This window comes from Platalea leucorodia (assembly GCF_965183815.1).
Source record: "Platalea leucorodia genome assembly, chromosome: 15".
In the NCBI taxonomy this organism is placed as follows: Eukaryota; Metazoa; Chordata; class Aves; order Pelecaniformes; family Threskiornithidae; genus Platalea; species Platalea leucorodia.
The window spans coordinates 457,233-601,411 of record NC_138837.1 but is presented as its reverse complement, the minus strand read 5'-3'; the positions used below and the strand labels follow the sequence as shown (position 1 = coordinate 601,411).

At 46.9% G+C, this 144,179-nt stretch overlaps 1 protein-coding gene across 2 annotated transcripts; it reads left to right on the top strand.

Moving 5' to 3' along the window:
- Positions 1–24,434: 24,434 nt before the first annotated feature.
- Positions 24,435–129,192, top strand: LMX1B (LIM homeobox transcription factor 1 beta; the record flags this gene model as incomplete). Of its 2 annotated transcripts, none has more annotated exons than XM_082327215.1 (8): positions 24,435–24,573; positions 24,914–25,100; positions 120,646–120,878; positions 124,554–124,732; positions 125,750–125,827; positions 126,231–126,297; positions 127,146–127,286; positions 129,035–129,192. In XM_082327215.1, the coding sequence occupies 8 exons, from the start codon at positions 24,435–24,437 to the stop codon at positions 129,190–129,192; spliced, it is 1,182 nt and encodes a 393-aa protein (XP_082183341.1). The 2 variants fall into 2 exon arrangements, with proteins under 2 accessions (XP_082183341.1, XP_082183340.1); XM_082327214.1 differs by having other exon boundaries at positions 127,146–127,307.
- Between the last annotated feature and the right edge of the window lie 14,987 nt (positions 129,193–144,179).

Here is a 144,179-nt window from a genome sequence, read left to right as displayed (position 1 = left end):
CACCATGCAGGAAAACAGCTAGAAAGAGAAAAGCCTGGAAGAAAAACAATCACGAAAGCACAGAGGCTAGCCAGAATAGACACCTCAAATTCTCACAAGCAAATTCTCACATTCAAAGAGAGCTCACGGGGCCATAAGGAACACTCAGATCAATCCTGGCTAGTGTTTGATGGGGTTTTCCCTTTTTAAGCCAGCACCAGCCTTCAGGTGCGTCTCGGGCTCCCCAGCTAGCCGTGCGTGCTGCCCTGCAGAGTGGTGAAGCGGACTCCGACACCCCGGAGTTTGGGGAACCGAGGACAGGATCAGGTGCCTGCGGACGGGCACAGCATCTGCCAGGGCCTCGCACCGGCGGGAGGAGCACAGGTTTCTGTGCTGTGGTCCCACCAGAAATCTGCTCGAGTTTGGCAGAGCGTCTTGTGCTCAGGCGGTGCCCAACGCCAGAGATGCCTGGCAGATGCCCGCATCCACAGCTGAGGTCACGAAAGCAGGCAGTTTCTGGTTTTTCATGGAAAGCCACCTCTCCTGACGGCCAGTCAGGCGTCGTTAGCTACATCCTGGCAAAGGCTTGCCACAGGCTTCTGAGATTTGTCGTAGTGAGTAAGAAAAAGATAGTTCAAGAGTTAGGTAATGATGTGCGCTGAGAATTCGAGACTGCAGAGATAAAAGGCAACTAGTAGCAAAGCAAAAAGACTGACACCACTTAAAAGGGCAGGAGAAGTAAAATGGCTAGACACATCATAGCCTTAATAGGAAACACATGAGAGATGTTGATCAGAGAATGCTGGCAAACAGATGAGGTCTCTGAAAAAAGAAAAAAAAAAAAGGAGGAAACAGAAAACAAGATGGAAAGATAAAATTTCAAAGCAAGCCCTAAATGGGTAGCAGTTCCAGCTAATAGGAAGACCTGTAGTGATTTTGCCAAGTAGTACACAGAGAAGCTGATGATCATTAACATCTTGATAAATTTATTATCAGACAATTCAGTCCTGTCAATGTCAATTCCTTCCAAGAGACTAGAGGTGGTTTTGTAACGTGAGTAAAAGTAAGTGAATCCCTAAAACAACCAGTCCTCGTTGTTTACATCTTCATATACTAAACATTCAGGAGTTAACAGTACAACAGGCATGAGAGCAACCACTGCCAGAGTCAGGGCCGCAGCTGTATCACCTTCCTTCATCTTCTCCCAGCATCTCCTGTGTCCCGCTGTGGAACTGCCCACTGGCTCCTGGCACAGATGGAGACTAACAGAGCAAGCCTCTGCTCCGTGCCACAGCTTCCTACCTGCTGCATGGTTTCTAGGAAAAGCTCTTTTTAACATCCACCTTGTGAAAATGGAGAAACGCAGAGAGGCCCCAGCAGCGGGGTCTGCAGAAGTTTGCTGGAGGCGCATCCGTGGGCCCCGGTACCACTGCAGGGAGACGCCGGCAGGACTCGGGGCAGGTTCCCACTGGGGAGACACAAGATGTGTGTGTGCTGCTGCTGGCAGGGGTTTATGCAGTGCAAAAGCTACATCTCCGCAGGCAGGGAGGGGAGCCTCTCTCCATGCACAGAGCCATCGAGCCCTATGGAGAGAAGAAAAACTCAATTTCAGCAGTCCTGTCTGCTCCTGCCACCACCTGGAGAGCTGCTCTTGCATTTCCCCCATCGCTTTCTGAAGGATTTGCAGGCTCTAAAACCATGCTGAAGTTGTTGATGGGGCAGGGAGTCACTAACTTGCAACTCACTGCCAGTAAGATACAAAAAAAGCCCAGGAATTTGAATGAGAGCTGAAGAGTTGGCTGTTGCACAGGAGGCACGGCTGCTGCACCGTGCTCTGCACACGGGGTACGTCACAGCAAAGGCAGCGCTCCGGGGAGGATTCACTCGTTTGCTTTATGGAGCTTGATATACCTTGATTTTTTTTAAGTTAATTATTTATGCCTCACACCATGTTTTGCAGCGAGGCTCTGCCATATTCTAAACCTAAAAATAATCTTCTTACATTTTTAATCAGGCTTCGTTATGAATGGCAGATGCTTGAAACCGAAGTGAAAATCATCATCAGTTGTATTTATTGGCTAAATTCCTGCTACACTCAAAGCTTGAGAAAAATCAAACACATTTGACAGCTGGTAGAATGAAAGGAAGGGATAAATCTTACCCTGACAACGTACACCATATTTACTCAAAGAAGCATCAGCCTTCACCCAGAATACCATTCCTGCTGTAACAGGGCCCTTAAATTACTATGCAGTTATCAGGGGGAGGAGAGGTTTGCTCTGCGGATGTTTGGGTGTGCCCATGGTCCTTGTTTGCCTGGTGCTGCTCCATCCAGGTGCTGCGTCGCGGGAGCACGGCTGTGCCCGCCGGGGCGGCGGAATGGGCAGGGCTCCGTGTCTCTCGGCCTCCTGCTCCCCGGCAGAGCCACGGCTGCGGCTGGGCGTGCTGGGGCAGCGCTCCGGGTCTCACACACCCATTCCCGAGCAAGGCTGGCGACCCTGCGCCAACGGTGTGGAGGGGTTGGAGACATGGAGAGCTCCTGAGCTTCTCGTTAGCTTCTCATTTTGCAGCAAGCTACTCTTGTTGTCTGTAGATAAATGCCTAATAAACATAACCGCTTAGGAAGCTTCAAGACCAGAGATGTGTTGCCATGCTTCCTCCAGCTCCCACATGTGTGAGACAGAAACCGCATGACTCTTCCCAGTTTGTGGAGTGCGGGCTGCAGCGGCTGAGCCGTGTGGCAGGGACCGGAGGGCGAGGGCAGCCAGGGCCGTGCCCGGGACAGCTGCAGCCCGGCAGTGCCGCGGGGCAGGGGACGCTGCAGCGCCCGGTCGGGGACAGCATCCGACCCCTGCAGCCCTTCTGTAAACAAGGGATGATCGATATCTCTTCAGTCAGGGCAGCAAGATGATTTCCCAGTAATTTAAGTACAGAAAGATAAAGTTTCAGCTAACTTGTTAACCTGATTGGTGAGCACTAACTCCAGTGTCACATTTCACCCCCAAATAATTGGGGAATTATGATTTGCATTCATTCCCTCTTCACCTGCGGGTCAGAGGTCCGCTGCATGTCCTACAGCATTTGAACAGCTGTTTTGAGGTAATGGTAATGCGTCGCAAGTCACTTGGGTCGGTTACATCATAGTGAGCGAACCGAGCAGGGCGACCCCTTCCATCCCACCTAGCGAGCCCGGTGTAGCCTCTGTGCTTATTTATTATCACAACTAGTTATGTGACTCTATAAAACATTTGCTAACTTTCTGTTCGTGCATATTTTATGGGCTTGTGTTGCTTGAAGACTGTCTGTCTGTGAAATACATTCCTAAAGGGAACACTGAATAAAAAAAATATGTCTGAAATAGAAATGCATGAGTTACAGAAAAATCCCATTTTACTACCAGAGGTTTGCAGATCATTATTTGGGTCTGTTTTCAGTTGATTTCACACTATGCAGATTTATTAGGTTACAATTAAATATTGGGGTAAAATAATTCTGCAAATGAGTGATGTACTGCATTTATAACACAATGCTCTGTATCTACAGCAATTAGTATGTTACAATTTAAGTATTTAGCTTTCTACTGAATGTGATCAAACACAAATTCCAGCATCTTTCACAAAATAAAATCTACCTACAAAGGGTAATAGAAGTGGCTAACCTTATCTAATTAAAAAATGAACTCCACCTTTACACTAATAAGAAACAACCCCAGCTTTTCAAAGTAGAAAACATTTTATTTACCCAAGCATTAGCACTTCTGAGCTTCAGATGGGATTAGAAGATGCAATGCCACTAAAAGCCTAGGAAAGTGTGTAACAAGAGGGCATTATTTAGGTTTCGAGCATTCGGGAGGCAGCGTGCCCTGATAGATACACGTGCTGTAGTGTGATCCATGTTCAGAGGACGTTATGGCAAGGATGGGCTTTTGTCTTTGGTTTCCCGTCTGCATCGTCAGTCATGAACCGTTTCACCCTGGCCCAGTCTCCTCCCCACATCCCTCCTCCACCTCCCACTCTGCCCCCATCCCGCTGACCCGTGGCGATACCTGAGGTCCTTTGCCATGAACCGTTTGCCCACCTGATCTCCAGCTGAAGCTGCAGCGAGAGGGTTCCCACATACTGGGGTGCATCTGCTTGGCCTCAGCTCCCGCTGCCGCCAGCACCTTTCAGTGCCCGCTAGGAAAATACTTCATCCTCATTCCTGATGGTGTCAGAAGCCCTTTGCTTTGCAACAGCAAAGCAGGGAGGAGAGCTAGGCCAGCAATTTACAGCTCTGACATTTAAGTTTATGGGTTAGCAAAGGGAATTGGTCTTTGTGTCCCTACCACGACCAGCAGCACTGAGCCCAGTAGCATCCTTCTTCCAAAACTTGCTTTCCTCTGGCTTAGGCCCTTTGCATCTTTGTCTTATGAATTCCCCCACCAAATTAATTTTGACCCCCCATTTCCTTCCCTTCACACTTGCACAGTGCAGCGAGAGCGACCTCCCTTCTGCCCTGACTCACCAGCCTGCTCTGTCAGCTCCTGCGTCTGCAGGGAAGGACAGGGCTCCCGGACCTGGGGTCGAGACAGGTTGTGGGGCTGTGACAGGAGGCGTTATTGACTGCTCTCTTAAAACCACCAGCAGGAGTTACCCGAAAACTCTGGCAGCTTTCTGAAGCCAGCGGTTTTCCCACATCTTTGTCTTCTATATATATATTTCCCATGTTACTCGGTTTGCTTCTCAATCCTCTCTGAGCCCCTGCAATTACTAACATGTTTTGCTGGGGTTTCCTGCTCAGATGACTCTCTTTTCTTTGTGAGGGGCAGCATAGAAATAGTTTTAAAGCCTGCATTTTAACTAAGCTTTTGCTTTTACTCCCTTTGGGATACAGGTGAAGAGTCACATGAGTTAGATTGACCCTAATTAAACATCAATATGGGCTAAGGTAGGCTTCCTCCTGATCCGGTAACTTCTGCTCGGAGGCAGTCACTTCATGCCTGCCCCTTCCCTGTCCCTGCTCTGCGTCCCCTCCAGACCTGTGCCGCTCGAGGCCATAGCTGGAAAAGGCTGAGGAAGCTCTGTCTGGGTAGCGTGCAAAAAAGCTGCTGCCCTGGTTGCTACTAAATGCTTTGACCGGGGACTTCATCGGCACAGTGGATGCACGAAAGAACAGCCTGTGCTGGAAATGGGCTTTGCCAGATGAAGGGAGATTAGATTGGTAGAGAGAAAAACTGTATTTTCAAACTTCAAAGCCCATTTTGTCAATTATGAAACCTATTAAAGTCAGTCGCTAGGAAGTGTACCAGAGTGGGTTTGCGGTGTGCCCTCCGCCTGCGGGCAGGCAGGGACGCGGAGCGGTGCAGAGCGCCGGGGCCGGGTGGGCCCGGAGGAGCCGCGTCTCCCTGCCAGTCTCCTTTTGTTTGCAGAGTGGCGCTTTACACAGAGCCACAGTGTAGACAATGTGTAAACTGTTGGGAAAGAAGAAAATGATTTTGGGTTGAGCGCTTTGTCTGAACTTTGTCCTTTTCTCAAGCAAAAGAAAATATTATTTCACCCTTTAAAGAGCCACACATAATAAGAGGCAAAATGTCAAGACCAATGTTGATATAAACCCCCAAGGAAAACAAACATCTATGTGGCTTCTCCAAAAGGTCTCACTTCCTCACCCCTCTCCCCTAGTTTAAACAGATTTAGTAACTGAGGAGGAAGGGGGGAGGGAGGGCTTCTCACTGCTGAAGTCCCGCTGCACAGACCCAGTTCTGCAGCGTCCTCGTGTAAGGCTCCAGCCCTGCATGCAGCACCTGGCATGGCGCGTGTCTGGGGTGGTAAAATCTCCATCTCTCCTGAGAAGAGCCGGGTGCACGAGGCAGAGAGGGGAGCATGGAGCGGGACAGAGCCACGGACCCGTTTTACCACACAGGGCAACGCAGCCTCTGCAACAGCAAGTGTCCTGTGGCGCTCGGGAGGACGAATGCTTGCCAGCGTGCGTGGCTTATACGGTGCTGCCAAATGTCCTGGAATGGTACGGGAGGCCTGCCTCATCAGAGCAGATGGGCGCACTGACATCGTCAGACTGTTGCCTGTTTGGATGTGTTGGCTTTTTCAAAGTTACATGGGGTTAGAGCTGGTGGCAACTGGCACTGAGGAATAAAAATTTGCTTATTTGTAGAGTCGTGCTGTTCTTGTGTTATCTTTGTAAGAGGTATAGTGAAGTCTGGGGCAACTGGGAAGGTGCTCTGTAAACATGCAGCACAAGTCACCCTTCTGCTCCCCCATCTATCTTCACAGTTCCTGCTGTTCCCATCTTTCCCCCTGAGCTCTGTACTCCTCAGTGTCCTGATGCTGCAAAGCGCCTGGTTTTAAATGACTTTTGTTCCATTGCTGGGGACAGGTTCAAGCTGTTCCAAAGCCGTTCAGCAGTTAGCCTGAAATACGACATTCCCGATGACAATGCTGTTACCAGAAAGCACACGCACAGTAATTCCCACCCACAGCAGCAATAACTGTCACATGGTGCCACACAAAGTACAGAAATTAATAATTAAAAGCCTTGAACAGGCTTTGGAAGAGCTGTGTTATTATGTGCATCAGAAATGGGATAAATCACAAGCAATTCAGAAGTATATTCCCAGGTTCACTCATAACCATCATGGTATTTGGAGTCCCTTTGGGAGCAATAAACGACAGAGAGTCCGTATTATAAAAATAAACATGAACTTAAGTGGCAAGGATTCATTTAAACCAAAAGGGAAAAGACTTTGCTACTTACACTATCAGTTTAACATAAGTAGAGCAAGTTTTACCTTGGAGTATACGCCCAGTGCTGGGAGGAGGGGACCCCGATGGAGGGAAACGGTTGACAATGTCTGCTGCTCCTTGAAGCTGTTTGCCCCGCTAACAACTATGTTTTTTCTAACTAAATTCTGCAAAATATGAGCCCTCAAAGTGCTGTTCTGAAGTGAAAACAAAAGGCAAAATGCAGCTGCTTGTGATCCCACCACACTTTAGTTCAGCCTTTTCTTAAATGAGTGACTACGACCCCCCTATATGCAATATGGGGGTTTTATCATAGGTGTCATGGGATTCAATATTGCCTTTAAAGCCCCAGCTCCAGGAGCCCTCAGACTGTATGGGACTCCTAGTGCTTTCTTTAAAATGGGAGATTCTAGCCCTCGTGCTCACAGCTAAGAGCTGGCAGCGTGACTCGTCGTCCTTCCAGAGCAGGAGGCCAACTCAACCGTTATTTATTGATCTTAATGGTTTTAAGCCACCTGAGTGGATTTGAAGGGCCTGATTTTGAAGCTTTTTTCTGAATAAGGATTTCAGCATTTTTCCCCAAAATGCTTGCTCAAGAGTAAATGATGGATGACAGGCTTTTCCAATCTGACATTCCTTTTTTTTCCTTTGGTAAAAACAAGCTTAGAACGTCCTGCAGCACAGACTAACAAAATAACGATAATCAAACAGTACCACTAGACCAAATGTGAAATGCTGTCACCCGTCGGATCGGTTCACACTGGGAGGGGGACACAGCTTGGCTCGGTGGTTAGATTCTCAGCAAAATGGAGAAGGGACTCAGAAGAGCCAAGAGGCAGACAGCGCCAGCGCTTGTGAAAGCAGACCTGCATCACAGCCCGGAAAATTACCCAGAGGCTTGAGCTAACAAGCCTTTCCCTGGCAAACCACCTCGTGACTTCAACCCATCCCCGTCAGTGGGAACTCTGCCTGGGTGAGGGCTACCGGGTTTGGCCTCGTGTACGCTCTTCGCTATTTCTGCCCACAAACACCGCCTTTTCTCAGATCTTAAGTGCATCTTGCCTCTGATGTCGGCTCCTCCTTACAGGCTCCATTTCAATTAGCTCCCTAAATAAATACAATTCTGATGTGTGGTCTCATGGTGGGTTTTATTGAACTGGCTCCAAAATGCTTTTCACCAAGAAGCAGCTAGCTTTCCTCTGGGTTATCGTACCCTGTAATTCACTTCACACTTCTGATGTAAAAACCCCGCGGGGTAAATGTACGCAAGCACTTGTCTTTTGCTTGATAGCAGGTTTTTTCTAATCTCTTGAAGAATTAACCTTAAAATTATTACTGATGGAAGACAGAGCATGTCTGGTATGTGTACCACAGCTCTGCAACTGTGTGCAATCTGCTGTACTATCAGTAGATGGAGCTAAGTGAGAAAAGAAAGATTTGAGCCTTTGAGTGTTTCTCCCAGGTTTAGCTCTTGATTTGACCTGATTAGGAAAAAAATCTCTCATTTAGTTCCTGATGCTTTGAAAGTAATACAGGGAATAGTTACGTGTAGCTCTGCCAGCATGATACCCAGTGGAAAACAGTGACTTTTGGAAAAGTAAAGACTTGGAGGCAGTTTAGCCTGAGGGACAAAGCATACAAGGGAAGGGAAAGAGGAGAGTTGTGTTATTTTTCTGGGAAGTGAGAGATGAGGAGAGTGATCTGTAAGGGCAGCAACAGGGTTTTGAGCACTGAAATATTCCTCTTCAGTGACCGGGGAAGTTACTCAGCTGGGCATTAATTATCCTCTGCATCTCAGAGGATGCGCTCGTGATGTGACAAGCCCGGGAAGCAGATTCAGAGAGGAGGTGCGGCATCAGCGCCATCATCCACTGTCACAGAGCTCCCTGCAGAAGCTATCTTCTCGACAGCAATAGCAGGAGGTGCACATGGAAGGTGAAATTCATCCTCTGTAGTGGGCTTGCACAAGCTTGCTATGGGGACCTCCGGTTTGAACAAACTGAGGCTGATAAATGGTAACGCAGCATTATCTAACCGTGGCCCGCAGGATCCGCCGAGCTGTGGAGGGCGGGCAGTCTGCTCAGCAAACCCCTGTTGCTTCGGCTTAGGGCGTAGGCATGTGAATCTGAAAACTCTTGATGCTGCTTGCATTAGTAAAGATGCTCACACGCGAACTTACACTCCGAAGTCATCCATCATTTTTGGCATATTTTGTGATGTCTGATAATCTTTTCCAACCTCAAATGATGATTTTATTTGACTGTACCTTCTCAACAGCACAGTTGTTTTCACATATTGACCATATGAAAACATCAGACAGGAACCCAGGAGGAGCCCCTGATACTGCTGTGCAAGGCACAATACAGAGAACACAAGGACTAAAAAGCAGGAAAGGTGTGACTGAGCTCCAGCAATTCTGAAGCCTTTTCTTTTGCTTCTTTCTGCTAGAATATAACAGTAGTAGTCTGTGAGGAGAAAGTATTATAATTGCTAGAAAAACAGAGGAAATTTTCTTTCTGCACACTGAGTAAACTGTACATCAATACCTGTTACACCAAAATGAAAGGCCATATCCACATTGACAATAAGCCTACTTCGTTAAGAAAGAGGTTGGAATGGTAGCATTTTGCCCAAGGCATGTTCTAGAATATGTGCTATTTTGCTTACACCAAACCATCTCCATCTTTGTGGGAAAAAAACTTTACTTACCAGGAGAAATGGAAAACCTGTGGAAAAAACCTCAAGTGCTCACAAAAGTCTCTGTTTGCAGTGCAGGATAGTTACTGAATGGACAGATGGTTTCACAGAGCTCTGACGCTCAGGCCTCAGCTGCCTGCGCTGAGGAGGCAGAGCTGCTCCCCTGCCAGCCCGGGGCTGCTCCCCTCCCAGTCCAGAGCTGCTCCCCTCCCAGCCCGGGGCTGTCCTGCCTTGCACTGGCTGATCTGCACTGCCGGCTCAGCCGACCCTGGAGCTTGGGGGACTGGTGCAGGCGAACGCCGGGGTGAGAGCTCAGCACAACCAACAGAAGCGTTTGCCCCCACCGCCCCGATGGCCTCGTCTCAGCCCCGGGAGCGGGAGGGTGGCTGCACAGGCCCAGGGCAGAGGGGAGGACCATCAGCACCTATGTGCCTCTCAGCAACTCACAGCAGGTTTTTTAAGGTACTGTTATTGGAGCTGAAATAGTAAAGGACAAAGGAGATAGTATTGAACCCTCCCTGCAATTCAAAGAAACTGAGAATAGTTCTTTGTTTAATGTCTTTAATTATTTTTAGCTCTTGCTGAATATTGCTTTACGCAGATGCTGTTTATTTCGGAGGTTGCTGTATTCTAGTGGTCAACAAACACATGTCTGCACGTTTGCAAGTTCTCTTGGATGTTGTATGGTGAAAGGTGATAAAGAAAGGCGAGATGTAATTTAGTACGGTTCTTTCTGTTTCTACACTTGTTTTATTTTCACCATCTGAAGTTTAAAACCTTACCAGGAATACTTTGCATGTAAAGAATAGAGAAAGAAAAATAGCTTAATGTTACTCCAAGCTTCCTCTGCTATTACCTGTCTTCCTCCCTTCCTGAGACTGCATTGGGTGTGAGATGGCCAGCATCACCCCGCAGGTTGGAAGTTCGAGGGCAGAGGTTGGCAGGAGTGTCTTAATTCTCACACAACACACTTTGACACCTTTAGTATATGACCAATGGTACCAACAAATCTAAACCAGATGAATCAGATGTTTTAAGGAGGTATAGAGAGTGCACAATCTACGCAGCTTAATGAATTATTAAAGCAGCATTTGGGGCGATACGTCGGGCCCTTCGGTCACAGGCACTCCGGAGGAGGAGGAGCGCGGCAGTGGGAGGATGCACGCGTGCCCTCTCTTCACGGGCTCCTGGGAAGGGCCGAGGCCGCCGGGCAGGTGGCTGAGAAGGGCTGGCCGTGCCTCGCTCTTCTCGGGGCCTCTTCTCCACATGCTGAGATCCTTGCAGAGACAGAAGTAAGTAAGATCTTTTCATGCAAGCAGGTAAAAATTCTGAAGATATTCTTTTTCTCTAAAAGTATTCAGAAGGCAAATAAAAAGAGTAGAGGGCTGGTTTTATAAAGCCCTCTAAAGCTCCAGCCTTTTTTACAGTCCGTTAGTGCAAACAAATTATGCCTGTAGTGCTCAAATATAAGTCAGTCAATGCAACTGGCAAACAAACCGATGCTTTACAGTTGTAATTATCCAAATGTTCCACACTTAGCATATAAATATTAAATCCTCGTAAATAATGTTGTCAGGTCTATTTGATTTCAACTGTATTGTATTGTTGTTAAATGAAACAAACACTATATTTAAATTTATTCCCCTTGCAGTTCCATTGTTCAGCTTTATTTTGATTTCTTTTAAAAGACAAAGAGAAAAGCACATCCATCCTATACAGCAGACTACAGCCAAACTAAATGCACATCAAATAAGTTTATTTAAACAGACATGCTCATAAAATGTTAACAAGACACCAAATAATTACAGGAAAAGGCTAAAGTCCAACTCTGTATGGAGTCCAAAGGTCTGAGTTGTATTTAAGACAGAGATCAAATAAAATATGCATTGACAGTATAACACCAAGTCTTCTATCATCAGTGATGCATCCATTTTTTCAAGGCCAATAAACTTTAATGTGCTAGTGGAGTTGTATCCAAATCACATAAAATACCCTGCCATAGAACATGTAGAATAGACTAGAATGGGGTTTACAGTTCAAAATATTATCCTATTACGTATTTTTCTTCTTCCCACTTCCATTTTGACACAGGGGCTAAGTTGCTTACTACATTATGGTGCTTTAAACGTTAGTGTTTCTACTACAGAGAAAAACACATCCTTATTATTTGCAAACGAATTATCTTTGTTTACCTAAATCGGCCCACAGGTTATGCTGACCACTTCGGGTCCCACACAGGATTTCTCAGCAGGCAGCTGATGGACTGTTTGCTCTCTGGATGTCACCTGTGAGGGTCTCTGTTTCACGGGATGCCATCCCCAGTACAAGTAGGGAGAGGGTTGAGGTCTTGAGGAGTGGGTTACTGCAGGATTTAGGCTGCTTGTGCTGCCTTTCATCCCTGCACGTTAGTATTGTTGGTTAGCGGTGCTGGTTCATTCTGCTCTTCTCTTGTGCGTAGGGTACCCTAACGTTAGCTTGGTGGAAGCTTAAGGGCCAAAGAGCTTCTTTGCGCTTAAGGTCTCTGGGCTCTAAACAAATGGCTTATTCTCTCTTTATTTCCATTTTCTACTTATGGAAAGGGTGAAAAAACTTTCCCCTTAGTAGAGTGGCCTTTGGCTGTCCTCTCCTGTGGTCTGCCAGATGCGGGTGCCATAGGGAGCCTGGCAGAGCAGCGCCTGCTCTCGCCCGGTACAGAAAGGAGAGGGCCCTGGTGTCTCCCTGCTTGCGGGGCAGAGGTGCCCAGGGCTGGAAGGGGACAGAGCATCTCTGCCAGAGCCAGGAGTGCTCCGGCGTGCGCAGGCAGCGGCTGCCCCGTGAATGCAGGTGTTAAGGCTCCTTCTGGCTCCGTGGTCTGCGGTGTCTGTCCTCTCTTGGTCTGTGCTGAATCCGCATGGGATGCTCGGTGGGGAAAAGTTTGGCTTTTCCCTGGGTACAGGCATATCCCAAGCAATGCTTTACCTCTGAGGTTAAGAAAGTTCGTTCTTCTTCTGGCTGCAAAGGAAAACTTACAAATGTGACCAGAGGGTACCCTCTGCTTTAGCTACCAGGAATCAAAATAAAGGATGGTTTAAGGTCCCGTGCTTTTAAACTGTTCTTACGATATTTTTAAAGCTAAATGATGGATTTTGAACACCTTGGCTTAGTGATCCCGACATCAGCTGCCCTTCGTTGATTATTGTATTATTACTATTGAAATCAAGGACGCCACTGTTCTTGTCTCCACCTGCTGGAGACCTACAGGTCTCGGCTGTGCCATGCTACAGAAATGCGGTTACCATTTTAATTTTCATTCCAGCTTACGGATCCGACAGATATTATTTGCATGTAGTAGTGTCTGTAAATATTCTAGGTGTATCGGGGTTGTAGGATGGTCACCAGTATGTATATGTTGGCAGACGCTCCTTTTTAAGTATTTCACTGTAGTAAAACTAAGGCTGAAAGTCAGCCTTTTTTTTTTTTTAAAGATGCCTATATGACTCTATATCATTTTAGAATATATAAACAAGCTTTAAATTGTTTTCCCTGGGCACTGACAGGATTAGAACAGCAGTTTCAGAGGTGAAAAGCCTGTAATTAATACAGCATGCCAATCAAATCTCATCAGTGAAAAACATTTCATTAATATTTGTTTTTTTACTGTTAAGCCACGTTATAAACATTTTAGCAGTTCACATCTGTCTCTCATAGAACAATTGTAATTGAAATTAAAATGCCATTTTTTCCAAGGTAATTATATTTTAGAAGCATATATTCTTGCTGGTGGACATATGATGTTTTCAGCTGTGTATGTCAGAGCACTGAAAACTCCGTTTAGCCTCCAATAACGACAGCTTGGTATGTCTTTCACCTGCCAAAAGGAAACAAAACGTTACCCTGAAAATTCCTCTTCATCTTTCCCATGTTTCACCCTTCATACATCCTGTTATCTGCCTCTTCCCAGCCTTTTCAGCGTTTAAATTCAGGCAGTTTCAGCCCATCTTTGTCCTGCCCTCCTCTCTGCCGCTTCACACAGAGCCCGGTCCTGGACGGGGGCTGGCCTGGGGCAGGCAGAGGCATCTTCCCTCCCAGGAGCAAGGGGGTCCCGGGGTCCCGTACCTGCCCTCAGGGATGGGCCAGAGATCTGAAACTAAGGGCAGTTGCTTCAGTGAGCAGTGGCTGCCCTGGCAGCAGAGATGCTTTGGGATTTCACAACAAAATGTTAACGTTGTGCAACATTTCTCCATCTTCTTTGGCGAGCTGAGCTTGAAAATTCAAAGTCTTACAGGCTTCACAACTCTCTTTTCCCATGTTAACAGCAGAGTTTTAATATCTTATCAAGAACTTATATTAATATATTTTATTAATATCTTATTTTAATATTGTCTTTTACCAATTAACCACACTTTTTCTTAGCATCTTTGATTGCAACTCCTTCTCCCACAAAGGCAGGGAACAGAATCTCTAGCATAAAAGGCGTCAGAAACAAAATTTTAAAATTCTGCATGCTGTCCAGTGTACGATGATAGCTGGAAATCAGCTAATTGAGGTTTCATGCTTTCCTTGTGTTCTGCTGTGAAATTCCTCCATGTGATAAAGGGAGTCTAAATGTGTATGACCCTTAATCCTATCACTTCACCAACTTTCACAGCTGAGGAAAACAGGACGTGAGAGCCCCTTTAACGTGCTGTATTGGCCTCCTGAGTAATCTTATAACCTGTCATATAAAAAACCGGTATAACAACACATCAACATACTCGGTCTTCCCCCACTTTTATGAGCAATGGGTTTGTTCCTTGACACTAGTAAAAATTAAGTCCCAGGCGCTCGTGTGCCGTTGTATTTAAGAATCTGAACCTGGGTGTCTGTCCCAGCAGATGCTGGTCGCAGCCGGTGCCGCGGGCGGGGGCAGCCCGCCGGGTCCCGCACCGCCGGGTCCCGCACCGCCGGGTCCCGCACCGCCGGGTCCCGCACCGCCGGCCCGGGAGCGGCCGCTGGGAAAAGGCGCGGAGCCCGCACAGGCAGCGAGGGGGAGGCTGGCCCTCTCCTGCCGTTCCTCCCCTTCCCCTCCGGAGCCCGCCGCGGCCGGCGCAGCCCCGAGCCGGGCCGGGTCGCCCAGCGGCGCCGGGGGTCCCGAGCGGGGGCTCTGGCGGTGCCGCGCCCGCCTCGGGCTGCGGCGCTGAGCCTCTGCTGCGGGGCCACGGCCCGGTCCCTGGTCGCACCGGCGCAGCCGAACCCCGACACCTGAAAGCAATGGTCGATTAGTTTATAGGACGGGCTTCTTGGGGTCGTGTGGGTTTTTTTGTTTTGGTTTGTTTTTTTTAAATCGGGCTCAAACAATGCTGCGGGTTGAACAAGAGTGTAACTCTCGCTCTGTGTGGACAAGGGACTGAACAAATCAGAATTTATGCCATGAAACTCGCTGCTTCAAAAGTATGAGATCATCATCGGGGGGGGCATGCCATCCCCCAAGCTTTCAGGTGACCGAGGCTGCAACCGAATGCATTCCCGTCTGCAGGGATCCCATTGAAAATCAGACTTTGAAGTCCTCCATCCGCTGTTCCAGTTATCTGCCTTAGAGTCCCTTTTCCCCCAGCTTGAAAGGGTGCTCCAAATCTGTGGTAAATATGGCTGTTTCGGTACACGTTTATCGGATAACCTGACTGTTCTTGGGTAACGCCTTTCCCCGCGTGTAGTGCAAATACCGAACTGCAGGAATACCCGGGGAATCTCGACGGGAAGGGCAAACCCGAGGCTTGGGCTAGGAGCGGGCGAACCAGCTCCCTCGCCCTGCGGCTGTTCGCCCCCGTGGCGGAGCTACCAGACACCAGAACGCAGCAGAGGCAACGCCGGGCACCGCAGCTGCCGCCAAACTCTGACCAAAAATAAAAATGCTAAAATAATGAGAGGAGCAAATCTGCGGTGCGGGGAGCAGTGTCGAATTGGTTCATCTGTCACTGTCTAAATGAGGCTGAGGGTGAAAGTGTTTATTGTTCGTGATAACCTTTGAGCCCTGGGATTAGAGGATTTCTTTTAGGAAAACACCTTTAGAAGGGATTCCTCTTCAATCCGTTGCCACAGCTGAGTTTATATAAACTGACGTTCCGAGATAACTAGAAATAGCAAGCTTTGTGCTAATTGATAACCGGAGACAAAATACCCGTGCTCCTCCGTGCCTGCCGGTGTCCCAGAACGGGACGGGGGTGCGGGCAGGGCGGGCGGCTCAGGGGAACGCGGCGAGGGCCGCCGGGGCCAGCAAAGCCCCGGCCCGGTGCCGGGCGACCGGAGCCCGCCCGTCTCAGAGGCCTCCGAGGGCGGCTCCGGGTCTCGCCCTGCCGGCACCCAGCACGGCAGGCAAAACGCAGACATGCGGGAGAGAGAGAGGACAAGAAAATGCTGCCAGAAGAGGCTGCAGCTTCGTGCGCGTTTTCGGAGCGATCAGTTGGCATCAGGTGAGAACGTGTCATGGGGAATTACATCACGCCACCGCTCTGCCTGACGAGCCGCAGGCGTGTGTGCCGGGGAGCTGGGACGCAGCAGCCTGGGAGCAGGACGGGTCTGGCAGAGCCGGGGCAGCCCGGCGGGGCCGGGGGCTCTCCCGCCTCCGGGCGCCCTCGGGCCCTGCCGAGCCCTGTTCCGCTCCCTCTGCGCCACGCACGCTGCAGCGTTTGGCTTCCCTCCTGTTGTACCGCGTACGCTTAGGGTCCCGAAGCAAATATTTCCACCCCTGCATTCCTTAATGACAGTGCAATAATCACTAATACAAACCAGAAAGGAGCGCTCCGCTCCGCTCTTCAGGGGAGCGCTCAGACCGGCGAGGTTAGCAGCACTCTTTATTTGCACGGCTTCTGATATCTCCCCATTTTACGTGACTGTTTTCTCTTTACAAAGGCAGTTCAGGAGAGCCACAGCAGAAAAGCCCAATCAGATAATGTAACACAATTACCTACCGACGGTATTTGCTGCTAACAATTAATATCTTTACGTAAAAAGCGGTATGTCTTCCACGCAAAACCCTCTCCTCTTTCTCTCCAAACCGTCTGCTTTCCATTTCTCCCTTCCAGAAGCACCAGGCAGAGCAGCCGCGCCGGCGGGAGCGGGGCTCGGTCCATGCCGGCACAGCGCCGGGGGCGAACTCCAGCTACCGGCGGCCGGCTGGGCCCGGGGCTCCGGGGGCTGCAGGGCAGCGCCGCCCGGGGAGAGGGCTCCGCGGACGTCCCCGGCCCGCCGGACCCCTCGGGGAGTGGGCGCTCGCCCCCGCTGCGCCCCGGCCCCCTGCCAGGACGGGACCGGCCGGGGACCGGGCTCCCGCGGGAGGGAGACCCCCGAGGGTCTCCCCGGGCCGGTGGGGCAGGACGGCGGAGCCGGGGGCAGCGCCGATTCGCAGGACGCTGCCGCGGTGCAGGCTCCCAGCCGAAGCCTGCCCGCGGCTAGCGCGGCGCTGCGCGGGCGCGCAAAGGGCGCGCCGGCGGACCGGTGTCTGCGCGGCCCCGGGGCAGGGCCGGTTGCTTTCCACGGGCCAGGCCGCGGCCCTGCCTGGCCCACGCACCCGCACCGGACCCACGCGGGGCTCCGGGCGCTCGGGGACGGCGTGGGAGGAGAAAAGCACCCTGCGGCGGAGGCTCGGCGGGTCGGCAGGCGCGGAAGGGCCGCGGGCACAGGCGGGGCTCCCTCCGCGCAGCGGGTCCTGCGCCGCCGGCCGAGGGCCGAGGAGGCCCCGGGAGCGCGGGGTGCGCGGAGCCGCGGGCGGCCGCCGGAGCCGGTTTCGATGTGGCCCGGCGCCGTCTTGCCCGTGCTCCGCCGGCCCCGGCGCCGCAGGGGAGGGAGGAGAGCGGCTCGGAGCGGCCGCGGTCCGCGCTCCCGTCGGCGCGGCGGGGGGAAACGTTAGTCGTGACCGAGAGGCTGCCCAGCCCCAGGAGGAAACGATTTTTCGTTGTTGGAATGCTGGATTTTTTTTTTTTTTTCTGAAAATCGAGTTTTATATAGATTCCTCGATTAAACGTATAGAAACGATCCTGCAGCGCGTCGGAAAAGCAGCGGAGCGGCCAGCTCCCTCCTCGCCCACGAGCGGACTCCTCCGACGGGAACCCGCTCCCCGCCCGGCGAGCGGCCCCGCCGCCCCCGGCAGCCGCACAGGCGCTCCCGCGGCCGTCCCGGCCCGACGGGCCCCGCGCCGCTCGGCACGGACAGCCCGCCCGCAGCGGGGGCCGGGGCTGCTGCTCGGGGGGCGGCGGGACCCGCCGTTCCCGGCTGCTGCCCCCGCGGGTGCCGGGATCCAGCCGGGCAGCGCGGCACGGCCGTCCGCACCGGCGGAACGGGCTCCCGGCGCAGTTCCCGGCGCCGCCTCGCAGCACCGCCCGCCCGGCGGCAGTGCCGGCGCCGAGCGCTCGCCGTGCCCGTGGGGCCGGGCCGGGCCGCTACCGCCGGTCCCTCCTGCCCGGCTAGCGAGGGCCGAGGGCCAGGCCCGGCCCCGCGGTCAGCGCTGGCCCGGTGCCCCCGCCCGGGCCGCCCCACGCACCTGCCAATCCGCGGGAGAAAAAGCGGAAGGTTCGGGGTCGCCTCGTCCCTTCCCGTCCCTCCGACGCACCGCCCCGTTCACGCCTGTGCGGGAGAGGCGGCTCTCCGGAGCGGGTCTCCGCGGGAGCGCGTCCCGCCGGCAGGGACAGCCCTCGGGACGGGCAGCGCCGGGCCCGGCTCGCTGGGGCCCCGGCCCCCGCCCGCGCCCCCGGGGCACCTGCCGCGGCGGGGGCCACCGACACGGGCACGGCCTCCGCCGGCCCGGCCCGCTGCCCGGGAGCGGCGGGGCCCCGCCAGCACCCCCGGGGGCGCCTCGGGGGCTGCGGAACCCCGCGGCCGCGGCGGGGGCCCCGAGGGCCCGGCCGGGCAGCACGGGTGGGACCCCCGCCGCCCCCTCCCGCTGCTGGCCGGCGGGGCCGGTGCGGCGGCCCCGCAGATGAAAGGCTGCGCTCGCAGGCGCGCCCCGCGCCGGCAGGTCCCGTCCCCGTCCCCCCCCTCCCGCGGGTGCACATGTCAGAGTTCACAGACCTGGCTGCTGCCTTTACAACACTGAGCTGTAAAAGAGCGGATATTAAACCCGTATAATGGATCCAACTCCAAGGAGAGGTTAAATTTCCCAGTGAAACGAAGGTATTTGCCCTGAACTGGGAAAAGACATCCCCCCCCCCCCCCCGGGCTGGGAAACCCGCGGAGCCGTCAGAGCCTGGCGGTAAACTCTGCCCCCAGCCCCGCACCTGGCACCGGCCGCCGCGGGGCCACATGTGCGCGCCACGCCGCTACCAGCCGGAGGCTCGGCCGCCCCGTCGGGTCCCTGCCCGCGCCTAGCTGCTGGGAGCCCCGGGCCGGCGAGCCGCGTCGGTGGGGGAGGCGAGCCGGCCGGGAGCGAAAGCGCTTCGCTTTGCTCCGAACCGGACCCGGAGGCGGGAGGCGCGACCCCGGCGTCCGGCACTGCTGCCCCCGGGCCTCAGCTGCCCGCCGCGGGGCCGAGCGCGATGGCGGCTCCGCAGCGCGGCGGCTGCCGGGCCGGGCCGGGCCGTGCGGCTCTGAGCAGGAGCTCGGGGCGGGGGCTGCGCTGCTCTTGGCCCGGGCGAGGGACGGGGCTGCGCTGGTAACGCGGGCCGTGCCCGGACGCGGGGCCGGGGCAGGTGGGTGGAGGAGAGCCGAGGGGCTCGGCCTCAGCCGGGCTGCGGTGCACGGGGCGCCCGCTGCGCGCCGCCAGCCCAGGCCGCTCCGCGGGTGCGGCCGTTGCGCGTCGTGCCCGGCGCCGGGCGAGCCGCTGGCCCGCGGCGAGAGGGGGGACAGCGCGGAGTCGCGCCGGTCGCCGCAGGAGGCACCGGGCGGCGGAGCGGCACCGCGCCGGGGCAGCGCAGCCCCGACGGGGCCCCGGTGCCGAGGCCCATCCCGCGGCTCCCTCGGGCCTCGGGCGGGCGAGGGGTCCGAGACCTCCAGTCCCCGGGACCGCACGGCGAGGCGCTCCGCCGGCGCAGGGGGACGCGGAGCCCGAGTCTGTCTGCCGCGCTGCCCTCAAAAATCCACTTAGGAAAGATGAAGGCGCATGCAAATGCGTGGCGCCTCCTTGCTTGTGCCTTTAATCATGGTAAATTGACTCTAGTTCCTCCAGGCCCCCCGAAAGTGCACCCAGCGCGCACCGCACCACAGCAGAGCTGGAACTCCCAGCGCGCCGCGCACTCACACACGCACCCGCCGCCTTCCCCGGGGCTTTCTGGCGCTGCTCGGCGCGGCTCCGGCGCTCCGTGTGATCCAGCTTTCTCAGCAATTTTCCTACCCAAAAGCTGCCGTGAAGGGAACAGCGCGCAGAGATAGCATCAGGCTGCCTATATCAAAGAGACCCTGCTTAATTAAAATACCAGCTCGGTGTTCGCCGCCTTCCACGCGGCGCGGCCTCCGACCGCGGTCTGCCGGCCCGCTCCCCCCGGGAGGGCGCGGGGCTTCCCCGGCTCCCCGGGCGGGGGTCGGGCCCTTTGAAGGGCCGCGCCGGCACCGAGCGCAGGCGGCCCGGAGCGCAGGCCCCGCCGGCTCCGGCCCACCCACCCACCGGCCGCGCCCAGCCGGGCACCTCGGCGGCCTGGCTGCCGTGCGGCCGGCCCCGGCCCCTGGCGCTGGTCCGAGCCAGGCGCGGCCCGGTCGCCGGCTCCATGAGGCTGCCGGGTGAGCAGGGGCCCTCCCGGGGCCGGGGCGCAGCCGGCGCGGCGGACAGGCCGGTCCCGGGGGCGGCTGCGAGGCGCGGGGAAGCTCCGCGTGGTTCACGGCAAGCGTTTGTTTGCGCTACTGAGCAACAGCCCGATAATTTATTGTTATTGTTATTAGTAACTACACTTTGCAGCTCGCTTACATTTGTCCTTCCGAGGGAGGGAGAGCGGGCTGAATCAGTCATCGCCGACCGCACTCGGCGGCGGCTCTTCCCGGGCCGGGGCCGCTCCGCCGAGGCTCCCGGGCCGGCGGGGCGGGCGGTGTGAGTGCCCCGCACGACGGCGCGGCCCGCTGGGCGCTGCGGCGGCGGCCCGGGGCAGAGGGCCGTCACGGGGAGGCGGCGCCGCCGCCGCCGGGGGCTCGGTCGGAGCCGCGGGCTGCAGAGCCGTTCTGGGGAGCGCCCGGCACGCGGGGGGAGCTCCGCGGGTCGCCGGCAGCGAGGCCGCCCGAGGGGCACCCGCCGGTCTCCGTCCCGGTGGCTGCACCCGCGAGGGGCTCGGCCCCGGGCCGCCGTGCAACCGGGCCGGTGCCCCCGCGCTCCCCGAGCGCCGATGGCAGCGATGCTTCGGCGTCGGCCGGTGGCGGGCGGGGAAGGCCGGGGCTCCGCCGGGCAGCGAGGCGCAGAGTCCAGCTGTGGGTGGAGAAAAACAGGACAAAGTGAGTCGGTGCCCCCGTGGCTGCCCGCGGGCTCCCCCCGCCCCCCCGCCGGGGCGCCGCAGACGGAGCCGGGGGCCGGCGGCCGCGCACGGCGAGGCGGGAGGCCGGTCCGCCCCGTCTAGGGGCGGGCAGCCCCGCCGGCTCCCCGCGGGGCAGCACCCGGGACGGCCGGCCCCGTGTGCGCTGCTCGCCCCGGCTGACCCTGGCCCCGCTCCCGCTCCCGGCCCCGCCGCGCCCGCGGGAGCCCCGGCCGTGCCGCCGCGCGCCGGCAGGGGGCAGGCTGCGCCCGAGGCCCCGCCGCACCGGGCAGCCGGGCCGGGCCGGGATCAGCCGGGCCGGGCCCAGCCAGGCCGAACCCAGCCGAGCCGTGCGCGCTGCGCGGTCACCGCCTGCCCCGGCCGGGGCGCACCCGCGGATCCGGCAGCGCACGCCGCGGGGCCGCACGCGCGGCAGGGCCGGACCGCACGCCCCGCACCAGCGCAGCAAACACCGCGCCCTGCGGAGCGCCCCGGCACCCCGCGGGGTGCGGGCACGGCGCCCAGGGCAGCACCCCCGGCACCCCGCGGGGACGCGCCCGCCGCAGCCGGGGAGCGGGCGGTGCACGTCGGTACCGCGGGGAGCCCGCGCCGCGCCCCGCGGAGGTGCCCGCATGCAGGCAGCCGGGACGCACAGACACCCACGCACCCCGGCCGGGGACGGCACGCTTACGCAGAGAAAGCGGGGAGCTCCTCTGTTCTCGCTGCCGAGCAGCCCGGGGCCCCTCGCCGTCCCGGGCAGGCACCCGCGCAACGCCGGGCGCGGCGGCTCTGTCACGCACATGCCTGCGGACCCACGGAGGGGGGGGGGTCTCGCCGCGCCCCCCCGGCTGCGCCCCCGCAGCGCTCCCCGGAGCGCCTGACACGGGCGTGCGGGTGCAGCGGGCAGCACAGACCGGGAAAGGAGCGGGCGCCCGGTCCCGACGGAGCGGCCCCGCCGCGGGAGGGTCGGTGCGAGCACAGAGCCCGGCTGCAGCGGCCGCCGAGGCTCCTCAGGCGGGCTCAGCCCTCCGTTATTTATTCCGGTGCTTCATTCTTCCCTGCCTTGTTTACGAAACGCAGAATTGTGACTGGCTGCATTTCGTGCTCGACTCTCAAAATTAAAACAAAACACCTCAAAACAAAAAGATTTGTCTTGCAAATAAATAGAAAATTAGAACCAAGCCACGGGGAGGTGGGGTTGCGTTAGTCTTGGTTTGCTTTTATTTCTGGGATGGTTTTGCGCGTGGGTGTTTTAATTGTATTTTGTTTTTCGTTAAAAGCACTACATAAACCGAATATAACACCTCATCGAATTGTTCTCGGGGTAAGAGGCAGGGATAATAATTATCCGGTGCAGCGTTCGTACACACACAAGGCAAGAAGCAACAAATCTTTGGTGTGATATTTGTGAGTAAAAGCCCACGAACAAAGATTGAATTATTGCTGCGGGTGCGAGTTTGGGAGGGTTCCCGCTCCGCTCTCGACTGTCCCGCCGCGCAGCGGTGCCTTTTTTTCCCCTTCTTTTTTAATGAGAAGTTGCGAAAACTACTGCGGAAAGAGGGGCTCTAATTTTCCTCGCAATTGTAGAAGATAATTTGACGGAAGCCCTGTGTGATGGAGAACGCTGAATCCTTACGCAAAAATAGGAAGGGAACATAAAAAATTAATGTAAACGAGAAGGTTTTTCTCCACTGATTGAACTCAGAAATCTAAGCAGCTTTTATCTTGATCTCAGAATTAAATAATCATGTATTATTTTTTCAGCATTAGCTACAAAGTTTTTCAGATTTGTACTGTCCAGAACAAAAACCAAATAAGCTCTATTCCTGAAAACCCTTCCCAAAATATTTAACTAAAACATAATCATGAATTTCTTTCAGAGGTGTTTCTGTACAAAAACGGCATAAAAGGGCAGCTTTATCTTAAGACCCAGAAAAAGAAGCATTAAGTAATTCAAGTTAACACTTGTCCTGCCTATTAAATATCAATATTTTGGGAGCATTATAAAATAAACTCCCTTCCTTCGGCAGGGTCACAGCATATCATGGATCACATTAAGAAACCCCGCACGGAATCCTTTCTGGATTTTTATTTCCTCGGTTTTAGATTTTTAACGGTATCGGCAAAAAACAAAAACGAAAGGAAAGCCCGAGACGCGGGATTTCAGGCGCGCTCCCTAGCACCGGGAGAGCGGTGGGTATCGCTTTTCTCACTTGTTTTGTTTCCGAAGACGGAATAAAAGAGCGCAGCGTGTTCAAACGCGGCTGTTTCTGCACACGCACGTTGTGTGCAAATCCACGCGCTGCACACACAAGCGGAGCCTCTACCCGTTCAGACGCTTTAGCGATCGAGCGCGCCAAAGCGCGGCACGGCCGGGGCTCCGCGCCACCCCCGGTAAGCGCGATTTAGGGAGCGGGCGCGGGGCCGCCGCCGATCGCCGCCGGGCCGCCGCCGCGGCAGGGTCCCGCAGCCCTCGGGCCGCTGCTCCACCCGGGCAGCGGCGGGCGGGAGGGCGCGGGGCCGCCGGACGCTCCCCCGGGGCCGCGCCCGCCGCTGCCCGCCGGCCCCGCGGGCCGGGCCCTCCCGCGGGCAGCCCCGCCGCGGCGGTGCGCAGCAGCCGGGGGCGCCCCGTCCCGCGTCCCCCGCCGGGGCCGGTCGCGCCACCACCGCCCGCGGGACAGAGCCGCGTCCCCGCCGGCGTCCGCTGCCCCGAGGGACGGTCCCGCCGCCACCTGCCCGCGGCCCGGCGGGGGACGCGCGCTGCTACCTACCCCGGGCAGGGCAGGAGCCAGGAGCCGCCGTCGGGCCGGCAGCGGAGCGGGCGGCGGAGCGGCGCGGCCGGGGCCACGCTCCGCTCCGCCGCGATCCTCGGCGGCCGCGCTCGCTCTCCCGACCGGCCCCCGGCCCCGGCCCCGGCCCGCGGGGGCCCGCCCCGAGCCCGGGCCCGGGCCCGCGTTGCCGCTCGGCCGCGCCGGCCGCCCCGGGGTGCGCGGAGCCCGCCCGCCCCGCGCCCCGGGCGCCGCCGCGCTTCGGGGGCCGCGGGGGCCCGGCGGGGCCAGGGCACTATTTGACGTCGAGGAGACGGATCACCGCGGCGCAGCGATACGGCGCGCACCAATGGAGTTCAAATGTCAGCAAGTTTGAGGAGGGGTGAGGCGCCGGGGGGTGTGTTCCTCCGCCGCGGCCCCTGCTCTAAACGGCGCGGCTCCTCGGGACGCCGCATGGCACATGGGCTGCGGAGCGCCGGGGAAGCCCCGCCGCCCCGCCCGGCCCCGCCGCGCCGCTCCGCCCGGCCCGGCCCGGCCCCGGGAGGGCCCTCCGCGGAGGGCGTGGGGCAGCGGCGCTGCCGGCGAGCAGGTGACACCGCGGGCTGCCCTGCGCCCTGTGCGCGGCATGTGCGCGCCCGTGTAGCGCGGGCTGCCCCCATGGGCAGCGGCGCCGGCTCTTTCCTCTGCCCCCCGTCTCTGGAAGCCCGGGCAGGAAACGCTCCTCATGTCTCCCAGATAAAAATAAAAGCGACTCCCTCCTCCCGGCCGCAGAGTGTCCCCGAGCTCGGCCAGACGCGGGGCTGAGCCGGCCCCGCCGCCCGGCAGCGCCTCTCCCCCGCCGCCCCGGAGCGCCGGGCAGCGCCGCCGCCCGCCCGATGGACATCGCAACAGGTCCCGAGTCCTTGGAAAGGTGCTTTACGCGGGGCCAGTCGGACTGCTCAAAGATGCTGGACGGTATTAAAATGGAAGACCACCCTCTGCGCTCGGGTCCGGCCACGTTAGGAGTGCTGCTGGGTGAGTTGCCGCTCGCTTCTTAGCTGCGCCAAAAGCGGTCGGCCCCTGTGCACCGCTCGGGCCCGGGGCTGCGCTCCGGCGGGGCCTGGCCGGGCGGCTGCGGGCTGCGGCCACCTCGCCCCGGGCTGCCGGCGGGCGCGGAACTTTCTCACCGACGTTTGCGGGGCGCGGGCTCGGCGGCGGCCGTCAAGCTCGATGCCGCCGAGCTGCGGGGCCGGCCGGGCTGCGCTGCCCACCGGCTGCCCCGGGGCCGGGGGAGCGGGACCGGGGTCGGGTCGGGGGGAGCGGGGCCGGGAGCGGGGCCGGGCAGGCTCTTCACGCCGCTCTCTGCCGTTCGCAGGGTCGGACTGCCAGCACCAGGCCGTCTGCGAGGGCTGCCAGCGGCCCATCTCGGACCGGTTTCTGATGCGGGTGAACGAGTCCTCCTGGCATGAGGAGTGCCTGCAGTGCGCGGCGTGTCAGCAAGCCCTCACCACCAGCTGCTACTTCCGGGACCGAAAGCTCTACTGCAAGCAGGACTACCAACAGTAAGAGCACGGCGGGGCTCGGCGGGGCCCGGCGCGGTGCCGCCGCCGGCGGGGGAGCCCTGGCGGCCCGGCCCGGCCCGGCCCGGCGGCACGCTGCGGGCTCGGAGCGTGTTTCTGAGCGGGCCGCCGCCCGGAGTCTGGCGGAGCGGGGAAACGCCGCGCCGGGGCCCGCGGCCGCGCGGGTGGCGGCCCCGGCGAGCGGGTACCCCGGCGAGCGGGTACCCCGGCGCCGCGGGCGGGGGCCGGGCGGCAGCGGGCGGGACCGGAGAAACTTTGAGCCGCAGCGCCCGTCCCAAGCAGGCAGCTGCCCCTCGGCCCCGGGCTCCGCAGCGCTCGGACCCGCCGCGGTCCGGGATCCTACGGCGCCGTCGGAGGGCGGCGGCGGCGGGGCGGACCCGTTTCGCCCCGGCCCGGCTCTGCCCCGCTCGGCCCGGCCCGCCGCGGCTGTGGCCGGCCGGGCAGCGCCGCGCTCGGGGCCGCCCCGCGGGCTCCTTCTGCCCGGGACGAGCCGCGTCCCGCCTCCGCCCGCAGCCCCACAGCCACGCCGGGAGCCCCCGGGAGCGGTCCGGGGCCGGCCGCGGCCGCGCCTGGGCGCTGACCCGCCCGCGGAGCGCGGCGGCCGATGCCGGCTGCCCGGCGGCGGGGCCGGGCCGCCCGAGCGGGGCTCGGCGGGGCCGTCGGTGCGCGCCCGCGGGCCAGCGCGGCGGGGCCAGCCCGGGCGCGGGGCCGCCGCCGTCCCGCCGAGCCGCCGCCGGGAGCGGAGGGTGCGCGGGCGGCCGCGGCGATGCCCGCGGGGCCCAGCCGCGGGGACTGGCGCCGGCCGTGCCTCCGCGGCCGGCCGCGGCAGGAGGAGCCCGGCGCTGGCTCCGTCCCTCCCGGGCCGGGCGCTGCCCGCGCTTTATTTTACTTAGGCTTTATCCCCAAATGTCAGGCTTTGTCGGGAGGCGGCCCCCCGCCGCGCCGCGTCCCTGCGTGGAGACGGAGCCCCTGCCCCGCGCCGTGTTTGTCCTCCCCTGCAGAAGCCCACTTCATGCTTGTCACCGAAATTGAGGATCCTTTTTGTGCCGGGAGGGGGGCGAACATGGGCACTTCAATCACTAGGACATAATATGGCTCTGCTAGAAGTCTGGCAACAAACAAAGAACAACAACTATTGGTTTGCATCAACTTTTGTCAGGCATTCAGCAGGCTTCCAGAAAGGCCTGAAGTGGCTTAGTGGCAACAATGTGCATTTCATAGCTACAGCATGAAAATCCATCTCCATGGAAACTGGTAGTAAATGCTAACATGACATGCTGAGTATAAATATTGTTAGGGTTATAACTCTTGTATAAATGGCCCAGATAAATGTCCCCCTGTTTAGGAATTACAACAAAACGTGTTATTTCATAGTGCAGCCCTCACCAGCACGCTACCAGAGAGTCTTCCACGGGCCCAGGCGCTTCACAGGAAAATAACCCGGAGCTTGCCTCCGCTGGGCCGCCGCGATCCTGCCCTCTCAGGGGCCGGGGCTTCAGCATTATCTGTATTTTCTCATACCCCTGCGTAGGGAGCGTATCCACGGACTTTGTCTTTTTACTTCTATGCAAAATAAAACACCTCGTGGTAGCTGTAGTTGTAGATCAATGAAACTTCTGCCTCTCTAGGTAGTACTACCTTAGATATTTTTGTTAATTAGGAAAGAATTTAGAATAGTCTTTAGGCGACCTAAAAAAGCATTATTTGGCAATGTAAATATTTACATTAATTGCCAACAAATGTACCTTCTAAGTCCCATCTGTAAAATAAAGGATCGCACTTTGCCACTTAAAAAGCAAGATCATAGACTATTGCTTTGTAAAAACAAAAATGCTTTTCTGACTGAAAATAGAAATGTAACCGCTTCAGAACTTTCTTTATTATCAAAGGTGTCCAATTGTTTAGGGGGGAAATGGGGTAACCAGGCTGACGAGCAATAAAAAGATATCAACATGTTAGCCTTTGTTGAATCCCAGCACCTAGTGTGACATTACATGGTAACCTGCTGTGTGTGCCCCTAAGGACTGACAGCAGCAGCAGCTCATGGAAAGGGGAGGGGAGACACGGTAAATCAAAATTTGTTTTCTCTGAAATTTTGTTAGCCCGAAAGAGCAAACATGTGAAACTACACTGACATTGTTTGTGTGCTTTCCCTGTCTGCTGCCTTTTAGACTCAGAGAAGTATTCTTTTCTGATAGCTAAAGGATAAAAATAGCTATTCATCCGTGCAAGCAGTTCTCATGGGCTGTGCAATGCAGATGATCAGTTTTATCAGTAAGAGTGCGGAGGGAGGAGTGAAGCCATGAGCAAGTTGTGCAAGTCGTCTCCAGCATGCTGCTACAGCCATCACCCTGCGCTGTAACATAGCGGGATGTAAAATGCCTGTATGCTTTGGAGTAGTGAAACGGAACGGTACCAGTACAGAGGAAGACCGGTATCAGTAAAATCAGATGCTTTTTGTTATCCTGAGTCCTATTTACAGATCTCGGGGGGGAGGGGGAGAGAAAAAAAAGAGAAAGAATAAAGATTACTTAAATATCTTAGTTACTGAAATTTGCTTTAAATAGATTTTTCTGTACGTAGTAATGTAATTTAAAGGTCAGATTTCTCCAGAACTCCCAGGACTATAATCAAGCGCTGTGTGTATATCTTTGGAAAACTGGTGTGTCGTCTTTCTAATGAAAGCAAGCTTCTGATGGGTCAGATATCAGACCTTAAACCTTTCACTGGGTCAGGAATGATTACTGCCCATCCTTGGATGAGGGCATTTCACATTAGGGGGAAGGGCGAAAACATTTTTCTTTTTTTTTTTTCTTTTTTTTTTTTTTAATAAAAATGTTGTCTGTTTGAAGCTACCCCCATGCTCGGAATATTAGAATAAATCCTGGGGGAGATGGATTAGTGGCCCAAGCACAGTTTGAAGTAGTCAGAGGTGCCTGATAAGTGTCATTTATCACAAAAATATCATCGGTACAGCAGTGGGACAAGCTATGCCTGTATTTTAGACTCTTTTTACGCAAGAGATTAAAAAAATTTTTTTCACGAGTACATCCTGATCTTTTGATTTAATGCAAAGTACTTATTTTGCTAAAATGTAAGATTTTGAGGGTCACAGGTACATTTGATTGCAAGGTTTTTAAGGGGAAAAAAAATAGAGTAGTATAATGGCACCAGGGAGGCTGACTCTCGCAAGCCCAAGTCAAACAGAATCTCTTTGATTTTAATGAGAGCTTTGCCAAATTGCAGGATTGTTGCATGTTTGGAACCTTACACTTACACTTTTTTTCTTTAAAAGAAGTTTTCTTTCTGACAAACTGAAACCTTCAGAATCAATGTTTATCAAAAATAGGGGGGTTGCGGTAGTTATATTCTGTTTTTTTGCTTAAATGAATTTATTTATTTATTGTACCACTCATAACAGTGCTTCCTGCTATAAAACATTAATAATTAGAAATATTACATTTCTTTACCATTTGTATATTTTCATTTTTTTGTGACTGTGCTTTTCCGCTTTGTTTTTATCTCACTACTCAGTGTTAGGTAACGATTTGCCCTAGTTATTGCTGATACTAAAAAAAGATATGCTATGAAAAATAACTGTTTCAGGTTGCATGTTTCATATGTAAGCAATGCATATAATTTCTAGAAAGATCCATATTCCTATTCTAGGAATGGAATTCTGGAAATAAAGGCTGTAAAGAGGTCATTTATTCAAGGGATAGGATAGCAAACAATCACAGTTGCTATTTCATGATTTTTCATTAGTGCATTCTAAGTTTTGCTTAGGGTGGGAAAGAGAAATATTTAGATTTTTGTTAGATTCTTCAAGATATGTCAGGCATTGTTTTAGCATCCTTAGACTTTCCTTATATTTCTGGTATATTGCTCGTTCTTCATCTTTGAGCCCTTTCTTGTCAGTGACTGGGCTTATTTTTTATGTGCAATCAGCACAGAGCAGCATCTACCTCGCAGGGAGGAAAGAAAATGCTGCGAAGCCTTGTTGCTGTAGGGGAACGTTACCCTCTCCAGATTTTGGAAATTCTTTCACATGAGTATAATACTGAGGCTGATGTTTCCCAGTTCAGCTGCGTTTTGTATTTGAAATAAGACAAAAGCTTCCTATTAGTAAATGTCTCTTATTTTTGTGAATGTTGTTTTTCTTCCAGAGAGAGCGAGCGCATGTCTGTCGTGAGCGCAGGCTGTGGAATGTAGGCAGGATCCGTGGTACAAGAGGTGACTTGAGCTCCCAGATTCTGCTACATGCAGAATGGGTAATAACTATTTGCGAACAGGAAGATTTTATTTGTTTTCAGCTTTACATTTTTTTTAAACTGAGGAGCACCAGACGCGTCGTTACACTCATCAGTGCAATCGTTCATCATCTGAACTCGGCAAAATTGTGTAGAGCAGTGGTGTCCCCCTCCGTTTCGTTTGCCTCTCATGCCAGCCTGGCACTGGCCCTTGTGCGTGTGTCAGTAGGAAACAGCATAAAAACTGACTGAAACTTAGAGATGAGGAGTAGCCTAAGCACATGCCCAGGACATGGAGTAATGATTAAAGTTATGTCATCCACGAAAAATGCCTTTAAAAGTCGCTGAAATACTCTGGCATTTTTGCTGAAAATCCAACCAGCCCTGCACTATCAGACACATCAGCCCGATTAAAAATTCTCTGTGTGATCAGGCTTTCGTAGCACCTCGAAACGGTTCCAAAAGCGGGAGCACTGAGGAAATGTAGCTGTTATTTCTGCCGATGACGTCAGCAGAGTAGCCGCGATCGGGCAGAGCCCCCGCAGGTCCCCCGTGTCAGCAGGAATTCATCTCTGCAGCACGCGGGGAGGCTGCGGGGCAGATAACGGCACGGGCGCGGGAGCGGCACTGGCCCGGCAGGGCCAGCCACGAGCCTAGGGCTGGTTAGGAGTTAGGCTGAGTAAATACTAGCGGGGACCTGGAATGGAACGTGCTTTGAGAATTTGGGGAGACATTTTGGTTTTCTGCTACAACTGTGGTAACCTTATTGGACAAAATAATTGCAACGGTAATACGTAATTGTGCTAATCCATGGTAGAAAATGATAGGGAGGATCTTTTTGCAATGTAGGCAATATGCAATTAGATTAATAAGAGGATAATTTATAATGCTTAACTACTAACCTGAGAAAAAATAGCCAATAAATATGAAATACGCTGCAAAAATTTCTTCACTGAAATATGTAACAAATGGGAACATTTTATATTCTGCTTAGAAATCACATCTATAATTTTTTGGCCTAAGCTTTTGAACTAGTTCAAAGGCGTACATCACACCTTTTCAACTATCAATAATATATCATGCTAAAATAGCTGGATTATAATGTCTCTCCTTAGACTAATTATTAGTGTATTTCAGTTGTAAATATATACCCCTCTTGCTTGCCTCCATTGTGGAGCAACCTATAAAGCATGGTACATCTTAAAATGAGTACTACTCTGGTGAACTTGAAAGGTGGGTGCATATTTAGCAACAACAAGAGGCTGCTTAATTTAGTCCGATAGTTGGGAAGAAATATGCAGGAGAAAAAGGAGTATGCTTTTTGTAATGCAGCTGTGACTTTTATTTTTCATTCCAGACAATTTAAATTTATACTAAATCTGCTACTTCTTGTTGTAACAGGACTTGATTTCGTTTTATTTAATACCTCCTTCTCCCAGAATGAACAATACAGCAGATACAGTAAATTATTGGATGAGAGCTTGAGTTCCCCACGTACTCGGTGTGCAAGTCAGCGGGAGGTTTCCGTGCACAAGAGAAGTGGACGGGGCCCTCCCTGGGAGCAAGGACATCCACGCCGAGAGCCACCGCGCTGGGGAGCGGGGGGGGCGTTTGGGCGCGCAGACGCGCGTGTACACCTCCCACCCCGGCACACGCGCGCGGAGAAGCCCACGGCCGTCTGCTGGCGTGCTCAGTGGGGTGATTTGGGGGGACAGAGAGGGATAAGTAAAATACTTCATTTTTCTTATCATTGCTAGGCTAAGAGCAGGCAAGTACATTTTATGTCTGTTTGGTTTGCATAATACTCCTTGCGCTGTTCAGTTCTTGTGGCAGTTTTGGAAGAATGTGGTGTGTAAATATAACTAATATTTCGTGATAATATCAGAAAGGGATTTTCTACTGCTTGGGCTGGCTTGGACCATGTCACAGGTTGCATAAAATGCAGATTCACAAAAAGGCTGTGAATTTTAAACCCCAGCAAGATGGAAAAAGACTGTTACGGTATCCTCTGTAAAGGGTGTACTAGGTCAAACGACATACTTGCAGAAAAAATAGGGATAAATGCTTCTCTTTGCCTACATTTTTTTGCCCGTGTGATATGTCATGTTATTGCTCAAGTGAGGTAAGAAAGCAAGCAAGTAAATAAATGAAACTGTGAAGTGAATTGTACAGTAATCTCCAGTAAAGGTAAACAAACCAGGTATTGCTCTTGGATGGTTTAGTGTGGTAGAAAGGTTTTTTTGGCATGATTTGAGGATGATTGCATTACTCACGAGGCAAAGATTGACTCATAATGAAATGACAGTTTCTTGTTCGTTACAAAATATAAAAACTCCACATTTGTTCTGAAACAAAGAATAAGGTTAGTTATAAGTAACAATGTGACGTGAACCTTGACAGCTGAGTCTCTAGCAGCCAAATAATGAAATTGGAGTTACTTTGGATTTAGATGGGTGCAATTAAGAACAGAAATTTCCTTTCTTTAAGCGCATTGGAATAAATATATCAGGTGGGCAGGGAACGATTATTGAATATACACCTTGTGGACTATGTAATTGTGCTATGCTATATCTAAAGCTATGAATTAAAACTGAATTTCGTTTGATGAAAATATATTAGTTTTTTTTTTTTAGAAAGCAGAGGTGTTTTCTGATTTGACATATTTTTAAAAATGTAGCAGGGAGATAAGATTATTTTGCAGCAGTGGGAGCTTTAACAGCACTGGTAACATTTAGGGAAGGAGGCATCACTTTTCTCCACTAGTAACTAAGCAAAAAAAAAAACGTGAGCAACTTAATATCTAATTTAAAGTAAATGTTGAGAGTAAAGCTAGACTTCTGAGTTTGAGAATAGAGACCATAAGAGAGAAAAAAATGACAATACTTGTAAGGTAAAATGAGCTGACTTTTGGTTTTAAATGTAGTGCTCTTTGGTGTTTTTAACATGCATACTCATATAGATCTAAACCTTGCATGCCTTATTCAGGCAAATTATTCACTGTTTCTAGATGCCTCTTTAAATTCAACATAAAATTGAGGCAGATCTTTGACTTTTTTTTTTTTTTTTTTTTAATGTGAACCTTGCATTTACTTTACGTTCCTGGACTTGCTTTGGCTAGACCGATATTCCTCAAATGAAATATTGTCTTATTTTTGTTTTACTTTTTGGTATGCCTGCAATTGCTTTGAACATATCTTGACAAACTTGCCCAGTTGCTGTGACTAACGCAGTCACCGAGACCAGAGCCAGCCCCTGGCATCAGCGGGTGCTATGGAAAGTAAGGGCGAGTTGTTGCTGTGAGCGGGGTGTGAGGAGTCAGCGGGGACTTCTGTTCCCTGGACCTGAACAGGCTGTTCTCAAAACAGCCATTTTGCAAAATAGGCTCTGGTTATTACCAAACAAATTACCAATAACAAATATTTTCTCCTTTTATATGACCAACACATACACAGAATATATGTATTACCATTGCCCTTTATTGGATGCTAAATATACCTTATAAGTAGAAAGCACTGTGTGTGGCATATTATGCAATTTTAATGCAGATAATGTAGAAGAACAACCCTTAAAATGAAGTATCTTGCATGCGACATTAAGTATCCACTGTCTCGAGAAGGTGAAACATCCAGATCACTATTACCAGAGGAACCCAGGATCTGTTACACCAAACTTTGCGGCCGAGATGGAAATCTAGCAGCCCAGCTAAACCCACCTGCGTGCTTCTCATTGTGATGCTCCTGCAGAACTGGGGTATTTTACTCACCTTTCAAAAACTATTTGCCCGTGGGCAACTGAACAAGTAGACATTTGTGAGATTGTATTACAGTAAAGGAGTTGTTAATATGATTAATTCCAGTTTGCTGTTTTGTTGGTTTTGAAATTTTACCGTGATCTTCTTTATAGATGCAGCAGAACTGCTGTGGCACAAATTGATTAAATGCCCTTAATATCAACATAAACAAGGAATAACGTATTTCTTGGGAACTTTGTAGAATTTTATACTCTGATGCTCCTGTAGCAAGCCAATACATTTATAGAGAACACTTGTTGTGGAGGTCATTTGCTTTGCTTCCGAAACACAACATATTTTTTAATATGCACAAAATTTTCCTTTGCAAATGTTGACATGAACTTGTGAACATGCAATTCCTATTGACTTCAATGAGAGCCATCCTCGCTCATCAAAGGATAGAATTTGGCTCTTGATTTTACTGCAATCGGTGTATTATTTATAATGTACAAGAATGCATGTGCACTCTCCCAGTAAGAGCTAATGGAATTTATGTGCACATGCTGAGGACCAAATCCTCCTGGTAGCTGTTAGGAAGTTTACTTTCATGTGTTTGTTCCTTTGTGTAACCTGAATCACCATTCACTAAACCAAAACAAAACCAAAAAAAGAATAGTCTACATCAATAATATTTTCTTTTGCAGTTATTACTTTTATTGTAGGTTATTATTATGATAGGAAGCAAGCAAATTTGAATTTGCAGAAGAAATCATTAATACTGTTTTAAAGCATTTCTAATTACAGCCAGTGGTTACTTGTTGTTCTCTCAGACTGATAGAAACATCATTGCTTCTTGCAGTAGTTTCTCCTTACAAACTGAGCACTGGTGTATTCCTCGTGTATTCGTGAGAAAGCACATTTGTTACAGAATGTGGATGCGGATGGTATGACCGGGGATAGCATTTGCTCTCCGGAGGTGGGGCTCGGCAGAGCGCTGGGCACCTCTGCCTGCCACAGCTGGAGCTGGGGTCACTGGGAGCTCCGCGGGACTGGACCCTTGCGCTGCAGCATGATACCTGCCAAAACTCATTAGTGAGAAAGGTTACAGTTCTCATTAACATCCACTCCACAGAACAGTTGTTTTCAACCTGTGGGATCCTATCCTTTGACATAATCAGATTGCCTACAGCTACCATTTTTCTGTCACCTGATAGAGCTATTCCTGCAGCTTCCCAATGGAAGCAGCTTCTCTGGTTTCTCATGTTCGCTCTTATGTCACAACTTTAATCCAGTTTTACGGGGGGCATGCGGGTGCACTTGCTGAGGTTTCTTTTGATAATGCATGTGAAATGAGACAAGTATTTAATTCTGTATTGTACAAAGAGGTTTATTAGCAAATCGCAAGAAAGCACTGTAGGAAATCATGAAACTGAGGAAAAAATGCAAACGAAAACACTGAAATGACCACAGAAGAGGCGAGCTACCTTCGGTTAGGGGGAAACTTTGGTACAATAAGGTCCAGCTGTACGTGACAGCCTGGTAGCCCCAGCGCTATTCATAAATATTCAGGATCTTCTGCAGACGTTCCTTTGTAGTTGATGGTCTGTGCTAAGCCGTCTCTAGTGCCGCAGCTCTTCAGCTATTTACTCTAGTGGTGCTGTGCCCTCAGTTCTGGAGTAGATGTTGTCCGGGAGCGGGCCAGCCTGCCCAGCTCGTGAGCCTCGTCATGAGCTTTTCAGATGGTCAGGAGCCACAGGAAGGGTACCAGGAGCTGCACGGAGCTGTGCAAGGGTGGTGAGCAGGGGGAGCGCGGGATGACCCAGCTCCCAGGGTCCCACTGCAGCAGCACGGGCTGGAGCTGGCTGGGCACGCAGCCCTGTTTCCACCTTCTTCCAGCAGCTGGGGATCTATGTTACCTGGTCTGTCCTCCCTGCCAGTTGAATGATGTGCTCAGGATATCAGAGCTGTGCTGGCACTGCTGGTGAGCCCACACGGGTCAAAAGCCACAGGCTTGGCTCTTCCTGGCTGTGGTGGGTGAGTGGGAGCTTGCGTGTGGCGGGTGAGCTGGGGCTCCCTGCGTGTCTGGGATCACGCGGCTTACCTCTTCGGGTGGGTCTGGTTGGGCATCAAGAGGTTTGCATTTCCGACTTGCAGGAGAGAAAGAGATGATCGTCCCTCCTCCTCCCCGCCGCTATTAATAATCGTGGTTTGCAGACCGAGTATCCACTCCATGAAGGTTTGTATGTACATGCAGGCTTGAGTCAGTACCTAACTGTTATAATTTTAGAGAGCAATCTTCAGATTACCGGTGTGCTCAGCAGGCTGCGAGGGCTCGCAGAGGTTGGCAGCACATTCCTCCCGCAGCAGTCACGAGCGCTGGGAGCACTCCCTGCGCGGAGGGGCTGACGCTGCCAGTTCGTGGGCCCCGTCGGGGGCCTGAGCCGGCAAATCCCTGCTCCCAGGGCTCCCATGAGTAATGCCATTGAAGCCAATTGCCCTGACGTGCAGTGGCTTGCAGTGTCATGCAAGGTCAGTTTACTTACCTGACAGCAAGTGTTTAGAGAGAACTCGGTGGAGCCACTCGCTGAAGTTTTTGGGGATGGGGCTCTTCACAGGCAAAACCCACCCTAAATGGAAGTCGCGGTTTAACATTGTGAGTTGTCTTCTCAGTTGGATCTTGGCATGAGCTTCATCTGATGACAAGAAAAGTTTCACATGTGGAGCGTAACCCTACAGGTCAGCTCCCACTCACAATAGAGTTGATAAGGAAAGTGTGGTGGGGCCCTGTATGAACGTTAGTACCAGCAGTGAGGCTTTAGAAATCCCTTCCCTTCATTAAGCATTCTGACAAAGCCAAGCATGTGCTCCTCACTCTGCTGGTGGCTCTGTGGTCTTCTGCAAGCCACTTGGCGTATGACTGCACTGGGGAAATGCAGATATTGTATTTTGAGTGCTTCCCAGTCACCTTCTGATCATTAATAGCTAGAATCCAGAGTGAGAAAGGAAGAGAAAGAAAGAAAGGAGCAGTGAGCAAGACCTACCTCTCTGCAGAGGTCAATGCAAAGCCACCCTGCCCTAAGCCCCAGCGAACGAGTTTTGCATATTGTGTGCAGCTCTCTTGAAATCTTAAGAGAAAATGTTTTTCTGAAGTGATTCTATTGATACTAATTTTATTACATGTCAGTCTGGTTTTTATTACATGCAAACAATCACACAGGCTCAGCATCTCACCTTTGTAACAGTGACAGAGGTGATGAAGGAAGGCTCAGTGAAATTCAGGGGACCGAAGCCATACAGAGAAAGCCCCCCAAGCTATCCTACCAGTAGAATTTCCATTTGCACCTGGAAAGGAAGAAATGCAGAGGCTCCAGGATTGCTGCCAGCCCTGCAGGTGAGGGTGCAGACCCTGCTGTGGTGGGCAGCAGGGAACCTAGTACCACCTCGTGCTGCCGGGGCTCAGCGGCAACTGCTGTCAGACGCCCCCGGCACACGCTGCGGTGAGAGGACTGGAGTGACCCTGCCTGCGCCTGTGGAGCTCAGGTTCGCCGTCCTGTGCAGCCCGTCCGTCTGACACCATCTCAGCCCTGTGCGGCAAGGTGGCAGCTCTAAGCTCTGCCGCTGCCACGGTGCCCTTTTCCAGCTCTCCCCTTGCGGAAGGGAGAGGGTGGGAGCATGGGTGGCAGCACCCACTCTGCCGTCGCTGCGGGCAGGTGTGTGCATCTGCTGGAGGCTCACGTTGTGCTGCCCGCCATCGGGCGGATCCTGCCCCGCGCCTGCAGGCTCCGGCTTGGTAAGGGTCTGCCCTGCGGTTGGAGGCGCGCAGCTGACAAGCGTGGGCTCTGGTGCTGTCACCCACTGGTGCCGAGAGCTGGCTGGGAAGCCTTGCTGCGGTGCCGGTGCCCCTGCCCGCCCGGGGCTGGGGGAGGCAGTACTGACAGCCTCAGCCACCTGGATTTTCATAGCCTGGTTCTCCCTGAAGTCTAGGGAGGAAGAGCTCCCGTGTTCTGGGCATTGCTTTGCCCCGGGGGTGATGCTGCTCTTCTAAGGATTCCCTTTCTTGTCAGCCAAACATGCCAAAGCTTTGCAATATCTGGATACTTTCTCACTTTTATTTATTTACACACACATATGAGAAATTATTTAATTCCTTACTTCATTTACCAACATTTTCCCAAGCTGTAGGAAGCTGTCCACACATTTTCCCTTGGCAAGTCGTGAACGGGTGACAGTACGAGTGTTGTAGCCATGTGCTGTTTGTGCTTATCGTGGCATTTGCATCAGCACCGATGCTCGCAGCAGATATTACAATGTCCTGTGCGTGCCTTTTGGCTTGTGTGTGTGTAAAAAGAAAAGCAACGCTCTGTTTTTTTACAGATGGGACACGGTGATGCGAGTACTTGCAGTACAAAACCAGGTTATTCTTAAGAGCAGTTTATGAAGTTGTAAAAGTACAAATGGAGTAAAACTATTTGAGGGAATAAATGGCATGTGAAATGTTGCAGCGATACTATCTCTACTTGGTATCGTTGCTTTGAACCTGCCAGGCTTGGTGGTTGGAGCTGCAACAAACAAGTGATTCAGCTGATGGGAGTAGAAGGCATTACAACCGACAGCTACTTTGTTAATGGAGGAATAGGCAGAATCCCACTGCTGGGGGGATCCCCCCACTGCAGCCACTGCCCCTGGTTGCTGTGGCTGTCGCAGCCCTGGCGGGAGCTGCCGTGGAACAGCGTTGCACGGAGGAGACAGAGTTTGTATTTTAGCGTCAGCTTTCCATCCTGTCCTGCGCCGGGGGATGCAGGGGCACGCGTGGCCGTTGTGGGGTCCTTGTGCCCCTGGGTGGGCATCCCGAGCTGGAGGGACCAGGCGGTGCTCTGGGGGTGGGTAGCTCCTGCTCGCTTGGTCCTTAGAGTCTCGCTGCCTCGGCCTTGCTACCCGTGCCTGGGCCAGTTCCCCAGCATGATTTTGTGGGTGTGGAATACATTAGCCTTGATGGCGCCTGCATTAATTTTATGTGGGAGAATCCCCAGAGATTCCAGAGCAATTACAGGGAGAGCAGCCTTGCCCAGCGCGGCGTCCTCCCCATCCAGCCGCTGATCCCCACGGAGGAGATGGGAGGACTCGGCGAAGCAGCGCCGGCACTCCAGGGGTGGCCGCTCCCTGTGGCTGCCTGCCCGAAGCATCCCTCGTGGCAGAGGCCAGAGCATGGTGGTCCATGATCCCCCGAGCGACTGTGCTCCATGGCTGGCCCAGGGTGACGGGACTGAGTGCTGGACGGTAGCAGAGCTCGTTGTACTGATCCGTGTCTTACAGAAAGGTTGGAAAACAAGCCCAAGGCAAGCGAGCTGTCTTCATTTCATACATGTCCTATGAATATTGGTTGTCTAGCATAATTGAAGCCTGTTCCATTTGTGGCTTTTTTCTTACTTAAAAACTCAGCTCATATTTTGGCAGGGGTTTGTCTGAGCGCGTAGCGGATACATTCAATGACAAGAGCTATAACATTCAATTTGTTGGATGCCACAATTAAACCTCAGCTTTTTCACCCAGCCATCTGAAAGCCAATTGCGAGTTGTCACTCAAGCAAGAATACATACAAACAAGGGCAGTACATACCCCAGATCCTAACAATGTGATTTTCATCGCCTTACCAGTCTTTGGGGAGTCTTCAGCTTCCATCTGGAAGTACCTTCAACCCTTTCCAGCTACGGATCTTGAAATAGCTAGAACAGAGAGAAAACCAAAATTACATGGAGTTTATTGCCATTTCAGAAGGAAAAAAGTGTTTGAAAAAGTTTATTCAGGAAGCCAAGGGAAGTTAAGTGGGAGACATTTGCCATTTCATCAGTCTGTTGGTGATAGCCATTCATGTCATAAATGGCTTGTGTCATTTGATGCCAAAAATAACACAATTTTCCTCCCCAAAGGCCTATAGGGTTTTTTTGCAATAAATGTTTATTTGTTAATAATATACTTTAAACAGCCCAGTCTTGACCTCAAGTCTCCAAAAGAATCCATCTTCTCTCTGAAAAATCCTACAAAGTTTGTGTAATTTTTTCTGGGAAGGTGTAATTGATGGCGCAGTGAAGGGTAGTGTGTTTGCTTTAACTACTGCAGCTGCGTGGATTAACTGTTTATAAGGGCCTACTGTGCTTCGAATGGCTACTTTCTTAGATTTCAAGCTTTAGTTGACAGCACTTCCTAATGGTTTCTTGGATTTGCTTAAGTTCCATAAGTAAAAATAAATTTCTGTGCTTAGCTCACCCATTGTTCTTTCCTCCTTGCTGATTTGAAAGCTTTTAAACATTCATTTGTAGGAGTTTGGTTTCATCGATTAGCCGATGTGGTGCGACATTTCAGATGGAGGTGGCCAGGATGACTACCTGGCAGAGCTGAGCAGGGGGCTGATCTTGTTCCACATCTCATGTTGATTTCAGAAAAAAATGTAAGAGAAATCTGGGTGCATAGCAAGTAACCTGCATGCAAATATTTTTGACAGGCTTTCTCAATTTCGTAATTGGAGTCTCTAGAGTCTAACACAGAACTGGCAGGTATGAAATATGTGTGATTAAATATTTGAAAACATAATAAAGGATTTTGTAAATATGTATAATACAGAAACTGTTGTTTTGAGAGAAAATAGTAGGTCAAGTAATTAATTTATAACATGTTGCACTGTTTTGAAATTGCCTTCCCAAAAGCTGGAGTTAGATTTCCACTGTCAAAGCGTCTGTAGAATGCCAGTGACGTGATCAGCAGCCCAGTCATGTAGCAATTGTCTTTTCACTAAATCACCAACTACCACTGATTTAGCGAATGTTAAATCACATTTTTCAGCTGCTTTTGTTCTGCCATCAGCCCCTCTGATCTTTCTCTCTTACGATTTTTCATGCATACTTTTACTAGAAAAGCAAGGTATTAAGACATTTGTCAGAATTTTTTTGTTAGTCCTTAAATGAAAATGTGGTTTTCTTCAACTCTAGAGCACTTATTTTCTTTAAGATCATCTGAGTTATTGGAGAGAATTACACATTTAATTTCTCAGAGCATTTCAGCTTGAAGTGCTAGTTTGTTCTCAGTCAGACAGGCACTTGGATAAAATAAGGAACAGTATGTGTAAAATGAATGGAATTCATTTTTTCTTTAAACATTTCACATTTGTGAAGCTAAATTATTTGGATAATATGCACACTCAGGTACTTTGTGTAAAACTCATTTTAGTGGGACTCCATGGCACTAAATGGCACTAGTCGTTTACTGAGAATATGTTTGTAGTTTATTAATTGTGACAATTATATGATGCTTTAAAAATATATATTTTGAGAAGCACAGCTTCTAGCCTGGCCCGTGATCCTGCACATTAATTAGGTGGTTAATTTTACTCAGTCTCTTCAGTAGCTATTTACAAGGTAAAGTTGCATGCACAACTAGGTGAACAACAGGGGCCTTAGGGTAACTAAACTGCATGGCGAATGCTCATTGACTTCCCAGAGGCATTTTCTGGGGCGGTCTGGGCCACAGTAACCTGAGCAACTCTCCTCCTCTCTTCTGGCAAAGGCTTGGCTAATCTTTGTGTCCATTTTGGTTTTTGCAGGACAAACTTCTTGATCTTCAATTCAGCCTTTGTTGGATCAGTCCTGTTAAAGCAAGATCACATCCAAGCTCTCTTTCCTAAACTGAAAATATTCGGAGAATAGCTTTAAAACTTTGCATGGCTTCCTGCTATTCTGCTGCTTCTGGCATTGCTGGGGAGTTCGAGCCAGACCAAATAGTCCCACTGCCGCTCAGCGGTGGCTGACCCGCCCCGGCCCCCGGCTGTGGGCAGAGCTGCCTGCGGCCGCCCGGGTGTGCAGAGAGAGTGACTGCCCGGCGGTAACGGCAGCGAGGGCAGCTCATCCTCTCTTTCCTGGCCTTGATGTTTTTGAGTGCCGGACTGCAGACGTGCACACAGAGCAGTGTGGTGTGCGGACATGCACACATGAGGGAGTGCCCGTGCCATATGGCGAAGCCGTGTGATGCGACAGCGGGTGGCACCATGGCCTCCTTTGGCTCAGAGTGATGGCTGGGGTGTCTTGGGAAGCCTGGGGGACTATGGATGAGGACACGAGTCCTGTGTTTGCTCCAGGGCTGTGCCCGGTGTGGCTGGGGCAGGTGCACGCGTGTGGGCTGCTCACGCCGCAGCTGCACGGCCATGCAGATGTCCAGCTGCAGGGTGTCCAGGGATGGCAGTGTCAGAGCCACCTCCTCTGCACCAGGGTTTGGGGTCTTCTGATCGGGCAGAGTGTCCTGCCCTTCTCCTACCTCCCCAGAAAAGAGTACTGTGCAGATCTTGCGTGTGTCCTCTCAAGCCTTCCTCTTGGGCACGGGAGAGCTTCCGCGGTGCCAGGGCTCCTCCGCTCACCCTGGCCTGTGTGACACAGGCTGGATCCTGACCCGCTCCCAGCCAAGCCCATGGCGTAGCACGCAGGTCCTGGGCGCCGCGGCGGGCACGCAGGGGATGCAGACGCCGACGCTCCCCGACTCGCCCCTCTGGGCTCTGGTGAAGTTTCTCCTGATTCATCCCAGCGGTGTGCAGTGACTCATGCCATCAGCATCAGCGGCCTATTTGTGAAACCGAAAAGAAACAACCTGAAATTGGCTGAAACAGTCACATTACTAAGGCTAATATGGATTTGCTCCTGTAAGAGGATATTAAAAGTCTCCCTTTGTTTGTTGCACAGAGACTGAGCTTTGCCATTTTTTAGTCTTTTTGTCAGCTTACTTTGGTACTAAAGCAACTGACATAACATTTAACTTTATCCTTGTGCATGAGCACTCCTGTAACATTCAGTAACTCTTTTGACTTTCTGTTTAAAAGATCTCAACTGATGCTGTGTCTGCACAGACACTGCCAACCTTCAGGATCCTTAGCTGTCCATTTATTATGAGCATGGCTATAGGGTAGATGGCTTGCATCTTTGTGCCGTTATATTCTTGTAATAGCCAACATTAACAAAGTTAAATGGACAAATGAACAAGAGAAAGAGAAGAAAAGCAAAGGAGCAATTAAATGTAACTTTTCATCATGAAAAGGATTTCACTGGTTTATCTTCTAATAAGATTATGTCACCGACACAAGTACCTAGGAGCCCTTGATTGACAGCCTCCTGTACTTTTATCAGGCAGTGTGACACTAAACCTCAGGGCCTTTTGTCCGATAGAGTGAGCTCACGGAAACTTGCCATCCTAATCCCCTTATTCATGTCAAGCACAGAAAAGAAGTCCTGATCAGATGGCACCTTACAACAGTGTCACCTCCACCCCCTCGTTGCTGGATGGACATGGGACATCTCCTGCTTTGTTCGCTGTCTGCGCTTTGCTCTGTCCGAGCAGAGCTGCTGCCTGCTGTATTACGCAGCCCCGCTCCCGATTCCTGGGAGCTGGGACTATTGCACGGCTTTCACGGATCCTATCTTGCACTGCCCTGCACGACGTGCGTTTGCTGTCCTGCTTCCATCCAGGGGAGGCTGTGTGTGTGGTGCAGAAAAATCCCAAGGAGATGGTAGGAAGATTCACAGGCTAACTTCTTTTGTTTGGGTTTTCTTTTTCTTTCTCTAAAGAAAGTAAGGCCTTTAAAGGAAATATTTCCTTTTGCGTCGTGTATGTAAGACCTTGTAGTGAAATGTATCACTAAGCTTCTTCACACCTTCCATCCAGAAAAAGGAGTAAGTGGAACTAAAAAAACCTATCTTTTCAGAAGCACAGGATCAACATGAAGTGCAAAATATTGTTGTTGCTCAGTGGTAATTGTTATTGGGTGTAATACTTCCCAAAGCTCAAAACAGAGTTTTATGTCCTTCTCAAAGGGTGAGTACCTATAGAATTCACTCCTAAGTGTCATAGAAGTCAGCAATTCATCCCAATCACTGGTACTATAAGTTTCATAGCTCCGGCCCTTTCTTAGTTGTAGGAATTCCTTTGTGCGTATCCCTGCGGTAACCTATTTCAACTAGCGGTTCCCTGTGGTGCTTTATTTACTTGTCCAACTGTTTGGAAGTCTGTTAGTCTAAAGATCAGATGCTCTGAAACAAATCTTATTACTTTAACCAGCTCTGCAAATTCTTCTTTCTCCATTTTTATTGACTTCTCTTCAGCTAGAACTAATACACATGCAGCAGGTGGGCAAGTATGTCTCTCAAAGTTTAGCCTCTCAGATTTAACATGAGAAACTATAAATCTTTTTGTTTTCCTTGGAAAATGTGGGAAACCACAGGTATTTGAAGAGTTGCCTCCTCGGTGGATTTGTGAAGTTTATACTGGTTGCTGTAATTTTTGAAACAGAAGTCTGGGAAATTTTAAAAGAATGCTGCATTCTGGGGGATAGGCTAATTATTTTTTCTCGTGTTAAGTATCTTTTCAAGCTATAACAGAAAGCAAGGGAATGGGAAAGCTTTAATATTTTTTTTCCGTTCATCCAGCCTGACACTACTGGTAGAGATACTGCGTAAAACTTCCTTCAGCTAATCTGCTACGAGCTGGTTCAGTCGGCACTACTCACCAGTCCTAGTTTTAGAAGGCGTGTCCAGCTCCTCTGTATTTTTCATCTCTATGCACATTTTTAAAGTAATTTTAGATGCTAAAAGTTAGTGCTAATTAAATGTTTTAAGAAATTATCTTTCAGGAATTCCCCTTTCTCCTCCCCGTCCCCCCACCCAGTCTCCTGGCGACCTCATGCTCCCCCATTTGAGCACACATCTCATCTTCGGGAGATGTTTGCATCTCGTGGCACTTTCCTCCAGCAGATATCAAAGTCCTTTGCAAAGCGACCTGCCCAGGGTTCCTGCAGGCTGGGGCCTGTCCCGGGCGCGCTCATCCCTGGGACACACCGTTTCTTCCCATGTCTTCTGAGGACCAGGCTGCACCAGGAGTCGGGATGGGAAGGTTCTCGTGTCTGGGGTGTGCAGAGCAGTTTGCTGCTGCTTTGCCAGGATTTGTTTTTCCATCTTAAGCACCAGCGGCTGCCATCATACAGTGCAAACAAGGGAACATACACACTGCCTTATTTTAAAAACAACAGCAAGCGAAGGAATCTACAAGGTAGCGGCTTTCCTTTAGCAGAGCGTGTTTGCTTTAAACACACAGCTCTTCACGAATCTCAGGATCGGTTATCAGGTATCAGTTTGGCAGCAGTCTCTGCAGCAAGGACAGGACTGAATGTAGTGAGCTGAAAACAGTTTTAAATATCCAGCTAATCAGTGAGGCTGGTGAAGGAGTCTATAAAATGTCTGTAAACTTTTAAGGTCAGTTAACTAATAGGTGAATGGCGGCAGACAGTGTGATGTCAGGTTGTGCTTAGGGACAAGGTTCAGGAAAACTGTTAATGGCCGTCAAAACATCAGACTTCTCAAAGAAAGCCTCGCTGAAATGCAGGAACAAGAGTATTTTAACACATCGGAAATGTTTAATGCAAACCAAAGCGATGTGGTACGAGGCTGTGTGTATTTCAGAAAAGGTGGCTTCAGAAAGCGATCTGGAATCCCATTAATCTCACGGATTTAATGTTGTGAAACTTCGTGGCTCTTCGCTGCAGTTGGTGCATACGAGGCAGCAGCTCTGCTAGCAGCGGTGCCTGCGTATCCTGCAGTGACAACGAGCGGGTCTGTTTCAGAAGGACGTAGGCAATGCAGCATGTTCTGCATCTTCCAGAGGCAACCAAGCCCTGTCCTCGCAGCGTGCCCTGAAGCTTTATGCAGCAGCTCCTCTTAACACGTCCTGCCCTTCTCTGGGCAAGAGGGTCAGTAAACAGGGGAAACAACCATCCACCCGCAGCCAGCCCAGGGTGCTGTTTCTGTGTTAGCAGCACTTGATGCTAGAGCGTTCTCATTGAAAGAAAAATAACTTTTGTTTGGACCAAAAAAAAAGAAAAAAACCTTTGGGGATTGAATTTCAGAGCCTCCCTGCCTTCCTCTCAGCCCCCTCCGAAGTCTGAAATGATTTGTGTGCGAGGGCCTGTGACCCAGGGAGGCATCGAACAGCGGAGAAGGGAAACATTTGGAGTTCAGAGGGACAGTGGGTCTTGATGACCAGCGTAAGACAACGCAGATGTTTCAGATCATGAGGTCTCTGATGATGACGAGAAAATGCCCCCAACAGCCTATGGGCTGGGTTCTTCTCCACTGCCCTTTTTTCTTTTCCTTGATGTAGTGATGCTGCATCTCATAGGATTAAGTTTTTAGGATTAGGGATCTGTGCTCATTGTATTAGGTAGCTCTGAAAAGTAGGGTGAGATTTTAATTTCTCCCTGGGGAGTCTGTTACAAGCTCTGTCCTGTGTTGTGTTGTGGTGGCAGGGGGTACCGAGACCAGCTGTGTGTGCTGCAAGCCCTGGCAGTGGCCCGTGGCAGAGGGTTGTCTGCAGAGGAGCAGAGCCAGAGGAGCAATAGTTTTTGGACAAGAGTCCAACAATAACTGCATGTCCCATTGCTTTGTCTGATATAAACAGAGATTTCCTGGAAAGAGGACAGATTCTGGGACAAGGAAAGAAAAATACTGGCGGAGGGGAGCAGGAGGAGAAATTGTTCAGGATCCTAATTCAGCAGTAGGTCTGCTGAGTGCCTGTGACACTGGCTGCTCACCGCAGCGGCTCTCTGCCTGGTGCCTGCCTGTTGAGCTCGGCATCCCTGCACTCGGGAGGAGTGGAGAGAAACCGTGGGGCAGCTCCAAACCCTGTGGATGCGAGCTCCGAGATCCAGCCCCAGAGTGTGGATTTGAACCCACATTACAGCTGGGGCAAAGTATCTCAGCATCACGGCTGCCAGGCCAGAGTCGTATGAATTTTACACCTCGGCTCTGCTGTGAAAAAGTGTACCAGCATTATATACCTAACGTATATACAAGCAACAGGAGAACAGCATAGGCTGCGGAGCCTAAGTTGGGGAAACAACCTCTGATTGTATCTGGTTTAAAGCTTAATACACGAGAAACAGCAGACAGCAGTCCTGCTGTGCTTGGGTGCGTGCTGGGGTCTCTGCCGGAGGGAGACCCTGTCCGTGCCCAGGCCCCCATGTAGGGCTCTGGTCCCCGGCGCCTCAGGGCCGTGCGGGGCTCAGGGGCAGCTCCCAGCCATCGTCCCACGGGGGCTGTGGCCTCAGCCCCAGGCGGGAGGCGCAGCGGGAAGATGCCCAGGAGACCGCCCTGCAGCACTGAGGCGGGCGCGGGCTGAGCAAGCACCTCATGCCCTTGCCGGGCAGTCCCCACTGCGCCTGGAAGCAGCGGTGGGCATCCTTGCCTAGGGGGGACTCCCCGAAGTCATGGAGGAAAGCCCTGTCCTGCACTGCCGCCGGTGCAGGGTGAGCAGTGGGGCTGGGCGTGAGCTCGCTTCACCAGGTCTGCTGCAGCCACTGCTGCACCAGCAAATCCCGAATTACGTGTCAGCAGGGAGGAGAGAGGAGACAGATTTTAAAATGTTGTTTGCTAAAAAAAAAAAAAATTGTCTGTTGGCTTGAGGGAGTGCAGAGGCCGTGCAAGGTCTTCCCGGCATCTGTCTCGCTGGGAGGAGGATGGCTCCCCACGTCCGCTGCGTGCTGCAGGAGGGGGTGAAGAAGGGGCTGCAGCGGAGTTGGTAGGAGCTGCCTCCTGCTGCTGCCCTCAGCGCGAGGCCCGAGCGCCCAATCCTGCCCAGCCCCTCACTGCGGCTCCGGGTGCCGGCTGTGGAGCGCCGCGAGCACCAGGGAGAGGCGGCAGCGGCGGGTTTGCATCTTGGCACCTCTGTGAGGGGGACTCTGGCTGGAGCAGTTCCCGTGGATGCTGCCAAGCTGGAGCCTGGCAGAAGAGTGAGAATTTCCTAACTGTGACAAATGCCTGCCTGAAAAAATGTGTCTTTATTTACCAGTGGTGTGTTCAATTAGCCTATGTTTTGGAAAAGCGCTCTCGTCCCTCTGACAGTCTCCCTTGCAATTTGAACCACCTCTTCTCAGAAAAAGACTAGAAAATATTTTGCTTTAAAAAGATTTAGGAACCCCATATTTCTGGCACCCAGCTTTGACTTCTTCTGATGCTAACTGACACGGGAACTTTCCTTCTTGGCTGTATGTGCTACTGAGAGAGCCTCATAAGCAAAGCTTTTCATTGCCTTTTATATCTGATGGTAAGTTATTGTTTTCTTATCAGCTATAGGTAAAAAAATGAAAACCAGAACACAGTCCCCAAAGAACCTCTATCACGAGAGTTTATAATTAAGAAACTGCTTCCCTGATCTGTTGTGCTTTTGAAAGAAGTGACCTTGTGATTTTGAAAAAAGTGACTACCACCTCAGCATGACTTCTCACCAGTGAGATGGGTGCAGCTTTGCCTTTTGCTTTTGGCATTCTGAGTTGGGCTTATAATGGAAACTGAGCATGGCCTTTATTATCGTTATGGTTGAAACAGCATTATTTAAGGGCACAACTGAAGTTTTGTAAGCATATGCTGGAACATACACTTAAAATATTAAAGAGAAGTTTTCAATAACAATTGTGTTTAGAAACAAATGATCTTGGTTTTCCATTTCTGGGCTGTTCTGTGTGAAGCCAAAGGATCGCTGTTCCAGGGATACCGTATTTCTGCAGCATTGCGTTTGGGGTTTCAGACACAAGAGAAGCAAACTGCCTACTTTAAAATGGTGCTGAGCTAGCAACAATGCTTCTGAGTCCAAAACAGCTTAACAAAGTACCATCTCTGGTAATCAGCTGATTTTTTTAGGTCATATGTAAATTAAGAACACATCTGCTTTCCATATGTCCCACATACACAGCTTACATATGTTTTTGGATGTATTATCTTAATCATATTTATTGGCCAAAGCAAAAAAATTGAAGTTTAAAATATTTTTGGATTCATAATATTATAAAACCAACAACTATAAAGCAAATGAGTCATGTACTACACTCCAGTTATAGTGTACAATTACGACGTGTATTTAAGGGCTATATTTCTTAGCTGGAGCGGAATCTATAAGCAACAATGCTATCTCTCCTGTATTTTTGTCTAACAGAGATCTAAAGAAAAATTAATTACACTTCTTTGACTGATTGTTATTCTGCCGAAGTATGGTTCTAATCCTTATTAACATTCTCTAAAGTCATGCATGAAATATGACTTTTGCACCACACTCTGTGGCATATGTTTTCTCTTTCCAGCGTATTTTTCAAACTATCTTCAACCCTCACTGCTGTTCATTATTTTAAGATAGGTTTAAAGTTTGCCACAGTCTCAAAACTGATCCAGTACAGAGCGTTGCAAGGGAAAAAAATGACACATCATTCTGCTCATGAACACAAATTGCTTCTGATTATTTAGCTTTGAATGTTCTCCTCATACTGTTTTTATTAAAAGCCCCAGTATATTTACTCTTGATAGTGTCTTCAATTAAGTTAAAAAGAGTCCCTTTTCTATAGCAGTATGTAAAGAAAATAGTTGTTACAACCGCAAAATTACCGAAAAAACCTGGTTCTAGTAAAGTACTACTTCAGTTCAACAACCACAGCACGAAGTTTGCTGTTTTCTTGTAAACTTTCCAACCATTAGATAAACAGTGTCTGTATCTTCACATCGAAAGAAGCACCCTCTCTTTGTTTAAGGACAGTTGTTTTCCTGCAGCTCTCTGCAAAATGCGTACTCCATTAATCCATTTATCAATATGGAAAACTTGTCCATTCGGATTTAGAGTGACTCTTTTTGACCAGTGGTGAGTAGGTCTTTGCTCCGGGAACAATTTTGGTAACAAATTGCTCAACAACTCAGGCAGAGCTCTCTGGTTCTGTTCATTTGCCTCCTTGTGAGTGCAGTTAATTTAAGCTGTGACAAGGGGAAGGAAAGTTGTTACAAGTGGGATCCTGTGACTTCAGCACACATTGCACACAGCCAGGAATGTTTTCCTTTTCCTTTTATAAAATAGTGATTTAGGAAAATGGTCTAAGTTTAGCAGTTTCTGGAGCTTCTACTCCGTTGGCTTCACAATAACTGATTTTTCTTTTGAAAACATTGTCTTTTAGTGCTGTGATGTCACAGCCTAATATTGTACAAAGGCATAACTGGACTAAACATGTCAGGAACATGTCAGTAACTTTCCATAAATTATTCAGTCTCTTTGGGAAAACCCCTAATTATGTGTTAACTCATTTTCTACTTCAGAGAAGTTTGTCTTGAACTTTGGAGTCCAATTGCTGGTGAGCTTTTATTTCTTTTTTTTGGTTTTTTGGGTTACTGTATTTCTGCTTAAAATTCTCTGTGCGTGAGCTCTGACAGAGAGCTGCAAGGATCTGGCAGAAATGGGATGGCAGAAATCAAAGAATGGACTAGGGCAAGGGAATTGGCTTTAAACTCCTTTAGAAAAATGCTGGAAGCACGCAGGATGCGAACGTCTCTGCAGAGCCGCGCTCCTTCCTCCGCTAAGAGCAACTGCCGTGCATCCCTGAATGAAAGCTTTACATGCTCCAGGCTATAAAGCTGTTTGTGCTTTGAAGGCAATGGGGTACGGAGGAAAGGACTGTTTGAAACATGTCACTTTGAACTGTGTTGGAGGGTCCCAGGGAGCTGGCCACCTCCGTCCGCCCCTGTTCCCTCAGAGGTCTGGTTCCAGTCTGCGAGCCCTGGAGCCAGCCCCATAGTCTGGTCAGGTGGCCCCACTGTGAGATGTCAGGCTGATAAGTGAAAGTAGAGACATTCGAGTGAAGATCAAGAGTTTACTGCTTGAACTGCATCTCTTGCTATGTGTAACAGTTCAATATGGTAACAAAAGGGTTTTCCTGCCTGCCGAGACAGATGCTGCCTTTTCAAAATGTTGCTTTACATTTGAAGCCTCAGCATATGCTGTAATAAAGGCCATCCTGAAACTTCAATGGATTGCATCATGAGGAAATTCAGAGAGGAAGGAGCTTTAGGTGGATCTGCAGAATCTTTTATGAACTAATACCCCATGAAAAAAACAGGACTATCAAGAAGGGGTCAGTCATGGCTCAGGATCAGTGCCGTCTTGTGTTTTAGCTACGCTAGCATTCCTGCCAAGATGACCGGATAGGGGAACAGCGGCTGGGACGCTGCTAAAAACCCGAATTGCGGTGTTGTGGAGGAAACAAAAAAACCCAAAATCTTGATCCTACATTTCCTGCCTAAAGGGTGCATCATTCCTGTTAGCTGATATGCAGAACTTGTGTCGGTACAGGACAATGCCACATTTAACCGGTTGCTGTACCAAGAAGTGGGAAATAACTCAGTCTTCCTCTCGGAGCGAATCTGTATGCATCATCTGTATTACTGAGCCTCGGCGGGCAGATGTGAGCATACTTCTTCGGCCATTCTGCTGCAGTGCACCACCTTTGCTGCAGTTTTCTCTCCCTTTCTCCTCGCTGTCTTTGCTCTTCCAGACAAGTCAAAGACTCGCAGCTTAAGAAAGCAAGCAGCCAGAGGCAGGGATGTTATGCTGGCTCCCTCCCCGAGGGACGTTAGGGCAGCACTCACCGTGTCTTCTGAGCAGGGAAGGGCGAGAAACATTTCCCTTGACTTTTTATTTTAAAGCTGTTGTTCTCAATGTGCTTTTGCATATCCTTTCTGAAACGGCCTGGCAATTAAGCTTTACTTGTATATGTGTTTGTGAAAAACACAACAAATAAACTCTTGTTTATTCTTCAAAATGAATCTCACGATGTGCATTTAGAAATGCCATGATGGTTGGGAGCAGTTGTCCAAAGCAATGCATGGACGCAGTGCGCTGTGACTTATGGTAGATAATAAGCAGAGTACAAATGCTGGGGTTAGAATATGGAAAATGTGCAAAATAAAATATAGAGTAATTCTGATAAGGAAGAGAGGTTACAAAGAGGGATGTTTACTCTGATAACCCATCATGAATAAACAGAGAACCCTCTGACCTGCAGAAAGGGTGTAATCGAGATATGCTGCTTGTTTTTAGTAATTTGGTCTATGGCAATTTTGAATGGAGGAAAGGCTGTAAATTTCTGTTTGTTTTAGTACTGACAGTAGGGAGCAGTACTAAGCTGGCTGCCAGCTAGAGTCACATGGGCTGGAATGAATTCATGCTTAAAAACGCAAGAATTTTTAAAAGAAAATATTTTGTGCCTGGTATTTGAGTTCAGTTTGTCTTATGCTGGGATTTTGTAGAGGTTAGATTTGTAATTTCACATTTTTACAGCCAAATTTTTGTCTCACAGCAGTGTAAATCTACAACACTCACTGAAGCAGGGCAAAGCCAGTGTAAAGTTTATGCAACTTTATCTAGCTCAGACCTTCCAGAAAAGGGCTCTCAGATGAGTGTGAACTCTCAAGCCCCTAATAAAGATGCTGTTATTAAGTATAAATACAGAGTAGCTTTTAATAGCTATAATTAATGTGTGTGGTTGTTTTAAATGAATAGAAACTGGTTTTGCATTTCCATTTTGAAGGCAGAGGATTTACTTGATTCACCTGAAGAACATAAAACGTGTGAGTGGCTGCGAGGGTCGGAGCAGGGCAGGTGCTCTGACAGCGGCGAGGCGTGGTGCTTGGGAGGAGAAGACAGTGAGACAGGGCATATAGGGGGATGCAGCCCCATGACCTCTCCCAGCCTTAGGGGGTTTGTGACTTGGGGACTTCCAGGGCGGGGGAGCGAGTCTTTAGAAACTTTGGCCTGTACAGTTTCAATATGTAAATATTTATTCTAAAGGTTGGATTCAAATCCCTTTTTCCATCTCATTCTTGTGAAGAATGTGCATGCAGGCAATAGTCAGGGTAGGTCTATTGCTGATATAAATAATGTAAAGAAACTGAATGTGGTGGGTTGACCCTGGCTGGATGCCGGGTGCCCACCAAGCCGCTCTATCACTCCCATCCTCAGCAGGACGGGGGCGGGGGGGAGAAAATATGATGGAAAAAAGCTCGTGGGTCAAGATAAAGGCAGCTTAATAAAGCAAAAGCAAAGGCCGCAAGCAGAAGCAAAGGAAAACAAAAGATTTATTCTCTACTTCCCATCAGCAGGCGATCTCCAGCCGCTTCCTGGGCAGTAGGGCTTCAGTACGTATAGCGGTTGCTCCGGAAGACAAATGTCGTAATAACGAATGCCCCCCCCCCCCCCCCTTCTCTTAGCTTTTATTGCTGAGGAGATGTCATATGGTGTGGAATATGCCTTTGGTCAGTCTGGGTCAGCTGTCCTGGCTGTGTCCCCTCCCAAGATCTTGCCCACCCCTGGCCTGCTGGTGAGGAGGGAATGTTAGAGACAGCCTCGATGCAGTGAGCACTGCTCAGCAGTAACCAAACCACTGGTGTGTTATCAGCACCTTTCTACCTACCATAGAAAGCACAGCACTGTGAGGGCTGCTGTAAGGAAAATTAACTCCACCTCAGCCAGACCCAATACACTGAGCTTGCATGCCCGGTGTTTGCTGTTGCTCTAGCACAGGACTGAGGGGATGGGGTGGTTTCGGTGGCAGTGATGCCACACGGCAGTGTGAGCTATGCTGCGTGGCACTGCACCTACCAGCCCTGGGGCAGACTGCGGTCCCTGGTCCTTCTTCTGCAGATACCTAGAACGCAGTTCCTTCTGGAGGAGGCGGGGAGGTCGGGGCAACGAGGCCTGTCATCCTGTCTGCTGCTTATGGCAGGGGAGAATCCAGAGTTTGGCCGAATTCAACGCCAAGCCAAAGGTGTAAAGTAGGTCTCAGAGGCAGCGTGTTCTGCGGCGTATGCGTGCGAGGTGAGGGGCTGCCTCCCCTCGCACCCCGACCCGCTGCCCGCCGGGGTAGCGCTACGGCTGCCCGTCCTCTCCCGCGGCTCTGGCCCGCGCCCAGCTGACTGCGCTCCAGAAAGGAGGTGCTCCTCCGCCCGGGCCCTGCGGGGCTCGACGCGGTAGGCATGCTGAGAGCACACCGCGCACACTGACAAGATCAGGTTTCACACAAAATGCAGCCAAAACCTTCTCTTAAAGCACTGCCAGAGGAGGAGCTGGTGGTGCTTCTCCCTCTCCCCCTTCCTGCAACAGCCTGGAGTGCTCACAGGGAGCCCTGCGCCCTGCTCCTCTTGACAGCAACCTGGCAGCAGTGGTGGGCAGCTCTGGGTGGGGACTGGCACCTGCTGGCCTCGGCTGGGCGAGTGCCCTCGCTGCTTGTCTGCCCAGATCACACGGGCCTGCCAGACGCTCACCCGGTGACTCCTCTGCGTGGTGGAGCGGATCTGCAGGAGGGTGGAGATGGGACCTGCCCCAGACACCTTGTAGCTTGCAGGTGAGGGTGTTCTCCAGGGTGGCGAAAGGTGTGAACCCCCTCAAGGGGAGGAGAGAATTGAACTGATATCTCCCACTTCCTTAACCCACAAACTTGCAGCCCACAATCTCATTTTTGCAGCCTTCAGGTGAAGGCCTCTCCATTGTACCGTGCAGTTGAGTCCTAATTACTTTTTGCATTGTTCTAGGATAACATATGTTAATGTGTGTCCCACAAAGGAAGCAGCGATGTCCTGTCCAGCCTCAGCACCTGCAAGGACATCTTCACGCTCCACCAGTGAAGTTGCTCTGCATGTTTTATTCTGCGCATCTCGGCTGCCTGCAGCAACTGAGAGCCCAGAGAGAGCATGAGCGGTCCATTTTCACCATTCTCTTCTCAGGTCTGGGGTGTAACTGTCAGCAGTTGATACAAAGGCAACATCATCTTGGTAGAGGAAGCGTTAATTTCCTGCATATGGTGAGATGGCATGTGCACACGCCCACGTGCTTGGGCACGGGTGCCCACAGTGGAGAAGGAATAGTAGCATGGTGTAAAGCTCTTCCCTTCATGAGGGCTGAGGGCATGAGGCTGTCAGGAGGTGATTAGGCAGGCTGGCCTTGTGCAAGTCGGGTGTGACTCTCCACTTGCATCAACGCTTACACTGGGACGCGGGGTGATGGGATGTTGCTGCTGGTGCTTTGGTCCCAGGGGAAACAACTGATGTGCACGTGTGAGCCTGTCAGGCTGATCCCTGCATGATACTGAGCACGAAGGCATTCCTGAGGCTTCCTCAGGACAGGTTGAGTGTCAACCAGCCTCTGTCAGCATTTCCCAAGCCGTTTTACCCCCTGTCCCACTTCCAGGTGAACTTGACTCTTACGCCCCCGCTTTTCTCAGCCTGGGCACAGTGCCATGCTGACACGGCTGTTCCAGCTCCAGGAGCTCATCCAAAGCCCCCAAGCATTCCTGCATCCTGTCAAGAGGGAGTGCCCACAGTTTGAAAGTATTGGCATGTGTGGAAAATATTGGTGCTGTGGCCTGCAGAGCTCCTGGAAGTTGTTACTCCTGCTGATGCACGCCAGCATTGCCGGAAGCCTGTTAGGAGAGGTCCTGGTGAGGTGACCAGGGGACAGCCATCAGCCTCATTGTTTGAATGTGTGTGCTGGTGTCTGTGAGAGCAGCGAGCGGGACCCTGGCTGTGGACACAGGAGTTGTATCAGTTCAGCTATCAGTTCAGCTGTATCTGTGCATCCAGGCAGTCCGGCTGGTGTGCCCTGTTACATCCCTGGACAGCCTGCTCTCTCCAGCTCCTGCTCCAGCACTCACTGCTGCAGTGGCTGAGGCTCAGGCCACATGGAGCTCTAAGGTACAGTCCTCTCACCCTCCTGATTTTCATAGTTAAATGTGTCAGCATTTAGAGTCTCCAGACCCAATGTCATCTAGCTACGTTACAGTCATCACTATGACTAACATCTGTCACATGCTGTTTGGTCTCCCATGTCCTTCCCATAAGGAGAGGCATGGCTGCTTGGTGTCCTCTTTTGATGAGGTTCTTGGACTACTGGCTACACATTCAGAAGAGGCAAGGTTGGGAAAAGGTGTATAATGAGAAAAAGAGGGTTCGGTTGCTCCTTTTTTCTACAGGAGATCATGACATAGGTTCACTGAGAAAGGTCTTTCTTCTTCCCTCTCTCTTGTTCATTGACATCACCACTATCTTACTCATGACATGACCTGGCTACTGTCTGTGAACTGACAACATCTGAGTACTAGGTTCCTCTGGACACAACACACACAGAGTTTTTTACTTAACTGGCCTCGTTTTTTTGAGCCATCAATTGTATTCCATATACAGAGGCAACTAATAGCTCCATGTACCATGTACAGAAGATGTCAGAGAAGGAGCTGATCTTTGCAGGGACTTTAAGCAAGGGATCCAGCAGTGTATCATCACTGCATCTTGTAATCACCCTGGAGACAAAGATCTAAACCATTACATTACTCCTCCCTGAGCCTCTGCTCCTTTTCTCCCACGAGGCACAGGTGAGGTCTGTAGCTCCTTGTTATTAGCTTCACCTGCTGCTGAGCTCTCCAGAAGTTTGAAAATGGCCGCTTGTCCTCTGGGGCGTTCCCTGGTTGATGTGCTGGGCTGCAGGACTGGAGTGCTGCAGGCACAAGAGTAGGGCTGCTCCTCAGGGTGCCCCAAGCTTCTGGGCAGATGAATGTGCTCAACTCTAAGGGCGCAGAGAAGTTATTCCTGTAATCAAGTTGCAAGCATTTCTTAGGGCCTGTGGGCTAGTAGGTGTTTGGCTACTGTGGTAACAAGGTGGATCATCTGTCCAGACAGCAAGAGGCATAGCGTGTCCTCCTTACCGCGGCGTGGGCAAAGGTCGGTTCCACAGCACGACTGAGGATGCGGGCAGGACCGGAGAAGGAGAAGAGCCATGGGAAGGAGCTGAACTTCGGCCTGGCGTGCAGTGAAACCTCCCAGGAGAACGAGTCTGTGGCATTTCACTACGATTGCAGAGAAGGTACTTGTGAATTTCTTGGTGAATCCTTTAGTCTCCGGTGGTCTGTAAATAAGCATAAAATGCATGTTAGTTTTGGCTCAGGTTTCTATTCTCAGATGAATGAATTTGAATGAACTTGTCTTATCTGTGGAATCTCTCTTGGAACTGATGTTTGCAGAGAAGATAAATGTGCTGCTGCCTGCCTGCTTGTCCTGACTTAATCTGTGATGCACCAAGCAGTGTCCTGGGGGGATTAGGAGAGCTGGAAGAGAGCTTGGGATGTCAGGCTGCCAGGACGTGGTGATGTGACCTGTATCGGTTTCTCCATCAATGATAAGACTGTGGATTGCATGTTAGCAGTAGAGCGTCATGGTTGCAATGTTTTCCAACATGTTTTTTTGTAGGGAGGCATTATACATTGGTGTCCTGTTATCACAGCATCCAAATGAAGATAAGTACTGGAAAAAATCCTTCCCCTTCCATGTGCAGGGCAGGCCAGCATACCTGTCTAGTACAGCATGTACCACTAGGGAAGTCTGCCTTTAGACGGTAATGTTTTTCAGGTTAGTTTTAGCAAATGTGAAACCAGCTTGAGGTTGACTGGATGCTTTTTCCAATTCCCTGTGCAAATTTCTGTTTCCAAGAGCTTGTGAAAATCCTAAGTGAGAGCATGCTGTACACTGCAAATGTCAGTAAGTTACATTTGTAAAATGTAAACCACAAAGATCCTATTGAAACTGTCTCATAATAGGGGTCCTTAACGTATGGATTCAAACTTACTTAGTGTCCTTAGAAGGATGCAACACGGGCAGCACAGTCTCAAAATGTCATTGTCCTATAAATGAAGTGTTTTAGCGGAGAATTGCTTAAGCATCTTTTAGACTAAGGATTCATTCAAGGTGGAAATAAAACGAACTGAAAATGACTGAGGGGTGAGCAATGAGCAGTCCCCATAGGCCAAATCTCAGTAGGAGAAAACACTTAAAGTTTCTTTAGTGCTGGCAGGTTCAAAAGTCAGGGCTGGTTTCAATTAGCCTGGGAGAGTCTCAGTGATAAACAATTCCTGTGGTCTTGAAGCAAAGGGGCTAGCTGCATGCAGCCATTCTAACTACTTGAGCTGGCCCTATTCCCTCTGCTCTGGGAGTAACTGTCTCTTTGAATGAAGTATTTGTCATCGTTTGTATATGAATTCTTCTGAGTTTTTTGAGAGCAAGGAAAATACAAAGTTTTCTGGTTAAGGCGTTTTTGGTCTGAAAATCCCCCAGGGTATCAGCTTAAAATATGCATGACGTTCATGCAATTTATTTTCTTTAAGGGGCTGGAAAATGTGAGTGTGTGCAGATGTGTCTGTGTGCACATGTGTGTATGGCTGTGCGATCCCCCAAGTTCTGCCTGAAGGATAAGCCCATGGGAATGCCGGCTCTGCAGTTGGGCGGCGCAGACCCACAGGTGGAGGAGGGCTGCCGCTGCCTGTGATACACCATCCCGCAGGCGGGCTGGCCTCTTGATCGTACCCGGGGCTGGAAACCTTGTTCACTTCTGCCCGTATTATTTCAAGAGAGGGGACAGGAATTTCAGGTCATTCCAGCTGTGTGTGTGGCATAGGAGCCTATTCAATGCTCCTGGAGCATCTCCACGTTTTGTGGTTGCGCGCACTGACAAAGCCCATTGTTACAGTCCTTCTGGCAGACGTGCTAACGCATTGCGGTGCCGAGATGCATCGTTTCACTGGTGCTCACAGTTCGTAAACTGTTGAGAAAATACTTTTACGTCTTGTACGTGTTATATAGGGTAAAGTGAGAACCTGAGATTAGAAATACTATGCCTCTTATTCAAAAAGATAATATCCTCAGTGCACGGTGTACCTAGGCAGGTAGTAAGGTGATAGTTCATCCGATTGTTGCCTTGAGCTTTACTCAGAACTCATGCCAGTTGCTTTTTTCCAGGCCTGCCAAGCCTATGGTGACTGGATGTGCCTTTACCCTTGCAATTAATTTTCAGGTGACCAGAACAGCCCTCTTAAAAAAATAAAACTAAAATCAACCAACAATATTTCTGCATTCAAATAATCTTAAAATAAGCTCCTGATACCTAACTCTGTGTCTACCCAACTCTCAGAAAACATGGGGCTGAATATATTTTTCTAGAATCACCATTACAGCATTTCAATTTTACGAGCATTAAATAGTCAAATTCAGCAAAGAACACAAATAATAGCCCGTAGTCTCTTGTTGGATTTTTTAGCATGTTTTGGAGATAGCTGTTTTGCTTGTAGCCTTGAAAAGTCTGAAGTCACACGAAATACTACTTCTTCATGATTCTGGATACCTCTATTCAGACTTATTTACTGTTAAAGATTTATGGTCACATGCTTAGGGGTAGGTTGGAGGATTATGTGTAATAATTACAGACCACCATGTGCTCTTACTCCGTAAAACTTTTATTTCTAGCCAAAATGCTAAGAAGTGTAAGATTGCCTTTTCTATTTGAAAAGGAGATGCTAGTATTTTCCCGTAATATGGCCAGTGCAGCAGAACCTATTCAAATGAATCTTGGTGAAAGAAAGCCATTTTTGACAAATACGATTTCTGTGGAAGAAAACAAACTGCACAGGATAGTTCAATAAGCCCCCTTAAATCATGCACAGTACAAATCCTTTAGACCAGGAAGATCTATTTTTATCATGAGAGTTTCCATAGCAAATGCTGATTTAACTCCTTAGGGTGAAGTTCATGCCAGTGCATGTCTCTGTGAAAGATCAAACTCCCTTTAACACATGGATGAGGGACCTGCAGAAATCTTGCGTTTGGAGTGGAGAGCAGATGTCCGTACACAAACACCCAAACGTGCACTGAGAAACTTCTTTATAACTATGATATGGTTCCTTCCCCAGCAGTGATGACATTTCAGAAAACTGTGCTGAGCAAACGCTATGGTAGTTCAGCTGCGAGCAAAAGATCTTTCCACTGTGCTTTTTGGAGCAGAAGGCCTTGCGTGAGACAGCTTAGAAACTTTATTCTGGGGAGAAAAAAATGTACAAATTTCACAGTTCAGCACAGTCTCTGAACTGTGTGAGGATGCAGTTGTCACAGAAGGAAAACATTTAACAGGCCAGAAAACTTCTTGCTTTGCACACCTGCTGGTCAGTTGAGCATAGCCTTCTCTGAGACAGGCAGCACAAGCAGCGGATAACCTACAGGGAGCAGCGAGCATCTGGTGCCGTTCACAGCCGATATGGTACAGACCGCTCGGGTATGTCACAGTCTGGCATCCCATAGCAGGTTGGGCTGGCCAGACTTCTGTAAAATGGCCTTTTCCTGTTGGGGAGAACATGTCCAGAGCCATGGGACGCAGCTCTGCTCCCAGTCGGGCATGTCCAACCTCTGTGTGCACAGAGCAGCGTCCTGCGTACTTTCTGCTTCACAGAAATTTGCATTTCAAGAAGGCCCTCTGTGTAGCTGAGGACATGGTCCGTCTCCATGGCAATGAAGGTGATGTCACAGGTGCAACATCACATTTTCATGGCTGCAGCAGATGGGTTGGGAGAAAACAAGCTCATCAGGGTTAACCGAAAAGAGTTCTTGCAGCAAACAGTGGTAAAAAATGGTTTAGCGTAGGACTTCTGTGCCATCCCCAATAAATGATGGATGTGTTGACCTGCGACTTCTGATAGCTGAGTCTTGTTGCCAAATCCATCATAGGCTTGGGCTGCGTGCAAGGGAGTGGCAGGATTATTTCACTGGCAGGTATGATTTACAGGTGCAAACTGAAGCAATTAGGTTCACGTGGGTGTCAGTCAGTCAGGATTCGTCCCACTCTGCTCGTCCACGGGCTTTCCTCGGCCGGCAGCGAGCGAATTCGTGCTGGAGGCTGCGCCACGGCCGCAGAGACGCGGGGCGGCGGCGGGCCCCGGGCGCGGGCCGGCTGCGGCGGGGCGCCGGGAGGGCTGCGCGGCGGAGGCCCCGCCGGTGCCGCCCGGCAGCCCCCAGCGGCGGCCTGGGTTTGCGCTCGGCCGGGCCCGGAGCTCCGAGACGGGCGGGGACCCGCGGCCCGGCCCGGCGCCGGCCCGCGGCAGCCGCAGCCCCGGCCGAGCCGCGGGAGGCCCCGCTGCGGCCCGGCGGCAGGGCCGGCTGGGGCGGGGGGCTGAGCGGCCCCTCCCGCGGCCGGGACCGGGGCGCCGGGGCGGGCATGCCAGATTTTGAGGAATTCTGGAGCGAATTCCTTCCCAGCAGAGCTGGAAGGCGCTTCGGTGGTTATTCCAGGGCTGGATTTCGCACACTGCAGTTTTTCCTACAAGCTGTAGCAGCCAAATAGATTCTTTGAATCACAACACAATTCCTCTTTTTTTTTTTTTTAAGTAAGCTTCTTGGTGAAGGCTTCCTACAGCGGTAAAAGTGCATGTAAAGGTGAGCTGTGGCACTGCCACAGTACCCGAGTTACTCAAAGGTGATTGGTAAAAGAGCCTGACCCAGAAAGTCGTTTCAGGTGTTGCATTCTCTCCTTCACAGTTTTAACACACGTTTGCCAATTCACACTAAAAATAGATACTTGTATTTAAAATATTTGCTTGAACTCAAAAACTTGAAAAATATCAAAAAAGCTGAGTAGCTTTGTAAACAAATACAGATCAAAGTTTGTTATTGGATAAATACTATAGCAATATAGAAATTAAAAGAGAATACCTCCAGACTGATCCTTGCATCTCTCTCTAAAGTAGGGTTTGGTCCTAAACTCTTTTCATGTTGAACTTCTACTAAAGATTATCTTTGGTCGGAAGAAATTCTTTGGGGAGTTCTGCTTAAAAACCCTGGCATACAAACTGTTTTTAAAAAGGAGTTGAGTTCCATGACCCGTAATCAAGCAGGATTTCCACTGAATTCAGTGTAGGCTCTATTCATTTTAAAACACACAGAATTAATTCCAGCTTCAAAAATTTAACTTGTCATGTACAGATAAGAATTCAAAGCAATATGCAAGCTCTGCTGTTAAAATGGCTCGGGGTGTCAGTGTTGAGTTGTTGCAAGTGTATAAATCATATGTATGTGTGATTCTCGGGCTAGTACCTGGGGATTTGCTTGATACGATTATACGCACTGCTCTGCTCACTTAGTTCATTTCACGTCTGCCTCAGGAGCGACCTCAGGAGGCGTTTACATTGATTATTTCCCTCACAACAGCCAACACAGTTCAAATAAAGCAGACTATGCATAATTAAAGGCATCATTGCTTTCTCACTCAAAATAGTAATGGGGCAGTGGATCTAATTTCCTACTTAACACAGAAAGGCTGTGCTTATTAACTATTCCTATGATTATTGTTTACTAAACTCATTTTAATAATAGCTTGGGTGTTTTGGTTTTTTTTTTCTTCTGGAAGACCCAAGCTGTTCTGCATATCCTGTAAGAGCGTGACGGCAAACAGCTGATTCGGAGAGGGGCTGTGCACAGCATCTCAAAAGATCGGACATCCAGCAGGAATCGTGCAGGTTCTCAGCTGCACATTTACACTGCAAGCTAATATTGATGCTGTGCTGCCAGATATGCACCGATAAAAACGGTCACACACACAAGAGTCAAAAAGAAGTGGAGGGTGGGGGTGTGGAAGAAGTTCTATGTTAAAACACCCAGGGAGGCCCTTGTGCACCTCCCCTTTAGGAAGACAAACAGGAAAGCTCACTCTGGCACAGCTCGGCTTGGTGCCTGGTCTGTGCCATGCCCTGTTATTTCTCCTCACGAGTGCTGGTCTGCGAGGCCGTCAGCGTGGAGCAACGAGAAGCCCGAGGAGCTGCTCCTTGTTGCAGGGGAGCACCCTGGGCGTGCTGCGCTGCGGGCACTGTACTGTCAGCACGCCCCAACGCAATTACATTTGAGCCTGCTCATGTGGTGGACAGCTGTGGTTTTCTGACAATGCGGCGGTTAGTGTAGAAGACGCCCACTTTCAAAGCCAGTCTTGTATCTGTTTTTCCTGTGGGAGAAGTTTTTAGCGCTGCCCGTAGACTCTGGCTTGCATGCTTCAGAGGGCTGTTGTGTTCTTATTTCATTAGCATAATAAAATCTGCACCTCCCAGTTCATTCCCCTGGGAACTGAAGCAAAAGGGGAAAAAAAAGCAGCTCATACACTGGTAACACTTGTGCCACTGAAAGAGAAAGTTGGCTGATGAGGAATGGTTGAAGGATTGTGCTGATGGCACGGAGAAGCAGCTGATCCAACCTGATGTCAGGCAGAAGCGTGTCGGCTGTGAGCCTTGATCCAGACACCGTGCCCTCGCAGCAGGAAACGATTACACCACGCAGGGTTCCTGCTCAGGCAAGACTTGCATGTGGTGTCAGGCCCTAAATTATCAGCTCTCCAGAAATAAATTTAGAAAGTTAAGACATTTTGTAAACTGGCCTTCTCATCATCTGGTGGAATTGCTAAGCCCAGGGATCATTTGTTAAGCTAAAAATCCAGGGAAGTTTGGGGCTAAATTCTGTGTGAATTTAGCTGGAGGTGGCAGGCAACAAGCTGAGCTTAGGGACTTATAGTGTGAAAATGTTCATTCAGGCATCGCCTCGTCTTCAGCTCTTACTGATCCTTTCCAACGCTGCATCTTGCTGTTCTGAGGCTGGGGTGGTTTCCTTTTGCAGTGCTTGCCCCAGTGGGGGCACAAATAACAGAGTATCTTCATGGTGACTTGTACATGCTCTCACATGTTTAAATTGTTCAGATTTTGCGGGAAACATAGACAGACTACATCTTGTTTCTGATGAGTAGGGGAGCCTGTATCTCATAATCTTGAGAAAAATCCATCAAACCTCGTTACTCTCAGTGGATGAGCACCAGCAGCTTTCCTGGTTCATACATCGCTACCAAAGTTAATAACATTTCCTATAAAATGAGGACACTGCCAGATGCTCCTTCCCCTCCTGTCTTTTGGCCAGTCCTACCACTCTTGTCCACCTAGGGCACCCTTGTCCACCGAGGTCTGTGCCAGAGCTGGTGTGCTGCACCTCCCGGCGCTGTTGGAGGGGCAGGGAGGTGCATCAGAGAGGCCAGCCTGGTGCCTTCTCCTGCCTTCGCTCCAGAGAGCGTTCCACCAGACATCCCTCTGCCTCTGAACTGATCCCTTGGGACGCTTCCAAAGCACTCCACGGAGGGCCACCGAGGCTGACCTTCCCCAATCATATTCGCACTGTGGGACGTGTGGCCAGGCTGTACCCAGTCCGTGTGCGGGGCTGGGTGGCCCACAGGGGCCAGTCTGGTGGCGCTGCCGCGGGCACCCCAGTGCCCAGACGTGTGTCGGCAGCCTCTGCCCTTAAGGCTCAGGGGTCGTTTTGTCCAGCGCCGAGTCCCTGAGGCGTTCGCCTGGCTCTGGCGCTGCCCTGGGGCGGTTTGTCAGCCTGCAGCGGGAGGTGTTCAGTCCTCAGCCCTCTGCAAGTACAGGGCAGGAATAGGGTCTGAGTTTCTCTGAATACGAATGAAATGGAACGCTTTGTATAAACGGGTGAAAAATAAAAAGCCCCATATCAGTTAGCCTCATTTTTCTGAACTTAAGCAAACTGAGTTAAAACAAAAGTTAGTGATTGTAAGAAATAACTGAATAAACTTCTGTGAAACAAGTCACAAACTCATTTCACTCCACGGGCTGTTAAATATCTGACAAACTTCTGGTTAACTTTAGCAAAGACCAACGACAAGTGGGTTATTGCCATTGTAAATTGTATCTAACAGTTTAATAGTTGTAATACCTGGTATGTTCTTTCTAATAATATGTGTCTGGAGTGTTGCAGAACAGAGAAAGCATCTGGATCTATAGCAGCTGAAGTAGAAAGTTGTTTTTCTGTTTACAATATGACCCTCTGCTCATAATAATGTCCTTTAAGTGTGTGGTAAGTGTTGTGTGTGCGTAGACTATATATTTCGTGTGTGAAAAGTGTATATTTTTGTGTATGAAAGTTAAGATTCTAGTGGATCTTTTTTTTTTTTTAAGATTAGAAATGAGAAAACAAACACAGTAAGTAAACCGATGTTGTTTCCACTGGAAAAGGTTTGTCAGCTGGCAAGATGGCTGTGTTCTGTTGAAGACAGAGATGAGGGCTGTCCGGCAGGGCTGTGGCACATCCACGCAGTCTGGACTTGCGGACTCTGAGCTGCAGCAGCCCTTAAGGTGTTTCCACTCCACAAACGCCCTACAGAGAGGCCTCCAGTGACTTAAACTTTCCCAGGCTGCAAGCGTATACCTATTTAGACTCTCTTAATTGAGTAGTTTGTGTGTGAACATATCAGTGTGTGTAGCTGAGTGGAAAGGGGTTGTAGATGCAGCCATATCATTCCTGAATTTTGTTGGGAGACTCACCCTAGCAGCTTCTTTTACAGGCAGGAAACATTAGCTTTAACTGATAGATAATTGGGAGGTAATAAATGGGACTTTGCAGGGCTCTGTGTCATGGTTCTGCTGTTTCTCTGTGCAATATCAGTTTTGGAATAGGTGGAAAGGATTCTGCTTGTCTTATTCTGATGAAAAGCAAAAGCCATAGGGTTTGAATGGAGGGATGGTACTTTTCAACACAGCCTGAGTGAGCCAGGGTGGACCTGCAGGACATGTCAGACAAGGCACTGAGACAGATCAAAAAGAATCAGCTAAAAATGAGCTTTCAAAGAAATAAACTAAAATTTTTTTAATAACTACAGTATACTCTGCCTTAGATGTGGCGTCAGTTCAGCAATCCAGCCAGACTCCAGCCCCAGCACGCAGCTTTCCCGTAGGAGACGCTGCACTCGGGAGCTCGGCAGTGCCCACCGATGTCCCGGGGGGAGGCGTTTCAGCCTGAGGCCCCCAAGTGTCCCTGCGTGCCCCCCACCTCGGGGCAGCCTGCGGGGCGCAGTTCTCGCACGACTTCTTTCGGCTTCCCTCTCTGGGATGGGGAGAGGAGGGCTTGCTGTAGGCCTTCCCCTTGAGAAACCCTTGGCTTGTCGCAAACGCCCCTTCTACCCACCCCATACGTGATGCGGAGCTGAAAGCAAAAATGTTAAAACAGGGCTGTTCTGAGATGGAAACAAAGTAAAATAATTTCTGTGTTGGGGTTGTTTTGCTTCCCTCCCTCTGTCATGTGCAGGTTTTCAAAAATATCTTGTTTCCAAAATGCAGGTCTCTCGGGATCAGGAGGACCGAACCTGTTCTCTCTCGCCTGTTGCTCATACAAGAAGCTGGTTTTGTGCACGGTTCTGGGCAGGGCTTTCAGGGCTGGCAGAGTACCATGTGTAGGGTACGCTCCGTTACTGCAGAAGACGTGGGCGCTGCGTAGGTGGCAGGAGACTGCAGTCCCCAGGCACACATCAGTGCCCAGACACCCCTATACAGGGAAGACTGGCACAGTCCTATAAAGAAAAAGTCAGAGCTGAGATACCATCTTAATCCCTGTGAAACTGTATCAGAGGCTTCCAGTAGTTGTCCTGTAAACGAGATATTTGGGGAGTAGATGTGGCAATGGCTGTTTCAGTGAACACTGGAAATATTGGAGGATTTATCAAAGCAAGTTGCCTCCTGTAGCCAAACTTCATCCCAGCCAGCTGCCAGTGTTCAATCTTGCCAGATTTCTTCCTCTTGCTTCAAAAGGGAAAGGGCTAGGAGTATTTTTAATCACAAACAAATGTTTGAGAAATTTGCAGGATGGTGGAGAAAAGCCCCTGTGTCATCTCTTTCTATGGATAGCTAGGAGGGAGTCAGTGAGCCCCAGTTCCAGACTGGGATAACTTTTTTCCATTATTATGCACGAGCCACTTGACAGTTGGACTCCAGTAAAGGGCCTGGGTAGGCAGTTACATGAATGCTGACACCTGCACTTATGATTTTGTGCAATTAATTCAAGGCAAAAAGATTGTGATTGGAAGGCAGAAGGAGGTCTATGGCTGTCACACTTTTGCCCCTTCACAGGGATGAAGCTATGTCGACCGACTTTGGTGGGAGATGCACAGGAGATGCAACTCGCACAGGGGTTGCGGACAAGCGATGCGTTAGGTCACAGTGGGGTTGTCCACAGCCATTTCAGGCTGTTGTTCTTCTGCGTCCCCTCACCAGGAAAGGTTGGTGTACCTTTTTGAAGTGGTTTATGGCAGTACTGCATGCTCACTTTGCTGTGGGCTGTTGTTTTATAGCTGGTAGGCTAATTGTGGCACACGTTTCTCTTTTGATATGGAGTGTTTCTTCCAACCCAGTAGGAAGTGGTACCTTGTTTTACTGATCATCAGATGTGGCTTGGGTTCCTCTCTCAGTGTTCACCCACTGAGGTGCAGAGATACCTCTGCTGACTTTTTAAAAGCACATTTATTGGACAAAGTTTAAGATGTGTTTTGTCACTTAATCCTTGCTCTGCCTTTCACTATACAGAACTAACCAGAGTATGTCATTTGTCTAAAATTTTAGGACATACAGTATCAGTAAGACATACAATATCAGTATCCCTAACCTCAGGGAACTGCTCATATAGAGTACGATGTAGTTATTGAGTCTGTGATCTGCTCAGTCCTGAAATTATTCTTGGGATCAAACAAGTGGAATTGACTCATAATAATAAGGGTCCCAGTAGGCCTAAATAGAAATTGGTTTTCTCAGATTCTTGATTTGTGTTGGTGTTAAATACAATCACTGACACATCATTTGTGTCTGCAGATGTTGACACAGTACTTGTGAAGACCCGAAATGTGGGTAGGCTGCTGCTCTGTTTGCAGCCACGCTGCTTTGTGCTATCCTAGTTCTGCAGCTCACAAAAGAAAAAATAACTGAGATTTGTCTTGTCTTGGGCTGACAGTATAGCCAAGTGATTGCCAGTCCAATTTGGCAGTTTTTAATCATTTTATCTCTGTTCTCTTCTCTCTGGGGAGACAGTCAGTGTTTAGCAGTCTGCTCAGAAAGACCTTGGGGCTAGTTTCAGCGGCAGTGGCTCAGAGCTCCGATTATTAGCTCTGCTCTTAGGAGCACACTGCGATCTTTCCCAAGGGAGTGGTGTGAAAAATTAACACAGGCTTAGAGCAGCAGTGCAGCAGCAAGCTATGTAACTGTAATTACTCCATTGATATTCCTCACACAATAACACTGTCATCAGTCATTTACATAAACTTTTTCTCCATGAAGAGGGAATGGCTGCTTATAACCCTATTGGGTGCTTCCAGAGCATGCATTATACATTTTATTTGTTCTAATTTCAGACTCAAGGCCTGTAGGAACAGAGAGAGGAAACGTGCAGTCTTTTCGTTGTCGTTTTTTCTATTGCAGCAGTAAGTGTGCCACTCTGCACGCACGATCATGCAAGCAGGCTAAGGAGTATCTTGACAGGATATTGGGAACCATTTCCAGGATTTGAAATGTTCAATGTAATTTTAAGAAATATGCCTGTATATTTTAAATATTTTAAACAGTTTGGTACCCAAACTCTGTCCCAAGTCTCAGTCTCTCACCCTTTTGGTCAGGCCAGGTCCACGAGCAGCAAGTATTGTTCTGCTTGCAGAACTCCTCAGGACATACTGGCTTTTCTTAGATTTCTTTTTCTTCCACAAGCACATGGCACGGCTCTGTGACCTCTGCCTCTACCAGGCTCTCCTGTAGCTCTATTTATCTCACCATGACCAGAAAGAATGGCTGCATAAGCCACAGACACGCTCTTCCTGGCAGCAGGTAATCCAAGAGAGTAACAAGAAATAAGCGGTTAATAAAATTCAGACTTAGCACCATCCTGCCTTCTGCCAGGGACACTCATTGCCTTTGTGTCCCTTTTACAGTGTAAAAGCCAGAGCTACGTACAGTGAACTGCCCTTCCCCCAGGTCAGAGCCATGCAGAGATGAGCATCCCAGAGCCTGAGCCAGCAGGCGCTTTCTGGCCTTGGTGTAGAGCTGTTGGAGTGTACAGCATGCTCTAAAAACAGGTGGCCATTTGAGCATTGGTTAGCCTGGAACAGCTTGACCCTCTCCTTTCTCGGGCTGTGTAGGGTCCCGCGGTCACTGCATCACCCCATCCAGCAGAAGGAGAGAGAGGAGGTGATGTAGTGCTCGGCTCCTAAAGAGCACCTTGTTAGGGGCGAGATGGCCCTATCCTCATAGGAGAAGTGTTAAACTTTTGTGGATATTATACTTCCTCTAATTAAAGTCTTTGGAGCCAGATATTCCTGGGGCAAAGGCTAATAATGTATTCAGAAGAATAATAACCCTGTCTGAGCTGCAGCATGTTTATTGATGGTGCCGGTACCTGACGGCACTGACCGTGTCCTGCCGCCGCTCGGTGCTGTGCAGGCCTGCAGGGCACACCATCCCATATTGCTGTCACAGTAAAAATTCTGAGCGCTGCAGCAGGACGCATCTAGTGGGAAAAAAAGGCGCATGATAGTCAAATTTCAGTTGCTGAATATTTAATGAAGCCTGCAGTGTTTATTTGGTTAGCCTGTCGATTTTTATCGTTCTGTCAATAGCTTCTCATATGTGGCACGGTGATGATCTTTAGCAGCCTGTCCCCTGGGAGCCAAAGCGCTAAATGCAATTATGGATTTTATACCGCAATGTGTTTGATATTTCCGCTGATCTAATTTGCAGTCTGGTAGTTTATTGTTTGGCATTTTAATGGCGTTCAAATGCTATGGAAAATTTGATTTCTCTTTATAATTCACCCTAACATCATTAATGCTGGTGGCCGAATGGCATGGATTTTAGAGGGCTAAATATATAGGAAAATAATTTTTTTAATATGGACCAAAACAATCAGAGTTTTAACTAAAAGGAAAACCATGTTCTATTTTTTTACACTTCCTCTTTGTCACTTTTCATTAAACAGTAAGATTACTTTGAGGAAATGGTAAAACAAATGCTAGACCTTGCCAAACGAAATACAAATGCAATATGTCTTCTGATGGAGGCTTCACTGTAGAGCTCAAAGATCCTCAGGAGTCTTTTGAGAGAGAAACAGAATGAGAACCATCTATTAAAAAGTCTTATTGGGCTGTTTCTCTCTTCTGTTCCAGACCACTTTTGCTTGATAATTAATCCTCCATATATATTTTTTTTTCCTCTGACGTAGCTGGCAGAAGCCCTGGGCCAACCACTTCATCAGATGCATCCATTTCACTAAAAAAAACCCCCCAACAAACCAAAACAAAACCCCAAACCCAAAACCAACAACAACAATAGAAACCTCAACCTCAAGCCACAGTTTGGTAGTTCTTGAATTTTGGGTTGGGGCCATTGACACAAAGAAGGGGCACATAGAATTGCATGGGGCTAGGTGGCTTGTGGGAGTTAATCGTGGTGTTATTTTACACATCTACAACACTTTTATTGTGCAGTAACTCATGAGTTATGGGTCCTCTGCAATTGCAAAATAAATCCTTTAATTAACCACCTAGTCAGAAACAATTTAACCTCCTCAGTGTATCTCATAAACTACATTAGCCCCAGATTTATTTAGAATAGTGTTGTGCAAGTGTGATCTATTTACATTAAGAAGTATATGCCCTTTGTTATGTCGAGTATACTGGGACAAGGAAACACAAATCTATTTTATATCGTTTCATCTGTGGCTTTTAATGATTTTACTGAGTGTTTCCCAAATAGAAGCAAATGCATTTTTGCACTGAGTGTTACATGAAAGCAGGCAGGATGATAACTATTTCACGTATACAGGTAGCTTCAAGTTTCTGTATTCATTGCTTCTTGTTAAGGACTATTTCACAGGCAACAGTGTTAGAGAGAAACCTCACTCTCCTCATACGACTAGGGAAGGCAAACTATGCAGTGGCATGTTGACAAGCAAGGATTCTCTTTCTTGAATGCTGAAGAGTTTGTTTCTGTCTTTCAACAGAGGTGTGAACACAAGGCCAGTCAGTGTAATAAATCTTACAGGCTGCCAGAAATAGAACATGCTTTGTGGTTTATGAGTTTAAGAACATTAAAGAGGTTCAAGAGTTCCTCTTTTAATGTAACCAAGTCGAAAAGCTGACAAAAATAAGAAGTCATAAAGGAGGTGGAATGAGGTGCCAAAAGCACTAATGAACGGATACAGAACAATCAGCTTTGTGTTTCACAAAATGTTTCAGGAGTCGTGTTGGACTGATGGACCCGTTGGCTTTTTGGACGAGATTCATACCGACCCACAGATTCTCAGTGCCTCTCCACAGCGTGGTGGTATGGATGCTCTTGCCGCTTGCACAGCACCTGGTAACAGCAACAAACATCGATTGAGATGAGTTACAAATGTAATTCTTTTCCCCCAAATAAATTTTCCTTAAAAAAAGATTTTTCTCTGAACTTATTAGATGGCAAGAGCAATAGCGATCATGTGGAGGAGAAACTGTTAACTGCCACATTTCCTTCCATGGGGCAAAAGTCTTTCTCAGGGTCCTTGTTTTGTCCCATACTGATATGCAGCACTGTTGGGTCACAGCAAGGTTGGGCACTTGGTTTACCAGTGTCACCAGAGGTGGTATGAAAGTCACCTGGAGTCAGGGAAATCCTCTGCCAGACCCTTCTGGAAAACCACTTTTCAGGAAGACTGGTCGGGGATTGGATGGGATTGGATCACAGGCAGCGATTATTCTTTGGGCATCTTAGCCTTCAGCTGAGCCAGAGTGCAGGCGAGAGCAGCCGCAGGACCTCAGCAGGGTGTTGGGGACCGGGGCTGCTGAGCACGCTGTCCTGCCTTGGGCTTGCTGTGCTGCAATGCCCCGTGATGCGGTGCATTTGGGTCCTGGGTAGTTATTCCTCTGTCTGAGCCGGTGCCCATCATCTGTTTGGGCCCCAAAGTGAGCCTTCTTACTTTAAGATCTGCCAGCCTGACCCCCAGACAGCAGAATCACAGGTTGAACTGGGAGCCCATCTTCTTCCACAGGAGGGGCCAGAGTGGACTGGGGCAGGAGTGCAGGAGATGGCACAACAGGCAATCACAGTCCCACTGCTGTGAAAAAATAAACAAAGCATTTGAAGAATACTTGGCAATACATAGGCTGTGCAGTGGCAATGCTTGCTGGAAATAGGCCAAACCATCACACAACTGTGTTGTCTCCAGCAAATATATCAAAAAAACCTACCGTATTATTCAAGCTCTGACCTATGATGTTTCAGCTGATGTTTTTGTTTGTAGGAACGAAAGCTAACAGGCTGTCACAAAATTGTTGAGAAACCTAGTTAGCAGGAATTAAAAAAGAAAAAAAAGCCACCAAGTTGTGGAGTGCGGCAGGCTAATGACATAAGGCCTGGCCCTCCAAGTGATCTGTTAGCAGATGATGGATGAATGTGCACCTCACTTGGCAGCGCCACCAGCCTTGCTCCATTCTTGAATATCTGTCAAGATGTTAAGTGGACGACTGCAATCAGCAGTGAAATAAGACCTGTGTAATCTGATGTTCCACTTAGAAAAGAAAACAAAATTCCTACCACCTAATATGAGACTACACCAGTCGACACACAAAGGCCTTTCAAGCAGGCTAGGTATCTGATAAAATCTTTACACCTCATTATCATTTGTAATTTAGAGATATGGCTACAGCTGTATCTACAAACAGTGCATGATGACATTTCCAGGGATTTTTATCTGTGGCTGTTTCCAGCGAACAGCTCTTCACTCATATGTGTACTTTTATATTCCTTTTAATGTGTTCTTTTATTCAAACTTTATCTTGCTGAGAAGGGTAGGCTGCCTGTTAAAAATGTCCCTTCAGTAAGAATTGACGTAGATTAGCAAAAAAGGCAGCCTTCTAGTTCTCTGCAATGGAAGTTTGGTTTTGGTTAATTCCATTTAGTCAAGTTGTTTTCTAGAAGATGACAAGACATGGAGAATTTGCTGTCTTTAGGTGCAGAAAAGTTCTACCTTTTAGGGAGAAAAACAACAATATGAATGTTAAGTGAAGTGCAGTTTTGAGTAAATATCTAGGACAGGACAGCCCAGAAACAACATCAAGCTTTGTTGCTGCTTAATCTGAGCCTTCCTGATTGCTTTCACCCACATAGTTTGGATTACAGAGGATATTAGCAGATGCAATTGAATGCACAGCAGTTTGCTGTGAGAAGGCAATCAGCTGTGTAAGCACCTTGACTTCCTCAGCATTGTAATAGAGGTTTGCAGGATGGATGTTGAGGCCGGAGAAAGTGCAGCTAGAGGATTAACTCAACACTTCAGCAGAAAACACGCTGAAGTAGAAATGTTCATACAGCTCAGTCCTGACCAGAACATACCCTTGATGACTTGATGGTGCCAGGCCAGCTTCCATGCTTGTTACTCCTGCGCAGACTTTGTGGGATACTGTGGAGGGGAAGCCCTCTGCACATGCGGGAGCCTGTCCCTGGGTGCAGAGTACTGCTGCACCCTTGCCGCGTGGCTAGGATCGGTGGTGCCCCACCTGGAGCAACCAGGCTGCATCTCCTCTTTTGTGTCTGGGCTCCTTTCCAAAGGAGATCAGGGTGCAAAGAAGGATGCTTTATTTCCAGTTCTTATCCCAGAAAGCAGCTGGGAGACAGGCAAGGCACAGCCCCATGGAAGCCCAGTGGAGCTCACGGTCCCACTGCGTAGGTGCAGCTTCCATGAGCAGTGCTCTCCTCTGTGCTCTCGGCATGGTGCTGGATAAGATGCCTGGCATTTTACACAGATCAGCAGTTCACTGACACTGTGACATGGTTCCTCCCTCTCCTCTGCTGCCCTGGAGCACGGATGTTACTCTGGTTCTCTGGGATGCACAGTCTCATTCTTCAAATGGATACTTTTTTTTTTTAGAGTGTATGTCTGGGGAAAACAGGCAGGAGTCACAGAAGTCCTGCTCTGCTCTCCTCCCAGCCTCCCCTCGGTCCATGTTGTGTGCTGTCAGACCCAAACTTTGACCTTCTGCCACAAACGTTGCTTCACATGAGCGCTGGGAACCTCTGGGAGCAAGGATGCACGGCTGTCGGTGGAGGTAGTGAATGGCTGGCACAAGGTCAGTGAGGATCCAGACCTCCAGGTCATTCCTGGTTCCATGGCTCCCCATGGGTGGCAAGGGTAGCATCAGAATAGACGTTATCCACAAAATTAGAGATACTTTTGTGCTAAGGAGCATCTCAGTATGGGTGTCTGGCAGGGGGAGGTCCTGGAGACCCCAACGGTGTCTGCATGTTTGTGAGGTCCGTGAAGTGACTGCCCACACAGCAGCCGCGTTGGCTGTGACTGCTGCATGCTCAGCAAAGAGGTCCTCCCCTCTCTTGCTGTAAATCGAAATGGACACATCCTGTGGTTACCAGGCAGGTCCCCCCATAGCTGAAGTCAGTCTGAGTTCAGCTACCATGGAGGACACAGGTCCGATCCCTCAGCAGCATGTGCAAATGGTGCTGAGCACCTTGGGCTTTATTTTGGGGATTTGTTTTGAAAAACTGCATGTAGTTTGATCTATGAAGTTTAATATAATAGTTGAGAAATATTCCAGTGACAAATATATAACCATAATTTCAAACAATATTAATGAAATTTTAAGTGGGACAGAACTCCCTGTAATAGTGGAGGCCTCTCCTTTTTTTCAAGCTGTCTTTACATCGTTTTGCTCCTTTATTCTCCCAATGTGAGCTGACTGTGATCTTAGGATTATAGTCGTAAATAAAAAGGAGAGGTTGCAGAACATTTTATGGAATTCTTCCTTGCCAAAGACATTGATTCCGAACTGATTCAAATACTAGAAATCAAGCAGCAATAAAAATTATTACTGTTGTTACTATTAGAAATGTTATGTGATTCTAAAAGGCAAGATCTTAAAGAATAAAGACCCCAATAGCCATGCAGTATTCCTCATCTCCCTTCAAGCTGCACGTGCTCCCGAATACTCCTGCATGTCCTATAAGAAGAGGCTGAGCCAGGTGCAGTGCAGTTTCCATGTGTTGACGTGGCCCTACGTGATATACCACTTAGTGGAGTCCAGATGCGTTGTGCATATTGTATCAGGCCACTTGCTGCTCTTGAGTGTTGTGTTTTTAAAAAGCCATGACTGATGTGGTCCAGTTTGTTTCTTGAAAGCCAAGAGTGCTGCTTATGGCATACAGGTCATATATCATCTAGCCCTTTTGTAGTGTTTTCTTCTTCCCTGTGTCCTAACTTTTTTTCTGAAAATTAATGTGACCATCCTAAGACACCCGTTGTACAGCCCCTCTCACTGTGGGCATGCCAATAACTTGCTGTTTTCCTTGCATAACTGGAAGGGACAAGTAGAGATCTAAATTTAACTGAAAATAGTAATTGAAATTTATAGATATTGCATTTGTTATATAAAAAGAGAGTTCTTGACCCCGTAGTTATTTAAGCTGTTCTATTTGTTATTATTATCTCTGGGCAATTTCACTGAGGAAAAAAAATAGGCAGGAAGACTTTAAAGAGAAAAGGTAAGAAGGAAGAAAGAAGGCAAAGGATGGAGGTTGGAGCAAGGAGAGAGTACAGGTTAGATAGGCATAGGTAGTGATTAATAAAGATGTAGGCCCTTTCTCAGGCACTGATGCAGCAGCTTGCTGAAAGGCTGGAGCGGGACTCCTGACGGGGAAGGAGGATCAGTTTTGTTGCACTAGAAAGCTTCTGGTGGGTTGCTGCTGTTCTGCCACTGGTCTCCCTGCCTAGCACAATGTTTCACAAGTCTCAAATCTTTCAGCTTTCTGGGCTGAAAATAGTCTGTACACCATTTCAGGCAACACAGTACAATGTACCATGAAACTGCTTAATGCTGTAGAAAATTGCTAATACAACAAAACAGAGCCCCTTGAAAAATCGGCTAACACTTCATTATGCCTTCCTGGGTCCCTTTTGACCCCGTTCACAAAAGCGTCACTTCCCACAGAAGAGTTGCAGCTCATAGGTGCTGCTTGGATGTCTGCTGTGGCTGCCTTCCCCGACCCCACTGGTATTGCGTGCTTTTGCAGCAAGAAGGAACGCTAAAAAGCTTCTCTTACCGTCGCTCAATCAAATGCTGCATTGGGTATTGCAACTCTCCAGCAAAGCTCAGTCTCGTGTCCTGGTCAGGGGGAACCCAGAGGAAAAAGACTGAGGGATCTCCCGTGTTCCTTTTGTTCCCCTTGCCCACTCTTCTGCAGGGGCTGCTGCTACTGGAGGAGGAATGCATGGGGGTTCAGAGAGGGTCATCAACAGATGCTGGCATCAGCATGTTCTCTGTGCAGGCGTTATTTGGCCATTTAGTCGCTGCTAAGGGAATCACCTGAGCTACAGCAGTAAGAGAAGAATCTGTAGCCGAGGCAGTAATACTCTCCATCTTATGGTAGATGATGTAGTTTTATGTTGGGCTGGCAAAAACACTGTCCTTTGGATTGGGCACTGACCTGCCAGGCTCCCAGTCATTAAGCGGTCAAGTACATGTTACGTAGCAAAAGGAAACCCAGTTTCTATCACTCCTCCTATTATTCATATTATGGCAGTTTCTGAGCGCCCTGTCTAGATCATGGTTAGGTGCTGTCCTGATGATAAAAGCTTAGGCATGGACCCTTAAATACCTGATGGCTCTGAGTCTCTACTTTTGGTAAAATACAGACCAAAAAAACATATATAAGGTCTTCCTGATTTAGCAATGAGAAAGAATATGATAGTATGCACATCACATAGCTCATCAGGCCATAAAAATTAGGTTAACAAAGATTACTGAGTAAAGGAACTATATTTGTAAATACAAAAAAAAAAAAGCGTAGTCAGTATGTGCATAAATATGTTCCAGGCAAAAAAATATAGAGATGCCTATAGGAAAAGACAATTGCAGAATTTCATACTTTTGGGGAGAATAAAAGTTCACTGAGACGTGTCAGCCTTTCTCAGGGGGACAGGAGAGTTAGAGCAGCAGAAACAACTGCTATGGTGATTCCACATATATTTTTGTCTGCCTGATTTGCTACCTAAGCAGGAATACCTGGGTGATAATGGATAACCTAGAGAAACAGAGATGAGGGAGAGGAGAGGAGATGCATGGCTGCAGTTCCCGTTGCTGCTTTAGCTACAGAAGGAGCATAGAAATACTCCAGTTTGAAAGGAGCATAAAAATACTCAAACCCAGTGTGACATTACGTGCATTTCTAGAGAAGTGTAAAGGAGCTCCACATCATTGAAAGTCAGGCAACATAAAAGGTGCTTGGGCCTTTCTGAAAGGAGGGGGGGAGCCTGTGGTTGTGTTGATAGACTTAAGCCCCTTCCAGCCTCTCTGCAGCTGGGTAAATCTCCCTAGGATTGGGCTGGCTAACAGAAATATTGGCATTCCTCAGTGCTGGGTGAGTGAGTACAACTGATTCATTTCTTTGCTCTGCAGAGTAATTCTAAGCAGCTTCTTTTTAACTGAAAGGATCAAAGTCCCCAAATGAGAATGTGGTGAACTTGATACTTCTCCACAAGCCCAATAGGCATGGACAATATACATTCTGTAACCGAAACCTTTTGGGGTTTGTGTAATACAATACCCTTTCTGTAACCCCCACCCTTTTCTCCATCCTTGTGACCCTGCTGCAGCTAAGGGACTGGACAGTAGAAAAACATGTCAAGCATGAAAAGCAGCAACTTGAGGGCAAACATGACCCCTCCGCTGCTAGTTACTGAACTTCTGAAAGTACGTCAAGCAAGCAGAATCAGCTAAAAAGGGAGGCCAGGGACACCTCATGTTGTGCGAGATGGGAGGTTGGGTCTTTGCTCTTTAGAACTAAAGTGTTTTGTTTTAATCATGGGGAGAGCTGCTGGCTTGGCACTGTGTGAAATAGATTTAGAAATCCTGAGGAAGGAGGAATTTCTCAAAACAGTAAGGAAAACAAAAGTCAGCAACAGGGAAGAATTGGCCAGCATTTTTACAACAGGAAATGTGGAGGATACTGAAAAGAGAAAATTAATGACACTGGGAGTATGATCCTGTTAGCTGTTATTGTTGACACCTCATCATTTCCAGACTAAAATGCCAGCTAAGGCCATGTTTCACTTGACACTAACTTAGGTCATCTTTGCCTTGCCCAGAGAAAAAGAAACATCAAGCAAGAGATCGAAACTCTATAATAAAAGCGGAGCACATCACGAGAAACTCCTTTGCTTTTGGAATCAGATCAGCAGCCGCAACATGGCTGCTGCAAAAACTCTTTGCGTTGATTGCAGCAAATATTTTGCTGCATTTTATTTTCTGAGGTAGAATAAATGTTCCATTTTGAGCAGTGGAAAATGCTAGCTATACCTATTTTAAACACAAGTGTAATGCTTTATAGCCCATAGAGGGATAATTACAAAGTACAAAATCACAGATTTTATAGCAGATTTTCCCAGGAGTGCAGTTAGGAAAACAGTATGTGTCATGTAGCCAATTTAGATAATGATTCTGATAAAGATAAACTGAATTGTTTATAATAAGTAATTGGGTCTACAAAGGCCCAAATGACACAGATGAGTACACAAGCTTAGAGGCACGGGAACTGCAGCCCTGGATCATGTGCATTAGCTCCTGCTTCCCAACTGCGATACCTCTGCCCAGATTGTGTTTGGCTTGGATCCGATGCTGGGCTGATCTTTGTAATGCAGTTAACTTTCTCAGGAATAGCAAAGATTAAAAACAGTTCAAAAGTTTTCCATTGCTGAGATTCCAAGGTGGTGGCTCTTGCGAGGGTCTGCACTGGGAGGAACTGTGTTTAGGGGAGGCAAAGCAGCTGGTTCCTGTTTGGCAGTTGAACTGGGAAAGACACCTGAAAGCCTGAAAACGGGAAAGAAAAGCCCCAGCTTCCTTGCTCCTAAGGAAGTCCTAGGGCTCATTCAGAGCTCAACCATGAAGAATACTGGCCTGGTAAATATACAGTGTCACTTTACCACAGGCAGGAGATTACTTGTTGAGTAGATTATCTCTCTTGAGATAAGACAAAATCCTTCAGACTCGAGTGGAGTATCTTGCCTAGCCTATTAGTAAAGGACAAGATGCAGTTTGGGCCCAGTAAGCCTCTATCAATCACAAGATGAAGTAAAGCCCTAATTATCATTTAATTGCTGCCTTCAGCTTGAGCTGCCCTTCTTCACAGCTTTCTGCATCCATTTGAGATTAGGTTGCACTAAAATGAGAACTGTAAAGGGCCTGGGCAAGGTGTGAAATTCCCTGGGTAACTGAATTAATGGCAGTGTGTTCCTGCTGCTGGGGGGTTTCTGTTCTCTATGAAGACAGAATGAGTGAGGGCAAAGGGACATAATGGGGAATTGGCAGCAATAGCTCTCAGCCATTTGTTCACAAAAAGAATGACATAGAACATTCTGGTTTGGCCAAACGCAAGAGGAACAAAGGAAATACCACTCATAAACATTTGATTTTATGCTAATTTTGTGGAATTATGTTGTGAACTATTTTGTTGTATAAGAAAAAGTAGTAATATGTCCATGTAGGCCTGTGCGGTTGAGTACGAGCTACAGAATATGAGCATTGGTAACTAGTTTTTCTTTTCTACGCTCTTCTTCTGGGGCATTTTGAAATTGATTGACATAAAGATTTGGGGTATTTGGGAATTGGTTTGGTTCAGTTTTTAAGTAAGGCTTGTTGTTGATCTGTTTTCATATGCTCTGCATGGCAGGTGTGTTTTCTAAGTAAATTGCAGGAGCAGAAGTGTTTCTCATGATGAAACTCTAACAGCAGCCCTGACACTGACATTCATCATTAAGACACTTGTCTACACTATGTAACTTTGCAACATCAAATCCAGTTTCAAAGATAATTACAGGCCATTAGTGCCTGACACATGGAGTTTAATAACAGAGTAAATATTGTGGTGATCTTTGGAAATGCATAAATAAATAGATAAATACACAGAATAGAGTTGTCTGCTTTAAAAATGAGCTCTTAAAACTGGTATTGCCAGAGAAACAGGCATAGTTGGAACTGGTCACTTAACCTCTTTAGATGAAAGACACAGTTCTATGAATCCATCATTTTACTAGTCTGCCTGGCAAGCCAATGCTACTCTTCCTAAACAGGTATTGCACGGTACATGTTTGCAGTGCCCTGTAACAAGGTGAGCCATGCAAACGTAATACCTGGGAGCACAGGGCCAGCCCTTCCATGGTGGTTGGGTTCCAGGAGTTAAATATTGGGAAGTCTTATGAGTATTTCCAGAAAATAAGCATTAATAGCTTGACAGATTTTTTTTTTTAAAGCATACCTGTCTTCATTTAAAATAAAAACCCTGAGTGTTCCCAACAATGAAGTTGGAATTCCTTTGCCCTGACACTGCTTCATTTTAATTCCTTTAAAACCCTTCATAGTGACAGTGCTCAGTGTTACACACATTCATTTATCCACTTAACGTCAAGGAGTTTAGAGTCCTCCTTGCCCCTGCCTAAAGACTCCACTACTCTTACCCACGTGGTTTACAAGCCTGTCCTTGGTGATCACAAAACAGTAGCAGGTGGAGCAGATTTTTCACTTTAAGTGGATGTGCTCAGAGATGAGCAGATATCTTTGAAGCAGCAGTATCTGGATTGAAGGCCAGGAGCGTTGCTGGTCAGGTGGTCCAGGGAAGTGCCGTGCACTTGCTGATACCAAAGCAGCCCTATGGGCTCTGGACAGCCTGTGGTGAGGCGGCGAGTCACGAGACAGTGGTGCATCCCCCGAGATTATCCTTTGCTTATGCACTCACTTCAGCAGATCAAATACTTCTCTTAGAATCGACTTCAGGCCACAAAATCTAAGGATTAGGAGACTTATGTCGGGTAGATGGGTGTGCGCATCACAGCCTGTGCAGGATGCCTCTGGGCAGCGGGGTAGCCAGCTTCTTAGAGCACATGGAGGTGAAATCTGTCTACCTGCAGAAGCTATGAGACTAAAACTGCTGTTCTTGCACAGGACCATTAAGTACGGTTTAACACATTAAGACAGGAGAAGGAAGTAGACTTGCCTAGAAAGAAATTTTTCTTTAGAAACAAAATAAACTTGGTGTTAGAAACAGAGCTGAAAGGATGTCTGAATCTTCTTTTTTTGGGGAATATTCATTTTATCTAGCCATTGTCAAAGTAACTGTAAAAGGCAAAGGATGGAACTGAAGCAATCATTATCTGCCAGAGACTTCGCTACAACTTTTTTTTTTCTTTTCAAAATGTCCAGTTTAACCTCACAGAGCTTGTTATGGCTGTCTTGCTGTTTTTCTCAGATGCTTGAGAAAGTTTCCATGCTGAGACTTTGTATAGACGGATTTAAGCCAATAATAGTTTTTGCAGCCCAGTTATAAATCGTATAAAATTAAGGTTCATAACAGGAGAGCTGCCGTTGCCTTATCCGTAACACTCCAGTGGTCTGCTAAGCTGTTCCTTTACTTAAGGAATTACAGTAAACAACACCTTAGTTGCTACTGCTGTACAATATGTGCTTATAAATTATAACAATGTTCCTTCATCATGTTTTGTACTGCAGGATCTAAAGTACTTGACAGCAGGATCAGGAAGAGTGTAAGAGCAGGGCAGGCATGTAGTGAAGTGAGTGCAACATGGAATAATGTCTCCCTTTCAGTAAATACGTGGCCCAGGGACCTCCTGATCCAGGTGTCTTACCAATATGTTTTTAAAGAGCATGCTCTCTCTTTTTGCACTTGGTAAATCCAAGCAAAGTACCAAGAGTTTTTCAGGGAGCTCCAGTATAAAAAAATAAAGTACTGTTCCTTTCAGTAGCATACTAATCAACAGGTAGTGTCGTCTTAGCAATGTTAAGCATAAGCAGGACATTGGATGGCTCTGGTTTATTCAGTCCAATGCTCCCTCTGCAGTCATTAGGGTTTTTAAGTGTCTCGTTACGTTGAGTTTGACTGCACAAAGCTGGTTTGTGGCTTGACAGAACATCCTTGGAAAGGGCAATCATCTGAATGCTGTGTGCCAAGCACTGAAGAGACTCCCAAATTATGATCAAAGCAAGAAATAAGAGTTATGTAGTGACTCTGGCAGGTAAAAATACCAGAAGACTGATGATTATTTCTCTTTTAATAGATCACATAAAATTCTGCTTGCTCCTGGGAAAGCACAGATTGGTCAGCAGTTTTGAGACTGCTGCACGCAGTCTGCACGGGTCATGCAGGGAGTTTGTGTCCTCTGAGCTTCTACGCACCCACAGTGTCACCACACAAAATAGGAATTTAGATTGCCCCCGTATGCTTTAAGGCCTCCAAGTACATCTCTGTTTTGCTGCAGGAAAGTTTTGCTGTAGTGAATCAGAACTATATTGCCTTAGCCTTCTAGTCTTGCATCCTCTGATCCCTGCAAGCTTTGAAAGCTGATGGCTTATTACCCCAAAGCATTCACTGCAGGCACAGCACAACCCCTGTCATGTTTTTGAGCTGCAGTTTGTGTTTAGCCCTTTTATCTCTCTCACCTTGCCTCAGACTTGGGGAAGCATGGCTGTTGCACTCAAAATCCTTCTCTGGGGCATCATTTTATCCACACAGCAAAAGGCCCTTGGAGAAGTGAGAAAGCCTTGACCGAGCAAAGCCAAGCCTTCTCTGGGATGCACAGCAGCAGCTGTGAGTCCAAGTGAAACACCCAAAGCTGCCCATATGCACACAGCTTCTCCTGCTCCCTGCCCTGCGGGAGGAGCTGGTACAGGCATGCCCTCCGAGCAGGGCAAAGGATCGAGCAGCCTGAACGCGAGCGCAGCAGAGGGGGTGGGCTGCTGCACGGGTGGCTTGGTTCACATGCAAGCATCTTCCCTCCAGAACAGGCAACCCGCGTGGCCTGAGGATGCTGGTACACCAGCTCACTTGAAAGCATCAGGCTCGGCTGAACACCCAGTGGGGTTTTCCTGGTGCCATTTAACCTTCTGGAAATTACCTTCCATTCTGGCTTCCTTAGCTTTTCCCCTCGCAGACTTCATTGCCAAGTGTGCCCTCGCCTGTGTGCCTGGTGGGCTGCGAGGGGCAGAATTCTTGTTTGCAGGGGTTGGTGCTCTGTAATTGTGTTCAGCTAGAGCTTTCTGTGGATAGGGATAGATCCACAAGTTATAAAACGGGATTAGGATTTTGTCCTTTTTAGAGTAAGATATTCTGCTAGACTTAGGAGTTGTGTAAGTTTTAGGTAGACAGACCGGATCAATATTTTAGGAGTATTTAGGAAAATTTTAGGTCTATCTAGGACTGCAGTTGAAAAAGGGATTTATTCTAGTTTTAGCTACAGCATCTCAAGAACTTGTATAATACATTTTCTTTTTTAATAAACATAAACCATGTGGCATAGGTCCTCATTCAGAAGATATTTGTCTTTTAAATGCCCATTTTATTTTAATAGCCTGTGCTCCTTAGAAGATCTTAATGTAGATTTTAACAGTCATCATAAAGGGAAAGTTAGAGAGAAGTTGTGAAAGAAGGTCATTCCACGTGCTGGTACGCTGGCGTTTCAGGGCCTAAGGTAGCGGTCGCAAACCTCCTGCAGTCTAATCACTGGGGATGCAGGGCTGTGCAGATTACAGGGAGGTGATTAACTGTAGCACATGCATTAACATTGCAAAGACACATTTGAATCTTTTTAGGTGTAAAACAATGGGTTTGGGCCTAGTGTGAAAGCCAAAGACTAACAAACATGACTAGCTAATTGACTTTTGGGGTAGATTTTGTACTCATATAATCACTTTGGTTCTGGTGGGGAAAATTGCACTTATAAGAGCAAAAAGTGATTAGAAAGGTAGCTTGTTTGTTTGTTTGTTTTGCAGCTACTATGATGTAAAACTGAAAAACAATTTTTATCTGTCCATCCATCCAACCCTTGTGCTATTTTTTTCCACTCCAGCTCCTTGAATTTTTTTAATAATTGTTTATTTCTCAGGAATTCTGATGGAAATTTTTCTTAACTCACAGAATTTTTTCATTTCATCAAAAGTAATTTCTTTCATTCGGAGCCTGATTTGCTTACAACAACAACAATAATTTCTCATACTTTTCCTAAATAATAAAATAAATAGACCATAATGGTGAATAAGGAATTTACATTCCCAATGGAAAGAATTACATCTGTGGAGATGAGTTTCATTAAACTGTTAACTGAAACAGTGACTTTTGAAATTGATTCCATCTTTAGCCAGTGTAGTCAGTGCTCTCCTGAATACTGTATTTATGAAGCATTCTTTATTTAAGATACGCAAACAAACATAAAAGGAGGCCTCCTCACCCTCTTTTGCTGTCTCTGGGACAACATCTCAACCTCTTGATTAGATTTGCAACCTACTAATTAGATATAATTCATTACCTGCAAAAATGAGATCAGAAATCAAGAGCTGCTTTTCAGAATAAGGCCATCTTTCCCCTCATCCATCATGACTATAAGTAACCAATTTAAAGTCAGACAAATGCATAACCAGCATTATTACCTTGTCATAACTAGTTAGGGAGAAAGACCTGGAATAAGCTGGCATTATAAATGGTTTTTATCACATTATTTTGCAGTTATTTGTCAGCCACTTTGCTTAAGATAAATGTAGAACAATAATCAGATTCTAAAATGGAACCATGGACAAGGTTTTGTTAATTGCAAAACCACTTCTGCGGATGGAACTCTCTGTAGTGGGGCACAGTTTATAAATTTCCTTGTGGAGAAATTGTACTGAGCATATCTCCACATTTGGAGTTGGAGGTCTGATAGGCCAAAAAATAGGAAAGGGGGTCCCCTCCTTCTGAAACACTGTGAAGTCTCACAGCAGTCAGTGGCACTGCTTGTGTCCCAGTAGCACTGCTGAGCCAAGTGACCAGGGAGGAGTTCTTCAACTCTTGGTTGTTCTTAAAGTGTACTGATCTTAATGCAATATAGTCCGTAATTCATGGAAAGGAGTCTTGCAACAAGATGGAAGAGGTGCTCCTGCTGTGGGAAGCTTCTCAGAAGTGCAAACAGGTTCCTAAGGTTGGATTTTTGGTAATCACAAATGTCAGTGCTGTGCTTTCTTTAATAGAAAGAAGCACGTGATTAAATCCTAATTGCAGTGAGATTTTATTGTGACAACAGCTTCAGAGAGTGACTGATGTCCACAGCTCTCGCTGCAGGACCGTGTTCCATCCTCCCTGGAGTGGAGGTGGTGGAGGGTGTGAGCCCAGGGAACACACTGGGAGCTGCAATGCCACCCTCTCCTGAGTAGCTGTGATTTTACCTATGACTTCAGTAAACCAGGATGTAAATTCATGCTTTCATGTTTTAAAGAGGCTGACTGAAGGGAATATAAGGGCGAGGTTCTAGCAATATAAAGCCAAACAACTCTCTCAACTGTACTTACATTTAGACAAGGCGTGACTTCAAATTTAAAATCCTGCTATGGAGAACAGGATCAGGCCATGAATTATGCAAATGTTTTAATGACCATTGGAAACCACTCTTAAAATTTGGAGACTTCAAAAGTGGAGGAAGGTTTCTCCAAGCTTGCCAAGTGGGGCCAGAGCACCCAAAGTGATGGGCCGTCTTTCCATGGGGTGAGATGGAGAGCTCGGGAGTGGGGAGCTTGCGTTAAGGACTAGTGTTCCCCCTTGTTAGGAGAAAAAAAGTCTTCACACATCTTTTCTTCTGATAATAAAAATACTCTGTTTTGTATTCAATTGACGCGTAAAAGGGTACAGTTTTAAAAGCAACAGAATTACTACAGTGTGGTTGTGGTGAAGGAGAACACCTATTCTGCTGTCTAAGGATGCAGAGTTACTCAACTATGGTGCAGTACTAAAATGCACACAGAAGTCACAAAGTCGGCAGGTCTGATTAACTGTAAATCCAGGTTTTTATTACACTCCTTTCCCCCCGCTCCCCCCCAGGTAGGTGAGGACAATAGCTTAATTTTGATCTCAGCTGCAGCTCGAGTAAGATTTCAGCAGAAGATATTTACTAAATTATTTATCTTATACAGGGCTTCCACTGAAAAACAATTATGTGTTTTATGTACCATTAGCAGAGTGCCATGTAGGTGCATCTTACTGCAGAAAAAAATACTTAAGGAGTATTCACCGTCTGTGTTTCCTTTTGGTTGTCATAAAGTCATGTCTAATTGAAAATGTTAATATAATTGCAACTTAAAAGAAAACGTAGCAGGAATAGGGACACTTGCAAATGACAAGGCCTTTAGAACTTGAATTATCCTTCCATCATCTCAAAGCTTAAGCCATCACTAGGCAAACTAGGCAAGGTTTATTTTCCTTTCTTTTTTTTTTTTTTTTAATTTCAATGAAAATTTCTTGCCTTCTGTCAGCCCGTGAGCATCAGCGCACTAGTTATGTTGATTGAATCTGCTATAGAGGTGACTGTCAATGTCCCGACTTCCATCCTGCTGCAGCCTTTAGGAACGCAACAAAAGCAGTGGCGATTCTAATCAGATCCTGCTCTGTGCAGCATTGTGTTCCTGCTTCTGCCTGTAGTGCTGTTCAGCATACATTTGTGTTTCCAAATAAATGCATTCTGCAAGGCAAAGAAATAGTTCCACCTGATTTTTGCATTCCAGGTTCACTTTAAAGTGAATGGCAGGCTTTAGACAAGTTTTCCTTTTTTTTTTTTTTTTCTGGTTAATGCAGTTTAGGTGGCTGTCGCATGAAGAGACTTGACAAACTGTTAGCATTAATGTACTGAGCATAATGAACACCAACCATACAGCACATGGTGCTTGTCTGCTTATTGGTGAATTTAACTCAGTTTAATTGCAGTGTTACTTACGTGATGGAGATGTAGCCCTCAGAGGGATCATTTGAGGGACGAATAATGTATTTGTGTAAAATTAAAAACAAAAAAAACTCACAACCCAAACAACTAGCAGATAGTACTACTAGCTGTAGTAAATTATAGTTTAATAATTATTATCTAGATAGTACTTGGCTTAAGGTTAAAAAAGAGGCACTTCTGGAAAATAGGATAAAAGCTTGCCTGGAGCACAGCCATCAGGACTGTCTTTTGCAAGCTATACTGGTGGCGAGACATTCACTAGAGCACCTGGGAATAAATTGAGTCTGCTGGGAGGAGAAAGTATCTACCCTCAGGGCACGTCAATGGAAATAGAAGGTGACAATGAGCCCAAGGCCTGCTTGGCCATATCACATGGGTCTCCTGATTCTATTGAAGGTATTGCGCAGCAACCTGCCCTCTGAGCAAATCTGACACCTGGGAGGTTTTCTGTGCAAGTGGGAGGTGTAGGACCTTTACCCTCTAGCACAGAGCTGGTGCCGTAGGCGGTGGGACGCTGGTGGTGTTAGAACCTCCTTATGTCTGTCATTTGTACCCTGAACATTGAATATCTTCCTCATTATTCATCCTACCACACTAGAAACAGCTGGTCTTCAAGGGAAATTACCTAATGAATCAACAATAAGGCTATTGTGTAGGCGTGACATTTCTGATAATAAATTATTGCTTTCAGGAGGTTGACCACACTTGTCAGGGTTTTGTGAGTTACAAATTCAGCTGCCTTGTCTTATGCTGTTTTACATAACTGACAGTGTAAAACCTTGGCATTTGACTGTAAGTTATTCCCTCAAATTCTAGACCTGTATCATAAAATTTCTTTCTTAATTTGTTCAGAATAATCTTTGGGCATTTCCAACCCGTACTTTGAAATGATATTCATTTCTTTTGAATTGATTATCTTTATTGTGTCATATCTATCTTAGAATCAAATATGAATTTAAATATTTTTTACTAGAAATATAAACAAGCTATAAATGTAAGGACTACATTTTTTATTTCTCTTAGATAAATTATGTGTTTGCATACTTCTTGTATGCTTACACTTGAAGGAGTAGTTTTTCAGAAACCCATGACATGGAGAAAGATGTGAATATTCCCTTCCTAGCTTTCAGAAAATATCTGGATGAAACTAATTAATTTAAAAGTGCTTGGCCCATATGAAATATGCTTCAAGGATTATTATTTTAAAGCATGCTTCTTTTTTCACAAGCAAGTGTTATTTGCCTTTTACTTTGTGTATACAGGCATGTGACTAGTTAGCGATTAAAAACAAAAGTCTTTGCTCCTTCTTAGCTGAATGCAAATGACACTGAAATTCAGTCAGTATCTGCAACAAATTGTATGCTTTATCTCTGTGGAATTCTGTGGAACCAGTTCTTTAGCTTTTAATACTGTAAGTCTTTTCATAAGTAGCCAACAACTAGAAAAGGACAGCACTTTCGTTTTCTGCCAGATTTCTCGGGGCAAAATGCATACTTGCAAATATGAATGAAGTAGGCTAAGGTAAGTCAAGCTGGAAAGGAAGTCAGTATTCTTATGTAAGTAGTTGTGGAAGTTAAAAATGAGATCTAAGGCAGGAAATACATGTTCTAGCAAGTATACTGGGTTTAAAGCACTCCCAGTGACTATCGTTACACTCATTTATTTTCATGGGTAGTTGATATCTAATGTCTGGACAGTGCTGCTGCTTCTACCTCGTACAGAATATGTTCTTAATTTAATGCAGTAGGGCATTTTGAGGTGTTATACAAGGCTCACTCTCACTCAAGCACTGGTGGATTATTTTTTTTAAATAACAATTCAGATTTTCAACGCGAAAGCTAACCAAAACCCAGTGTCTCTAGGAAGTATCTTCTGACGCTGCTGTCTGAGAACTAGGAAACCAGCTTCGTTCAGTGTTACCAGGGCGCTCGGAACTGGCCTCATGTCTGACACGGTGCCAGGATCCCTCTGTCCAGGGTTTTCTAGGAAGGCCAGTTGTAAGTGGAGCAAAACTAATTATTGCCCTTGACCCACCCCCCCAAGCCCCCTACAACCAAAAAGACCCCAGGGAACCTGTGAAGTAAAATGTCGTCCAGGAGGATTGCACAAAATCTTGAACACACATCAGAGAGGTGCCCGGAGGCGGGATCCTCTGCCTCTGGAAATGCAAGCGTAGCAGACAGAGTGCTATGTTGGTCCCCTGCTGACCCCTGGCCCTGGAGGCGTTTCTGAATCCTGCCTTTTCAAGTCTTCCATAATTTTTGTTTCCTTCATATGTTGCACCCCATGCGAGGCGCTCCCAGGCGCCCTGAGCACTCGCTCCTCACCGGCTGCAAGGGCACTCATAAGTAGCAGTGTCAGCAGCCATGCTGTGACATTCCTGTGGAGGAACCCAAATGAGTGGAAAATCAACAGCCTCTGCCTTTACTGCCTCCTCGTTTTCCAACGTGCATGAAGTGACCTCCTCTGTGGTTGCAGGGCCTTAGCTGCGTGCCCTCTGGCAAAGGAGGCCCTATGGCCCCAGTGCCAGTGGCTCTGCTGCCAGCCACCACAGGCCTCAGCCACACCAAGGGGGATATGTTTTCACAGGGAAAATAGTCTCTTTTTTTAAATAATCCACAGCAGAGTGCTGGCCTCCTTGCCACAGTGCCCCTTGCCGGGGCTGGGGGGTGGCTGGCAGGAGACACAGCACCTTTCTCCCGGGCACTGGCCTGACACCAGCTGTTGCCCCCTTCCTGTGTCTCCCTCCCGCAGCCTGCGTGGCCCCGTGCCTGCGTGGCCCCGTGCCTGCGTGGCCCCGTGCCTGCATGGCCCCGTGCGCGGCAGCAGCGGCTGCCCCCAGCCCTCACCAGAGAGGAGCTCTGAATGCCCCGCAGCTGGCGTGCCCCGCTGGTTGCTCCCTCTGGGGAAGCAGTGTCCTGCCAGGCCTCAGCTGGAGCGAGCAGGAGACTGTGCCTAGCCACGGCCTTTGTCTGGGGTGGCTTTTCGCGTGGAGGATCATGGCAGTGCAGATCTGTGCCCTCAGAACTGGTCTTGCCCCCAACAGCAGCAGTTTCCAAGCAGACTCCCCAGTCATAAAACCTGCGATCAGTCCTGCTGGGCTGCTTGCTAAGCAAAGGCTAAACGGCATAGAGGAAGCTGTGAGATACCGTGACCTTTAAGCGTAACATCTTGGCATCAGTTAATTAATTGTGTATTTTAAGTATGCTGATGGTGATGAGTTAGTGGTGGACTAACTGGTTAATTGTGGATATGTTCTGTTTGTAAAAGACTACCTGTAACCAGGGCTGGGTACACTGGACAGCCAAAGGCAGGCACGTGTAGGCAGGAGAAGCTCTGCAGCCTGAGCCTGTTGTCCTGCTATTGCTGTCCCTTGGAGCAGGTCTTTCTCACCACCTCTTGGCTTTGATGCGCTGCCTTTCTCTCTGCTCCCTCCTGCCCTGGAGGAGGACTGGTCTCCCGTCCCTTCTGGGGACGTTGCAGCTGCTCGTGGCACCTGGCGGTGGGTGCGTGGGGACACCTAGGAGAGGCTGCGGTGGTCGCCTGTGCCTGCTGCTAGCAGCAGAGCAAAGCACCGTTTGGAGGCCCTGAAGATGTGGAGTTGGAATGGCTTGAGTGTGGCCACCAAGGGTATTGAAAACAGCTCTAGTGTGCTCTCCAAATGGCTGCTTTGGCTGGGTTGAAGATCATTGCTAACTAATCAGAGCCCAGTGATGCACGTGAGCGCCCTTCAGTTACAACGTAGAGATGAGATGGCTGAAAAAAGAAGTGGAAAAAATTTAAAAACATATAGCCAAAGACTGACCCTACACAATTTTTGAGTGGGACCATGTTAGCCAAGAAAACTTAGCTAGATGTTAATGATAATCAAGGTCCTCTGGAACCTTGACATTTTTCTCGAAATGAATGTAATTTGGGAGGGTCTGTTACTGAAAGCAAGTGCCTGCTGTGCTCTTTCCTTTTTCAGATAATGGAAATTCAGCTGAAACAAACAAAGGTGTTGTAATGGTGTCACATTTTCATTTAACTTTCCCCACCAGTCTTCTGATAAAGACACGTTGTATTCAGCAGCATACAGACATAACAGCAGTTCTGTCTCCAAAATCTGGCTTTACAGCGTAAGGCCTGTTGAGTTTCCATGGTAATGGCCACAAATTCCTCCCCAGCTCTTCAAAGTGAAAGACATATTTGTTTTGCTCGCGCAACTTTGTAGCACAAAAGCTCTCTCTCTTTTTTCACGTAACACCTGCTAATCTGCACTTGGTCCCTTTGAAGCCTCCTGCTGATCAGAAATTCAAATACATTTTTGCATGCTAATCTTAGTAGTAATCTAGAGCTTGTGTCTTTCATGTTCTGTCTGTGAAAACAGTTTTCTTTATAAATCACCAAAAATGTTGGCCCTGGTTGCTGTCCATGGGAGGATGAAGCAATAGGGAAATCACGCTGTCGACAGCTTGGATGTCGATTCTCTCAAGGTGCAACACAGCTTGGACGAAGCTATCAGATCAGGGCTTTTTAACCATCCATCCACTCTTTGTAAAAAGAAGGAGAAAGGAGAGAGAGAGAAAGGAAAAAAGAGGGGGAAGGGCTTTCATCAGCTCCGGGTGAACACGGCGCGCGGTGTGTGGCTGCCCGGCTGTGCAGTGCGACAGGGCTCACGAGGGGCAGAGTGTGGCGCTTGCAGCCTGGGCACCTTCGGCTGTCATTTTACGCCCTGTTCCTGTGCGTATCGGCTCGACAAAGGAGCAAGAGTGGCTGCAAAGCCAAACAAATGAGCGTTTGCTGCAGTGCTTTTCTGGTCATCTGATGAATAACCACGCAGCCACAGTGCTGAATTCACAGCCTGAACTTTCCTCCACAGTTGAGGCTGCTGCATCCATGCCGCTGCAGCACTGCGGTCCTGGGTGGATGCTGCGCTAAACGTGGGTGTTGGTATCGTGCAGGGTCCCCCCTGCCCATCAGGTGCCAGCGCATGAGATGCAGCTGCCCACACTGCCCTTCCTCCCCCCATGCAGAGCTCCTTTCCTCGGCACTGGAGTGTGCACAGGGAACCCGCCCGGATGCGGCAGGGGGTCCCAAAACTGCCAAGGGCCCTGATGCTGCCCGTGCTGTGGGGTGATTTGCCTGTCAGAGATGCTGTGAAGGTCTGGTGCCCTGTTGGCCTATAGCTGGAGATGTAGTTGTAGTGCTTCATGGATACTCAGTAGTATCTCTGTTTACATCAGTAGTAAAGGATTAAAATGGTTTGCCCTTGGGGTACTGCTGTGTGTCCATGATCTACCTGTGTTGGCCCAAGCACACCAAAACACCATGTCCCACGTATATTCCAGCCTCAAACCTGCTCTTGGTTCACTTTCCAGTGGCACTGTGGCCAGTGAGTGCCTGTGCTGGCAGTCCAGCATCAGCTGTGGACATGCTCACAGTCTGTGCTGTGTTCCTGTGGCGCTCCTTTATGCTTCAGAGTTTTAAAACAGAAGGGTTTGAGTTTCACTGCAGCTTGGACATAGGTAAACCTCTGAGGCATGGTTATTTTAAGTGAGCCGGTCCTCACAGAGCTTTACCTTGTTTAAAATTATCAGGTTTTTCCCACTACTTAAAGAAAAAAGCAAACTTCACAGTTAATTTCTTAACTAATAATTCAGTGAATATGTGCAATTTTCCTCTTGGAGGAGATAAACAGTTTACCCACTTTTACAAGACACATTACATGTTCAGTACTTGCTGAGTAGTGCAGGAAGCCATTCAGTCAAGCCATCTCTCTCCTGAAGCCTGAGCTGCAGCCTGACCCCCTCCAACTGCAGAGCTGGATCAGGCACCCCGGCAGCGCTCTGCACAGTGCCCGGGGATTTCTGCCTGTGAGCTGAGCCATGCAGCTCTTCCTCCATGCTCTGAATTTTATAAAATCTTAACTTTCAGAAAAATCTTTATTTACAAAAGCTTATACAAAGCATTTCAGAGAGGAATGCACACTTGCCATTTCATACAGGATCACTAGCAAAATATTTGAAAGAGGTTTTTCTGTTCATTGTCTGCTGCATCTCGTTGCTATTCAGACTCTATTCTGTTCAAATTCTCTTCCTTTCTTTAGGGAGAAGAGTCTGAGTGCACAAGGGGGCTATGGTTTCTGCAAGCAGATAATATAACCATGTAATATAAACATGGCAATAATTTCCTTAGGCCCTGTGATCCGTCAGGCATGTTGAGAACAGTTGGCAAAGGTCTGGGGAAGTTCCCAGTGCTACACAGCAGCTACAGATATGATGTCTTTCTGCCTTGCTCAGCTGCAGGATCCACACCCCTGGCATTGGAGAGGTCCATCCTGTCGTCTCTCCTGGCAGGGTAAACCTCTGCCTTTGAAGTCATATGCCCACAGCTTGCAGAGCTGACTAATACATCAACATCAGTAATTTACCAAAATGGGGGGGAAGGGGAGTGAAAGCAAGCTGCAGCATAAATCTCAATCTGGCTTTATTCTTTTACTTTAGGTTATATGTCTTTAAAGGAAAAATGCTGACGACATGCTTGCTCACAGAAAGCCTTTTGAGCCGATGCCAAGAGTTTGCTCAAAACTGCTAAAAAGTCAGAGCTGGGATCTGAGAGCGGCACAGAATTTTCCTCTACTTCCTTGCTTTATTTTAATTTTCCAGTAGTTGAGGAAATGTTCAGTATGCCTGCTGCCTTTTGCTTTGAGGCGTGGGTCAGAGAGTGCTTTTGTCTGTTGAAATGGGCGGTCACTGGTGTCTGACTGGTGAGGATCTGCTAGAGTTTGTGTGTTTGCTTTCTCTGTATCTGTTACTCTTCAGTGTGGTGAGTGTGACTTTAAAACAATATTATTTGGACTGAAATAGTGCAGCCAGGCAACAAGGGGCCTTTTTCCTCCGGGAAGGGCTTTTCCCCTCCACAGTGAGCAGCTTCATGAATGGTAACATCTGCAGACCAACATGCCTGCAAAGCTCCCTGTTCCCTCGCAGGCAGGGCCAGGTTCATGCCATAGTAACCAGTGCAACCAAAGCAACGGCCGCCTCACCTTAAACATCCTTCTACATGGCAGAAATATTTTGGTTTCTGTGCGCTCTCATCTAATGATGGGATGTTGCTGCAGTAGTACTGTTGGGCTTGTTTAGTGTTCAAGACATGAGGTCCTGGTGGCTAGCTCTGGGTCATCATCAAGATTTCAATCCTAATAAATCACAGGGAGTAATTTTTTATTAGGATTGTGCCTGGCTAAGGGAACCTGACCCCACACATTTTTCTCCTGTCTAGCAATCTTGGTGCTTCCTCTAATACGGTGGACAATGACCGCCTGCATCTGCAAGCAGCTATTCATAATTTTGGTAGAGGTCCTTCTACAAGGAAATGTAGTCCGATAACTGTATTGCAGTGGCTTTCCACCTGAATGCTTGCACAGAGGAGCACTGTTGGAAGGGTAGATGGAGGGACCACTTCTGCTCCCTCCAGAGCCCCAGAAAGTACATCAGTATCTCTGCATTTGCACATGGTGACTGAAGCGCCTGTGTTATTGTACAAAGTATGAACAGCAGCTTATTGACCTTTACAAACCTTTCCTAATAGTGACTATCCTCCCCTTGAAATGCAGAGAGCTCAGAGCCTTGAATTATTGAGGGGTTTAAGATGTGAATCCCAGGGAATCTCCTGCCAGAATCTCCTCCTTCCCTGAGCCAGGGGAGGCTCGACAGCGAATGTGCTGTGTTCTCAGAGATGCTTGTGTCCTCCTGCAGAACTGTGTTCCTTGCTTTCTCCCACATCAATTGTCCCTCCAGCTTCCACTTCCAGCTACCTTACTCGTACCTACAAGATGCAATGTATTCTTTTCCACTGAAGTTGATGGGTCCAGAGTCTCATGTCCAAATCTTGATACTTGATTTTAAAAAATAAATATGTAAAAAAAAAAAAATTCTATTCCTAACCTTTTTTATAATAAAAAGTTGATCTATATGGAATGACTGGATCCCCACAACTGTAGTAGTGATAACAACATGCCTTTTATCGCATCTTGTGCTGTATCATGCACTAGTGTTATTGCTGTGCTCCCCAAGAGAATGCAGTAAAAGTTCTTCTTAAACCCCCGGGGCTTTTGTGATCTTCTCACTTGCTATTTATAGCTGATTAAGGCTCAATCATGTGATATAATGATAGTTCCCCCATGCTATACTGATCCCAGTGGGAACGAAGGGCATTCAGCACCTCACATGATCAGACCCTTCACATCCGTGTCTCGCTTCTTGTTACAGAATATGAGCAGTAAGACTGAGCACTCCTAGGTTTTCTTATTCAGACTCATTTCGAGCTCCGGCTCAGACTGGAGATTTGCTGAGTAAATAGTCTCAACAATAATCTCAGCCTGATTCCAACTAATTAAATCCTGTACAAACATCCCTCTCTGGGCCAATATAGCGAAAGACAACGAAAACACAGAAAACCAGACATAGCTTTCCTCCAGATTTTGCTCGGCCCTTTAATCCTGTATCTTTTGAAAGACAGTAATGTCCATAAGATGAGGGGTCAGTCTTCCTGCCCTCAGCATCAAGCAGTGGAATTTTTCAATAATGAACAGCTGGGTCACCAACGACACAAAAGCTGCTGTAATATCCTGTAGGCTTACGGGGCACAACAGAAATCCCAAAGCAAATCATGATGTACACAGAAAGGGACCGTCCTTTTCTATTAAGGAGGCCACTTCAAACCAGTCTCGACACCACCTTTTCTCCAGCTTTTCGGAGGTGAGATTATCCCCTGCGTGTATTTAATCACACATTGGGGGGTGGCTTTGATTGCCTTTTGAGAGTCAGAGAAGTTAAAGAACATAGTTTGAAGGCTCTTATTATCAGTGCTCCATCCGCGTGCTCTCAGCCAAGATGTGTTTACAAACAGCCATTGAGATCAGGGAGAACAGTAATACTGCTCTGGGCCCAAGGCTGGGTTTTGCACCAGTTTGACAGAATCGATTGTATGAACCCAGACTCCAAGTAAGTGTGGTGAGAACTTGCGGGAGGGGAAGATGGGGGGTGTTGCATTTGTGTTTTAATTTTTATGAAACCCCATGGAATTCATGACCTTTTCCAGAGAAAGAAAAAGTTACCTTGTAGGGTTTTTCCTAAGTACCCAGTAAAGCAAAAAGTAAACCAGGGTAACATGACCAAAAAATAAATACTATAAAAACTTTTTAATGTATCGCAAAAGTCAGTCTGAGATGTATGCAAGATATGTTGGAGATTCCTGATTAAAAGCAGTTTGTGTCAAGGAAGTTACCACTTGCAACATGTAGAACATCTGACAGTGATTAAATGGAGCTAGCTATTAGATTTTCCTAAAGAAACAATAGTTAAACATATCTCCACAAGTATGAAACACTTTATGTACTGTATCTGGTACACCTCATTTAAATTGACTTAGATGGAACAGACACACTAAGTCTAACTAGTAGGTTATTAAGAATATAAACCTGGTGCCCAAGAATTTACAATCAGTTATATGGGAGGTATCCTGACTTTCCTCCTTTTCCCAGGGCTTTCATTTACTAAGCATATGCTGTAAAGATGTCACATTTACAGCAGGGGACATGTTTAGGATGTTTCTTACAAACAGTTTTAAGTTACATACCTGTGGCAAATGCATCTTGCTATGCTGTAATGTGCTGTATAGAAAGTCTGCCATGGGCTCAAGAAAATGTGTGTTAAAGGAAGAATGTATGTGTTGGGAAGAACATGTTCATCATTTATTTTTTCAGTTTGCTTATCGGAGCTTGTGAATTTTTGATAGAAAAATGACATAAAATTGTTTTCTACAGGGTGACGAGCTTTTCACTCTGTTAAACCACTTAGAAGTTTGAGAAATATGGTTTAAATTAAGCATATCATACTTCTAATTCTGGCGGGTAACAAAAAGAAGAGCTTGGAGATTCATCCAGCCTGTAGTGTTTGGTGGTTGCAGATAAACTGTGTGCTGTAAGTAATAATCATTGTAAGAGTTCCCTAAGAAATACCTTCTTGTTTCTTTTGCTTTTGGATCAAGAGGTGTATTTAGACGGTTATTGCAGGGCTGTACTTGCACTTAGGTGCTCTAATTCGTGTTCATACATTGCAGGGGAGGAACAGGCAAGTCAGAAGACTTTGAGTTCAGCATTTCAATCTGCCTTTAATTATGGATTTCCCTATTAGTTTGTGAGATGAGTGGGCAGAATTGCTGAAGTAAACCGCGACAGTGCTATAAGCCCAGTCAAAATCACTGTTTCAGAGTGTGGAAGTCATATAAATAGTGTTCATACCTGTTTTCTGTATGTCACTTACATTGAAAGGTTTTTAAAAATAATTACGCTTCCATCAACAGCTGAAGGAGGTCTGCTTTCCAGGCTGGCTTTTAAAGGCCTAACCTATCTCACTCTCTCTATCTGTACAGGGTCAAGTCAGGAATTGCTTTCAGCTCCTCCAGAGCAGAAGAATGCTGAGGGTCAGTGTTTAGTAGGTGGGAAATCATGTGAGCAGTCGTCTGGGGGACTGAGAGCTAATTTATGGTTAAGTCCAAACTTCTCTAATTTGCATAATGCCAAGTCTAATAAAATATTCATGGATAGCTTATCTCACTTTCAGATAATTTGAGATAGACAAAAATTAAATTGGAAAATATTGCTTGAAAAATATGGGAGAAAAATTGAAGACAACATCTTGAGTGCAGGAGGCATATTTTGCTACTTTTTGTTTAATTGTCTTTTTCAGATTTACAAAATTGTTTGCTGAGTTACTGTCAGGTAAAAGTCTGCCTTATGCACAAAACTGTCCAGAGTTTGGTCTTTTTAATGGGAATCACAGTACCACTGGAATTTCGAGGGCTGATGTGGGTCAGCTAGAGGATGGACTTAGAGGACGTGGCATGTATGCTTCACGGGGTAGCAGTAATGGTCGTGCTATCAGAAATGACAGCTTTAGAGGTCGTAGTTTTCTTGCAGTTGGATTCGGTTGAAATGATTAGGGCTTGAAGCTTTGCCAAGAGTTTGCTCTTAACCAAGAGATCGTTACTGCAATTAGGTGATAGTTTTGACCGATACATTCTGTGAAATGTCAAATACTGAAGTGTGCATGGGAGCAAAAGAAACTGCAGGGCTAAATGATGCTTCTGGGCTTGGTGTTCAGCTCCACGTACATTTATCCTATTCTGTTTCTGCCATTTGGCCGCTGATGACCCGAGTCAGCTTATATAATAAGCAAGAAAAATACAGGAGGCGTAACCCTGCTCTCTGTGTAGCTGCCAGCGGGACACAACTGCGGATCAGCGGGAGAAGCGAAGCTGGCCCCCGTGCATCAGGATCCCAGCGGGCAGGGTCCCGCACAGCCGCTCCTCCAGCCCTTCCCCAGCTCTGAGCACTGCTCTAAAACACGAGGCAGCAGCCCTGCTTCCTCAGCCTTGGTTCTCCCATACTCACTCCTAGAGTTAGGTCTGGGTTAGATAGCACTGTTAGTCACGGCTATGACAAAAGTGATCCTAGCTTGCTGGGCTTGGCACCCTACAGCACAGGAAAGCAGAAAGCTGCTGTTGTGAAGAACTTAGAGTATACACGGAAAAGCCAGGCAAAGGCAAAGAGCATGCAGTGAACAAGAGGTAAATACTTCATTAGAGTCACAGTGCCTTATGGGGTGGAGCACAGCGAGAAAGGAAAGAGCGGACACAATGGTGGGATGAGAAAGTATGATGTGGCGATAAGGAGTTAAAGATTTCTTCTGAACAGAGTTAAGCAGTAGAAATTTGACAAGTCACACCTTTACCCTTGTGTCTGCCTGGGGTGTGGCAATGATCCTTAAATAAAGGGCAGTAAAGAAACATCTTCTGTGAGCAATTAATGACAGAGGTGCAGGACCGGGATGACCCCTGCTTGCTAAGAGCAGGCTTGCAGAGCAGCCTGCCCTGGTGAGCCCACGGGCACCACTGCAGAATGGCCTGAGGCTTTGCAGGGTGCTGTGGCACCGGGAGCTCCCTGTGATGGAGGTTCTGTGCAGTTACCATCACAGGGCTCAGAAAGTACATTGCAATTTAGATATGCATACACACATAAACACCTCAAAGTTTATAGATCTGCCCAGTTTGCAAAAGTGCACAATTAAACACACTATGGATGTGTATCTCTGAAACCTCTATAGGTAATGTAATATTTGATACAATACAAAGGTCTGTCTCTTGTTTCTCCTCCTGAACTGACCAAAATTTCACTTCCCTATTTATTCCCTCTTAATATTTCTAGGCTGAGACCCTGCCCTTTCCTAATGTGGGAGTGTAAGTCACTGCTGTATAGGTGCTCGCTCTCCCTTCGTGCAGTTTGACTTTAATGTCAGCTATCATCACCCTCAGCAGGGCACCCCAAAGTGTTCTCCTGCAGTATCTCATCTGTGTTGGAGTTCTCTGACACAGAAAGCCAGAACCAATCCCCTTCCTCCTTCTATCTACTTCCCTTCAACAAATACTGACAGTACAGGCATAATTTCTTTACAAACAAACAGAACAGCAGCACATCAAGTCTCTGCAGTCTCCCAAAGGGGCAAATACAGAAGAAAAACACCCCTCTCCGCCCAACAAACAAAAAACCCCCCAAAACCAACCCACACACTTTTTTCCTCTGCTTTGTGATCTCCCCTTTCTCAGCACAATGTAAACATAGCATGGCAGAAATGTTCCAGTTCTCATGTACGTAGAGGCTGTGCTATTCAGCGCTGGGGCCATCTTCCTGCTCCAGAGCACGTGTTTAATGCCAGGAGGCAGAACACCATCAGCTGTACGAGTTTCACTTGCATCCCTGTCTTACTACAGAAACCACTCTAATTGCTTTGCATCTTTTTGCATTTATCATAGAATCGTTTAGGTTGGAAAAGACCTTTAAGATCATCATGTCCAACTGTTAACCCAGCATTACCAAGCCCACCACTAAACCGTGTCCCTAAGCACCACATCTCCCCGTCTTTTAAATACCTCCAGGGATGGGGACTCAGCCACTTCCCTGGGCAGCCTCTTCCAGTGCCTGACCACCCTTTCGGTGAAGAAATTTTTCCTAATATCCAACCTAAACCTCCCCTGGCACAACTTGAGGCCATTTCCTCTTGTCCTGTCGCTTGTTACTTGGGAGAAGAGGCTAACCCCCCACCTTGCTACAACCTCCTTTCAGGCAGTTGTAGAGAGCGATAAGGTCTCCCCTCAGCCTCCTCTTCTCCAAACTAAACAACCCCAGTTTCCTCAGCTGGTCCTCACAAGACTTGTGCTCTAGACCCTTCACCAGCCTCGTTGCCCTTCTCTGGACATGCTCCAGCACCTCAATGTCCTTCTTGTAGGTTAATCCTAGTCTTTACTATAAGACAATTTAACAAAATTGGGAGCAGAGCCTTATCAAGAAAGGCTAGGGCTTTTGTTGGAAGTTACTGACAAGCTTTTACTAATTTTTCATGAACTGACAAGTGATAGAAACTTAAGGTAGATTGTTATCTGGTATGCACCAGCTTTAGAGTGCAAATGCACAGACTTGCTGCTTGCATCCTCATGATGTCTGAATCAGGTGTTTGGTTTTGTTTTATGTTTTCTGCCAGTGACATCCCAAGACTTCTCTGTATGTATGATTGCGGATGGCATCGTTGGTAGCTTTCATGATATTCTTCTCCTACGTTCAGTAATGTTTGTCAATAGGCGCTCATTTGGAAAGGTGCCCTGTTAATCGGTTCATCCTGTACTTATTCACAAAGGGACATGAACTTTTCTTGACCAACCCAGGAGTTCCTGTACAGGTGACTATTGCACACAGTCTTGGTATTTCAACTTATTTCCAGATCCTTGTGTTGGGAAAATGCTGATTTCTGCTGTGCTATTAACTACCAAGCCTGCACAATCTTCCTCCCAGTTCTGACAGAATTTGGAAATAAAAAAGCATGTATATTTTCCAAATGAGATTGCAACTCTAGTGATTCAACAGGTCTGTCATCTCCCTTAGATATGTGTCTCAAAGAGTGTGGAAGAGTGGCTGATTGGGTTTGTCCTTAGCATTGTCATACCAAATTTACTCATATGAAAGCTATGGATTTCGTTAAACCTCATAAATTTAATCAATGGTAAAACTTAGTCATTTGCATTAGCAAACAGAGGTTTTCATAGCATACAACCGTGAGACAATGTCTTCCTGGCCAAAAGAATTTGCACCTTTTCAGAAAATGCAAATGTTCTTGGGAAATGCCTGTGTTTTACTGTGAAAAGTCCTCAAGATGAGGAGCTGGAAGGAGGTTCCCTCAACATGTTCAGGTGTTCAAAGTGGGAAGCAATGCCATCAGTAGCTGCTCTGTCTTCAAGCAAAGTAAATGCTCAGGGATCTTTAAATCATTTGTCCTCACGCAGAGCATCTCCAAGTTGCCAGTAACTGTTTTCTTGTGTAGCCCCACCTTGGTCCCTCCCAAGGTGACAACTGTCTCCTCCCAGGTCCCTTATCTGATCTTCACTGCTTTTTGTGTCTTCTTCACTGCTTTTTGTGTCTGTCTACACAGAAGTGGCTCTTACACCAGGAATGCTGGGGTCATCGCCACCAGAAATTTATAAGCCTTTCTCTGAGTTTTATCTCCGTGCCCTGTTGAGCACAGATGGTGCACGGGCCAGAACAGATCGACTAGATCACCACCCGCTCAGAGGCATTCCTCAGATGAGGTGCCACCCTCCAGATGAGGGGAGAACCAGTGGCAATACACAGAGCTCTCGCTGGAAAAGACCAGCAGGAACAAATGCAGCCAGCTCAAAGCCAGCCCTGACCTATCTGTTTCCTTGCTGCTGTCAAGTTTCATTTATTTCTTGGTAAGAAAACATGAGCTAGAGTTGCTGAAGGTGTAGGATCTCTCTCATCTGCTAGCTGTATGCAGCAGCGCCTGACGGCTGCAGCAGGCACATGCCTGGAAACTGCTCTTCAAAGCCTCTCCAGACCCCTGGGAAATATGATCGTCCCCAAGTGGTGGGTGAAACAGTTTTTGTCACTGGCAGTCCCCAGTGGTTGGTGGAGCAGGAGTGAAGCGAAGCTCTGTGAGGACTTCTGGGGTCCCACAAGGCTTCACAGGTGCTGTCTGGAAGTGATTAAAAAAGTGCACCGTGAAGAAATAAATTCTATGCCAGTTTTTGAACATGTGGATTAGTATGGACAAGGCTGTGCAATTTTTTCAGTGAACCAGATGAGCGCAGGAGGGAGGGTGTAGTGAAAAATTGAAGTCTGTGGCACTGCTGTCCAGTTTCTGATCTTGGTCCTTTGCAGATATGTTTTTCCCAGTACCTGTACTCTTAAAAGGCCATTAGGATCAAAACAGGGTTCTTTTCATGTTGTTGTTATTGTTTGCATTTGTTAACTTCTGGATGTGCTTCCAACTTACTAGGGAGTCCCTTTCGTGGATCAGCAGATTTGGTTCTGGACTGACATTTTGATCTGTTGAGAGTCTAATTTTCAAACAAAAAATCCATGTGTAGCCTTTTTTTTTTTCTCCTTCTACTGAGCAACCATTAAGTCCAGCTTCATTATGAGACAAAAGATGGTGTGAGCTTTCAACAAACAATGGTTGGATAGTCTTTATCCAAAAGAAACTGTATTACACTTTACTGGTATAAAATGCTCCCGCCAAGGAGACGTTAAACAAAGGCACTTGTTTGGGGGGGCAGGAGGGAAGTTGAAGCTGCCAGCCGCGATCAGATGACAGATATTTTTGTTAGGAAGTAATACCTTTCTCTGATTTCCTGAGAGGTTGAATATAAAGCATAAAACAAGGGACGGTGATGAAATCCAGAAGAATTACCTCTGTGTATTCTGCTGGAAGAGAGTAAACAAGTACCTATATGCCGCGCAGGTACAACAGGCACTGTTTGGACAGCTGCATTGCCCATTGAAAGGTGCTGCTTGATAGTGGCCTGGTGATAATAATGCTAGTTTCATATCAGGTTCATATAAAATTGTACATCTCTATAGAGATAGCTGTGTTAATAAACCCTACACAGCAGAGAAGTTGGATTTTCTGATGCATACCAACTACTAATGTAAAACATGCTCCAGTGAGAATTCCTTGAAAAACTGCATTTACTGCTGCAATAATAGTAAAAGGTCACCTTGGATCACATTTGCAAAAGGTCAGACGCTGGTGGAGATAACAGCCTGTGCACACAGAGCAAAAGTTGGTAGGTTTGTTGTAGTTCCATCTGCAGTCGCAGCTGAAAACCAATCATGATTAGACACGGAAAAAAGTTTCTTCCATTTTGACTGATTCTGTGGTGGGAGAGGGATTATTCATATAGTAAGGAATGTCTCTGGGCCTGGTAAAAACTGTCAAAAAAGGCAGAAGTATTTTTAAATGCACCACTGTGCTGAGCATCTCTTGTATTTCTTGTCCTTGAGATGCATTGGGATGAATGCATGTCTCCAAAATGGTTATGCTAGCACAGTTTCATAGAATAACTTGTTTAATGTGACATGGCACAAGGTATGTAATGCAAAATGTATGTATGCATACACGCTTTCCAGTTTGACATCTGTAGTATAAATCTTGTAGGCATAGGGAATTGTTATCCTCAGTCTGGTGGGAAGTTTTCAGTATGAAGTGGTTGGAGTTCAGTTGTTTGCTGCAGTGGATTCTGCGTTCTCTAAATGCAGTTCTGTGGGAATTTGAGAAACGCCTCACTCAGGAGTTGCTGCTCTCTTCTCTAGGCCCCCTGGAGCCCCACCAATAGCTGACAAACCTCAAGCACAAGGATAGAGAAGTTTGTTCTGAATACTGCCTCTCCAGCTGTTCTCAACCAGATGTGCTGAAAATATTGCAAGCTTATTCTCAACATTGCGGCTTTTTTCTTTAAAGAAAATACATTCCTGGAGAGGTCCCCATAATTGAAATGGTCCCAGGAGGAATTAGCATTTCTGTACACATAAGCTGTCTCTCCATCAGGCCCTGCGGAGGCATGGAGGAGAGGGGTTGTGGGACCGAGAATCCCATCTAAGAAACTCTAAGTCATCTTCACCATCTTGCAGTCCAACCTCTCTAGTTCTTATATAAATTATATGTGATCTACTCCAGGGTAGTTCAGGGGAAGTTAATTCAGTTGTGATGGATTTATGTTGTTTTGAATGATTCTGTTAGTGATATTTATTTGTGACAGGGCACGGTCCAGAGATGCCCAGTGAAGTCTGTAATGCTTGTCCCTGTGCAGACGGTAAATGAAGGTCCTTGCCTAATGAATTTATATTCTATTCTAAGCAAAGTGTACCTTCTTTCTCCAGATTACATGGTATCAGTTAAGAGACACAAGAAATGCCACTTATCTTTGAAAATGAAACGTTAGGACATATGTAAGGCTCCCAAATGCTTCAGTGAAAGAAGGCAGCATATATTCATGGCTAGAGTCTGCCCTTAAATGTGATCACATTCTCTGTTGGCCCCTAATTCTATCACTGTGACCCTCACAGTATAAGGTGTAATATAAAGCAGCAACTGACAGTAGTTACTGCAGCTGCCTAAAACCTGACTGGGTTTTACTGAGTACACAGGAGCATTTGGTACCATTTATTGCGAGTCTCTGAAGGATGCAGAGTGATCAGCGTTCTTGGAAATGAATGGTCTTTTCATGTTGTTGATTTCATTTCTGGGGATGGACACCGCACTCCCAAAAGCGAGGGATTAATAGTCCTGGCTGGATATGAGCAGAGTGCAGCCAGCACTTCACACTCTGACGCTTGAATCAGACACTGAAAATAAAGTGTGGGATTCGGAAGGGGGTTTCCAAATATTTGACAGAGAACTACCAGTGAAACTCAGTGCTATTCGTATTTCTAGGCTGCCAGCAATATCTAGTAAATTTTCCCAGAGAATCGCTGCTGTCCATGACATGGCTTCGACATTGCTCTTTCTTAACCCCCTTGTTCTGCTTAAGATTTACCTTTGCCTCTGGAGCAGTTTCATGTTGCTAAGCAAAAAAGAGTAGTTGTGTCTCCGGCATGCTTGGGGCACTCGCGCTGCTAGGCAGACACTTCAAATAAGCCTCAGGGGCTGAAATGCCGACCAGGGCTGCTACCTCTGGCATCCAGTTAATTTTTTTTTTGTACGAAATGCAGCAGAGGCTCCAAGGAGGCATCACCAAACAGCGAACGCTGGAGTTAAAAGAGTGAGAGAGGGGCTCTTTGTCTGAGCACCAGAGCGAGCTGTAAGGGAGCCAGGAGCTTGAAGCAGAGGCCCTGGGGCTGGGACGCTGCCCGTGCAGGGCTGGGAGCCAGAACGGACCCCGGAGCTGCGGCCCTGCCCAGGCTGCGGGCTCAGCGGGCACTAGCCAGCGCAGGCTGGCCTCCGCCGCGAGGAGCAGCTCCAGCGATACCTGTGCCAGCCTCCCCTCACCCGCCGCCGCGCAGCTCTCCCCAGCTCTGCCCTGCTGCTGCCAGTCGGCAAGCCCAGCCAGCAACGGGAATCCAGCGGATGGCATGAAAGCGTGCATCATCCGAGGGCTTCCTGAGCCCAGGCTCTGTGGATATGCTGCCCACGCGTGTCCAGCACAAACCGCTGTATTAGCGCCTACAAGGCGATGGCTGGCAGGTCCGTAGCTGCGGTCCCACACAGTCCTGCTGCCACGGCAAGTTTGTGCCTCACCTTTCTGTTGGAAATGATAGTGGGTATTGACGGAGATCGGTTTCACCATCTCAACTTTACAAGGTGTCTAGATGGAATATTGATGGATTTGGGCCTCAGAGTGACTAATTAGCATGCAGGATTCCTCAAAAGGGTTAACATGGGATCTTTTTAATTGTCAAAAGAGTTTCAGGCTATTAGTGTTGGCATATTCTTCAATAATCTGTTTTATTTTTACCTGCTGGGAGCTTAATTAAAAAACAAAGAGGCTCAATTTAAAGCCCATTACTATGCTAATTTTGTAAGAACTGGGCGGTGATTAAGAAGCTTTAAAAAGAGGAGTTTAGTTTGCTCTAGGGAATGGGTTGGAGGCAGGTTTTATTTCGTTTCATTAGCTAGCTACAATTATTTATAAACTAAATGGAAATGATATTAAAGAGTAATGAAAAAACCAGCATCTATGTATTATTGAACAGCAGAACTTTTTTTAATTTAGCATCGAAGTGTGCAGAGCCTTTATTACTGCAACTTGCAGTTAACGCAGCTAAATGCAGTTGTTAAATATAAGAGGCTTTTTAAACATGCCCATAAATACAGAGCTGTCTGGTTTGCTTTTCCTATAGATCACTAGAGTAAGTTTATAAAGAGATCAACGTGACAATGAAGGTGAATGACTGTCTCTTTTAAAAAAGATTTTATGAGGTTTTATGCAGGAAAATTTCTTAACAGAATAAATTACAAAGACTTATTTTTTTATACTACGTACATAATGTTGTATAATCTAACAGCACCACAAACTTTCTACTGTCTTTAGCCTGTAATGCAAGCCCAAAATATTACATGTAATTCCAGCAGTGTGAGGTGTACCTGGGAGGAGAGGCTACATCAAATGGATGTTCAGAAGCTGAATGCCAGGCAGGTACCAGCACAGGGAGGGCTAGAGGTGTTTCTGTGGATGCGGTCTGTGAAAGGGTGGGGGAGAGCAGCAGCGGCAGCAGGAAAGCCTGGCTCTTGGTTGGGCAGCATGAGTGGGCAGTGGGAGGACGGTGCTGTGGGTACAGATACGGCCGGGGAAAGGGAGAGGCTGTGAGGTTGCCAAGAGCCCAGGAGAGGGTTCCAAGCCCGGGCAGCAATTTTGAACTGAATCCCCAAAACAAGGGTACCTGTTTGTGGTATCTGTGAGGATGTGGGCAGGGAGATGCACCCTGTATCTACCAGAGGAACTGGTAAAACTGGTGTGTATCTTCCCAGCCATGGGAGGAGGAGGAGGTGCTGAGCCCATGCCTGGAGGAGCCACATCTCTGGTGGCACCAGGGCCTTCTACAGAAATAATACTTTCTGTAAAATATGTAGCTGTTCCAGCTCGTGTGGCATGAATGAGATCTGGTTAGCCTGTCCCACCTAGTAGCTAAGTTAACTTAGCATTTGAATTCACGCTGAAAGAGTCTCTCTGGTCTTCTGAAGGAGCATAAACTCCATGACCCAATGATTGGTGCTGCCCTTAAGTGCTGAAACCCTTTGTACTGCTGCTCGTTTTGGGACAGCTCTCTTGCTGTGCCGGGGATAGGGAGTGCGAGGAAGCCTGGACCAACTGTCAAACATCAGCATCCACCAGGCAGAGGGTCTGATGAGGAGGAAAGGTGGCCAGAGGGCCAGCAGCTGATGCCAGCCCACCCTCATGGGCTGCCCAGAGCAGCTGGCATTTAACCTTTATAAGGGTCCATGTCAGTCTGGCTGCAGCACGAAGCTGTAGGCACGGGTGGCCAAGCTTCCCCAGAGTGTCTTTGTTCCCATGATGAGTGAATGTCTGCATCCATGCGACTGGTCTTTAGAAAGCCTGTTGTCTCCAGCACGCCACAGAACAGGCGCTCTGCTTTCCTTCCACCCGCAGGAGACGGGCGGTGGAGCTTAGGACTGGCCTGGGGCTTCTGTATTTCTTGGCTGCGAGAGCCAAGTGTTAGCCGTGAGACTGGCATGTGTGCAGGTGTGGGCCATGGGCTGGGTCTCTTACAACTGTGCAGGCTGCAAATGGTTGTGTAGCTCCTGCAGGGAGGAGTTGCACGAGCACGGGGAGGCTGCACACAGCCACACAAGACAAGCAGGGTTGCAAATAGAGCCACATCAGGGGACTTGGAGAGTGTTGCAGGGATGCAGGAGTGAGGCACCAACTGCCTGAAGTGCCGTCTGTCCCAGCTATGCCCTGCCACGGTGCCAAGAGCGCAGAGCTGAGTAGCAGCCCTGCACTGGGTGTGCTGGCGTTGGCCATGCTCCAGAGTTCCCCCAGGTTTGGAATCCTGCGGGAGACCAACCCCCAGGGCTGTCCTTACTCTGCAGATCCCTCCCCAGGTGTCACCTCTGTCAGTGATGCCCTCTTATGCCCTTCCTCAGCCTCACCTGCACATTTCTTCAGTCCTTTATTCCCTGCTGGAATGGGATGTGCTTCTTGTACGCGGTACCTTGCTGAAGAGGTTGAGCCTCAAACGTGGCACAGGTTTACAGATAGTTTCAGCACTGGACTGGGGATGGAGTGGCTGATAACAGTCTCTTTTTACTTAAATGTTATAAAAGGGTCCTTTTGGAGTGTAAGATGGAGTTTCCCATGAAGGGGGCCTCAGGTTGGCCTCAGTATTTAATTCCACATACATTGGAATTACCCAGCTGACTCCTAGACAGTGACACGAGGTGTGCGAGGCTCACCTTGGGCTACCCTGAAGCTAGTGGTGGGGCTGCAGGCACTGTGTCCCCTCTCCACGTGCTGGCTGTCACTGGGGAGTGCCAGTTCCCTGAGTCCTGGGGAGCAGTGATTGCATTTTCACTCTGTGTTGCTCCGCGTTTCAGGCCAGTGTTTTTTGGGCAAATGCTACTGCTGTGAGGTTGTGTTAATACGTGGGGCCAGGAAGGTGGCTGTGCATCAGACGGGTATTGCTGTCGCTGCCGGGGTTGGCGATCGGCAGGGCATGGCTGGGAGGATGCCTGGAGGCAGCAGCCACCTCAGCTGCTGCAGCCACAAGGTGGGGGCCTGCAGGAGCCTCCATCCCCGTGGCTCGCTCCGTGCGCAGGGCGTGAAGGAGACCATGCCAGCACCCAAAGCTAGCCCCAGTGTCAGGCAGCACAATACCTCTTTACTGCCCCCTCAATTAGTCTTTTTTATTTGTCTGTATCAGGGAACGGTGTGAACGGAGACAGTGTGAACTTCATTATGGGGAATCTGTAAGAAGCGGGTTTTTTTTTCCCCACTTGTGTTGAACTTTGCAACTGAGAAATCAGGGGCCCATCAACAACTAAGCCATTTCACCTCTCAAACCATGACCGTTTCTCTCTTAAATTTGCATTTCTGGGGCCAGGATTTGTATATTTTCTCTGTGTTTAGAAAGTGTTTAGTAGGTACTACTGTCCAAATAAAGACATTAAAGTGTAATGTGAACAAGCAGGGATATGTAAGAAACCCACACCATTTGTGCATTTATTTGCTTGAGACCTAATCTGACTCTGATGACAGTAGTAACTGGACTAGCCCACTCCAGGAAACAGAAAAGAGCTGGCACCTTCAGAGTGAACTATATGACAAAAATGGGATTATTTTGCTTTCTTCTTATGACTATGAACCCCTTCCAAGTCCACATCCAAGAGCAACTATTTTTGAAACAGAATCTGTGAGTTGCCTAGGCACTCTCGAGACTCTTGTCCTGAAGTTTGGGCTTTTTGCTGGTATGTATTTGATTACAAGAGGATTTATAACTGTGGAGACATGTTTCATGATGGAGCTATTGCTGTTCGTTCTCAAACTTATTTTTAATTACATTTTTGATCTTCCTGCCATTTCATCTTTAATTCTACAATAACTTTATACTTCTCACACCAAAATGGTTAGTGGGGCATGTCTAACTTAAATAGTTGTTGCAGCCAGTAAAGTGATTCTTGATGAAAGAAGTAAGTTACGAGAAGGGTAAATACAAGAATTAAAATTACTTAGAGTGCCCTGCACATTGTGACTCAAATATCTGTAGAAACCAGCAGGACTTCTGCTGTCAAAGTCTTCTGTGTGGATCCTGAGTTTGTTGCGAAGTGCAGCATTCTGGAGCCATTTAAGCTCTGTCAAATCAAAGCTCACCATGCTGCTTCCACAGTCACGTTGGGGAGAAACTCCTAACACTGCAAGTCTGCTGTTCCTGTGGGTAAATTGAGGGCTGAGCCTAGCCACAGAGCTGCCTCTTGAGATAAAGGTCATACAGCAGGATAGCTTAAAATCCTCTTTTGGTTCTAAAGGCAAACCGGGCTATCCAGGATCCCTGAGGTCTTAAATGTCCCTTGGCCTTCTTTTGACCCTGTATACACCTTACATTCTTCCTTTAATGATTGACACTCAGTGGGTATGTGCCTTCGGGCATACTGAAGTTGTAGCTGCTTCTTCATCAAAGCAACTGTTTACAGCTGGTTTGAGTTGGATGCCAATAAACAGTATTCTTTTTGTCTCAAAATAAAAAGCAGCTTAAGTCCCTAATGATAAGGATTTTGTGCTTTGTAGAGGAAAAATTCAGCTAGGTTGGGACAGCCAGTCACTCAGCTTAGCAAGTCAGAGGACTTTATACTTCCAGCTAAACCGCTTTTATCTCCTCAAGTGAGTGGGCTATAGATTCTTATCATTGTGGCAGAAGTGATGAGGGTAACATCTTTAGTGGGAAATCATTGGCAACATGTGGAGAAAGCTTAAGATGTTGTCACACTTTAACTTGGTCCTAATCTGTTCAAAGGCAGTTCATACTTTCTAACTGTGCCAGCAGGTAGTGAGAGAGAGTCAAAGACCATCAGGGTAAAATAGCTCATGCTTTTCTTTGGAGAGTTTATGACTTTCATAAAGCGGGTACAAAGAAACTGCAGCGATAACTGTTATTGTCTAAATGAAGAGCTTATGTTCACCCAACCATATTTCATTAACTTGTACACCCAAGCTTCTACATTTCCTGCCTGCTTGGTGCAGCGCTAGAAGCAAATCTTGATTATTTTAATGCCTATTGTCAGCGAAATGAGAACAAGAGAAATGTGCAAATCAGCCATGCCCCTTACGTGACCATCTGACGTGTCCATCGCGACCAGCAGGTAGCACGTACAAGCATGTGCTGGAGTGTCGCCTATGGCGTTCGCAAAATTTCCAGTGCGAGCTGTTTTGTGAATTGTGACATGTGCTGATGTGAGATCCAAAAAAGGAATAATTTTCCTTCCACCAGTAAATTGAGACACTGCTAACAACACTTTAATGTCAAAGCTGGGGATTCTGTGAGGGAGTAGTAGAAAATAGATTTAGGACCGAACTCTCAGTGGAGCTAAGCGTTTTTAAAGTCGTCTTACCTGTGAATGAGGACCCCATCCTGTTCCTGATGGTGTCAAAGGAATTCTTCATTTCACTTGAAGCAAAAACTGACACAGCTTCTCCTCCTTTATTTATCTTTAGCAGATGATCTTAACCTCAGAATTACTGGTGAGCAAACTTCATTCTATTTCAGCAAATATTCTGTTTAAAAAAAAAAAAGGTGCTTTGTCAACTTTGTAGAAAGGACAGTACAGTCAGAGCAGGATTTTTTTTCAGCCAGATAGTCAACAAAGTGCCTAATTTTTGGAAACATTTATGGAACCCTCAGGAATACCATGGCATATTTCTGTGCTTTTATAGAACAATTCCAAGCCGTAAAAATTTTCTCGCCAAAAGAAAGGAATGCCATACTGATATGATGTGGTGGGGATTTTGTATACTTTCTCTCTAACAGGCATCTCTATTTTTTCTCTCTGTATGCATGTGTGTGTGCATGTGTGTATAATATATATACATACACATAACCAAAAGTTAAGTAGTATTTTCCAGCTTTGACCTACTTACAAGTTTTCATTTAACTAAAAAAAAAAATCTGAAAAAGTTAATAAAATGTTTAGACAAACCTTTCAGTCTTGTGAGCTTAAGGGAATAATCCTCTTTGCATGCCTAATAATGTTGTTGGTGTCTAATGGGATTTCATTTTCACACATGTGGAAGTGTCCTGTGTGATATATGTTTAACTGCTGGAATAACTTAAAATCTGTGCTAATGTCCCAGGCAAAAGGAGGGTCTGGACATGCTATAGGGCTTTGCTTATTGATAAATCTTTTTGTATGGGTTTAGAGAATCTAGTTTACCAGAGCCTGAATACACACACAGATGCCGATAGCTAAGTCTTTAGGACTCTATCAGGGCTAGGAGATTTTGGTAGTTCCGTGTTAATCTAAAAATTCAGTTTGTACAGCAACTATAGTAATCATCTGTACTAGAATAACCAGGCTAGTCTGTTCATTAACTAAGATGAATCAGATGTCTGTTCATTAACGTAAAAAAGATGAGTCAGATGTTTGGAGTTTTCAAAAAAGCCTATATTAAGAGTGCTATTTATTTTCCATTGTAATATTAATAATAAGTAATTGACATGATGTTAATAAGAATGACTCCACATTACAAGAATAAATTATCATTCCTAGATGTTGCAGGACACACCTTTGTTGCCTGAGTTTTTGGGGTTTGGTTTGGTTTGGTTTTTTAGTGTTCCTTTTCCAGTGGTCCTTTTTACAGAGTTTCTCCCAAAGCTCTGTGCCTCTGATAAGACTCTTCTGTCTTATCAGAAGAACAAAGTTTGTGAAAGAAGGACAATAAAGAGAAACTATGTGAGATGAAAAAAATTTCATCCATTAAAGGTCAGGCTAATAGTGCATGATTTAGAGCAGAATATAGCGGGGACTTCTGTAAGAAAAATGGCAACTTTTCATGCTCAGATGGGGATTCTTGGGTTAAATTGCTATCTTTGAGTTCTGAACTTGGAAAGGTATTAAAGTGGAATTAAACCTTTACACAATCCGGCTCTTGTGTCATTCAGGATTTTTTTGGGTTCTGTTTAATTGTGCATCACAGCAGGGTTCTGAGTGACTGGTGCTCTAAAGAAATGAGGGGTAGGGTTAAGTCTGCAGCCCACTGCTCTCTGCTAATCCTTCTTGTTCCTTGAAGAAGGATTTACTTTTGCTGCCAGCTTGTGAAAGACTTTCCTCCTCCCGAAGAGATTGTTGTGGCTTTCCTGGGGAGGTGTGGTTGCTATAGCAGGGAGTCACGCCTGGGTATTCTCTCAAACCCTACTGAGAATGGGCCAAAAAAGAGCCGAAGAAGAGTAAAAATGGGGATTAAAAAATGGAACAATGGGAGACAGGAAGATAGGAGTGGGAACAAATGGGAATTACAGCACCAAAAATAATGCAAAGTGACAAAAAGAGGAAATAGAAAAATAATAGCTGACAGTCGGACTGAAAAGAGAAACACTACAAAAGAACAATTTATTTTCAACAGGCAAAGAAAATAAAAGGGCATCTGGGAAATAAGGCAGGCCTGTGTTGAGGGCTTTTTTGGCTCTTACTGTATTGCAAACATATATGCACCAAGTATACAAAACTTTCTCCGTACCGCTTTCTCAGTTCCACCTTTGCCACAGTCTGTTTATTCAAAACAACATCTTCTTGGGTTTTAAATTGTGTGTTTACTTATTTGCTGCTAAATGATATTTCTAATTGTGTCTGTTCCTAGGGACTAAGTGTAGAGTAATTCTAGGCTTTTCATATAAAATATTGACATGTAGATCAATAACAGAAGAAAAGATCCAACTCTGCTCAGATTCTGTTCTTGAATGCTTTCCAAAGAAATAACTGCCTCTAGGAAAATGCCAGTGGGCACTTGGTTTTGCTGCTGCTTACTGGAGACAAATTCTTCAGCTCTTACCATGGCAATGCCCCTGACCTAAGTACCTGGTCCTGCCTCTGCCTGGGTACCGTGCTCAGCCACCACGGGAGCAGAGACGGCACCTTCCTCCTCACCCCACCACAGCTGCGTCCTTATGTTGTGTTGACCAGCTCATCACTATATCATAAAGAGCTTACCTTTAGGATTTTTAGATGCTGTATTTTGCTCCTAAACCCCTTTGCTCTACAAATCAAATGCAGCCTAATTTTGCAAAGATCCGAATGTTTTCATCTCAGTGAAAGAAGCGGAAATTTTCATTCAGTTTAAAGTTTGTCACATTACAAATAAAATCTAAAAAGAAGCCAGTCCCACATCTAACAGCAAATCTCTCTGAATGCCTTTCCTGCACCCTACTGCTTTATATATAGGAGAGGCAGAGAGATGTAACAGATGAAACATTTTGTTTATGAAGTGTCTATGTTTTGTTTTATTTCACATGTTTTTGCAATATAGATAACAGATTACACCACAGAGCTTTCATTGCCTTGTGCTATAAAGATACTATAAAGCCTTTCTGGGTATTAATAATAGATTGTGTTGATGAGTTTGGAGAAGCTGGCAATAGACCCCCCACTGTAAAGACATTAACACCACAGGACTTAAGGTATCTTTCCCTTGCAAATCAGTTGCTAAATTGGCTGTGCTGATGGGTTTGGGCACAAGCTCTTGTACAGCATCAGTGCAGCAGGCACAGGAAGTTATTTTGTTTTATATTGGCAAATAATGTTTCTTCCTCTTAATGTTCCTAGTTGAGAGGAAAGGCCCTGTGTAAATTCTTTCCCTAAGTCATTCTTGCCAGCCAAGAAATAACTTAGAAATTACATTTGAATTGCTTTGACACACGATTATTTTTTTCTGTAAAAGTGAAGGCCGGGGCAGTGAATCACCAATAGTACAATTTCCCTGCTTATAGGGCCTTTAGGGTGAATTTTCATATAAAAATTATATTAGAAGAATTTCCCTGTGTTGTTGGCGATGTAAATTCAAAGGCAACTGTAAATTCAGTATGCCACTTAGTGAACAAGAAGGATAAGACGCCTCATCAGACTAGTGAATATTCAGCATGCTGGAGACAGGCGGTCCTCGCACAGAGCTGGGCTATGAAATAAAGCCCCCTGTCCACGGAGAGCATGAGCCATTTCGCCCACTGGAAATTAGTGAGGTTGTACAGGTAGGAAATAAAGATGGATTTAGTTTAATATGTGTAAATAACTGAATAAAAATCCAAAGGAAGAAAAATGAAAAAAAACCCATTGGTTTTCAGTAATGACCTAGCTCAGCAGAGTTGCAGCAGAAGTACAAACTCCTCATCACGTACTATGTTTTTATAGCACTTCAGCATAATTTGAAGCAATACAAAAAGCACAACAGCAGAAGCCCGGTTAGCCTTTTTAAAACTCGTAGACAAAAATAACATTATTTCCCAAATGTTTGGACTGCCTAAAAATATAATTCTAACAAAATCATCATATTTTGTTAATCCATTAGGTTTCTTAATTGCAGCCCTGGCTTTATCAATTCAATTGACGCCCTTAACTTTTATAACAGTTTCTATTCTACAGAACAGATTAGGAGAAAATTGCAGCCATAATCTGTACAGTGCAATTGCCGTGCTATAAAGAGGAATGGGAGTAGCTGAGAAGAGCAATTGGATTCCCAAAGGTGGAGCACAGTAGAGCAATATCAGTGACTTTGTAAATGAAAAATTGTTTTAATTCCCTTCTAACAGCAATAATTCGATTCTTCATAAATTTTTCCATCAAAGTGTTGTAAGGAAAAATGCTATAAAATAGAACTTCATGGCAGTGATGGAAGACAGTTGAACAAAGTGGTCAATTAGGGGATGAAAATTAAGCAAAGAGAAGAATCCATTCTGTCACTTTCTGCTTGAAGCGAGAAACTCCTCTGCACTTTACATTTTATGTTTTACTTTATAGTTAAGGAAGATGTAACTTTTTAGGTAATTCTGGCCACACTTGCACAAGTTACATTAGGATGGCTGCTTTGAATTCTGTGTGTCTTTATGCATTTTACTGAATCCATTCGTTGGGTCTTTTCCATTTATCTCAGCATCATGGTTCCGACCCCGGAACCACCAGTGCACAGAGCTTTGGCCTGGTCAGCAAGCACTTGGCCCACCCACGGAAGGGATTTTGAGATGCCTCAGCTGCACGAGCTGAGGCTGGGTACCGGCTGGCTGGGGAGTCCTGTGCCCGGCGGCCTGAGGACCTCTTGAGAAAGTGACGAGCAGTCACCTGTCACCACATGAGGGGGCGGCTGTCCCAGTCCATTCCCCTGCCAAACACCCGCCCCATCAGAGCGGGCGGCAGCCAAGACCTGTCTTGGCATGTTGAGAGGGAGCTGGGAACGGCTGGTCTGCACAAATGTCCCTCTGGACTGGCCCTTGCTGGTGGAGTGGCTGTGGGATCCTGCAGGGTCCTGAGCTCTGCTCAAGAGGGGGCATCAGCTCACTGTCCACAGATGACTTTTTCCTTTGTTGAAACTATGTAAAGAGAGACAATTAACACAGGGCAGGAGACTTTTTGGCAGTTGTCATTTCTGTTGCGGTAGAGGCCAGTGATGGTGGTCTGGATGGAGCTGCCACATGGCACAGAGGTACGCACAGTGCTGCTGTCCCTGCCGCTAATGGGAAGCAGAGTCTAAAAATTAACAAAATCCTGCTCCTATCGAGGCAAATGGGACTTTTTCCTCTTATTCCAATGGGAAGGAAATCAAACAAAGGGTAATATTTTTGTGGATATGGTCATGAGAAGAGCCATCATCTGGGTATGGCCATCCTGTGATGCTGCCTGCGGCCTGTGTTTGGTGGACAGAGCAGTCACGTGAGCTTGTGGCTCTGACAACGTCCATGGTCAAACTCCCACCAGCTTCAGAGCAGGATTTCACTTAGCATGGGATAACATGTGGTCTCTATCATTATTTTATCCATTAGGTTGCCTTTGCATGGCAGTACGGCACTTCTCATGAAAATACAGGTAAAACGTTCACAGGAAGAAAAAGTAACTTAGTCCCAAGATATGCTATGTTTTAATCTGTGAATCCAAATCCACATTGTGAAGCACAGTTTTAAACGCAAGCTTTCACCAGTAGTTGGTGTTCTTACTACAGCACCTGTGGAGAGAGGGTTAATAAATATTTTCTTCAGTTCTCCCTGAAGAAGAAAAAGGTTTCTTTGTTTCAGTTTCTCTCTAAATATTCCTTTTTTTTCCTAGAAGCTTTTAATTTTTGCTCATGTTTTATTACTACTCGGTGAAAGGGAATTAGCTTCCTTTCACCAAAGTTTCAGCTATGAAATTGGCTTTAATAAACTATGTAATTATTTTTTCTGCAGGGAAAATATTTAAAATGGATTGTTTCTTTTTTTAGATTTTTTTTTTAAAATAATAAAATTATAATATTTCTGTTTTGCTTTAGTGCATTTGAGATGTTTTGAATGTTCAGAATTCAGTGCAACCAAGCAACAGTTTTTCTTTTTTATAAGCACCCATGTGCTATAAGACACTACAAAAATGTTCAAGTCCTATGCTGGAAAAAAACCCCACGCATAGTGTTTTCCCCATTCTATGTCATCTAAAGAAGATGGAAGTATCAAAATTTCTCCCAAAGACCAACTAACAGATGTCATTCATTAGTAATTTAATTTCTTCTCTTAATAAAACTCAGTTGTGTGAAAAGCATAATATATTTTACTTCAGCTCTAACGTATTTTGTACTATACAAGTGCCAAGCAAACTCCCAGCTGGCTATATAGGCACGATAGAGATGTCATATACAGGCTATTATCAGAAAGAAAAGCGTCAGAGCTAGAGACTATACCTACAATATTTACAAAATCTTGGTGACCATCATCTTTGCATATTTATTAAATAAAGAAAAGCCAGGTATCTGCTGTGGTTTCTTGCAACACGTAATGTCAGAGTAACACAGAAAGGAAAATGATTTAATGTCTATGATAGGTAGAGAGCAGCATCTGTCCTCTTGCATATATCAAACACGGCTTAATAACTTCCTATTTACTGCTTCACGGCAGAGGTCCAGTAAATAAACAACCTGACTGAATTAGTCTGTTTTTATACCTCTGTCCTGTATAACAAACCTCTTGAACCACACTTAATATGAACAGCAAATTTCACACTGCACGTGGAGATCTCTCAGCACAGATTAAATTAGTTATAATAAAACAATTAAAATCTATTTGCCCACAGACAGGAGGAAATGAAGGACCTGGGTGAGCAATAGAAAGGTAAAGGGTGGGTTGTCAGGACATCAGAAGAGTAAACAGCAGAACTGTGATTCTCAGGAGCATAGCAGGGTCAAACTTGCTGCAAGATAACTACGCGAGAGATAATAAATCAGTAGTACATATTAAACACCAGATGGTTGTGCCCATGCAGGAAGGCACAATGGATCATGTAACTGTGGTTGTTTCTAAGGATTACTGATTCAGCCTGACTTCACAGGGATATCCTAACAAATAAAATCTTTATGGCCTCTTCCGCTGGTGAACATTTTCATCTACCGTTTAAAGACAGGACCACATGTCTTAGCATTTTCATTGCCCCTAATATATATGCAAAATTAATTTAAGTTCACCCAGTTTTAGCTGGTAAAGATTTTTTGACTATCTAGTACTGTAAAGTTGCTTCACAGAGATTATTACAAATACTTAGATGGACAGACAGGCCATTGTTCCAAGCTTTAGCTCAGCTGAATCCCCCAAGTGTTTCAGGCATAGAGGCAAACACACTTAAAAACTCCTAAACCTATTGAGTTGTCTTTCAAAATTGTCCAGGCAACAGAATTTATTTATAAAACTCTTGCAATCGTTGATTCAAAACAAGGTTTTCTTGTTCTGCTTTTCTCCTTTGTCCTCTTTGAACAATTTTCTTTGGAATGTTTTCGTTGTGCTTAGGAGTCGGAGATTTCCTGGGGCTCCTAATAAAGGCATTTGATTTCCACTCTCCACATACTTTAACAAGTCCAAGGATTTTGAGGTTTGACATTAACTTAAGAGAGCTGGAGATAATCAGCAATGGGGGTAAAAAGTCAGTTATGCAAATTATTTGTAAAATGTATAGAAAGCAAAAGAAATACTACTTTAAATGTGGTTGGTGTGGGACGAAGTCTTTGTCTCAGCACAGAATATCTGCGTGCTCCCCTTCAAATTTATGGCTTTGATTGAAACCTGTAAAGGGGTGATCTGTAAAGTATTCCTGCTATCCTACACTTCTCAACAGGTTTATTACCATTCGTTTATAAAATGAACAGTCTAATGAGCAGTGTTTTAGATCACAGATATCAAAGTCTGGTCATTTGTCAAGATTAGTTTCCTGTTGTGAGATTGCCTTGTGCAAAAAAAGTGCATAACCTTGGGTTACTCTCTGGAAGCTGAAAAAATACCTATAAACACTTTATAAGATAGATTTAATGAAGATTTTATAATCTCAGAATTAAATCCAACACGATGCAGTATGTGTGTGTGTATTTGTGTGAGTGCATATTATAATGTAGAAAGTACCCGAGTACAGAGTATGGAATTTTCTTATGTTGACAAAGGACACATTAAAGATATGAAGTCCATGCAGTATTGTCAGGCCAATTTAATGTTAATTTGAATGAGTTAATACTACATTGACAACAATGTAATTCGTTGTTACTAAAAGACTGCCTTTGGAAACATTGCCGTGAAAGTGCCATCTTTCTGGCAATACTCAATTGCCAATAAATATCACAAAATATTTTCTATTTATGTGCTAGACATCTTTTATTTTGAAGAAAAAAAACCCCAAACACTCAGTAAAGCAGTATGACAGCAGAGGTGCTACTCAGGTAAACAATACACTCCATAGCACAAGGCTAAGAAGTAGATTATTTTTATGTCCCAGTTAGAAGAAATGTGAAGGGGGGTATATGCTTTCCTACTTAAAATTATTTGTAAACCGTATTACGTTTGTGTTCTCACTTTCACTGGATGGTGGCGTATTTTGTGGTTTGCTTGGAAGAAAACTGGAGGCAGCGTGGCCTTACCTGTGGCGATGCAGCGGCCGCCGCAGCGCCCGTCCCGCTTGTTTCGGGCCCCACACCGCACATTGGCTCCGTGCTGCAGCCGGACCCCTCCCGGGGAAGGCTCCCTATTCTCTCCTCGCGGAGGTGGGGAGGCAGGAAGCTGCCTGCCTGCTGCCTGCAGCTGCCTTCTGCCTGGCCATTCCAGCTCTGCGCTGCCTGCGTGGAGCCGCGCGCAGGTTCGGCCAGCTGGCATCGGGGATGGCTTGGTTCAGCAGGACCTAATGTGCGGTCCGCTGGAGCCAGCATCTCCTCCAGTTTCTTCTTTCAAAGAGAAAGAAGTCCTTATGCTCTCAGTGTCTGTCAGAGCCTGGCCTCTGTGGTCTGCCTACAAAGGGGGCTGGTGGAGCAGGCATCCTACATTAACTCTTTCTGAGGAAAACCTCGATGTGAAGTACGCTGATCACTCGGCGTTATTTTTATCAACAGCACGACCACAGTGCTGGGGTTTTATCGTCGTTATCTCAGCAGCATTGCAAAGGTTTTCAGACAGATCACAGTGCCTGTAGTGGCAGGATCACGGTCACTTCCTGGAGTTTCTTTTTTAGTATTTCTCAGACCAGCAGCACTGATTTGAAATGCAAACGGAGCCAGGAACCTGGAGGCTGCAGAAACAGCAACAGCAGCTGCGTTTCCTGGTCTGGCTGTTACATCTGCAGCCGTCAGAGCTGGTACCACGCGTAGGGTCTGTCCCATCCCTCCTGATAGCCATCGATTGAATTTTACTGAAGCGTACACAGGTTAACTGTCACAGTGGTACAAATGAACTGATGCCAGTTAGGGAAGCCGGATGCCTTCACACCAGATTTGCTAATCTTTGGAGTCTTTAAGTGTGCTCCATCATAACAACAATCTTCAGACAAAAGATACAAGCTTAATTAAACTGAGTCAAATAGGTTTAAGCAGTTAAATAGAAACAACTTTTTAAAGTGTTTAAAATCTGTTTGCTCTTTTTTTCCCTTTGTGTTTTAATCCTTTCAGATATGTTATTGTGTATAGATAAAAATATTTCCTGTTTAGGAATTTGCTAGCTAAAGCATTGTCATATTTTTGTGATGTTTACTAGTCAGAACATAAAATCATGTTTCTCTCTTTCTGTTAAAGTTTGCCTCTAACAGAAGAAAAACCTTGCAGACAAACCCAATAGACTGTACGAAATAAGACGGCCTGTTTACTAGCAGAGGCTGTGGGTCCTGCGTGGCATCAGTTTCCCTTTAATAGATTTCATTCATTACATACCCAAAAAAGAGCCACTCAGTCCACCTCGCGTGGCTTGTACAGAGCACAGCTCTTATCTTGTGGCTGTGGTGATGCACAGGTATGCACCGAGCTGGCGAGGTTAATCATGTAGATCTCTTTTGTTAGATCGAAAGATACAGATGGGGAAAACCCACAAGTTCTTGGGCACTTAGCCTTTCTTTGGATGCCATATGCAAATGTATTTACATTTTCTTTTTCCTCCTGCCCATTCTGTGACTCTATCATTTTGCTGAGGAGCCAGTGACTGCCATTTTGCTGTAATTCTCAGCTCAGACAAAATGGAGGCTTTGGAGGAATCGGTAACTACCACAGCCTGTGCCTTCTAAAATTGAAGATAATCGCCTTTTATAAAAAAGGGGTAATTTTGAGGATGAAAAAAAAAATCAGCATACCCCATCCTAAAAGGCAGAATCTCCTTTTTTTTCTGTGAACACATGGGTGCAGTTGTGTTAATTTCATTGCTGAAATGTAAATATTAATGCACCTTGCACTTTGATGTATTGCCATAAAAGACACTGAATTTCAAATCACCAAGCCCACTGTGTGATACAGGGACGTAACTTAGCTATTCATCTTTATTTGAAGCAGCCCTCTTTCTAAAAGCTCACTTAGGGAGATTCCTAGTTGCCATTAGAAAAGCAAAATAAAATTAATCTAAATCATTCTAACTTTAACTTAGAAAATTAATGATGGATGAAAGAGGGGGTTTGTAAAGGTTTAATAACAACTAGTCTGGAATACAGTGCACATTCTAGAGGCTGCGATTATAGTGGTAATTTAGCAGATTGTATCACTACCTATCTCTGCCAAAGGATGTTTCACACCATTTAAAATGCACAGTACTCCCTTCAGAGACAGGTTGTTCTGGAATAACTCAACATCCAAAGAAAAGCCGTGTTATTTTACTCCTCTCTTTATCAATTGCATGTGTGCGATTGCTTGTGTGTGTGTCATCTTCTCCTCAGCAATAGCACTAAGTTTTCATGCTTGTTTCTGTGTTCATTTATCAGCCCCCTCAGAGACAGACAATACCAAAAATGGAAAGTCATGAAATCTATTCAGAATAGGGTTTAAGTGCTGAAACCAGAGCGCCTGTATAAAACAAAGCGTGAATTGGCCCTTCCTTTAAAAGGTGAATTAAAATAAATTCAGTTTTGAACAAGTTATCCAAACTCTGAGAGCTCCTTTTTGTTTCTCTTTTTGCAGAGGAACAAAACCGTGAGATAAGGACAAATCTTAGTGATTTTTTTATCCAGCAAAGGTGATTTGGGAATCTCTAGACCAAAGGGATTGAGATTTGAATAAATTGCGTGTCTGTGATGTTTCCAAGACTAAGGACGCAAGTCTCCCAGTGTGCAAAAGCATGAGCCAAGCTGATCTGTAGTTAAATTAAAGAATTTGCTGTATTTAAATTCATGCAGTGTATGATCTGACATTCCCTTTGACTTTGCTGCCTCTCTTTCTTACAGGCTGTTTGCTGCTAAGTGCAGTGGCTGCATGGAAAAGATCGCCCCAACAGAATTCGTGATGAGAGCCCTGGAGTGTGTTTACCACTTAACCTGCTTCTGCTGCTGCGTTTGCGAACGACAGCTGAGGAAAGGGGACGAATTTGTTCTTAAGGAAGGGCAGTTGCTCTGCAAAAGTGACTATGAAAAAGAGAAAGACTTGTTGAGCTCAGTCAGCCCAGACGACTCAGACTCAGGTGAGCTTTTCCCATACCTGCTCTGACTGGAAAAGCCGCAAGGGTTTGTAGAGCTTTCTTATAGAAAAGTATATCCATTTACACATCCACTTTATCTATATGCACATGCCACCCATGCAATTTAGCAGGCACAGCTAAAAAAATCCCTACTTGCAGTCTGTTCTCCCTAACTTGACTCCCTTCCTTAACTTGCTGCTTAGTAAAGGACAAAAACTTTTGGTTTTCATCAAGGTATTTTTCTGTAAGATCACAGAATGTGAATCAGAGCGACTTCAGTTACCTGAGGCCTCATTCAAAGTGTGCTGTTTTCCATAGGCATTCTTCCATCCATTTAACATATTTTTCAGGGGATCTTCTGCACACACACTTTCAGCACTGAGCTAGGAAAAGCAGTAATATGATTTTCAAGAGTATTCTATCTGCCAAACACAAATGGTAACTTTAAGAAAAACTACGACACAGAAGTACTGAGGAGAATCTGAAGGAAACTGAGAAGTGGGTTTGTGCTGCAGCAATAGCATGTGCAGTGTAGGAAGCCAGGGCGGCTGCCTGCGTATCCACTCCCGTTAAGGCAGGCGAGGGGACTCACACAAGAAGAAAAATAAAAAGCAGTAACTTGAATGAGGAGTTTAGGGGAGCCTGTCTCTGGATCCTTTCAGGCCAGGTACAATGCTTGGTTCTCCTGACTTCCATCCAGACTTCTCCCTGCTGGTATGTCTCTTCTGTGCTACTCAGGCTCTAGTTTCTGATCATCTCTGTTGCCTACCTGCTATTTTGTGTCTGAGCCCCATTCTGGTGCCAGCCTAGGAGATCATCTATGTGTTGTCCCAAGGATAGCTCCACTAAGGTTTGTATGCTACATATAGTACCGAAGTGAGACATGCAAAGTTTGCCTGTTACAGATCTCCAGGAGTGTCCTTGAGGTCCTGTGCTGTTCCTGATGAATGCAAACTGTTTAGGATCAAGGGAGAACAGGCTTGACATCTTACTAAAATGCACTACTACTAATCTGCAGTGTGACCTCTCTCTTCAGAGGGACCTGGGGTTTGAACAGTATGATTGCAAGAGTCTGCACCACTTGGCCTGGGAGTTAAGGCAGAGGGTCACCATACTGTGACCAGAGCTTTTGCCTTCTCCTGAAGATGACAGTGGAGCCCTCACACCTGGTAGCAGCTAATGGGTGTCTTCCCTGAGTTCTTCACAGTGATGGAGAGACAAATACCTCCTTTCCTCCACCCATTTCCTAGGGAAAGTTTTAAAACAGAGTGAGCAAAAGCTGCTTGCTGTCTGTCCAGGACTGGAAACACAGTACTGCACAGGACAAGTAGTTCATACAGTGGATTTGGGTTCTCCAGTCCAAAACCCAGGGGATCTAGCAGTGGTTACAGTGAGGACTGGCTTTCAGGCTCACAGGCAGTTCCAGGAAAGATGGGATGCCTACTTCCTGTGCCGTATGCACTCAAGGAGATTGGAAACCTCCTGCTGCCGGTGTGCCCTGTCTGATAGCAAGGCTAGAGACAGTATGTACACAAATTGCTGCCAGCCATCATAATTGCACACTTGTTTCCCAAGAAAATGTCTAAGAAAATCAACAATTACCATTCCATTAAGCGTACAAATGACATGAATGTTTGTCTCTGGTTTATGGGAAAATGCATTATTCCAATTCCAATTTAGCTAGGAGCAGTAATTATCCTTAATCTCTAATCTGAGCACCATATTCTCCACATTGCTGAAATTTATATTTTCATGTCAGGAATGCTGCAAGACAAAGGTCACGGCTGAGTCAGCAGGACGTGCGGGACTGGGGCCTTTCTTGGAGCAGCATGTTATTTATTGCCATACTGTATTTGCAGGACCTTGAGCGCTCTTCTCTGTAAATCTCATGTCACAGGGTTTGGGCTCTTTGTGAATTTGCCCGAGGCATGTGAGTTTCCTACTTGCCCTTCAGCATGTCATTCTCTCATCACCAACTTCAGCATCCTGCTGTCCGCCTGTCTGTGTCCAGACAAACCCCCTTTGAAAAGCTGCATGTGCAGGGCTGTCCCCATGCTGCAGCAATGGGCATGGGGACCCTGCTCCCCTGCCTTCCTTACTCACTGCGCGGGCACTGGTGGCTGCTGTTTGCCAGCTGGCTGCATTTGAGATCTGCTTTGGGCACAGCTGGGATCTCCTTCAGGACCAGATTTCGTATTTTCTGATCAGCAGTAAGCTACCACAGCAGCACAAAACAACCTTGGTTTCAATTTCATTTCCCCTTGGCACAAGGGGTAGGTTCTTACTCCTGGAGATGCTTTTTTCCCCTCATTATTCTCTGTTAGCCAAACCCAAACCTGAAAAACAAGTTGACAAATTAAATGGGATGTTTTCTCTCCCATTGTCTAATACATTGAAAACACAGATCTCCCAGATGCCTGTGTGAGAGCAAATGATTTCACATAGCCCTGGCTAAGAATGTGTCCTTCTCCAATCAAATATTTATCCACTGGACACAAAAGTAACTCTCCAATGAGCAATATTAATCCTCACAAACCTTTCCTTAGAAATGGCATGCTGGAAAGTTAATAATGTCATGGTTATTAAAATGACTGAACTTCTCTTTAATCTTTAGGCAAAAGATGCTTATTAAAGTAAAAGGTGATTAGATTGCTAGGTGCATAATAATCAGACCCTAAAATGAATTAAAGTCTAATTTGTTAATTCCCCAAACGTAACATTCAAGTATATAAAAACGACAGTGTGTTTCTTCATGTTGAAGTCCCTATAATAGTATATTAATGTTTTCTGGAAGAAAAATCAGTAGTCTGGTGAAATAAAATATGCTGACTTGAAAAGTTGTTTTCCACAACAAAATTTGTACTTACTCTTCAACCTTTGCCACTGCGACTGAGATTTCCCAGTACAATATACTAGCACATGTAATTGCACCAGATTCTATGAATATTCAGAATTTAACTGTAGAAAATACAAATAATCTATTTGGTCTACACAAGCACATATATACTTGTATGTATTTAGCAAGAAAGAGAAATTTGCGCATGCACATATAGACACATTGAAATACACAGAGAAAGAATACTGACGTTTTCTGTGGGACACAGAAATGAGATGGCAAAGATTATATTTAATATTATCTCTAGAGCTTCAAAATACTCAGAACAATAACTGTAATCTACACTAGATTTAGCTAAACAGACTTTGAGATATTTTTGTGATATTTGCGTTTACACTGTTTTGCTGCCATAGCGGTGCGGGCAGTAGTACCTGTCTGCAACAAATGCTTCAGGAGAAGATGCTGCTCTGCTGTAAAGGGAAAAGTGTGTGTCAGTCGGTGTGGTTGCACACAGGAGACCAAGCGATGCTGGAAGGGCACAAAGTCTCTCTGTACCAATTCTTGGAAACATCGAAGCGTATTCTGAATTTCCATGCCCTGATCAGTCCCATGCCCTCAGTTAAAAATTAAACATATTTTTATGTTTTCATGGCATTTGATTTAGGCAGTACACACAAATCTAAGCTAGTCTCTTCCTGCCCATAGTTACTTTAGGTATTCAAATAAACATGGGATAAATAGTTGAACCTGTTGGCTAGCTTTGGCAGCTGAAGAGCAGTTCTTAAAACCCTGTTATCTTGGTGGAACAAGTACAATTTTATATCCTGTTTATTTTTCACCAGTTAAAAGCGATGATGAAGACGGAGATGTTAAGCCCACCAAAGGACAAGTAACCCAAGGAAAAGGAAGTGATGATGGGAAGGACCCAAGAAGACCTAAACGACCAAGGACAATACTTACTACGCAGCAGAGACGAGCATTCAAGGCATCCTTTGAAGTGTCTTCCAAGCCCTGTAGGAAGGTAGGTGCTTCATCAGGGACCTGAAGTCAGCTCTGACACCAGGCCATGGGGGTGACAGGGTCAGGCCACAGCTCCACATATCTCCCTGCCCCTTCCCGGGACAGCAGCAGGTGCCTTGGAGTGAATACAGAAACCAGGCCAGCATGTGGCAATGCTCACCCAACTACCATCTCAGCCCGGAGCAATCAGCAGCTTAAGACCAGCTGATTGTTATTTCTGGATATTCACCCACAGTACGTGGAGCAGCTACATGACTGATTCCTGCTGCACAGCAATATTTGGTTCTTATAAATCATGAAGTAGTCTTTGACTCTCAGAGCCCAGGTAAACAAGTGGCTTTTGCCGTTCTCTGTCCCACCACAGAGGAAGTCACTATTTAGTGAGACGGGTGCTCAGCTTTGGTGCCACTACTTGTCCTTCCAGTCTTGCTTTTTTATGAAACTTAACCCTGCTGTTGATCTTGTTTATAGCAGCTAGGGAAAGGTATAACGTATTGCTTCACTGATGAAGCTGGTGAAAATCAAATATTTGTGAAAAGCATCCCAGATAACTGTTTCCTCCTAAGTTTGATTGGAAAAAAAAATGGAGTTGCATCCTGAAAGCTGTCAGTTTTGCAAAAAGTGACATTCTCCTGCTGATGTACAAAGTGTGTCTTTTGGGACAGTGCAATGTGCCTTTTTGCCATTTTAAAGTATGAAATTGTACCTCAATAATATAAAAAATGTTCATAGCCAAATTTATATCTTTTTGCACAGAACTGTTTCATGGGTAAAATAAAAATCATTAAATGACAGTGTCATTTTTACACAGCTCAGACTATTTGTTCAGTACTTACGAAACTAGTAGCGATATGAAGGGCAGAACTTGAACAAACTATGCAAAGATATGAGGAATTTTTAAAAGCAATTCTGTACATGCAGTTTTTATTGTAAGTGCAGGCATATTCCTCCTAACATAACTGATTAGCTTTTTTAAAAAAATATAAAAAATTACAGCATTAAACATTTCCTTCTGTAGGTCAGAGAAACACTAGCAGCTGAAACAGGACTCAGTGTGCGAGTTGTCCAGGTCTGGTTTCAAAACCAAAGAGCAAAGGTAGGTTGCTTGTCAAGTTCTCAAAAGTGAAGCGCAAATGGTCCTCCAACACAGATTTCCTCCTCCCCTTAGACGTAGTACCTACCATGGAGATCCCAGGGACTGAACTGTACATATTTTGCATGCACTGCTGTCTACATCCATACAAGAAAGGCAACTTTCAAACACAGACATTAAGTTCTTGTGCTCAAAGCAACATGAGGTTGGGAGTAAATTTTGCATGCAAATATGAACTGGAAACTGAAATGTTTAAGCTTAGAAATGAAACTGAACCCACAGTGGTGTCTGCATGAATAGAAATGGTCAGTATTAATTGATGCAATGTTTGCAGAGAGTTTTGTAAGGAAACAAAATTGTTGCATTCACAGCCATGAGATTGTTCTGTTTTTCCTCTTTTATTCAGATGAAAAAACTGGCACGAAGGCATCAGCAGCAGCAGGAGCAACAAAACTCGCAGCGACTAGGGCAAGGTAGGGGATTTGTGATGAAGGCAAAGCAAGGGAAAAAGAATCTGCCAGGTTTCTTGAAGTGCTATTCCCACATAATGTCTTAAGCAAGCCGTACAGGGCACGCACAAGTCTGTGGATAATGTGTGCCATCCTCAGTGCAAACACACAGAGGTGCTGTGTGTGAGTGCCCATCCCAGGTTATCCCAGAGTTCTCCCATGGGGCCAGCCCCTGGAGGTGCTTACACAGAAGCTGCTGTCTCCTTTCTAGAAGCGTGCAGTACAGAGGCACTTTCACTGGAGGAAATCTCCAGGAGGCTCACTCCAGGTAGATCCTCCAGTTTGTTTTCTCCTGAAGAAAGGGGGACCGTGCTCAGCTTGGCATCTGCAGGCTGCTTGCAACAGCGTCAGCATCGCTGCCACAGCCAAGGCAGAGGGAGCCCCTCCTGTGCCCCAGCAACTGGGGCCGGAGGTGCACAGAGGCACCAGGGCTTGCCCTGCTGCTCCGTGGATGCTCTTGAGGTTCTCCAACTCCCAAGGCCTTGCAGCCTCAAATCCTCCTCTTTACACAGAGCCAGAAAAACTGGTACCAACAGAAGTTAGGGAATAATAGGGCTATGTCACACACAGGACAGACTTTGGGAAGATATGGTCCAGCACTCAGGAGCTCCAGAAATGTAGTCAGAAATTTCAAGTCTTTCAACTTATTGCTCAGGGTTGTACTCTCAGACAAAATTCGGCAGGCTCCTCTGAATGACAGGGCACACCTAGCTGCGTTCACTCTGCGCTTGGGTTCAGTGTTGCCACTGATGCTAGGGTCTGCTGCCTCTTTGTTCCTAAGCAGTGACTGTGCCCTCCTGTTTGCTTTGCAGAAGTAATGTCCAACCGAATGGAAGGGATGATGACATCTTACACACCACTTGCACCACCACAGCAGCAGATTGTAGCAATGGATCAAAGCAGTTATGGCACAGACCCGTTTCAGCAGGGTCTTACCCCTCCACAAATGCCAGGCGACCACATGAACCCTTATGGTAAGGCATGCGTCATTCTGCCGCATCAGAAATAGCAGGGTTCGTATGCTAGTTCACACACCAAAGGTTCAGTAGAGTTACTTGCTTTTATAATATCTTTTCTGGGATTTGTACCAGGGAATTTGTACCAGTCAGTTTTGTGTACATATTTTCATGTACACATAAGGGGGTAGAAGAGAGCTCATCTGAGGCTCTGGACACCCTTCAGAACTATTTCACAGTATAATTCTGATAAATGATAAACCAAGTAACATCACCTCTCAAGCTCCACTTTTTTAAACCACTATCCAAGACATTGAAAAATAAACAGTACCAAATTCTAGCTTCCTCACAAGTTTTTCCTTTTTCTTAGAAGCTTTGGGAAAAAAGTGCCTTGAAAAGTGGTCTAATAAAGAGAAGTAATCTATTCATTCCAAAATGAATAAGCACCCCTCTAAGATCCCTCAGATTGGATGCATGGATTTGTTACCACAGGACATTTCTCCTACGTAATTTTATTCTCTGCCCAAAATCAAGATGATGGTTTACTTTCAGGATTTCCTGACCACACACCATCAAGTGGGTAGGTGCACCAAACGCACCACAAGCATTAAATGCCTGATAATTGATTCTGGACAATTGCAGTGTGGCATTTAAATAAAATTTAAGAGGATTTCTCAGACTGTGATTAGTGGCCTTGCTGTAGCCCACAAGGGCCTGTTACATCAGACTCATTTCTGCTGACCAGGAGCGCTTCGCTGTAGAGGTCCACACGCATATCAGTTTCATGAGCACAGCATGCACAGGCCAACAAGAAATCTCCTTTGGGTCTGAGTTATTACTTTTCCTACTGACACAAGTCCGCGGCACACACCAGGCAATTTGGTAAATCCTGTAAGGAGCTGAGGACATCCAAAGTGTCAATGAGCATTAGATGGCTTGTGATTTTGTTGCTAACAATTTGCTTGGCTTTCTAAGCAAAACTTCTTGAGAGGCAGGTTCTATGACCAGTGCAGGAGATAGATAGCACAAAGCCATTTCAAAGGAGTGCATGAGGAAAAAGATCCAGACTAACACTTCCTTAGTGCTCACAGGACTTGAGCCAGAGCTCTTTCTGGTACCTTAAGAGTTGAAGTAAGCTGAAATCTTAGTTGCTAAGGGAAATAAAAGGTGCTGTTCCAAACCAGGCCAAAAAGAGTGGAATTTTCTGAAATGAAAGCATGTTTACAACTGTAGCTCACTTGAGGCCAGGGAAGCTGGGTCTCCTCCTGGGTCCCATTGCATTCGTAGATCTGTCTTTTACCTTGTGTGTAAATGAAGACCGTTACTGGTTATGGCTCTCAGACCACTTTTCCCTGTCACGGGCACTCAGTGTCTGGTTCCACCTTCCTCGGTGGCTCTGGTGCCCCCATGAATGCTGGATCCCAGCTCACAGAGAGCCAGAGACCTGCTCCTCCCCGGCACTCTCTGCTCCCATCGTCAGCCAAGGCTCTCTTTTGTGCTGCTGACTGAAGTATAAATTAAATCCCAGCAGCTTTCAGCGGCACTGCTGCCAGTTGAACTCTGTGAATTGGTTGCTAGCCGCCTTCTTTGTAGGTCAGACCCTTAGAGCGAAATTACGTTAACGTTTAAAAACAAAGCCAGGAGCATTCCCTTTTGCTGCAGTGCGCAACTTATGAGCATCCATGTGTACTGTGTCCTCTTATGGCTGCACAGACTCCAGCTTAACATATACGTTTCATTTGCAGGAAACGACTCCATTTTTCATGATATCGACAGTGATACCTCTTTAACTAGCTTGAGCGACTGTTTTCTTGCCTCTTCTGAAGTTAACTCCATGCAGGCTAGAGTAGGAAACCCCATTGACAGGCTGTACTCTATGCAGAGCTCGTATTTCGCCTCATGAAAATAAAAGAAAACAAGCAGCCGGCGTATATTTAGCCAGTGACTTTTTCCAGTGCAGACTCTACAGCCATATGTTGCCCAGCTCTTCCTTCACAGTGACTCCTGCTGCCTCTGGACTGCAAAGAGCATTTTTAGGAAGACTGTATCTGTGTGCATATATGTGTATGTATGTGTATATATATTAATACCTGCCTACATACATACATATATGTATAAACAAAACACATCCACCAGTCCCATACCCTTGATTCCCAGCTTGCACCAGACCACGAGACAAGCACGGAAGGAACAGAAGACCCTGCTCGTCAGCAGCCTTTGGTTTGGTTTGGTTTGGTTTGAGCTCATCGTTGTAAAGGAAATGGATTTTGCAGAAAGCTAGACCTTTTCCTCCTTTCTCTCTTCCTTTCTTTTGGATGTTTAAACATTTTTTTTTTTAAAGCCACCGATACTGACATCAGTCGACCATATGACAAATAAATCAAAGAAACTGGAGATTCTTCCCTTTTCTTCCTGCATGATTCATACTATGTTGTGGATAAATTGCCATTTGAACTGTGAGAAGTTAATGTAAATGTGACGTTCAACATTTGTTTCCTTTCTACACTTTTTCTACATAACCTAGATCTGCTCATTAGTTTATAGCCCTTATGCATATGATACTGAGGAAACTGGTTAACAGTAATATTTGTGGAGAAAGCCAGTGATTTCATAAGAAAGGTCTATGACCCTGGAAAGGAGATGCATGTTAGGGACAGAGGCATTTAGGTTAGTATTGATCTTAAATAATTAAAACTAAAGGTGCTTATAAGACAGAGTTTTATTTAATTTTTTTTTTAAGTGTGAGAATAAAACATTTACATTTGTTTGTAAGTATTGCAGTGCCAAATTTCAAGTCTAGACCATGATTGGCAAACATGCGTTGTTCATTCTGTTCTGTTTGTTTATGTTTTGCATGAGGCATAAATGTGCTATGCTCCATTGTCCATCTGGAATAATTAAGCACTCCTTTAGTTAATTATCTTGCCTCAGCAAGATTCTATGATATACAGTTCTAGCTTGAACCACCAGAAGTCCTGAAATGTGCACCAACTGGGGGAAAAAAAGTATGAAAGATCACAATGGGAGGTTTAGATATGTTGAGCTGGAGTCCAACCCAAGTCCTGCAGGTTTCACACTGATGGGACTCCTGTATTTACAACAAATACTCCAACTAACCTATTAGTGCAAATGTAAGAAGAACAAGTACACAGATTGAAGGGAATGTCCCAGCTGAAGTCTGAATGTCTCAGATGCTGAAGTTTGAGCATATGTCATATAGGTTTTCGTAGGGCATAAAATATCATAAATAATAATAGTATAGTTATAAATATTGCCTGGTGATAATTATAATGTGGAGAGGCAGACAAGTACGGTCATGGCTCTTAGTGGAGAAAACTTCATGGGGAAAATTTGCCAGGGTAATATCAGTAATTATAGGGTGTGTTCAAAATAGAGCTCATGGGGAAAGATTGGCAGGATAGGCACTTTCTTAAATAAATACCTTTAATATATTGACCATAATAGCCGAAAACAAGTCCAAAGTGTTGGTTAATCCAACTCCTCCAGGCTGAGGACTGGTACCAGGCCAGAGTCTCCCGTGGGGCTCAGCACCTTCTGCAGGACCGCGGGACTCTCTGGGACTCCGGTTGTGGCAGGGGGCAGAGCGGGGCCCCCGCAGCCTCAGCAGCTGGGGAGAGAGCAGCTCCGCTGAGTGCCCGGGGCACCACGGCCGCAGCTGAGGGGGTCCTGCTGGGAAGCCCCACGGACAGCTGCTAGCCCCTTTGCTGACGGAGGAAGGTCCTCCTTGTGTCTTGGGAGGGGTGGATGGTGAGGATCGGATAATAGGTCCAAGGGAAAAAATAAGATCACATTCCTCCCCAGCGTGGAAACGTGGACCAAGCATGTTAAAGGTTTCTTGAGAAAGTAAAGTTTTACCTGCAAGATAAGTGCATGCATTTTCACTCTGTGGAGACGAGGAAAGCACTGGGGGAGAAGACTATGTGTGTGCAGTGCAGGAGAGCAAAGCGCAGACCCAAGGCAAACCCTTCCTGCTGCTGTGTGGTGGCAGACCTGCCATCTGCCGCACACACAGCCCTTCGCAAGCAAAGGGACCGATGTCTCTCCAAGGATGTCAGAGTGACACTCCCCTCCCTGCAGGTTCCCATCTCCTCCCTCCGTAGCAGCAGTGCAAACTGCTGGCTGCCATGCCCAGGGAGATGGGTCCATCGCACCCATATGCTTTTGCTAGCAACCATTCTCTCACTTTCTGACAGGGATTTTCAGTTGAAGGTTGTGAGCCCCTGGATATGTTTTGAAATTGGAAGAATTTTCTTTTGTTACCCATCCCTTTCAATTATTTTTCATTTTCCTTGTGTATCAAAATAAATAACACTTTCCGCTCTCTCTGCATGATAGCAAACATCTATAAAGAACTCAGGTGATCCTCACTGCTTGCAGGGCAGAAGGCAAGCAGATTTCATATGGCACATTATAAACATTTGTCACCACTGATCTCAATGGATTCATCAAGTTTTCCTCCCCACCCTTCTGCTGTGCTACTTTAAAGTCATAGAAAAGCATCTTCACCATCTCAAACATACCGGGTTTATAGACTATACATAGGCACAACCTTGCTTCATCCCTCATTACTGGCAGGATCAAAATGGCATTTTTAGTGTTTACAGGGACTTTTATGAGAATTATAATGTGACCTACAGTTTGGAGAACTGCCTTGTCCCAACTCTACCTCTGCTTCTGGGCTGGATGTTGAAAAAACAGCCCATTTCCAAGGAAAGAATCAGATATCCCATTTTATAGCTGAAGTAACCATAATCTTTTGCTGATTTTTTGGATGACCTTTTTTTCTTCTCCCCCTTTTCATTGCTTGTACATACCATCTCCTCTTCCCTTGGTGTGTTGTATGATGATGCCTTAGCTGTTTGTTCCCACATATTCTACCATCTCTGGTGCCATGTGCACGACACAGTCAAGCCCTCTGGCATGCGAAACGTTTCCCATGCCACTGTGGGTTGCTGCTGGTCAAGGGAAGGAATGCATAGCCAATGATTTCCAGTGGACCCGTTATATCTGGCAAAGGCCAAAGTTCATTAAAGCAAAATAAATGTCACACTTTTTTTGTGGAATGAATTACCCTACTGGAGTGTGATCATTGTGGTTTTAACCTGGGACCTGCAGTAAAAGATTATATAGCAACCTCTGACCTTTGTGATTTCTGCTTTACTCTTCTATTGTCAAGGGAATGTCACCGATCAGGTGAAAGTAAAATGTTTAATGGGCCATATCACAGTAATATCTTACACTGAGTCAAATTGATAAACTCTTGCCAAAAATTCTTAGCATCTGGCACTTCCACGGAAACCACAAACAATGATTGCACATATGGGAGCTTGAAGGCTAGAGGTCATGACAGCAGTTTATTACATGCACCTTACAGTGATCATTTTCCCTAGGAAATTAACCCCTCTCTAATATAAATGCATCAAGTGAGCTCTTCACGGTGTTTCAATCACGTTGTTTTGGCTAAGCAAGGAATACATGTTAAGCTAAAGTGGTGACAAGATGCAATTAAGTAAAAGATGATTGATTAGGTTTCAGTGTTTGCTCAATAATGTTTAAAAAAGATGATTGTGAGACCAGAATGAATATGCTAGGTACTAGCTTCCTCAGAGGTCTTTATTGTGCAGTTACCAGATCTGTAATGGTGGCACAGAGTGATTTCCCAGCGTTCAGAAATGGTTACGGAGCGGTGTGGCCCTCGATCCCACTGCCGGGCTCTCAGCTGGGCAGCAGCATGTTTCCATTGCATGGCTGACTGTCAAGGGGACGATTCCTACCATGCACTGCTGTTCTCAGCCCCCTGTTTACCACAGCACTATGGATTAAACCCTGTATCATAAGCAGTTAGGTGCCGGTGGTAAATGTGTTTCACAGTCACGACATGGAAGACAATTGTGTTGCTGTAAGTAAAGCATGGTGGTTGCAATCACTAAGGTTGAAACACCATCCTAGGCATTTTGATCTCCTTTTCTTTAAACTCTTGTCATCAAAAACATCCAGATCACTTGGCTCAGTTGCTGCTAACCGTGCCTGAGATGTGACTCACGTGAGTCTCACAATGGCTGCTGAGTGGATTTTGCAGACCCACCCTGCACAAGTCGGATGAGTATTACCAGGTCCTTTGAAGGGGTCGTTGCCGCTCTGTCAGCAGCAACTCAGCCACCTCGCTGCGCCCTCATTGCATGGAGAAGGTCCTTCATGCCGGCAAACCTTCCAGGAATGATGTGAACCCACTTACCTCTTCCTACTGTGCTCAGGACTCCCTTCCAGTTTCCTTAAGGATCAGAAGTATGTCCCAAGCCACCACCCCAGGTGCCCCAGGGAACCCGGCTCTGTGATGCTGCTAGGGATGCTGCTGGGTTTGTGAGCGTACCTCCTTGAACTGTGTCATAATAATTCTGGTTGTCCCTAAAAGTCACTAGAAATTAACAGCAGAATCCAGGAGGAAGGGGAGGGTTCTTACAAGCCTGGAGCTTGGTCACAACAGTGAAAGGACAGAGAGGCTACTGAAGCACGTCAAAGCCATGGGAGCTGGAGCCACAGTACCCAAAGTCTCAAGTGCTCAGGTTAGTGCTTTACACAATCCCATGCCCAAACCACGTCGTGCATTTCTGAACAGCAGATGCTCCCTGTGTGCACGGGTCCATCTTCAGCCCGCCCTCCTCACCCTGGTGGCACGGGACAGCCAACTGCTGCACCCACAGCAGCGTGGCCAGGGCTTCAGATGTCTGTTCTCTCTGGCTACGGGGTACTTGGGTACTTGGGCGCTTGCTTACCTCTTGGCCGGTACCCAAAGTCTTTTGGCTTTGGTGGGATTTAAGCGCGGTTTGTTCATTTGAGGCCTATCTGAATAAACTGACAACAATTTGCCCTCCGCAAGGATGCAGCCTGGGTCCCCTTGGTGCTGCACACCCTGTTTCTGCTCAGCAGTGACTGTGAAGGGACTGTCAGATACTTTGCATTGGGAACTCTGTTTTTAAGTGAACACCCTATTTTTTAGCTGTGTATGGCTGTATTACTTGTATATTTATATATTCTGTATTTATGTTATCGAAATGTAGTATTTTGTAGTTGTCTGTTACAATTTGTTTAACTTGTAAAAAATATGACTATGCTCTCTCATACTTAACCATCTGCCTCTCACCGTAGATTCTCTGCTCCTTTCCCTCTGTGTTGGTAACAAACCACCATAATGTATGTAGATCGGATTTTTTTTTTTTTAATTTAATTACTTGTCATTGTTAAATTATTTATTAGTGTTTTTAAATTTCATTTCACTGCATTTTTTTTTCCTGCCACCATTGCCTGGCAGCTAAGATACATGAGTTTCTCATACATTATGCTCCTTCCTATGTGCACGTGCGCACACACACACACACACACAAAACAAAAACAGAAAATGAAAAAAAAAGAGAGAGGTTACACTTCAGTATATTTGTAAATAAAAGGAACCTGTAAACAAAGCAGGATTTTCTTTCAGTGTGCAGTTCTTTCTTTGCTTTTGCAGACTGGAAGCGTGTTCTCTGTATACTGGGGATGGCACCACTGTTCTCTCAGGCAGGAAAACCAGGAGACTGTGACAGCTGAGCACTGCATTAATATTTTTAGTGCTCTGGAACAGCCCAGGCTGCTCAGTGGGTGCCCTCCTTTCTTCCAAGGGGAGACGCAGCAAGGGCAATGGCAGAGTCTCCTTTCACCCTGTTCTTTGGCCTCTGCAGGTTGAGAGCTCCTCTGCAGGGATGGGGATGATCTTTTACACATCATCACGGCCCTCAACCATTTTTGCATGGACTAGTTTAAGACAGGAGAGGTCTGTAGGAATTAAAGATGGTGCAACCAGACCAGCCACTCAGACGGAGCTCTGTCAGGCCCAAGATGTGTGTGGGGCAGGCGTTTCTTGTTCATCCATTACGTAGCAGAGGTCTGGAAGATGAGCAGTGTTTCAGATGGTGCATGAACTTTTTCAGGGGAAGACTTCAGTATTCATTGCCACCATCTGCTGTGGAGATGTCCAAGAGCCAGATAAGCTTACAGAGGTAAGGGCTATTTGCTGCTAACAGCAGCGCTCTGGGTGCAGCTTCCAACGTTCCTGCTGTTTGCCAGGGCTCAGCAGTCTGGCAAGGAACGGCTGGCTCGGCACACTCACCGCGCCCGTGCCCTGAGCAGCGCCCGTGCCCCGAGCAGCGCCCGCTGGCGACAGCCAGAGATGGGATCCTCACTGGGTGAGATGCAGTCCCATTGGTCCAGTTTCCTTGTAAGGCAAGTTAGACCCTGTTAATAGGCTCCCTTGAAAGTTTGCCATTAAAACTATTTTTAAGCTGAGAATTATGATTTCCAGCTAAAAGCTGTTTTTCACCTACCGAAAGCATATGCTTAGTTTTCCAGAGAATTTTTTTTTTTTCTAATAGAAATAAAATGTCTCAAATGGAAAATTTCTGACCAAAACCTGCTAGGTTTTCAACAGACACTGTGAGAAAAGAACATTTTCTGAAAGAGATATTCTTTAGAAGGAAGCAAAGCAGAGCAAATGCAGGTGTGGAAAGTGAACCAGCTCCAGAACTCGTCAGCCAGATAAGCTGGGCCAAGGTTTTTAACCACTTTTTCTCTGCTTAAGTGACAGAAAAGTGGCCATGTCGTTATTATTTTATTATCTTAACCCATGCCATTTATCCTTAAGTGAAAAGCCAGCAGTATTGCTGACTTGGAGAAGCAGCACAAGAAGAGAGGCGCAGAGCTGCAGGGGAATGAGGAACGCCTGGCCGCCCATCTCGCTGCCGCCCGGTGCTCTGGGCCTCTCCTGAGCAGGGCCTGCTCCTCAGGCTGGCTGTGCATGGGGACAAGCAGCCAACGCAAACAGCCTGCCTTGGCAGAGGAACTGTGCTGCTCTGCTGGTCCCTGCCACAGAGGGTTCATACTGGAAAACAGAGTGCTAGTATCCTCAGTGTTTGGGCTCAGAAAGTCCTCTCTGCTGCCAGTTGTTTCTGTACAGGCAGCACACAGGGACCAAGCTAGCGTTACAGCCCTGTCCAAGGACCACGTCCCTGCGGGTTCCTGAGCGTCCTGGGTTGCCCTGCATGGTCAGCAGGTCTGTGTGGTCAGGGGGGCTCGCTAGGATGGACGGCAAGAGCGCAGGCAGCAGCCCCAGAGAGTCAGCTCCGTTGTCCGAAGAGGCACAGGTTGTATTTGCATGCCTCAGAAATTATCCTTTCGTCATGTGCTGCTGTACAGGCTCCTGCTGAAGCTGCACTTGGTATTTCTGAACCATAGCGGATCTATCTGGAGTGAGAAGCGGGGCCCTACGCCGGAGCTGAGATGGCTGGTCTGCCTGACTGGCCAAGCGAGGTTTGCGGGCGGCAGACACGTGCTGCAGGCAGGCAGGCCAACCCAGCCACTTGCCAGGCACCGTCTGTAGGGCACAGACCGGCACAGATGGCTGCCGGGCCCTGGTGCAAACCTGGAGCACCTGCTGTGCCTGAACTGCCACCAGCACTGCCCCAGCACAGGCTGATGTGGCAGAAACCCTGGCAAAACGGTGTGTGGTGGCTGGGGTGATTTCAGAGAGATCTAACAGGATCTTCCTGGGGCAAAACGCATGCAAGGGGAGCCACGTGCTAAAATAGACTAACATGTATAAGTATTACCAATGGATTATAAAGTATTCATCTACTAATGGCAAATTTGAGACCAATATAAAATGATAGACACATGCTGGTGTCTCTTGGGCCATGTAAACATGAACATGAACTTCAGCTGAGGTTTGATCTGGTCACATCTGATTACTCATTGCCATTCCCCAGGTCCAGAGACACTACATTTCTTTTCTATGCCTCAGGCATAAAGTCACAATTTCTATTTTTTATTAAAAATCAAAACATACGGTTTTACAGCTAACCTGATATCACCAAAAGGGGCAGCCCCGTTTCCACCCTCGGCTGCCAGTCACACCATTTCAGCACATCCTTTGCAGCCCTTGTGTAGCAGGGTGAGTTCATCTGGCTTGAAAAACAGTCCATTAAGCACCAAAATGACGGTGTCGTCCCCTGGAACAGCTGCTTAATCTGACTTGTGCTATAAGCACAGGGCCGCAAGAGTCAATGAGAGAAAGGGAATGCACCGGGGAACTGGGGCTGGGCTGAAGGAACCTCAACTGCCCTTTCCCATGGCAAGCCACAGTTTTACCAGCAGGAATGTGGTGCACCCCAGGTGGAGGATGTCAGAGAACCGCCTGGTCTTTCCCACTGCAGTTTGCACATCATGTGTGCAACATCACGCAGGGCATAATACATCAAGAGGTGATAGCTCAATGACATATAATAAAAATCGGTCATAAGTGTTTAAAACTTTTTTTCAATATTTAGTTCCTAAGGATACGCCCATAACTGCTGAGCACGAATGTCTCTGCTAAAACTCTCTCCAAGGTAAGGGAGGATACATAGCCCTGAGTTCGACCTGAAGGTCTGATCAATAAAGCATCTTTGTTCCCAGTCAGCACCATCTTTCCCTTTTGCTGTTCAGCTCCAAATTGCATGATCCTGTCCCCCTCATGCTTGTTATTGGTGGAATGTCACTAAGGAAAAATGAATTGCCATTAGCAATTGGTTTCACCTAAGTCAGAGTTAGCTACTCAAATATTCATGCTCTGCGTGCATCTAATATTTATGAAGGAAGAATTACTGAGTTGCCCATAGCCATTTCTGAATCTCCCAAAAAAGACAGGTGAAAGGGATCAGGAAAAAAAAAAAAAGATTAAAAAAAAAGATGATTAATACATTTGGGGCTTGGTGTTCTGCATTGTTTGTGCTATGTTTCTCTTTGGTGTCAGTGAGACAGAATGAAGACTGATTTATATGCCACAGCTGTAGCAAACAAAAGAAGAAGCGACCAGGGAAATGGCTAGAGGTAAAAATGCCGGTGCAAAGGGCTAAAGGCCTGCACCTGGGTACTGCTTCCCATGCAGTCTACCCCCCCTTGGAGCACCTTGTAAAATCAGATTATCTGCTGGACACAGGAGTTCAAACAGCCCTTCAAAAGATTTGTCTTAATAATTGCTGCCTTATCTTAACTTCTGTTTTTTTATCGCCAAACTGCTGCTGGGAGGCAGATCCTGAGGATAAGGTGCTGTCACTCTTAATTATTATTACCTCTTATAATGAAAACACATTTGTTCATCCTTCTATGCACTTGGAAATGGTGTACCTAATGAATATCTAGTGTTTATCAATATTTTCAATAACATAAAAGAAACATTATGAGTATGGCCCCACTGTATAAAATGATTGTACATTAAATGCTATTAAATAAATAGCATACTTGCTTCTCATTTTTTTTATATTCAAATATAAACCAATTACTCAGTAAGAATGAAACACAATTTTACATTCTCAGAAAACCATTCTTTCCTGAAAACCAAATTTTGCAGTTAAGATGCTGTGGGGCTATTTTCCATCACAGAAGGAACATGGTAATTAGCACTAGAATCAGCAGGTACATTCTGAAATGAGAGAGATGATAGAGAATGCTATTTCTTTGTTTACTTATGATGGAAAAACAATTCTCTTTGAAAGCCCACTAATGAATTTGGCTTGTAGTATTTATCAAAGCAACAGCCACCATTTGCATTCTCAAACGGTTTTTTTTCTCATACTTTGAGAACTAAATACGAATTACTTGGATGAAGTGAAAGCACACCGTCGGTTGTACCTGTGGAAGACCTTAAATTCAGAAATGATCTGCACATATCCATCTCCTTGGCCCGCAGGTGCTCACTTGGGTCTGACAGTTCCCACGATGGTGGCTGGGCTTGGACTCGTGCATCATTGCCAGCTCATCAGTGCGCTGCGCTGAGCCCCAGGGTTTTGGTGTCACTGCTTCTGCAGATCACAGGCTCTTCGAGTATCACACGGTGAGCAAGGCATGATACTAGACATAACCAGAGCTGTGCTCCAAACTGCAGGGGAAAGAAAATAATACTGACTGGAGAATTATACAAAACGCAACATGAATTAGAGCAATGCACATTTTACTGGCTCTTGATAGAGTATTTGCTCCTCTCTACCCTATGGATTGACATTAACTGATAATCTTTTGACCTTTAGTTAATGAGGGCATCACATTGTCTCTTCTTTAGCCAAAAAGAGGAAATGGAGTGATATTTTTGTATGCTTTTAGGATGGTGTGTCCACAAGGAACTATGCAGGGGACTAACACAACATCTACTTGCTCAGAAATCATCCTGCTCACCAGTTGTGCCAGCTAGTCACCGATTAACTGGTAGTGAATACGAGATCCATTCCTAGCAGCAGCAGACAATGAGGGTTTGATTAGGCCCTGACATAGCCAGATGATGTCTGAAGGAAAAAGAGTTTTGGAAGACAGGCAGATAAGAGCAATGCTTTTATGACAAGCATTTAATAGCTGACACCAAGAGTGACAGGCTGGAGCTGTGAGCAGAGCCCAGAAGCCTGGCTCCAGTGCTCAAACCACTCAGGTCATCTGACAGCGACACACAGATTTTTCTCATTGTCTTGTGCTTATGTGTCCCTCCCCTTCAAAAACAATCTTTCCATATGCTGTGATATTTTACTTCTAAAAAGGCTTATTCAGAATTCAACTGGTTTTGTCAGAACTGAGCATTTTTCCATACAAATTACTCTAGAAAAGGGTAGGGCACTGAAAGATTTCTTACAGCTTTCTACCTGAAATATTATTATTTCCTGCATAAACAATCAATCAGCCTCCTTTTGGAGTATCAGGACTATGACAACCTCAATACAGGTCTTCCCAAAAATACTTCTAGCTCTTCTGCAGCTCCAGTTCAGTGTTCAAGATATTGTTTGGGGAACTGTGAAGAGACAGAGGTGAGAAAATGAAGTTGAGAAGCTAGGTAATGGTAGTGGCCGAAAGACACAGAGTCACAAGGAAGACGACAGTGATCAGGATGATGGAGATCTAAAGTTTTTTTCCCCTCATGCAATGAGGATGCCTTCTGGTCCTCTGAGACAGGACTGAGGAGAGAGTAGCTTCAGGGACCTTGTGTTGCCTCCTCCCCACAGTCAGAAATGCACATTAGCTCTGTGCAATTGCTGAAGAGACCATGCACGTAGTCCGTTCACCTCTTTTGCCATCCAACAAGGTCTCAGTGGAGCAGCAATATTCCTTCAGGCTCCCAGCAGAGGCCCAGACTCACTGGCAGCAGCTGCTCGGCACAATAGCAAGGGGTGGAGGAGAGCCCGGGCAGCTGCCTGCAGAAGGCAGGACCAGGGGAGGAGGATGATGGAGCTTGCACCTCTTGCAGGCCCAGTGTGCTGCCTCCTCCCCTCAGGTGGCAGGGCCTGGGGGCACGTGCAGGACCCCTGTGGGGGCTGGGATGAGGACAAGGAGGGTGATGGAGACAGGGCCTGCGGAGGAGCAGACTCTACACTGCATTGATGCCCACTTCTGTACAAGGTGTTTCGCGGAGTGCCTTGGGAAGATCACCCCTCTGCTTTGTTACCCTGGCTCCAGTCAGATACTGACCCTTTTAGCCATAAACTTCCCTAGCCCAGATCTGGGGACAAGCCCTGCTCACCAGGTGGGACAGGGACCTTGCCCCAGATAGTGTGAAAGTGCACGCTGCTGCGCTGGCTCAGCAAGGACATGGGTCACAGCACTTAATGCTTTTCTAAGGTAGGTGTTTCACAACACAGCAGTCTGTATTATTAAAATGAGGAACATGGGATATGAAATGCCTTTTCCTTCTAAACACCCATTCTATAATTACCATGCCCTCTCCCCCCCCAAGGGAGTGTGTCTGTGAGTGTTGTGTAATGGTTATTAGCTGCACACCCACAGACAGCCAAGACATGCAGCTCTCTCTACCACACCTCCCTTGTTACCAACACTGCTTAATCAGGCTTGCTTAATTTGTTCCTTTGTTCAACTGGTAACAAGTAAACTGGTGTCCAGCAGAACACAATGAGTTACTCCTGATCAGATTACTGGTTATCTGTCCCAGCTGGGGCATTCCCTCACACCTGTGTTGTCAGATTAACGTCGATAAGGAGCTGCTGATAAGCATTGCACAGAAGTGCTCCCAGTGAACCCCGTGCATTCCCTTGATCTTTCTTTACACCTTAGTGCTATGTGAAAACCTTTTGCTTTAGGACTGAGAGGACGAACCAGGTAATTATACTCCCGATGGCAACAGTCTTTCATGCAGGACACAGCAATGGAAACCTGCTGCTTACTGAAGCAGGCAAAATATATGTGACTAAAAAAAAATTAATCACAAAGACCTGGATAACATAATCTCTTTTTTTTCATTACTATAAAGGGGGATAATCCCCGAGATCTGTACACTAGGTAGAAAGAAACAGAAGTGTGGTTGAAGGCAGGTTGCTAATAGGCTGGCAGCACCTGGGATGCACCAGAGATGCATCTTCGCACTGTGATGCAGCCCGTATCTGCAACTGTGCGCCCAAACGGTGCCATTTCTGCTTGGTTCTCTTGGCCCTCTGTATCAGCTGATTGAAACAGAAAGCTGGAACCAATATCCCAGTAGGAGTTCATCTGCCTGTCTAACTTCCAACAGCAAGTCAAAGAATGAGTCTCAACAGCTGTACTTCATGAATGCTTCTTCATTCAGTTTGCAACTATTCTCCTGAGAACAACAGCAAGCATAGCCTGTGTCTGTGTCCCAGTTCCAAACATTTTTGTATGTGTTGAGTTGTTGCAATTATGTCCCATTCTTAAATATATTCCTTTTCTCACTGATACGTCATTAGTTAGTTTGCAAAATGCTTAGAAAATGAAAATGCTAGGCAAGTATGAAATGTGATCATTTTTAGAAGCACTGAAGCATCAGTGACCTTCTGTATGCTGCTGGCACACTCTGCTGCTGCAGGTCTGACACAAAGAGACTGCATCTGCAGCCAAGAACGGGCAGCCACAGTGTAATTTTCAATTGCTGCAATGATGCAATCTGCAGCTCATAAGACTGCAACTTGGCACAGAGAGAACCAACTGCCTCAAGTTCCTGGCAAGTCTGCATTTGAACTGCATTTCTGTGAGACTAATGCATTTTAATGACATTTGTAGCAGAAAATTGCCTGTTTCTTCACTTTCTTAATCTCCAAAACTTTCGTGAGGCCTTTCAAGCACGGAAGATTCCTGTAAGACAACGAGAACATGCATGAAAAAGAACAGGCTTTTGAAATCTAATCTTTTTCAGCTTAAAATAGAGGTAGTGCTAGGCTGTTGACAGTAGGTCTCTGAAGACTTTCAATATACTTTTTATTCCATGGCTCTGGCACCACATAGGAAATTAATTCAGCGACAATATTTTCATTAGATTATAACCCAAGTTCTCAATCTTAGGCACATTTGTATGCTTGTAATACATTCTAATTACTTGTAAAGAATAAGTCTGTGTGCTGGTTGGTTTATTGAATATATTAAATTAATGAATAAATAAATTTGTCTCCATGCTGGGAATGCCACTCGACGTCAAAGCTTGCCGCAGAAGGAACCAGAAATGCACTCATTTGTGGTTTCGGTAAATGATATGATTTGTATTGTAGGTGGACTTTTCTGTCTCTCACAAGAGCAACGACTGAGAAAAGCGCTTTTTTCCCCCTAAATAACAGAAATCAACTGTGTGAAGAGCCTTTTTTTTTTTTTTTTTTTTTAAAATGTTGCTCATTATAAATTTAGTCAGGAGAATTACTCTTTCTGTCTGAGCTCAGCACCTCACATTGTTTCTCTAGGATGGAGCTCTCAGGACATTCACCCACTCTTCTACTTTCATGTATTTCTAAGTTATGCAGAGTAGGAAGGAAATAGCAGATATATGAATTAAAATGGTGATACTGGTGGAAAAAAAGTGTCAGATTTCAGTATTGTGTAGTTTCTGCCCATATTATGGGATTTTCTGTTTATCCTTTCATATTTCAGTAAAAAAAATATTCTTTTTAGTCTGGAACAAAGTCATCAGAAGTGAGAATTTTTTTGCAAAAGATGGGAAAATCACTATTTTTTTGAGAGAGGTATTGAATTTCCATGGTAGAAGGAACAGGTTTCTCTGTTCCCTCAAATGCAGAACTATAAGAGGCTCATCTTAACGCCTTCTTCATTGGTTTGTTCAATAATGTGTTGCCTACTGAGTTTTCCTTTCACAGAATGATTTTCTTCTCTGGCCCATAAGAGAAGAAAGTGCAGGTCTTAGCATGCAAGGAAGCCGACCTGGTATTCTGGCACCAGCGCCAGCACCGTTCCCTGGAGCAGTAGCTCTGAGAGCGCTTTGGTTTACAGGGAAGTGCTCCTCGTTTCTCAGAACCATTGCATCCCCTTCAAGTGCCAAATTTTCTGATTAAGTGCCTTCCAAACTCCAAAGTGCTGCTGGTTCAGGATCCCTTCCTGACAGTGGGAACCCATGACATGAAGAACAATGTCTTCAAATGTGCTTATGGAGAACACAGCAAAGAGCAGAAGGGACTTTACACAGGGAAGATCACTCCTATTGCCTCTCAAAGAAAGTGTAAGCGAGGTTCAAGAGGTAAAAGAAAATAGGCTTCTGGTGCTGGAAAGCTGTTATATCAGGCAAGGGGCTTGACAGCAAAGAAAGAATGAAAATTTCTCTTCCAGCCTGTTGAAATAAGAATCAGTGGAACAAGACGATGTGGTTTTTTGTGTTGTTTGGGCTGCAATGCTTTGTTAGAGAACTGTTCACCCATGTGAAAATGCATAACCCTGTCAACCTGCCAAGTGAAACTTTGGGTGATCGGCTGCGTAAGTGCTGGTAGCACAGGATAACGCTGCCTTTGGCTACTTTCAATTACACGCCCAATTCTTTTAAGACTTCTGAATATTTGGGAAAGGAGAATATGCAGAACTTGT